The sequence below is a fragment of the Melospiza georgiana genome, chromosome 2, assembly GCF_028018845.1.
Source record: "Melospiza georgiana isolate bMelGeo1 chromosome 2, bMelGeo1.pri, whole genome shotgun sequence".
In the NCBI taxonomy this organism is placed as follows: Eukaryota; Metazoa; Chordata; class Aves; order Passeriformes; family Passerellidae; genus Melospiza; species Melospiza georgiana.
In genome coordinates this window covers 106,822,604-106,966,782 of record NC_080431.1, presented here as the reverse complement: position 1 = coordinate 106,966,782, position 144,179 = coordinate 106,822,604, and the positions used below count along the sequence as shown (strand labels likewise).

The following is a 144,179-nucleotide window of genomic DNA, read 5'->3' as shown; positions in this document are numbered from 1 at the left end:
ATGACTGAATTTTAGTAGATGTGACTTGCAATTACTATGAAACACACACAACTTGAAATAATTTAAGAAACAGTATGAAGTTACAGGTGGGGGCAGAAGAGAAATGACTGAATTTTAGTAGATGTGACTTGCAACCAGAGTTTCAGTCAAACCATTGCCCTGGTTTCACCACAGCTGTATGGCTTGAATAAGCAGCTGCCTTCTCTGCAGCAGTGCCTGCAAGGTGCTGCTCTGGAGGCCACAGGTGTCACACTCTCACCATGCCCTGCCAGGATCCTCTGGCCAGGCCCCAGCAAGCCCAGTTTGGGATCAGGAGAGCCCCATCAGCCCCCTCCTCCTCCTGCCCCTGGCAGAGGGGGCTCTGGGGGGCTCTGGGGGCAGCACTGCCCAGCTGAGCACGGGGAGAGCCCCAGGGCCTGATCCCACCCCTGTGTGAGGAACAGCCCTGGCAGCTCAGCCCTGGCACACACAGGTCTGCAACTCACTGCAACAGGCAAGGCAAGAACTTCAACTGCTCACAAGTGGGGCTCTATGGAGTTTATTGCTCAAAGCACTTTATAATCCTTCAATGAGATGTGCTATGAAGTGCAAAGTACTATTGTAAAGTCAAACTAAGATTCTTTTTCTTTTTTTAAAATACCTAGGAATTTCTCAGCATTTCCCTAATAAATCAGTTCTTTATAAAAATAAATACTGGGAGGACAAAAGGGACAGTTCCCCCACAATTTTAGTAAACAAATTTCATTTTTCCATGCTAAAATCTCTATTATCTTTCCAAAAAATATCAAAACACTTAAGAGAAATTGAGGGTGCATCAGAGCTGCTTACAACTCATCTTCTTTATTGCCACAGCTAATGTATCACCAGAGCTTCTAAATTTCACAGGTTTTTCTGAAAGGCCATAGTATCAGAAACAGCATTTGGCAAAGACTTTGTGAAGAACAGTTTTCTAATAGTAAGGAATGACCCTTATGATAAATTTAAGGGAAAAATTCTTGGATTTTTTTCATCTTTGATATTTTTTAACTTAAATCAGGTACTGGCCACATTTTGTCCCTCCCATTTCTACTGTATTTCCAGTTTCATGTACTTAGACCAATAACATGTTCCAAAGGCTGGTGTACAACATCTTTATATACACTACAAATTCAGATTACCAGACTGCAGTCAGACATTGAATGTATAAATAACTTTGCAAACTATTTACAGGTTTTAAACTAATCAGGTTTCAAACAACCAACACTCTTAAGGCAAATTCATTTGTATGACTGGCTGTCTGGCCTCTCAGCATTTCTCTCCCCTCCCCAATTCCCCTAAAATGATAAGCAAATAGGAACTTGAATTACCCCCTGCCCCTGTATTGACAGAATTTCTTGTATGAAGAGATGATCTAACTACTTAGGAGCTTTCCTCAAAACAAGGAAAAATGCATAGAAATGCATTTCTGTGTGAAGAAAATCATTAAGCTGCATACCAAGGAGTGGAAGTCCTACCGTCTTATAACAACACAACTTTTGTATGCACATGACAAATGGCTTTGGGAATTTGGAGAAAGCATCAGTTTAAAGCTGCACAACCCTTTTTAGAACTATGCATTTATAAACTCACTAGAGATAAGATCTGAAGAGCTCAAAGGGATTTTCTCTTAGGGGTGACACTGTGCAATACAAATGCTGCATGAAGCACACGTTGAACTATGTCAGAATTTTTCTCTTACACCATATTGCTGTGCAAGATACCATTCACCACTCAGGGGTTCTGCACACCTTGCCAATCCTTACATTGGGATAAGAATTGGCCACTTCAAATAGTATCTTTTTGTTACAACATTGTGTTCCTAAGTGCAATCACAGTGCAATCCCTTTTGTCAATGCACGACTGAAGCAACCAAGCATATTCTGGTGAAGTACACAGGATTCACATACCAAACGTGCTCAGCGCCTTCCTGCAAGTCCCAACCATCACTTTGTTCTTAGTATTTTTCAATGCCCTGATCAGGTCTTTGTTTGGAAGTAATTAGCTACTGTGGTTTGAAGGATTTTGGAACAAAGCAGAGACTTTATACTGAATGCAGAGGTTATCTCCAACAGAGACAAAAGGTGGCAAATTATCGATTGGCTTTGTATTTAGAAGCATCCCTTGGTTCACTGCTGGGATTGCTCCAGTCATCTGCTTCAGGGGTGGTCTTGTAGTGCCGCCATGCTGACTTATTAAAAACAGGAAGTCTTTCAAATGATTCACTTGAAAGGGCCTGTGGAAAAACAAAAGCAAGGTTAGGCATCCCTGGAGATACAGAGCAAGGTGGTACTCTGGGAGTTCTACAGTTACAACTTCTGCAGCCAGCAAGTGTCACAGTGTTACATGTCACAGCATGACTTTGAAAATACTTGAGCTGTGACTATCAGCTCTAGCTATACTCAAAGTCCCAGTCAAAGTTAAAAGAAAATAATAGCATTGAAAAATACTTCCCTTCTTTCCAGGGAGTGGTGTCTACAGAGATGACAAGAAATAGATTTTTGGTCAGAAACATTTTAGTGAGATTTGTCACTGCCATAAAGCAGAGAGCCACTCCAACACTTCCCCTCTGCCAGCACACTGACCTGCTCAGTGCCCTGGGCCACCTTTTTTCTCTGAGAAAGGCCAGACAGTTTTCCTACACACACACATGCAGAGGATCAAACCCATCAGAAGCAGAGGAGTCCACAACTCGCTATATTCAGCAGGGCACAGTGACAGTGCAAAGCCAACAACCTACACACCTACACACCTATACACTTTTCAACTCCCTGATGGAATTCAAGCAGTGTCAACCTTTAGCCCCTGAGCAGCCTGGGCTGTCTCAAAAAATGCCAACAGGATCAATACAGTCTATTGCATCAAGAACTGCATGGAACAGAACATATTTACTACTCAGGAGCTGGCCAATAGCCTTGTCATTTCTATTGTGACAAAACTTAGAATCAAAAAGCATTAACTAAAATGATCTCTTATCACAGTTCTTGGAAGATTCACTACTTGTGACAGATTAACAAAATGCAACAATCCAACACAGAGACTGAAAAAAAGCAAACTATCTAGTGTTAGTGCCAGGTTTCTATATATAATCTTGGGGTTTAGGATTTTATGTAACTGACTTAGGTAAAAGTGTCAAAGATAGCAAAAAGAAATTTGAAAACAAGCTGAAGAGTGAAGAGAACCTGCTACAAACAATCTGCACTGCATTACTAGTCTAAAAAAGGGTGAAATTCATACCTTCAAATAAATAACAGCATCTGTACCCACGCCCTCCATTGAGTAGAGTTTAAGGTCACCTTGAAAGTACCTCGCATACAGACGGGAAATTGGCAATCCATAGCCAAACCCAGCCTGCAAAAACAAGAGAACAAATTCAAAACATGATGAAAAGTTCAAAAAAATGCAAAATATCTCTGCAATAATTTACAAAAGAGAGGATATCTAAATATTAGATTTGTATCAAACTCTTTTTGAAGCTTTCCTTTATTTCTCAGCTCATATTTTAAGTCCATATTCAGCCTTTTGAGCAAACTCTTTCTCCTGTGCATTAATCTTTGGTACAAAAAGGGCTGAGTGCTTTGCTAGAAGCCCCTTGTCCATTTGCACTTTCTCAGAGGCAGGCAGGTACCAGACATGCTGCCAGCAACCAGCAAAGCAAGCCAATGCTCTGCACAGCTTCCTCACTGTGAGGACCACTGCTGTAGTATTGTATTCTTCCTTTGGAAAAAAAATCAAAGTTCTGACAGTAGATTTTTTCTCCCCCAAGCCTGCAATTGTTCTCTCAAATGTCTCCAGACTTAGGAGAATACACAAGAAAGCCAGAGACAACTCCTGTTGTCACACTATTAAGTGACTGCTGATGCCCCAGAGATCAGCAGAGTCCTGCACAGGAACACACAGACTGACAGAAGGCAAATTATCCTCTCTGTTTAACAAAGATCAGGATTCCACAGCACTGAGTGATCTCCTCAGGACTGAGATGCAGTACAGTTCACACAATTTTCAAAGCATAATGGACTTGATGGGTCAAAAGTTTAGATTTTAAATTGACAAAACCAATATTCATAACCGTGCCTGCAAGAAGATCAATCACATGGCACCTCTTCCAACCCTCCCTTGTCAGAAAAGCTCTAAGAAAACCCTCCAAGTCTCTCTCACTGGAGCCAGGGAGTAAGATTTTGCTCAACACAACTTTCAGATGACTGGCTGTGTGCTGAGAACCACAGTGGCTGGTTATGCACCCAAATCTCACCTGAATTTTTCAGGACTATCCAGTGCAATAAAGAAACTATTCCAAGCATTTGGGAAAAAATCCCCCAACATATAAAAGGCAAGGTAGTATGGGTGGACTATGAGAAAAAATAAATACTTGAAGCTTTCAGAAAACCAGTAAATTCATTCCACAATAATATTTCTACAAAAGCAACCTGATAGAAAGTGACAAACATGCTCTGAATTTTATAAACAAAGGCCTAAAATTATACCAAAAAGAGAATGCTAAGGAGAAGGATTTGCAAGCATTATGTACAGCTAATATGTGGTATCACTTTATAGGAAATCCCTTGAGGGAAAAGTGAACATTAAAGAACTTTTACTACAGTGTCCATCACAAATTCTCTTGCTGTCATCTGCTACAATATCTTTAGGTCATTTTCCCCTTGTTTTTACAGAATTCTAAATTTAATATTAAATTGGTTTACAGTTGCTCACTTAATTCTTCTGGACAAAATGAGACACTGAAATGCCAAATATGCCCTTTTCCCACTGCCTGTCATAGCTATTAGTGTCCCTTAACACAGTTAAAACAGTTGTTTAGCTGCACTTTTCCCAACACCATGTTTTAAGTTTCCCAAAGAGAAATTTAATCTCCCACTAGAGACACATGCATCACTTTCAAACAGCTGGCCTTGAAATTTCAGAGATTTCTTTCTTAACCTCTAAAAAATTTATTTGGCTGCCTTAGAAAGAACTAAAAAAAAATAAAAGCTGATTCGTCCTCTGGAGACTGGAAAATAAATATATTACAGAAATTATAAAGCACAGCAGCCAAAAGGCAACTTGTGGACAGTCCATACCCCAAAGATCAGCTCAAGTAAAGGGCAGTATCAAACAATACTGAAAACATTTTATACTTGCCTCACTCCAGAACTTTCCCCTCCTTTAAAGCCAATTCTGTTTGTCTCCTGTTCCTTTATGCCCTGTGCTAGCCCACATCACTACTTCACACAGCCCTCTCAAACATTTCCTGTCAGCTCTCTGTGCACTGCCTTCAGGGTGCTGTCCAAACCAGGTAACTTCAAGAATTTGAGATAAGAGACCCCAGATGGGTACCTTGTTAAATCCTGGCCTTGCCAAGGGTCTGCTTTGCAAGAGAATTAACAAGAGGTGTTTACTACATAGATCTGTGCTTGACCTAGGGGACAGAACAGTCTGTGATGGCACACCTGCCTTGGGAAAGGAAAACTCCTTGGAGCAAATTTATCATTAAATGTTATGGTATGCATTAAACAAAAAGCAAGTTATTACATTTCTGTGTTACTAGCATTGACAGATTTTAATTAAAACTAATTTAAGCCACATTTCTCCTACTATAAACAAATGCTGTCAGAGAGAGAACCATTAAATTCCCTAAGAAAACTCCCTATCATTAAACATGACCATGTGTTTAATCTGTACTCTGTGCAGTGCAGATGAACCTCAAACCCGCTAGGATCTGAAGGCTGCCATGGTAACAAGGTTTCTCAGCAGGATTTAAACAACATTTGCAATGACAGGGAGCAAAAAATTTTCCCCAATCAAGAGAAGGATACCTCTCTTCCACTGCCCAATTCCATGAATGTTTCATAAACTAGACAGGGGATCATATAACAACAGGAGAAATGTTAGAACAGGAAAATATGTCTGTTTACACTTCAGCCCAGCTTAGCTTAGAGTATTACCTAAGTCAAAGATGACACATTTCCAGCCTTCTGCAGCACTATAATTCTTTAGTGGTTCGGTCTTTGTCACTAAAGAGACTCCTTCTGCATGGACATCAAAGAGGATTTATGTGGAACCTTTCTGTGGAAGGATTTTTATTTCCAGACTGACATACAAAGCACTGCACAGTTGTTTTTATAACTGGATCTGGGCAATAACACATAACGTGTCAAACTTCACTGCTAAGTCCTTGTTCCTGTCAGTGGCAAGAATTGGCACAGACCCAGAGTTTATGACATGTTTCTTTCTGCACATACATATAAATAACAGAGCTGAACAGCTTTTCTCAACTCTCAGTCTTGTGCAGGCATTGGTCAGACTCACAGGCAAAAGCTGCCAGACTCACAAGAGAGGGGCATCCTCTGTAGGTTTGACTACAGTGACACAGACTGGGAAAGGAAAATAAAACCTGAAAATGGGATACAGAAGAATACCAAAGATAAATGCCACAGAATCAAAGTAAGCAGTTTTGAAGATGAGGAAGTAAATATAGCAATGCATTGCTACAGATGCACTGAAAAAAAGAAAAAAGAATTGTGTCTGGTATAAGATGAACACATTTTACAATCAGAGCTACAAAGGAAGAGACAATTTAATAGCGAATACAACTGGTAATCAAGGTGTAAGTTAATCCTGAGAATGAGCTTCAGGAAATCCTTGCAGACTGATAGGGTAAATTGCTGATCAAAAGTGAGACAGAACAAAGGCAGATTATGCATCAAGAGAGATTCTACCATTTGTGACCAAGAAAAAAGCTAATATTTGAATTAAGGCCTGTTGCCTCTCACACATTTAAGAACATTTTCTATGAAAAAGCAGAAGTTTGAAACATGAGACTGAGATGTGCTGCAGAGGTAGGAGCTGTGAAGGATCAGTACCAAGTCAGTGCAGACACAGGATTGGTTTCACACCTCCCACAGTGCAAAGGGGCAAACCCAGTGCAATGCACTGCCATGCCACAATGGGTACCCTCTGTGGCCAAGGCAGCACCATAAACACCTTCTGCTCACAAGCTCAGAGGAACTTTATTACCTCTGGGTCACTCTGAACTGATTTTGCCCTCAGTTTACTGTTAAATATTTTATGTCCAAAATAGTCCCGTGGACAAGAGGGAACAGCCCCAGGCTGTGCCAGGGATGTTCAGGTTGGACATCAGGAAGAATTTCTTCACTGAAGGGATTGTCAAGAATTGAAACTGGCTGGCCAGGGAGGTACTGGAGTCAGTCACCATCCCTGGAAGTATTAGGAAACAACTGGACATGGCACTTGGTGCTGTGGCTAAATTCACATGGTGGTGCCTGGTCAAAGGTTGGACTCGATCCTGAGAGGTCACTTCCATTCTTAATGATCTTAATGATCATTCTTAATGATTCCATACCCTGCCCCATTATCCATCTGAAGGCACTTGAAGCACAGAAAAATCAGCAGGGGAGAAAAAACCCAACTAATTAGGAACATGCTAGATGAGAATGCTCCTAAGCAAGGAAAGGAAATTTCTTAGAGAATCAACTCCTCAACAGGCTTAGAAAGAAAGGATTGCATCAGCAGCCACAGACATGAGAAGAGGCAAAATACAGTACCTCTATTAATCCACTTACTGAAACCAGTCAAGTGGAACAGCAGCTTTACAATTTTTATCACAATGAGTCAACATGCAATTTAATAAAACAATTTAGAAATAGTATTTTAATATTTTTTTAATCATGCTTGGTAGAAGAATCTACCCATTCACCACTGAAATAATTTCCCTGCCTAAAAGAGACTATGGGGAAGTATTTTTACACTTGAAATATGGCCTTGGTGCATCTGAGAAAGGAGTATCACAGAAGATATTTCCAATTAAATAGGAATATACCAAATATGTTCATATACCATATGCAGGATTTGGAATTTTTTTATGTGTTTAAGTCCATAACTTCAACAAAAATGATCTTCAAGCTTCAGTATAAGCTTGTGCATTGCCAGAAGGTGCTTCTCAAGTGCTGAGCAGTGTGGCCCAGCTTTTTAATCAATTTATGATAGGGAACTTAGATTAAGAGTAATTTATACATCAAAGAGGAAGTCATTAGGTCATTCACCTGCTCAGTAATATATCACTAATGATCCTGCCCATTAACCGGTGAAAATACTGTGCTTGTGCAGATTTTTTAATGCTTGTTTCCAAGAACGTAATATCAAGACAAAGCAAAGTAATTTTCTATTCCATAGACTAAGTGATGATAACAGAATTCATTTTCTCCTGTTCTACCTGGAAAGACTTGCTAATGATAAAGCATTTCCTTCCTCAATGGAAAACCTGATCCAGCAGACTGCAGTGAAGGCCAATCAGAGTATTGTAAAGGGACATTTAAATACATATTGCTGTACTGTAAAATCAGAGTATTGCAAAGGGACATTTAAATACATATTGCAATTGCTTACCAAAGGCACAGCCCTTGAGGGCTCCAGACTGGGCCTGGGTGCTGTTGAGTACATGTAGTTAAACAATCTGTCTATTTTTCTTAGAGGTACACCTCCACCTTTGTCACTTATCTGAGGAATGAAAATTGAAGAGTTTTAAACATTAGGTTCTGAAAAAAAATCCACGAAACATCAAGAAAGCATTATCTAAATTACTTTAGGAATTAACTAGAGGAGCAGTTAGGAACTTTGGGGCTGTCTGGTTTGGAGAAAAGCAGGCTGGGAGTGACCTTGCCATTGTCTACAGCTTCCTGAGGAGGGGAACTGGCAGGGAGGTGCTGATCCCATCTCCCTGGATCCAGTGATGGGACATGTGGGAACAGTTCAAAGCTGCAATCAGGGGAGGTTTAGAGTGGACATCAGGAAGCATTTCTGTTTGGGAAAGGCAGTGAAAAAGCAGAACAGGTTTCCTGGAGAGATGGCCAATGGCCCAGGTCTGTCAGTGACCACGATGCACTTGGACACTGCCCCTAAGAAATGTGCTTTGGCTACTGGTGAGCCCTGAAGTGGTCAGGCAGTTGGACAAGATGCTCCTTGTAGGTCCCTCCCAACTGAAAACATTCTGTTCTCATGAATATGAAGCAGATGATACAATAATGAATTTGCTTTTTCAAATTAAAAGTCATTCTACTCTAAACCTAGCAGGTTTGCAATGTGTATTGTTTTTAGGCATTTACCTTAATAGACAGATCTTCTTTCCCCAAAGTGACTAAGGTTTTGATCGATGGGTAGGCTTCTTTCTTACCTTCATGCAATTCCACTGTGGCTCTCATTGAATTCTGAAGATAAAAGAAAACACAGTCTCTTTGATTCTAACTTTAACATATAAGGTTTTTCTGACAGGTTAGAACTTGAACTTATTTAGTAGCATCTACTCTGTCCTACAGTTGTGTAGAAGATAGAAAAGCCTGTATTAACACAAATTCAATGAATTGCCCAGTTAAATTTTTACATTACAACTTATTATACATACCTTTTATTTATTTGATAAAGTCAGAAAAAAGAAAGCAAGACTTTTTTTTTTTTTGGTCCTGTGTGAAATCAAGTAAATATATCCACAGGATGAGAACATCCTTCACCTCCATCATCACCACACCAACAGTGACATTCACCACAAAAGGCTAGTTTTGATTTTCTCAGCCTGGGTCATGTGCAAGTTACCATCTGTCAATCTGACTTCATGTTAAGAGTTTCCAGTGCCAGTCTCAGTTCTTACAGCTACAACTTACTGGCTTCAGCCTGTTTCACAACTTGGACCAAAAACATACTCACGTGTACTGTACAAATTCTCATCTGTTCTGCTCCAAAACTAATGTTACAAATGACAAAATGGGAGAAGACTTCAATGAACAGAGTTGACAAATTTCAGAAATCAAACCCCAAAAAACAGTACTCGGAAGAAGTTTCTGGCCAAATACAAGTTTTCCTCTCGATTTCTGGTGCCCAGCTGCACCACCTAGAGACCTCCTCTCTTCTTTCAAATGATATAGCAGCTCTCACATGTTCCATTTGCACTCTTGTTCCAATTATTCAGAAAACATAAAACCAGAACAAAGCATGTCACCTACACTATATAAAGATACAGGGCCTGTTTTCACAATAAAGACAGTGATCCTAACCTCAAATAGGTTGGGATCACTGATCCTAGTCCTCAAATACGCAATAAAGAAGCAAGCTCATAAAAACTACAATGTTATGAATATTCCATCACTGCAAACCCAGACTGTCATGAGTGTTCTAAGTTAATCAAAAAAGCTACAAAAGCACAACAGGAGAAGTGGGAAATCAGGCAGTTTTTAAGTACACAGGGTGATAAGAGAGAGGTTTAAGTCTGGCTTTTAAACAACTGAACAGTGTTTGAAACTTAAGAATAAGTTTAAGAAAGGAAAACTGAAATAATACTTAAGAGCTGTAACTGAAAGGAATCACAATTTCAACAGTAACAGGGTCACAAACCCCCCCCCCCCCCCCCCCCCCAAATATTAGCAAGTGCAACCTACCTTGAATAATTCAAATAACATATGAAACAAATGAGAAGGTACATAGACTACTTGAATAGGCTTGTTTGGAGCTTTAGCTAAAAAAAAGAGAAATAAAAACATCAAATAATGTTTCTTCAGAACAGTATTTTGTAGCATTGCTGTTTACCAGAATAACACAAACATGTAGGCACAGACAAGTATGTAAGCATGTTCTACTTTTCCCAGGGCAAAATTAGTTCCATGAAGTAAAACCATAAATTTTAGTCACTGCTATCACCTTAAAGAACACATTATTATTATGATCTTCAAATCCATCCAGTCAGCAGACCTTGTTTATATACAAAACTTCACTAAGCAATAGTTGGTTTCCTACAACAATGTACACTAACCAAGAAAAATTCCTACTTAAGTAGGAAACTTTCACATGCTCACATACTATTTAAGCACAATATTTGCTGCACAGAAAGATTCGTAAAGAAATACCCACTGTTTAAATATTTTAAAATCAACTACATGTTTTCCCTTCATTAAAACACACAAAATAAAAGTATTCACAAAAAGTTTCAATTATACTTCAAACAATATCTCAGTTTCCATATTCCAACCCATCCCTGAACTGTCTGTCCACTGCTGTCCCACTGTGAGTGTTCCAGCAGAGGGGTATGGCTTGGCACAGGTCTGAATGCCAGAGTGCTCATTGATTGACTGGGCAGGAAATAATACAGCTGCATTTAATACATTCCACTTTTGGGGCTGAAGATGAAGTCATCCCTGAACATTCAAGTATCTACTGGCATTAAATTATGCAGTTACAGAGAGTCAGACTGAGCAGCAGTTCAGACTGAAGGGAAGTCTCAAACTGTCTGCTTCACAAATTCCAGGAAGATTTAAATATGCACAAAGAACATGACCGGAGTCAACTTCATTCCTTTTGGCACTGAGGGCTGGTAACAATCCCAGCCATTATTTTAAGAAACATGGTAATGAAAACTCCTAGGAAAAGGAGAAGACCAAAACAATGCTCTGCAAGGCAACTTGGTATTTTATTCTGTTATTTTTGTCTGTCCATACTCCCATTCCCTTACGCTTCACTGAAACCAAGGCAAACTGACTCACACTTGTCTGAGGCACAGAGATAGAAAATGAGTCATTGTTGCTCTTGCAAGGTAATTTGCAAAGCTGCTTTCCTCATATTGATAAGAAGCTGATTTAAAGGAAACACGTAATTCTTTTTTCACTTTTTTTTTTTTTAGCTTCAGCAGCTTGCTTTCTCTACTGCTGGATCTTTTTACTTATGCCTTCGGATGAATTTTGCATTGATTGATTCCTCTGCTGCAACACTCAGTACTTTTATCTGCAGAATCACTCAGTTTAAAAAGGGAAGGTTGGGTCCTTTGTTTTTGGGAGAGATGGGTGGCAATGCATCACTGCTGACACTGTGTAGGGAAATATTTCTACACTGCTCAGTGGTACTGTGAGCAACACACATTCCAAGTATCACACTCTCCCACTGAGTGTTACCTATTTCTGAGACTTTTGCAATTCTTCTGCTGAAGTTTGGAACCATCTCAGTCTTATGTTTGGCTGCTGTCCAAAATCTGGGAGAGGATCACTCAGGAAATTTTTTAAAATAAAAAAAAAAAAAAAAACAGCTCCCTTTTGTCAATAAAATAATGAACAAAAAGCAGCCAATATGCTGACCCAGCCTGTCTCATCAGTTTGGTGTCATCCAATTATCATTTCTGCAATCAACTTGAAACAGATTTCCATGTGAGAGGTTTATGACAGGATTTAAAGCACAGACTACCTAATAAAATTCCCAATTTTGCCATCTTACACAGAAGGGCTCACTACTGTGTTGAGAGTGCCAGTGGAATTCATGGGTTTAAAAGCACATTTCAGAATAAAACAAGTTTCAGCTCTGCTAGAAGATGAGAAGGCAGGCATGTTTCCTACCCAGTTATGAGGAGTCTTGGTTTATTTTCTTTAAAGTGGTAGTGAATTTAGCAGATAAAGCTCTGCTTTCAGCACAAAGAAGTGCACATCATGATGATAAACTACAGTACAGGTGCCCACATAGACACATTAGAACAAAAGTAACTGCATAGCTCAAATTATAACTTACAATTAAATAACAAAACTAAGAATCACAGATACCAGAAATGCATTTTCTTACACACATCAGTTAAATTAATTTCATAATTACCATTGAATTCTTCAACTTCCAGATCAGGTGCCACTGTATAGTACTGTTCACATAACATCTTAGCTGTTTCATAAGCATCTACAAAACAACAGAACAAACACTGATTTATCAAAATCTAGTGACCAGCAGTGTCCACCCTCCCTGTGAAGGACCACAAACAGAACACTCACTTTGAGCACCAGTTTGCAAGGATGAAGCTGAAATCTAATCCCTTTTTCTCTCTACATTCATAGCCCAGTTGTCAGGAAAGGGAAAACTCTATCTAAAGCTCTACAAAGAAAAGCACAGTACTGGAGAGAAGCCATTTTTCTTCTTTGTTCAGTGCTTTAAAACCAGAAGGATGCAATCTTAGGCTGACCATAAAATCTACTTATTTTTTATTTCCTAATCACAGTTTAATACTTGTTCTTTCCATCTAAAATAAAAAAGGATGACATTACAGCCACAAATTCAGATTCTCCAAACAAAATACTATTTACAATACTTAATTTTCAAGGTCTCTTGGAGAAAAGTTGGAGAAGATTCTTCATTTCTTCCCACTGAACCAAAAATGACACCCCCAAAGCCAAGTCAGGCTTTATGTATTGTTGAAACACAGTCAGAAAGTGTAAGTTACCCTTTGTCACTAGAGGTGCCCCCTAAGGTTCAATAGCAGGCAATATTGTTTAACTTATCCATCAGTGACTTGGGGCAGAGGCCTCCTCAGTGAGCTCCCTGCAGAGCCAGAGCTGGCAGGAGTGGCCAATACCCCCAGAGCTGGGCAGCCCTTCAGAAGGGCCTGACAGGCTGGAGAGAGGGGCAGAGGAAGGGTCTGGAGTTCAGACAAGGCAAATGCAGGGCCCTGCACTGGGGAAGGACCAGCCCAGGCAGCAGCACAGGCTGGGGGTGCCCTGCTGGAAAGCAGCTCTGCAGAGAAGGGCCTGGGCTCCCATGGACAATGAGCTGTCCATGAGCCAGCAGTGCCCTGGGGCCAAGAGGGCCAAGGGGATCCTGGGGTGCATTAGGGACAGCAGGGCAGGGAGGTGATCCTGCCCCTCCACCCAGCCCAGTGAGGCCTGTCTGGAGGGCTGGGCCCAGCTCTGGGCTCCTCAGGACAAGACAGACAGAGATTTCTGGAGCAGGTCCAGTGAAGGGAAACAAGGATGAAGAGACTGGAACATCTCTCTTATGAGGAAAGTCTGAGGGAGCTGGGCCTGCTCATCCTTGAGAAGAGACAATTGAGGGAAGCCCATCACTGTTTAAAAGTATCTGCAGGGGAGCTGCCAAGAGGATGGAGCCTTTTGGAGGCTCTTTTCTGTGATGCTGAGCAATAGGACCAGAGGCAGAAACTGATGCACAGGAAGTTCCACCTGAACATGAGAAAGGATTTCTTTCCTCTGCAGGGAATGAGCACAGGCACAGATTGCCCAGAGAGAGTTTGGAATCTCCTTCACTGGAGATGTTCAAGAATGACCTGGGTATAATCCTGTGCCTTGTGCTCTGGGATTGCCCTGCTTGAGCAGGGAGGGAGGTTGGACAACAGGATTTGCTGTGCTCCCTTCCAACCTGACCCATTCTGTAATTCTGTATTTTAAAGATTTCTCATTCTTTTCTTAGCAAATCTGGGTCAAACACTTAAGTGCAGTCTAACATTTCATCTTCCTCTAAAAGCCAGCTCTCTGGCAGAGTCCTATGACTGAAGAGGCTGTGAAGTTCAAAGCATGCTTCATGGTGTGGGTAGAGATTAAGTAGCAATAGCAGTGAGAGATCTAAATCTAAAATCCTGTGAGTGGCTCCAGAAAAAAACCTGAATTCACTGTCAGCTCAAAAGTCTCACTGCAGGACAGTCAGCAAGACAGAGCCACCTCAGGCAGCACAGACACAGCACTTGGTGCAGCTGCTTGAAGCAAGATGTGGCTGTTTAAATCATTTCTACATTGTGTGAAAGGCACAAAGGGCTTATAACTGCAACATACAGTACCAAAAGCAACATTTTAACTGATATACTGCTCGGAATGCTGCCTGTGAACCAGGACATTTGGAGGCTAGCACAGCAGAGCATAAATTAATCCTTCCACCAATTCTACACAGAAAAGGCCTCAATCACCTTGACAGGACTATACAGCCCCTGTCTTTAAGGCCATTTGGTTTCTCTGAAAGGCAACACTGGACACTGGTCAGTGTTGTGGATGATCTATTTCAGCTACTTGTTTGAAAACTGGACTTAGCACCTTCTGACACTGTGCACTCCCCTGTCAAAGGCAACTGTGAATCTGATGATCAAAATTGATTCAAATATTGCTATTAGAAGGCAAAGCTAAATAAACAACATGGCTGTAACATATAAAGTGCTGAGGCCAAAGTACAATAAGGTCAATCAAAAGAAAAACACTGATGGAAAAGGCCACCTTAGGAGCTAAGAAGGGGTAGAAAAAAAGCTGTAAGAGAGCTGTAAAAAGCATTACAAAGTGAGCTATCATGCAGGTCAGACTAAGGTAAGAAAGGTTTCCCTCTCACTTCACCAAAGGCTGAGAGAAAGTGAAGGGGAAAAACACATTCTACCCCTCTTTGCAGCTGCACAAACAGCAGCAAAGGACAGACCCTGGAATTCTCTCCTACAGCAGGACCTGCATTTGCAAACAGACACACCCAGAGTGTGAACCCTCCATGGAGATGTTCCTGAAGCAGGAGGCATTGCCTCATGCCTCCCTGCTAACATTCTGAGAGCAGGTAAACGTTCACAACCCAGAGCAAGCAGGAGCTGCAGTGTGACTGTGCCATCACATCCATGTCCTCTGCAGGAGACAGAACAGGCTCTGTGTGACCAGGTGACAGAGCAATGTGGAGTTTCACTGGGATATCTGCACACCTGAGGACATTTTACTAAAAGGCCTAACTAAACAAAATTGAAATTTCACTTACTCTTAGCTTTCTGTAATACCAGAACGTGATACAAAAGCAGTACCTGGGAACCTGCTTCGAAGTATTTCAGGAAGAAAACATCTAAAGTTTAACAAAACATTTAGACACTTCATCTGATATTTCAAAGCACAGATTAAAGCTATTAAAAATCAAATAGTGTTCTTAGTTCTGTTAACAAAACAAAAGCTTCTCTCCTCTCAATAACGAAGACATTAGAAAGTCTCAATAAGCCCAGGGGTTTATTGGGAGCAGAACTTTCATTTAATAAAATAAGAAGAAATGGATTTAAATCACCTTCAGTTTCTTTTATCTCAACAAAATATTTCTGAATATTTTAAATTAGGGGGTTATCTTAATCTTTTTTAATCTAATTAATCTTAACTTCATCTTACCTTTAACCACCTCTGCCACATCACAATTAGGATCAATACTTCCAATATGCTTGGGATGAGCAGGATTAATATCTCCACCAAACAGAAGTGCTAAAACAAAAAAGAAATGGTAGTAAATTATTTATTACCCTTGATGCAGGCCAGAAAGTTGGAATCTGATGGCATCTGAGATTTACTGGATATTGCATCATTTTGTAAAAAGATACTCCAGCAAATTTCCAGAATTCTCGCTTAAGAAGACAACTTGTCTAACTTCTCATCTTCCCTCCCTTTTTTTTATTTTCAGATTTTACAGTCAAGACTAGTTAAAACAGAATTCATGATGTGGGAGGGTTAAGGTGAAAACCTGCATTTCAAAGCAGATTATAAAAAATTAGATAAAATTAAAATGTAAAACTCTCCATCCATACTGGTATGTCAGAACAGAAGCACTCACAACAATGAAAACATTACAGTACAAAGGGCTGTGGAACTGTAAGGCATCATCAGAAGCCTTTTACACTCACCTAAGCTGCAATTTCACAGCTGGCACAGAGGTCTCCCTCACTCCACTCCCTGGATCTCAGCAGTATGATCCCCACTCCCTCTCTGTGCAAGGGTCTGCTACTCACCAGACCCTTCACCAAGACTTTAAAGAAAACTCCCAAAGAAGTAGAAAGGTTTTGTACTTTATTTCAGGAGTGATGTTCTGCCATTTTAGCAAGTTAGTGAGGTCTGACATGAAGCAGGTGCAGCATGAGGTGAGCAGAAGTCTAGCTCTGAAAGCTTTTCTACCCTGGGCACAGCAAGCTCACACCCAGGCTCTGTGTCCTGCAGAACAGTTCTGCAGGAAACAAACAGTCTGCCAGGAATGTGGGAACAGAAATGCAAACCATGCAAAAACCTGGATTTGCATTCTGCTTTCCAATTATCTTTTTCTTCAGTGCTTCAAGATGAATACTTGCCATCACAGACAGACCACTAACACTGCTAACACACAGACATTATACAAGGTTAACTAAACTTCAAGCATCTACAAGCAGTTTTAAGCTCCAACCAGTTAAAGAGGAGGATCCATAGGAAAAGCTAGTTCAGTTCAATGAATCAAATTTAATATTTTGGGATTACTGCAAAATACAGTAGCACTCAGCCCAAGAATTATATTAAGACAATGTTTGTACTCTATTGCTAGGATTCTTCTTTGAAAACCTTTTAACTTGGTTTTATGTCTGTCACTCCTCTGCCCAGGTGCAAGCAAAGAAAAAGCTGTATATTTATCTCATTTTCTATGCTTTGCCACATCCAAGTTATCTCTACACACACAGCAAGGCATTTGTTAGTCACATGAAAGGTTACTGAAAAGACACACAACTTATAGTAAAACACCTCATACTCCAGCATCTGCATTGTCTGCAGCATACAACAATTTCTAAGAGCTCAGAAGAGCAAAACACTGAGCAGAGAATGAAGCTCTAGAGCTAAAAGGCACAAGACACACTAAAGCAGATCAGAAGACTGTCCTTAACTTCACACAGATCACTTTCTGCATGGTTGCACATGCTGGTTAATAGGAGCTGTGCAAGTAACTCCCTTCACTCTGTAATATGAATATAAAAAAGTGAGTTTATTAGTAACAACAAATGAAACAGAATCTGTTGACAAAGGATGGCTAATTCCAGTATTTATCCATAAATAAGAAATAGGAAGTAAGGGAAGACAAGATATAATTTAACACTTCAGTTAGAAATACTCAAACCTCTTTAGAAGGCAAGAAAGTCTAGATAACTTGCTGGAAAAAACAGGAGGTATAGTACTTAACCTATTCAAAATGTATGGCATCTTTGCATTTCATTATGAAATAAATGAGCTCTACAAACTATGTTGAAAGCTTTGTGAGCAGGAAGATACAGCTACTCTACTACTCCCTAAAAATACTTTATGGATCACTTCACAAGCCATCTCAGCCAGTGAGACTAAAAAGCAACAGCCACACTAACAAAGACTGACAGCTCTAAAAGAAAGCACACTGGTGTTTTGGATTCATTTCTGATCCTTGCAAAGTACCAAACTAACCAGCTGCCAGTATCTCTTTTGCCACAATTAGCACAAAATAGTCATGAGTAAGGAAAAAAAAAATACAAAACAAAGCTTCATCTTCAGGTTTACAAGCAATAACTGAGTTTCCAAGGAAGAGAAAAGCAATTACTTACTGTGCTGGTTAATAAGCATACGGAAAGAGATGCGGTTGGTGTAGAATCTATCTAGGAAATACTGGATGTTACTGCTAACAAATGGATCAAAGCCATACTTTTCCTTGTACTCAATCACCCCTTGTGCCATGGTTGGAACCACGTCATTGTGTCTGTTCCTGACTTTAATTAAAACATCTAAAAAGCTGGAGGAAACAAAATTAGAAATAGATGGTTAGAAATATAATTAAACTCAACAACAGCATAACCATATTATCTGTTTACTATGCCTCCCAGTCAGTAACAAATATCAGAGGGAAAATACAAAAATATAGTACCTAAACAAGCCTATTTAAAAAGAAATATTTGCTCACCCTGCATTGTCTGCAGCACACAGATTCTCTTTCACCACAATCATATGCACCACCATAACTCTCATCCCCTGCAACCCCTAACAGTAGCTGAGAGACTGGAAAGGAAACTCAGGAAAAAAAAAAAATTGACCACCCTTTATTATTTCCTTAGAAAAATGTGCGTTTTCTTCCCAACGCCTCAACCCATGCAGTGAATTCTGAATGCATTTCCTTCACCTTCCATCTCCGGGGCTAAGTTAGAATCTCAGGACAGGTAATTGTGTGAGTCCTGCTCAGTTTCCTCTGCCACCACTGGATGGCAGAGCGAATACAACGGAGCTCTCGTCCGGAGCCCGGCAGCTTTTAGAGAACACTCGCATTGCTTTTAACAAGCATCTCCTTTGAAACAGCTCGCAGGATTCCTGTTTCTCCTGCCAACGCTGCTCAACACCTGTGATCTTCAATGTGCTCATCCTTTTTCCCCCCATATGCAAACCCGTACATACTTGAAATATCAATTATTAATAGCTTTCTAAAGAGGAAACATGGAAAAGCAGTACTACTTAATTCTGCTACATTCTCCAATACTAAATTAATGTTAACACCACAGTGTTTATATAATGCTGTTATAGAAAGTACAAACGGTGAAATGCAGCTTTCCAAAGAAAGCAGAGCTGGAACACTTCTTAAACTATGCCTGCATCTGCAACTCTACAGAGAGTACAGCTTTCAAAAAAATCAATAGAATATTCTTTGTAGATTTATAACAAATACTGAAAATAAATGTATTTTATTTTTATCAGAAGTAGACTATACACCTGCTAATGAAAGAATCACAGAAATCATTGAAAGGTCATCTAATCCAATCCCCCTGCAAATGAGCAAGGGAAAGAACAAAGACCACAAAAAGTAAAAAGGACCAGTTATTGGTCACCACATATAAGTAAGATCTTTTCTTCCTTTTCAGCACCACTTAGTCAAGACAGTAATTTTTTTATACCATTTTTAACAAGTGATACACTTTTAAAATAATTTCTCCCACCCTACACTGCCACCTGCAAAGGAATGTAGGATCCCTTTTTACTAGTTTTTTCCTGATCCTAAGTCTAGCTAGCAATTTTTGCCTGTGTGTTAACAAACAGTTCAGCACTCTTTCAACACTACTCTGTTGCATAAAAAAGAGGAAGTTTTATCTGCCTAATTCTCCATTCTAAATACTATCACAGTACAGAATGACTGTTCTCTTACTTACCAGTCTTGCTGACTGGGCAGTTTAGAACACTGAATGCTTAAAAGGTTTATAGACTTTATGTGTTTATTGAGTCCTGGCTCTGTGGGATGTGTTACCTCTGAGAGGGGATGTCAGAGCCTGGTGCCTGCTGTACTTGTGCTGCTGCTCTGTCTCTGAGCAACAAGGCCCTAGCAAAGAGCAGAGCTGGAAGCAATGTTTACAGTCACATCTGAAACACAACTGACAACACTCTCCTGACTGTTGTTTGCTCTGCTATTTGTTTTTAAATACCTCCACTATCCAAAATATATACCTGATGCCAAGAGGGCAAATTGTTCACTGATATCCCACTACAAAAGTGCTTCAATGCACAGAGCATGCCAAAGGGCAAAGGGCTTAGGTTTATCTGCTGCAGACCAGCAAAATCATAGCTGAAGCTTAGTCAGCATAAAACAAAATATATAAAAAAGGAATGCCTGATTATTGCACTGATATGAGAGTTCCTGGTCCATCTTCCAAGATAAATGAGTTCACTCATGTTTCTACTAAGCAGATGTTTTTAAAGGAACAAACACAAGAGGAATACAGGCAAATCTCAAAGTGGCAGAGCAGAAATCAGAATACACCTCCTCAACCTTAACACTCATTCCTTACAGTCCCTCTACCTGCTACACTCCCAAAGGCCACAAAGCTTTTACTGTACTCAAACTGTGGGACACCGTATCAAGGAATTTTAAACTGTTTATGGGATTAACTAGGAATACTCCAGAACAGCTCTGAAATTTTTTTTACCAATTACATTTTCTGTCCACAAATCTGTGTATTTTCAAAACCACAAAGAATAAATAATGCAGTTGGTTCAACAAATGAGAAATTATTAATCAGAAGCTACTTTAGTTCAGTGAGCTTCAGTGGTTTCTGCCTTAACAAAAGAATACTTAAAGCATTACCACAGGTGTTAAATAAATGAAGGCTAAAAAATTCTGCAAAATAGAAGAAATAGCTTCTGTTGTGGCATTCATTAATTAACTTCCTAATAACCTATATATATTATACTGTTTTGATCCATCACTACAGTACAAGAAAACAAGCATAAGAAAGTCAATATGAAGATAAAGGGAATTTTTTAGTGTCTTTTATGGATAATATTACCTGAAACATGAAAAACACAAAAGTGATGAGTAGAGTAAAAATCCTTTTAAATGCAACAAATGCAATGGTCTGAGGTTTTTCTCAATGGCTGCTCTTTTTTGAATCAGTGCTAACTGGCAGCTGAGTATTACAAGAAAGAGGTAAAAGTTCACACTCTGAAAGATTTCTCTACTAGAAAGTATATTTACTTCCAAAGTTCAAAACTAATTAAAGCAGCATTTCACTTTACCTAAAAGTAACAAAACGGCACCTCCTTAATCAGATGTACTCCAGTATTTACTTAGCTCAAACTGCTTCCAGAGCCACTATTTTAACTGAACTCTGCAGAGAGGAAGGTTCTTGTTTACCAAGTTCCTTGTGCACGTTATCTCAGACACGCTGGCAGCTGAGGGCCGCGGTGGCTGCCAGCCCCAGGACACTCCCCCACACACCCTCCCTTGAGAGGGCCACAAAGAGAAAAACCAGCAAACTCGGGGGTGTAGAGGCTGCACTTAATGTCCTTTGAGAGCACATGTGAACAGTGTGTTTTACAAACCCTTCAATTGTTGAAACACAGCTTAAACCTGTGTGTTTACTGGACAGTGACATCTTGGGAAATTCCCAACACTTCTGCTGGCCTGCACCCTTCACCAAGCGTGGACACCTTATCTTAGGGCTCCTGTTATCACACTGTTTGGCAGGACTGCAGAAAAACTTCCACCTGACCCTTCTACAGCTAAAAAAGATATCTGTGTTATCAAAAAGGTAAAAGTAACCTACCATTTTACAAATGCCCATACTACTGACAGTGACAGCAATGTGGCAATGCTGCACTGGGGCTTCATAAGGTTTGCTAACCAACAGAAGGCAACAGAGAAACTGAAACACTTGTGAAATGCTTCATTAGAACAATGCTAATGGAAAAAAATCTCTTCAAAGGATTTTGTCCAACATTCACAAAAAGATAAAACTCATGAACATCCATCTACATCCCAATTCATACAGTAGGAGCAGAGAGGAGTTGGGCTGCTCTGACAATCAGCTTTAGTCTCTGCACCAACTCCTATAACCTCTCACCCTCTCCATTGCAGGGGCACTGCTGCCTTTGCTGGCCACACCAACATTTTAGGGAGCACAGAGCTCAGGGGGCTACTCTTCCACTACATCCATTTCCCAGTTCACTCACTGTGTGGCCTCACACACAGCTGTGCCAGTACATGGATGACATCTATAGTACCATAACATTAATACAGAAAATGGTTTCCCCAGAAAGAGAGCCCAAACTCAGAACACCACAGCAGGCTATCCAGACAAGCAGTGATAAAACCACAGATAATCAGGGGACAGTTTTCTGTTCAACTGATAAAAGCATTGCACCATTTTAGAAAGCAGTAATTGAAGAACTACTGCCAACATTGATAGAGCACATCTGTGGATATCCAACCTCCTTGAATGATCAGTTTAGCTCCCCTTCTCTCCTCTGCTACTGTTACCCTGATTAGCCAGAAGAGAAATGTTCACCTCAGCTGACAGGAAGTCCAACAAGGCACTCTTAAATTTCTAAAAATCAACTGCCCTGTTATTCTTCATGTTTTTGAGTGTCTGAGGTGGACAGGCATGGATGATGTTCAGCTCCAAACAGAAGCTGCTGGGATGGCACTGGAACAAAGGCACTTCCACCCAGGCAAGATTCACATCATCCTGTGACACCAGTTAAGGGAGAAGGGATGGCGGCCATCATGAAATGCCTAAATCACCTGATATCCTTGGACAAGGATGGGCATTCAGTGACCAAAGGATGCAAGGCTGGGTCTTCTGTACTATAGGCCATATACCCTGTAACATTAACATGTAAAATGAGGTGTTCTAGAGCCTGTTCCACACAGGAACAGGACAGTGGAAAGGAGCCAAGAGATGGAGCTGCTCCAACCCCTCACAGGCTGCTCTTGGTACTCAGATTCCCCACAGCTACTGCCTGCAAAAGGGGCTTTGGTCCAAAGGACCAGACATACCTTATCATCTGCCAGGTTTTTCTTTAAGCCAATCAATCTGGTTAAAGAAAAGAACTATTCCAATTAATGCATCCCTAAAGACACTTAAAGTGTCTTCTAGGACTTAAAAGTCCTAGATAAAGGCTCCAATTCCATATGTAATGATATATGCAATCAGAAGAGAACAGAAAACTTCTATGCAAACTTAAATTAACTCAGAAATGTGGAGATTTTCCCCAGTGAAAAGCAGCATTCCTGATACTTTCTGACCATACTGATGGGCTTCTGACCACAAGACGTGAAATTAGGATATGGCTAGGTAGCAGCAACATGGAATACTGACACAGGAGTTGAGAAATTTGTCAGATTTATCTGTATAATCCTAAGATAAATATGGACATAGTTAAGAGTATTTTTGAAAGACATAGTTTGTAAAGAATATTTTAAAAGTCTAATTACAGCTCAATATGCAATTAAATGGCATAGGCTTCAGTAACTTAGGAATAGATGACATCCAGAGCAGGAAAGTAAATCTGACTGTCTAATCTTAGTCTATCCAATACTGCCAAAAAGAACAAATCTGCTTTTTAATCAGATAATACAGTTTTAATGTCTTTTCAAAGGTCAGATGTGGTACAGAAGACAGGTCTTATTGTCAAAGACCCTAGCTGAACTTCACCTCAACAGGTGAAGTTTAGCAATAATTTCCATGCATACTTATTTTATGTACTTAATTACACAGCATACAATAAGTGCAAGATTTCAAAGCTTTTAACAAACAGTTATCCTGAATGATATTGATATTTGCTTCATTATGAGATATTTGTTCTCATACTCATTTAGAGCATTGCAAACAATATTTGCAGTTGCCATGAAACAGTATCAGGACTGCCATATCCATATGGTAGAATCAGATAATTGATGTGTTAATTATGAGACTCTCAACTAGATCTCCAAGAGAACTACTCATCAGCCTTTATTTATTATACTGTGATCTACCTTGAACCTCTGAAGTTCATAAAAAGCTGAAATTTAGCTACCTAAATACTGAAAGATGGTTTCAGAAGTTACAAAACCACAACCTCAGCCCACACATCCTGGACATGACAGGATTAAAAGGACCTGTGTTACCTTTGCCAAGCTCACTCAGGTGTTTAGGACAGCTCATGCCATCTCAAAGGGCAACAGACACCTAAGTTTTGGTAACTTAACCCCATAAAGGAAAGCCTGCTGATAAACTAGTCACAAACAGAAATTCCTGTGTCATCAGCAAACATGCTGATGATGTAAATACAGAATCACAAAATGTGACAGCTAGAGGTGGTTAAAAAACTGATTTGATTTATCCTCTACAGAATAAGCACACCTAGAATGTCACTAAATCTATCTAATCTATTTATAAAAGCTTTTAAAATGGATGCTCTACAGCCTTCAATCTGTTCTCATTAATATTACAGTCTTTACTTTTTGCCCTGCACACATTCTCAACTTTAATAAAAACCAGACATTTTTTTAATTCTCCAGTTCTTCACTTAGAGCAACCCATTATTCCTTATTACAGTGACCTTACTTTTTGGCACAGGCAGACTTCCAGCGTCTCCAGTATCTGTTTTTGCCAGCCTAGACAAATGCCTTCAGCATCATTCAGAGGTGGAACTATCCAAGTCTCTAAATCTTGTTCCTTTCACATCAGTACTGCCCATGAGTGTTTTAATTTCTTAAGAGGCAGTATCCAGAATGAGTAAATGGTACTCACTCTGAGTAAATGCTTACTTTCCCCTTGTTCAATAGCACTACAATTCAGCCAGTCTTTAATCCATACAGCTCCTTCTACAGCTCTGCCATGCAGGGAACTTTGTATTCCTGCACCTGAGCTTCTTCTACATGTACTGGTTGAAACACAAAAGCTGAAGCGTCAAGATCTCAGGTAACATTCTCACAACCAAAAGTGCACAACATTTGAAATGCAGCACCTCCCAAAGCCCTTATTTAACCTAGTGTAACAACACAATGTGTGTATATGAAGTTTGCTGAAGGTAAAACACCATTTTTGCACAACACAGGCTGCATGGTGCACAAACAGAGCAAGGCATTTGATGAAACTCTCTTTAAAGCACTGCTTGATCATGAACGATTTCAGAGCTTAAAAAGAAATCCAAAAGACAAACTACCCTAAGAAAGTTAATTAATGGAACAAAACCCCTGCAAGAAGTAATATCCTGAAACAAAGCTGACTGCTATAGGTACAGGGTAACTGCAGACCCTAGTAATGGACAAGTGTCTGTATGAGTGTGTGTGTATTTGTGTTTTAGTTGTTTTGTTTTCAAGTCTCTGATGCATATGTTTCACCTGCTGTTCTCACATGAGGGGTTCTTCTCTGTTTTATGCATACACACTTCAAGGAAACATTCTAATGGCAATTTCAATGTTATTTTGTTGATAAAGAAAATTGGCTAAGTTTTCCTTTCTTTTCAAGTAATGTTACTCAGTGAGGTAGGTGAACAACACTAATTGAAGTCCATTAAAAAAGCTTTTAGATAAAAACAATGACTGACACATCAGAATGCTTTCAAACTGAAAAGAATCTCAAACCATTCATGTATTAGCATACTTTATTTACAGTAGAGCACTAAGCTCAATGTATACTAAAATGACATTTTACTCTTAAGTATCTGATATGCAAGTATAGTCTCCTATCCATGTTGTTTTCTCAATACAGTCTTGAAGGAAGCATTTCATGCCATTTCTTAAACTACCAATCTGCATAACTACAAAATATACTGTTCAAAAGCACTTAAGATACCTACATTCTACTCTAGATTACAATTTTAGCTTTTGCCATACACATTCTAACTTACAATTAAGGTAACTGTTTTCCTAGAGTACAAAACCACTTGGTATTTGAGACAGATTATCTGAAAATGAACTGTTAGGAAAAATAAGTTACTCACTCATCCAGAACATGAGGATCCTCAGGACTTTTATTTTCATATTCTAAAAGCTCAAGGAAACTCTGCATGTACCTAAAATAAGTGAAAATTATAGAAAGAGAATTAAAATACTTAAACATAAAATACTCTGCATGTACCTGAAATAAGCAAAAATTATAAAAAGAGAAATAAACATAAAATACTTTTTAATTTCATAAAAATACATAAAATACATAAAAAAGATAATTAAACATAAAATACTTTTGAATTTCTTTAGTTCTAAGACTTCAGGGTCACGTAAAAGTAACAGATGCACAGTACACAGTTCTCTTTAAGGATTTAAAGTAAGTGGGATGCTGCAACAAAGGGAAAGAAAGCAACTACAATATATTAAGTGAAAAAGTATTACTTATGACCTTACAGTTTGCAATTCAGGAAAATTGCTATATAAATGAAACTGGAGTTAACAGGAGCAAAATCTCTCCACAGGTACATGTGTAATTTCGGGTAGTTTGCCCCTGTATTTTGATTTTTCCACTCATCTACTCTACACTGATGTTAGTTTTCTCCCATATTCCTCAGACAGCAATCCAAGTTTTCTTTCAAAAGCAAGCTCAGAGGAACACTCCCCAAAAGGCACAATAACAGGACTGCACCAAGCTGGTCTTACCAGAGCTCTCCAGGGGAGCACACCCATTCACACACTCCCACTGCTCCTCTGTGTGACACAATCCTTGGTTTCACAAAAACCCCTCTTACCCAACACAGCTCTCTCCTGCTCAGACCTTGGGTTCACAGGAGATTACTGAGGCTCAGAGCCCCGGAGGTTCCACACAGGACCCAAAGCAGAACCCTCAACATGAAGGTGGCCAGCCTGCTCTGCAGGACACTGGCACCACCAGGACAAATGTGCCACTTACACACAGCTCTGTGCCCAGCACCAGCCATCGCCCCTGGAGCACATACAGACACATTCAGCTCACGTGGAGCTTTAGGGACCACAGAACCAGGACCTGTTTCCTGAGTAAACCACACAAGGAATCAATCACACACATAAAAGGCAGGGTTTGTACATTACCCTCCCTTCACTCCTGGTTAAGTGTCACAGACATATTTTGTGAAAAATCCTTTCTTTACGAATTTTTTTTCTCCTGAGAAGCTGAGAGGCCTCAGGAACAAAATGTAAACATTGATTATCTGCTGCTATGGAATGCAACTGGTGCATCTGTGATTGGTCTCATGTGGTTGTTTCTAATTAATGGGCAATCACAGTCCAGCTGTCTGGACTGTCTCTGTCACAAGCCTTTTTTATTCATTCCTATTCTATTCTTAGCTAGCCTTCTGATGAAATCCTTTCTTCTATTATTTTAATATAGTTTTAATATAATATATATAATAAAATAATAAATCAAGCCTTCTGAAACATGGAGTCAACATTCTCATCTCTTCCCTCATCCCTAGACCCCTGTGAACACCGTCACAGGTAAACACTGCCACTCCAACTACAGCATCAACACTAATCAGATGGTAATCACATGTGTGTCAACAGCTCCAACTCCCAGCAGAGGTGAAATAGACAGAAGAAAAACTAAACAAACCTTTCTTGCACATGAAAACAACTAATTGAAAGGTTTAAACAGCTGAAGCTAACACAAGAGAGAAAAAGTAACCACAGAGGCTACACAAGGGAAAAGCAAAACACACAACCAAGCCTTTCCCTTCTCAGTAGCAGCTACCCACTAGATTAGGTCAGCTCAACAGAATGACCTATGCATAAGCTCTTTTGGTAGCAGTTCTATGTTAAGACCAGCTTAAGAAGGCTATGAAACTTCATCCTGCATCTTCAAGCTACAGTGAAGCTTGGGCCAGCACTGTTGTCTGTGTGACTCCCTCCAGAACCACATGCCACTTGGTCCAGCCCCATTTCAAGCTTCAGCCATAGGTCAGTGTGACATTCCTCAGGGACACTGACATTTTCCCCATGGTCAGCACAGGAACAGCAGCTCCTGTCCCTCGGTGCATCTGTGCCCTCCTGCAAATACCAGGAACCATTACAGAAACCCCTCAAATATTTGTCACAAGAAGGGCACGTAGCTCACACCTTTAGTAGTGCTTATTTTAAAAGATGTTATTTTATGCTGCTAAGAAATGTCACCAGTTCACAACCATCACACTGAACTTGGCTGATTCACATGCAACAATGAAATCATGATCATGCTCACTCATAGAGGTACACATTCGTCAACCCCCACCTGTCATTGTACAACACTATCAAAGTCCTGGTTCTGAAACTTCACCACACTTGGGAAGCAACACAAAGATTGTTTTTAATACAGACCTCCTACCATAAATGTCAAACCACAGCAATCCTGTGCAGACACAAGGGTAAAACAGCAATGAAGGCTGCTGGTACTGAAGGCAGCTGACACCTGATTTTTGTACTGTGTGGATTTGACTGGTTGCCTGCCATTACTGGAGAAATTAGGGAAACAGGCAATGCTTTTCCTTTAAAGTTCTCTCCTTCTGATTCCAAAGTAAAGGAAATGCTACTCTAGAAGTCAAGTTCATTAGCAAAAGCACAGAACCCAGCAAGTTAGCTCAAAGAAAAGGTGAACTTCAAACCAAAGTCACTCAAATTTCTTCCAAGCCCGTGATTAAACCAAGCTAGAAAAAAGTAATTTATTGTCAAATAACCCTAACCCACTGCTCAGTGCCACACTGTACATCACCCAGTCTGGGGTGTGTAATACCTTGTGTCCTATGTCTCTGAATAAAAACTCAGAGGTGCAAATGCTGTACAGCTTTTTCTTTTATACAGGTGTGACTTCCAGTTTGTACACAAAATTCAGTCCCCCACTCCTTCTCCCAAAAAGCTCAAAATTAGAAATTAAGAAAAAATATGTTTAAAAGGAAATTCATAACTCTGGTCTTAATGACCACTACCACCATTACATTCTGAGGAAGGTGAGCAGCCAGCAGTACAGTCCATTCCTGTAAAAGTGTGTGTGAAAATGTCATTCCCTTTTCATATAATCCATCTACTTCCTTGCATTTTGTTTGAATTTGAATTGTAGGTGCAGAGAGGGATAAATGAAGACAGTAACTACAGGATTTGTAAAGCAAAAAAAAAAGCAAGACCTTGTGATGTTTAAGCATAGTTCACATACAACTACCAGCCAGAAAGAACAAAAAAGTACCAGAATAATGCATGAACTACGGTATCATTAATATATCAATACAAGTATTGAGAATACAAACTTTAAAAAAAAAATTCAGCATATATGAGAAAAAGAGAATGTCAGTTTATTTTGCTATATTTGGTGAGTCATCAAAAGCAGAAATCAAAGTCCATGCCCTTCAAACATATTGTCTTTCTGGTGTTTAATTTTTTATCACAATCCACTACAATTCATTGGGCAAGCTCTTGGTTTCAAGCACCCCTTTGCCTTGTTATTCTGTTAATTACTGCTATGTAGATTGAATTCTTGCTAGTCTGCCAAATGCAATAATTTTAGAATGGCACATTTCATACATGAAAGCACTGCAAAGGCCCATAATGTCAGTTCTGGGTTTTCTTTTCTTAAAAAAATCATGCAAGATACTTCTGCTTTTTTCCTGATGTGTATTTCACTAAGATTTTCCTTTACCATCATTTTAATACCAAAGCACTGAAATGATAAAACAAATCTCCATGGTAACACAATCTTGCTAACATAGTCTCAGTGTAGAAAATAGAAAAAAATCCAATTATTAATCCCTAAACTGTACATATTTCTCTAATGGGTCTTTCCCAAGAGAGGAATGGAAATTTATAGCATTTTCTAAGGAAAAGCACTAGAAAAAAATAGAGAAATTTGTTCAGGGCTAAAAAAAGGAGAGAATTTTACATATAACTGAGTATCATAGTCTGCAAACCTCACGTTTACTTTTGATATTTTATAATCTCTAACCTTATCCACTGTAAGGTTTTATTGTAACTATTTTCCCTCATCACATTAGTAACTGTACCCAGAATTAAACAATTCTGCTATATATTCAATATCCTACCTGCACTTTAGCTATTGCTCCCTCTCAAAGCTGGCCAAAAACAAGCCCACTTCTTTGGGCCAAGCAAGCTGCCCATTGATTTTAGAAGCTGAAAACAAGGTGCTGATTGTTGATCTGCCTGCTGTTTGGAATCACTGCAGTGCACAGCCAAAACACATTAACTGTGTTTCAGTCTAGAGTCACTTTATTCCTTCCCTACTCCTTGCAAAAGACACACACAAATTAAGCTATGACCTCAAACTGGGACAGAGCTGATGCTCTGCCTTTACTGAAATGCGAAATTATTATTTTTGGTTTGTTCAGAGTTCACTCTCTGGGTAATTCCAGCTTTATTCAGGAAACAGTAGCTGAGCAGTACAAAGGAAGGAGAGGGGTCTTGCTCAGTGCTGCACACATCAGGCTGAGGAGCCCAGAAAGGAAGGAGAAAAAACCAACAGTCCCTTTCCCAAGAGCAATCAAGCCATCAGTTGTAAAATCAGATTGGCAGCCAAGCACAGGGAGCAAAGTGCCTCCAGCATGGCCATGGAGATGGATGGCAGAGGGAGAGAACAGGCCTTGCCTGCAGCAGGGAGCAGCAAACCAGGCTGCCTCCCAAGGGAACCAAGGGTGAGACAACTGAGCAACCCAGAACATTTGATGGCTGGAAGCAGAGAGGATTGATGGGAAAGGATCCATGCTGCACTGCAGGCAGGCCTGATTTCTTATTCCTCTATTTACAGAGCCACTTTAAATTCAAAGTCTAATAAAACTCATCTTAAAGATTAGGACCGTTTTGTATTAATTTTTGGCATGCTGGCATTAATGAATAGATTGGGAACTCAAATGTTAAAGCTCCAGCTAATTTGGAGTCTCGCCAAAAGCACACAAAAACATAGGTTTTCTAGTGTAAAATCATAGCAAAAATGAAACAAACATGCTTGTGACTAGATAAATTATCGAATATATTAAAGTGAGTAAGGAATTAAATGTTTTTCTAACTTGTGGCAAATGTACAATAGATTTTTGATTGCCTATTAATGAACTGACAAGCTTTCTGAACCTATGGCAGAGCAAAAACAAAGGATCATGAAATCTGACCCTCAAAAAAGATTTTCTTGAAGTAGTTCTGAACTGCATTAAGAAGAGGGTTTTTGTTTTTCATTTTACAAGCTCATAAAACAGCTGAACAACTAAATTTATATTTATTTCTTCTACTACATAAAATCCAGGAATCTCACTCTGATAGTATCTCTAAACTTTAGGTTAAGAACCTATAAATGTGTTTCAAAACCTGTTATCAACAGAGCTACATAACACTCAAGGTCATTCACACTGAAGTTAATAAAACCTTTGGTTTGGTCTTTTTAAAAGATAAATTTAAAAGTAAATTTTTCTCAAGGGTTATCATTAGGACTTACAAACTACAGGTAAATGTTTAATTAAGCAATTTAAAACCTCTGAACAGAAAAATAAGAACTAAGCTCTTTAAAGTCCACACTTAGAATCAAGGGGAAAAATGCTACAATTACTTTTATTATTTTTGACATAAGATGATAAAAATATTCTCACATAATCTCAATGAAGACACTCCTTCCCACAAAACCTCTTGGTTAACTATAGATCACAATCAGAAGAAAATTACAGAAAACACTTTGATTTCAAACTTCCATCTCTGGGCTTGATGTCCATTGCAACTTCTTCAGCACATCACAGTCTGGTGTTTTAGCCTGTCCAACACACAACTGCTGGTCTGCAGCTGTGATGGTGCAAATCACATTAATATATAACACATGCTGCTGCTTTTTCTCATTTGGAGTTTTCGGCTTTTTTTCCTTTTTTTTTTTTATCAGTAATTATCTATTGTGGCCATAGAAATCATCAAAAGTCCTCAAATCTCTTCAGCAAAAATTCTGAAGGGGCCTCCCCTCTGAACACCCACTCAGCTCCTTTGCCAGAGGGATCCAGATGTTGCTTAGCTCTGTAGAGGCAGGGCAGAAGGGCAGAAGGACAAGGCACAGCACAGACATTTGGAATAGAAATATTATGCTGCAGTCACTACAGAAAAATTATTTCCTTTTCTTCATTCACCTGTGTCCACATTTCATTAGACAGACTCACAAGCTCAACCAGATTAGAAAAGCCTAGAAGGCCTGCAGATCATCTCCTCTTTTCTACAAGCATAACAACTTCCTGTGACACCCAACAGACAGACAAGCCTTCAAACCTTGCAAGCTGCCACCTAACCACAAAGTGATTGTGTGGTTCCACAGCAGTTACACTCACTTGAAGCACTCCATCACTGTACTTGAAGTGGTCATCAAGACATCCACTGCAACTTTGCAAAGACAAACTCAATTCCATACATCTTAATTTATATTTTCTAAGTCTAAAGCTTGATAAATAAGAGACCCAAGCCAGCAGTCAACATACAGTCAGCACAGAAGCTCTTGGCTCAAGGGCTATGACTGAATTTAACACAAGCCTACAACATTAGCTGCTTTTACTGTTAAATAAGCTGCTACTCACAAAGAGACTTCTGCTGTATACTGCAAAAATATTTTTACAAAAAGTGTTTGGAAAAGATTAACAGGTAAATGAACAATAAATAACCCATGAACAATGATTTTTTTTGTGCTTATACATCCAAGGCAGCAGTCTCTAAATCTCACCAAACATGCAATTAGGCTAGAAATTAATTACTGTGGAAAAGATAGCAGGGCTTGAAATCACTTTACATCCATGCTAATTATTACAATGGAGAATGTTGTTTACTGAATGACACCAGATTTTGACCCATTCCACACCAGATTTTTTACCCATTCCATAACTTCCACTGAACACCAGGTTGTTTTTAAAGATTTAGCAGTGAGAAAAACAGATGAGGTCTTAACTTTCTCTCAGTGTTTTTGCAAAGGAAGAATAAGGAGAAAAAGCAGCTGTTTCAAGAAGCCATGAGTGCAATACAGTAAGGAATGTTTAAAAAGCTTGCTCTTATGGACTCATTTTAATTACCTGCGAGACAACAGCATGTTTTTACTAACTTACAAATCCTTAGCTAGGATCCACATTAGGGTATATACTCAACATCAGAAGAAAACGAAACTTCATTTGACAAGACACACTATAAACAATTCAAGGCAGAAAACCGACCGATTCAGAACTCAATGATCCTCTGTTGCAAGCAGAACAATACCAACAGCGTTAGTTTTACAATAACTTTCCAATCCAATTTTTTTTACACTTACCAGCTCTGTACCAGCCCAACTGAAGGCCTGTTGAGTAAATTGTCAGGCAGCAGATTGACTTCCCTCATGGTGTTCGCCAGTCGCACAGGAAGCTCCTTCCGCAGGAACATGTACGAGGTCTTCTCGCAGGCATTGTCACGGCCTGGCAGAGGCAAGGGAAACATGGCAGCACATCAAATGTCAGACTTCCTAATGTTAGGAGCTTTAAACAAAAACCACTTGTGAAAATAAGAAGTTTTAAAGCAATTTCAGGACTCACTTTCTTCTCATTCATGAGACCTATTCTAAACTTTCACCTTCCTGAGTTTAACCCTTTTTGTCTGACATTCTTCCACCATGCACATCATCCCATTTTCTCTCCCATAAACAAAAATCTCTCATCATATAAATAAAATTCATCAAATATCAAATACTTGATATTACCTGGAAATAAGACCCCAAAATACTAGCTTTTATCAATACAACTTTAGTATGTAAGTGAGCTTTTAAAAAGTAAATGCTGCACACCTAAGAGAGGGTAAGGAGTGCAAACAAAAGGACAAAACAAAATGACAACAGTTTGCTGATGTTTCATGCCACAAGTTCTTCAGCCTTTAGTACTTGAACATTTGAGCAGCACCTGGTGAGACCAGCACAGGCCACCATCCCTCCTAGGACTGCCCTGTAAGATTCTCACTAGAGACCTGGAAGGAAAGTCCACAGCTTATCACAGCACTCTCATTTGGAAAGGCCTCAGCTAAGATTATCTTTAACTTTCACTTTTAAAACACATTTTTATCAAGGCTAGTATTTTGAAAATAGAACATACACAAAAATCCCAACCATACAGTCAGAAAACAAATAAATGGATCCAGCAAAATAACAATACCTTCCTGCAGACCTAGTGGTAACAGCATTCATTCTCTGAAGCCATCCCATACAAATTGAAAGACTGATATGACTAAGAGCAATCTTAAGCTACAGTAGTTAGCTTAAGATTAAAGGATACTGCAAATAGTTAAAAGCAAGATATTAAGTCATTTGCCCAAGATGGAAAATCAGGCTTAACACAGATTTCTGTGTTTTGCATCCTTTGACAAGTGGAGAAAGTCCTACCATAACTAATCTCTAAAGATTCCAGGTAAATTAATTTTTTTAAAGTCTGTGCTTTACTTGTAATGAACAGCCAGGATTCTGCTTTCATCTAGAAAGAGAGCAAAGGTCTTTTGTGATGATAACCAGTTCAACCATCTGCAAAATTTCTGAGTGAAGGCATAATGTGAGAGCTAGAAATTATGTTCAAGCAAACCAGAAAGTGTTAAAGCACTGCTAGGCACATAATCACTGAGATTTACAATTTGCAAGATTCAAGTACAATGCAACCAGCACAATCACAGAGATACTTTTTAAGACAGTCCCATTATAATCACAGAGTTTGCACCTTCTTTGCATAGGTAACATGCATTGATGGATTAGTTCCCAAACCCTAACATTAGCGTGGGGAATATGCAGGAAGGAGTAGGATTTCCCTTTTTTTCTTGCTCATGTAGGTACCATCAATCTGGGGCTCATTAAATTCTGATAGTGCTACCAATTCCCTTACAGCTCATCCAGTAAACATTTGGAGCTATTTCACTTGCTCCCATTTTCACATCTCAATTACAAATACACACACCCTGTCAAAATTAGCCAAAGGAAACAAGACATTACATTCTTTTCTGTGAAGCACAGTAGTGACTTCAGAGCTCAATCTTTCAAGTAAACTAGATACCAACACACCTACAACAGAGGACAGACACTTGTTTGTTCACAAGTCACTGTATACAGCAGGTCTTCAAAGACTGAGGCTGGGCAGCAGGAAAGACTCTGACTCAGCTCAGCCTAAACATTCTGAGCAGGAAAATCCCTCAGAACAAAGACAACAACTGCTTCTTCCCAAGAGTGACTGAGAGCAGTGATTCTCTAGGTGATAAAAATCAAAATGAATGAAAGACAGCCCATGCAGAAAATTAGAAAATTATGAACAAGAACCCACAGCTCATGGGTTTGTGCAATGCAAACAAAAGCTGCTACAGGCAAGCACAGCTGGCTGAAGAGACCCACATGCAAGGGCACATCTCTGTTAACCTATTCACCCCAGCAGCTCTAGGCCATCTCTTTTTAAGGAGCTGCCTTGCCCTGTTGTACAGTGACCTTTTAGGTACCTACCCTGAGAGCCCTTTGGGGTCCCTTTGCATGTTCAGTGCAGGAAGAGGAAAGGAAGCTCTGGGTTTTAAGACTTCCCTGCTTACAAGCTTACTTCAGCCTGAGTTCAGTTCTTCTGCTTGGTTTGGGGCACATGTCCTTGTATCAGCTCCTCAGGTGCCCTCAGGTTACCTGAGAGCCTCCACAGAGCTGCTTCAGCACTGAGCACCAGGTCCTGCATGGCCAGAGAGAATGGCTGGGAGCAGCAGCAATCAGAGATCCCCCAGCTTCCAAAGCAAAAGCAAACTGTGTCCCAGCACTGCTCCTGGGCTGCTGCTCCTACAACCACTTCCATCAAAGAAGGGACATCACGCTAAGAAAATCCCTTAGTCTGTATGTCAGGTATTTTCTTAAGGTAATTTATTATAAATTATATTTATAATTTATTATAACTATTATAATAATTACATTATATTATATAATTATAATTTATATTTACGATTTATTATAAATTATATTGTAATTGCACATATGATGAAGTCAGTCTAAGTTCTATAGATATTTCCAGCAACAGCATTCTAATAAGCTGCAATGAAACTTCTGCATGTTTAGCCATGGTCAGTTTAATTTTTTTTTTCAAAGTCTACCTTTGATTTTGCTCTAGTCATTCCATCTATTTTTCAACATATACTGCAATCTTTCTTGATTTTGTTCTGACTCGAGCTGGGTCAATACACATTGCCAGCATCAGGCTTTTGTCTGAAACAGCACAGGCTAAAGCCAGTCTGAATCTATCAGTTTCAAAGGAATTTGAAATCACTCTCTCAGGGTTAAAGTGCAAGTTAAGTTTGTGAATAATCCCTCCTTGATTTACACCTCAATAAGTTATTTAAGAACATAAATATATGAAACAATGACCTGCTTACCTTTGTGTGAATTCAAATGGAAAAAAAAAGTCATCCTATGCCCTAGTGGAAACTACACTGCACTAGGCATCAAGGGCTGTATTTAGCTTTATTCCAAAAAATTTAAACTCTTTATAAGTATGCTTTTAAGAAACTGAAAATGGAAATACTAGAAGACTCAAATTGAAACACTTCCTATCCACAAAACCAAGAAGAAAGTCAAGCAAGGCATCTCATGATATATAGGGTTCAGAATTTTGCAAACACCACCACCATTTCTCACTGTCTCTAAAACAGCAGTACTTGATTGCAGTTGAACAACAATTCAGTTTTGTGGCTTCAAGTGGAATAATTGTGCAGACCAAAGTCAGGCATTGAAACAAGTTTCTTTCAACAAGAATCACATTACAAAAAGAACAAATAAACCAGACAGGATGCAACTTCTTTGTTACAGGTCTGCTCTACTGCAGGCAACAAAGCAATCCCATCCTATTCTTCCTGGTTGAAAATAACCCTGTAATTATGTTTTCTATGGGATTAGGTGTTCATTCAGGGTCAAGAGGCTAGATTATCTTCAGATTTGTACTCTTAACAAAGTTACACTTTCAAGCTGATTAAAAACTTTCAAGATGATACCTACAGTGCCTGCAGCTTAACCCAGAATTTGATCCAATGGGATAAAGGAGAAGCACAGACAAAACATCCCACTCTACTGGTAAATTACATTATTTTTTTTTAGCATCTTCTAAAAGCACAGATGGATGCAACAGAAATCAAGATAACAACAATAAAACAGTCTGTGACACAGGGATGAGTGAATCTGATGGATTTACCTAAGAAGAAATAAATTCATAACACAGCAATGCTCTCCAAGGTCTCTCAGTTCACCAGAGAGAAGTAACCTTGTCCATCAAGAACCAAACAAGCATTGGACTCAAACTGCAGAAGATTCAATTCTTAATTAGCAGAAACTTCCTGATGGTAAGCACTGTAAAAGAGAGCAACCTGGTCTGATTTAGGCAAGTCTTTTACTAGTGAAGGTAGACACCTGCCCAAAACCACACTAAGCTACTTGATTCAGTCTCTGAAATGAGACTGAACATGGCCTCACATCCTTTGCAGCCCTCATTCCCTCATGGCCCAAGAGGAACAAAGTGATCACCTCACATTTGTTAACCACTTGCAAAGAGAAAGCAGTGCAAATTTGCACAGGGAAACAAGCAAAAAGTGGAAACTCTGAAGCAAGTCAGAGTTTGAAAAAACCCAGCATAGACTGCATAAACTAAGTCATACAGTAATAGCTACTTTGACAGAAAAATGACATTAAAAAGCAAGATATTTGTGAAGGAACTAATCCTCAAGTTATTACTATTGCATGCATAGCTAGCACAAAAGCTGAAAGAAATGTCAAGTGTCACCACACGTTTAAAAAAGGAAATGTTTAATAAATGTTCTACCACCTTCAACCTTCTGAACAATCTCACCTGTCTGGTAAGTTACCCTATGTAAAAGTCACAGAGAAAAGCACATTCATGGCCTCCTCTCTGCCACTTTCAAACCTTCAGCCCAAAACTAGCACCAAGGAGAAACTGTGATGCCAATTTTGACACTATTTTGTTTAAAAACAAGTCAGTGTAATGGACTGACAACACACACAACCTTCAACATCGTGAAAATAAGAAAATACATCAGCCAAACAAAGATCTAAGCAGCAATCTCCTGGACTTGACATCAAACTAAGGTCACTGAAGAATTTTCTGATTTTGTATTTTTTCAGTGTGGCATCTTTACACATGACAAACACAGGGTTTGTAAAAACACTGTGGGAGTGGTACCTGCACAAACACTGCTGCATTTGGAATGGTCACTGTTCCAAGAGTGAATGTTGGTGGATTTGCTTATGCAGTGAAATATGATACACCTGAAGAATGATGTGACCGCCACAGCAGAAGTTTAAGTTAAGGATATAAGTAAACTTACATATTAAAATTTAAAAAGAAGTTCACCTAGAAGACAACACTTAATATTAAATCAATTTTTCCAGATATGAAAAAGTGTTACATGTTTCCACCAAAAACGAATCATGCCATTTATTCAATTAGACAGGTATGAGAGGGAGAAAAACACCTAAGAAAAAAAACCCATAGCGATAAAATATGACCCAGAACCTCTGAGGCAGCACAGGTCACAAACGCAGATTTGAATATATTGGAGTTTCTGAATGTAATACCAGCAGAAGGGAAAAGATTGAAAGTAGAATGTTTTGGGGTTACACATCAATGTTATCACTGGTGAACCTTCCATTCAAAGGAAACTCAGGAAACTGAGCTGTACTCTCAGCTTTCTCTGTTACTCTTTTCTCCTCTCTGGATTCAACTCTTCTCTAACATTTACTCCTCTCCTCTATTTCTCACTTTTACTCCACAGTGCTGAGATATGGAAAACAAATTAGACAACTCTTGCAAAGCTCCACTTAGACAAAACTTTTGTTCTGGTTCCTGCAACAATGCAGAGGCTTTTCACACACATGCAGCAGGCCCTGATCCAATTCTGGCAAATTCTACAACTGCCAGAGCAATACTGCACTGTCCAAGATCCACACCACAAAAGGGTTAGTTCCATACAGAAGGCCCTACACAAATCTCCATTCTGCTGCAGAAGAGGGCAGAAATGCAGAACGAGACCATGAGCCCTGGTTCCAAAGCTCCCAGCTCAGCTGCCAGATTCCCACATTCATGAATACCCATTGGAGAGCAGACTCCACAGTCCTTCACAGTCATGGGCAAAGTCACCTAGTTCAAAAACCTGATACAATTGCCACGTCCCCAGGCTGCCACTGGACTGCCAAGGTGACATCATAAAAGCATCAGTAGTTTCTGAATAATAACTCATCTGTCAGAAGAGGCAGGAAAAGAAGAAACAAGAAGAAAAAGAAGAAACAGTCTTTGCACTGCAGGCAGAGGTCTGGTTCTCTCCATTAATTATGTACTAACAGCAGAGACAGACACTGTGCTACTTTAAAACTCAAAAGCAAAGTCCCGCCTGTTGTATACCAGAGACAAGGGACTCCATCCAGAATCTATAAAAACAAGATCAGAAACTACTACAGTTGCTTTTAGATAGAGCAAAATAAAGGAAGAAGACAGCAAAGCAGGAGTGATCAGCCATATCTACTCTCTTCTCTTGAGCTTCCAGAATATTTCAAAACTCCTGTATAGGCAAACAAAATCAAGTGAAGCAGAAGGATGAATAAATCTTCAAAAGAATATGCAGAAAGATCAGTGCATCAGAGGAGACTGAGCAAAAGCTAAAACTAATAACTTGCTGCTGAAGCTAGGAAAACACAATTTTACAAGAATAGTTGAATTTCAATGATTACACATCATTTCAGGAACATGGGCTATTTATTAAAAGATAAACAAGCTATGCTTGCACAGTCCCAATAAATGTGGCTACAAAGCAAAACTCAGCAAAACAAGTTTGAGTTTAAAATCATTCCTATGCCCCAATGGAAATGACTTTATTTTCAGCATAGTCTCTAGATATTTATCTCACCAAGCACTAAAAATACAAAAAGTATACAGGGTTTGTTTGCTTGCTACCAGACAGGGCTTTGTAAAACCCAATGAAGATGATGAAGGAAAAGGAACACAGAGAATATACCAGCAGATGTTGACTCCTGCTGACCCTCACTCCCTACCACAGACTGCATCTAAGAGATCTGTGTTCTGAAACTGGACCTACCATGCTGTGCTACAGAACAGCAACCACAGCCACAGCCTGCACAGCTGCTCCCACTCAGGCAGCCTGCAGACAGAGGGTCTGAAATTTAAGGATCCAAACTTCACTAGCTCAGCTATTCAGACTCTTTTTAGATACCTCAGCATTAAGCTTTAGCCCAAGTTCCATTACTGCTCTCTAAGGCTACTTCCACCAAGCCCTGCAATTGTTTCATGCAAGTGTCCTGTTTTAAGAGCATGCTTTCACCTGGCACATTAGGAGATTGGTTCTATGTCAGACCAGAAATCAGAGAAATTCCAAAGTTTCAAAAATGAAACTTGAAGAATTAGAAACAAAAAATATTTTTATATCTAACCAAACTATAATAAACAGATTAATTTTGTGAAGTCAGTTAAGTTCTGTCAAACAACTAGTGCCAGAAAACCAGCCTAAAGCCAGAGGAACTGAAGTCTGCATATAATCTTTCCCAAATACTTGTTTCTCTTCCTCAGCCCAACTCCCATGACTAGTGGGGCCCTTTCAGCCTAGGGGAAAGCACACCAACAGGGGTGCTTGAGTCTGCTCAACCCACCTGGTTTATGTTCCCAGCTGAGAACTCAGTTATTACCACTGGATGGCCAGGGATCTGCACTCTGAGCCATTTCACTGCTAATGCAATCCCAACTAGGAGTCTCACATGTTATTCAGCTTTCCAGTTCAATTTTCCAGCATTCACATGACACAGCATATGGATAAAACAAGGGCTGAAGTACTGAAACAGTTGAGCTTAATAAACCATTTCCAATTAATGCAATTCAAATACCATATTGAAGAACTCTTTTTGACTGGCATGGCCACTGCAATGCTCACTTTCTGCTCCAAAGGAAAATTTCAGTACAGCATTCACTCAGGAGAATTCATTAGCCTATATCCTGTTGTCTGAATGACCAAATCCCATTCATAATCAAGGTCTAGACTTTTCACTTAAGAAGTTAAAAATTAAATACAACTATTCTTGAATTTGTATACAGAAAAAAATACTTCGCTCCACTTATTTCCAAACCCCTAAGAGTGAGCTGGTTTATGTCTCGTGTATTATTACTATGCCCATGTTAAGGAATACCACTGGCATTGAGAAAAAGTTCATGTTTTCATATCAACACAGGTAAAGAAAAAATGCCAGCTAGCTGGCCTTAGCACAGCAGGACAGCTCAACACAGAGTGAATCATTACATTTACTATCATATTAGCTACACACTAATTTAATAATAAATAATAATAACAACAATATATAACTTGTCAACTCCAGTAAGCCTGTTTCAAGTAAATGGTGCTGTGTATGAAACTGACTGTGCTGGAAAGCAGCTTAACTTACTGCTGATCTGAAACAGACCAACAGGAGGAATTAACAGAGCACAATACTCTAAAATCATTCATTTTAACTCCAACAGCCACAGCCTTCCTGGCACAGAAAAGACCCAAGTGAAGCCACATCTGTCCCTCTCAAGAGGAATGGATCATCAGATAATCACTTGTCAAAGCTGTAAACCAACACTGGGTACTGTCAAATAGAACAACCCAAAGTAAAATAAAAGTGTGAGTTTTTAAAATAGGTTCCCTGATCTAAAACTAATGTTTAGCTGCTTACCACTCTGTTCTAACAAAATCACTTTTTGAGTATTTTAATGCGTTTGCCAAGAGACCACACAATAATCAAAAGCATCTATAAAGTTTAATGCAGAGGCACTCAAGCAGTTACCAGTACTATTTTTAGACACACAGACCCAAGGCTGTGTTTCCTCTGAGCACTTTGGGAGTAGGCTCCAAGTCAGGTGAACCATTCCAGCAGCCAGGCTCTGCCTCAGCATCCTCACAGGCACTGCCCACCAATAACGACAGGCAAGGAGCCAAAATGTTCTCAGGAGAAAGCATGGCCCTGAGCAGGTTGTGGATGTCAGAACAACCTGTGCAACCCAGACTCCTTCCCTAGCGAGGCACAAGGGGCTTCTCAAGCAGACAAACAGGACAAAACACCGAGGCCCTGCAGGCTGGATCATCTCCTCTCCACAGCACTGCTGAGACCTGAGCAGGGACACACAGGTGTCCCACAGCCCCGAGAGGGGAACACAGCCCTGGCCTCCCCTGCCAAGGGCTCTGCGCTTTCAAACAGGACACCCTGCATGAAACACATCTTCTGTTTTGCTCTGGTGAGATGCAAAATTTTTAAAAAATTTATAACTTTTTTTTTTTTTAGATGTAGAATGAGGCTTAAAGCACCAAGCCAAAGAAACCTTATTCCCCTTTTGATGCTCTGATGAGCTTCTCTTACAACAAACTGACCACAAAAGACTGGGTTGTGCTTCTTGGGTCTTATAATCACCTTTTCCTCCCATAAGAGGTTAAAATGTATATCACAATGAAGATTATAATTAGATGTTCCAAATCTTTAACACTCTCCCTAAGCTCTCACAACTTTGACAACTTCCTTCCTAACCTTTATGAAAAACTTCCATAATTCTCTCTAACCATTCCAGAAAAATACAAATCCCTGCTTTATCCTCTAGTTCCTGACAACCTGCCAAAGAAAAAGCAATTCCAAATCCCTGGCATAAATAAAATTAATGTTTATGAGCAAAGACTCACACAGTTAAAACCAATTACATAAAAATACTGCCAATACCACATGCTCCAGTTTCCCTTCAGTCTCACTGAGGTGAAATGTATTAGACTGTTAAACATCTTGTTTCAAAACACTTTTGATCATTAAGAAACCACATTATAAAAAAGGTTAGAGGATTCTTCTATGTCATTGCTAGTTATCAGTTTGAAAATATTTTTGCAATCTATAAAAATCCCTCAGAAAAGCAAAACAAGGACTAAATCAAACAAGTAGCAGTTGAAATGTAAATTATTTTTAGCAAAAAAATTTTGCCTTTCTCTCTATTCAGTTTAAACCCAATTCTGAAAAACACCAATTATTTGCACAAACTTACTATTTTCATGCATTAGGTCAGTGAAAATATTTATAATACTGTGTCACTTTTTTTACATTGACTACAAACTAACAGAAAATTTAAACAGAACAAAGAAACATGGGAGAATGTCACATGTACATAGAAAGATTTAAAAGGAAACAAGAGCCAATAAAATAGCCTGTTGTAACACACAAAGCATCAGAAAAAGGAGAACTATACCTCAAGAGTCACAGTTCAGCACTCTAATTCATCCTTTCAACCTAATATTGCCAAAAAGAAAAATTACATTTAACTGACTCCAGAAAAACACAAAAACCCAAACTTTTTTAAAAGGATAAGTAGCAGCCTGTAAAATATTTCAGCAGTTTTGAGAAAAAGGGGTTTTTTTTTTTTAAAGGCCATTATATTAAGCATAATATAATGCTTATATATATATAATGCTATACTTGGCAACAAGTATAATGCAAGTAAAGCACTTCTAATATAGTAACTGTGGAATTAGATAAAACAATTGCTAAATCTCTGCCTAATTTTATGATGGATGATGCTGATTTGAGTTAAGGGGACTGGAGACATAGCTTTCACTCCTCACAGTGCAGTGGAGATCAGTGCCTGGCAGCACAATGCAGAGCATTTGAGCAGTGTGGGAGCTGCTGGGGCCGGATCTGCTCTCCGTGGCTGAACGGGACCTGCAGGACCTGCTCCCCTCTGAGGGGTTTGTGTCTCTCCTGCACTCAGTCCCTACCCCAGGGCTGGATGGGGACAAAGGGATGTTCTATGTGACTGATGCCATCCCAGCAATAACAAACTGCTTGGCTGTGTCCCCCAGGATGTCCATCACACAGAGACTGGCTGGGCACAGCTCTCCTGGGGGTGCTGAGTGACTGCCTGTGCATCACTTTTTCCTCTTCCTCTTTGCTTTATTTAAACTCTTTTGTTCTCAACCCATAAGTTCTCTCATTTTTGTCCCCCCTTTTCTCTCCCCATGCCAGTGGGGATGGAAGGAGGGGAGCAAGCACCTGGTGGGTGCTCAGCTGCTGGATGGACACCGTGGTGTCCAGCACCCACCATAACACTGAACATCTGATACAACAACCTCACCTTGCAGTTATTCCATTATTTTGTACATTGAGCTTTGCTTCTTTGTTTTTAATTAAGAACATCACACAAGGTTGTGCCAAACTTCATAAAAAGCCAGGTGCAGCACTATTGCTACTGCCTTAGCACACACCAAATTAACATGGAAATTAGACCAGGTCAACACAATCTATTGTCTCTTGACTACCTCACTATCTCTCCGTGCTTATCTATGTATTACCTCATTATTAGCTCCATCTCTTTTTCAGCTACTTCAGACAACCTGATTTAACTCCAATTTCCTCTTCCTTTTCTCAGAAAGACAAGCAGTGTATTTTCCCACTTGCAAAGCCCTGGGGCCATCCCCATTCATTATTTCCAGGGAGCCCACAAGCAGGAGCTGTGCTGCACCAGGCCACACTCATGTGCAGCAGAAAGTGTTCAGCTGCTCTCAACACAACTGATTTACATCCACTGGAACCCACCGAGCCAGGAGGATACAAACATATTTCAGCTTATCTAAAATTTGGGTCAGGGGAGAGCTGTGATTTCCTTTATGTTTCTGGATACAATTCTTCTTTTTCTGAAGACCAAAGCAAAGATTAATTCAACAGTCTTTATCATTATGTACTTACTTTCATCAAGTAAATGTTTCACTTCAGCATTCTCCCCAATTACTCTAAATTATCTCAACATCTCTTTATCTGCTTTTCTATCCCATGACTTTTCACCTTGGCTGTTATTTGTACTGCAACCCAAGACAGGATGTCCTTGCTTCCAGCTTTCATGGGTTTTTTTAATCAACATTGCTCTGCTGCTTTCTATCTTTTGTCTGCATCAGAATTGCTCTTTCTCAAACTGACAGATCATCTTATCCTCCTCCTTCTGTCTTAGGAGAGACCCCTTCAGCCTGTTTTCTTGGCTTGGAGAAGGTATGGTATTTTTAAAACACTGGCTGTCAGTTCCTCCATTCCAGAGAAGGAATGCTACCAAATTCACGTTCATTTCAACCAAAATTTAATTTCAGATTTTCAGTGCCTCCTTAATAGTTTACATCTACTCTAAAGAAGGCATTTCAACAATTTCTATGAGTTGCTAGAAGAAAAACATGTCCCAAACATTCTTAGATCTTCAGGAGCTACAAATCCTATTTTTTGCCCCTCTAGAAAGAAGCTTCCCAAGCTCTTAATTTCTGCCACTTGCTAAAAAGAAATAAACCCACAGGCATTGTTTATTGCTTCATGCAGATGGGGAGCTCTTGTCCTCTCTCTTTCACCCAAGGCATTCAGCTGTGTGCTCACACACCACAGCATCTTCAGGGAATACAAAAAGCTCAAGCATGCAGACACATCCATGTGCAGGGAAAGATCATTCTTTTCTCAGCATCCCAAGGCAGAGGATTGCACAGCTCCTCTGATCAGTGGACAAACACAAACAAACAGAACCCAGACTGAGAAATCTTCTGCTGCTATGGGAAACAAACATCAAGCAATTCCATCAGCTGAAGGATGCTCACTTGCACACTACTAGTCTTACAGGCAAGAGTGGCCAGCCAAACCAGGTACTGAAAGCAGAATTTTCAATGCTTAGGCTCTATGAGGAAGGAAAAACAATTACCTTGGTGATCCAGTTGATCATCTACAGCAATTTATTGAATTTGTACTGTAACCATACTAAAATACTGAATTCAGAATATATGAAGTGTCAATAACTCACAGAAATTAAGTACTCCTTTACTGAATAAACAGCCTGTAAAAGTGACTGATAGAGAGAATTTTGTAAATGAAATGCATCCCAATCTGGTATTCCACTATTATTAGCACTCCCACACACAGATATGTCTATCACACCACAGTTCAATAGTGGCTGCTGAACAAAGTTACCTAACCACAATGACTCTTCCAGACCTTCCAACAATCAATAGCAGGCCCTATAAAAGCCCTCAATATTATATATAGGATTGGAACACCACCAGCCAGCAACTGGCAGCTGTAAATAGGAGCAGGTTATAAATAACAGTTGCATCAAAAAGCTTCCAGCTTACTTGCTGTGCTACAGCCCATTCACAGGAAACCCTTTCTAATGCTCTGAAATGTGAACTTCATCCATGCCCAAATCTAGGGAATGAAGGACTGCACATGGAAAAGTGGTAACTGCAAAAGAATTCAAGAACAAAAGCAGGCAGACAATCCAGCTTGCACATCAGCTGTCACTGGTAGCCTTTCAAGGTAAAAACTAAACAGCAGTAAAACAGTTTTATCCCAGTGTTTTCCAAAACTCCTAAAGGGATTCTATTTTAAGTTCTAAAAGACATATTTGAAGAACAATACTGAAAATTCTGGAAAAGCCACAAAAGTTAATTCCATGGTATTTTTGTAAGGCTGCAAATAGTTCATTTAATGTATTTATCTTTATGAAATCAAGAAAGATAACTCCATCACAATGTCCATACACCACACAGTACAAATATTCCAGGCATCAAAAGATCCCCATCTACCAAGAAAAGCTCTAATGGAACTGCTGGATGGAAGCTGAAGCAAATCAGATGAAAATAAAGACAGTAATGTCTGGCTAGCACTCATCTTCCTGATCCCACACAGTGGCCAGCATACCAGTTAACATTTGTGCTAAGAGGACATTTTTGTCCTGAAGATGCATTTAAATCAAGTGTAAGGCTTTAAGAACAATGCACAGAGAGCAGCAGAAAAAGCACAGCCACAACCAATACATAGCAGGTATTTAATATCTTTTAGCCCTAAACTTTTCAAGTGCTATAGATGCACAATCTCTCCACTAATGTTCTATTAAATAAAACCCCAAAAAACAATAGAAATCTTCCAATATATTTTTGTGTAGAAAAATCTTCCAACAGCCATTTCTGTAAGAAGATTAACAATCATATTTGGAGACATGAGGCAGGTTTGGATCTCTACTTTCCTACCTCTACACTGTTGTTCAAATTGTACCTGAAAGTTACCTTTCCAGGCTTTCAGCTCACATCCAAGCCTCTACCAAGAAGGCAACATGAGGCATAAACACTCTTGCAAAACCCCCATTTAATATTGCTCCTACAAATGGCAGCAACCAACAGCAATGCTGATACCTGGTTTGCTCTTTATGTCATTTTGGAAGAGGCCTACATGTTTCCCCAAGACTGTAAGTTTAATAATTATGACATAAACAAAACAATTCCACACCAAAAACTGTGTTTGAAAAATGAGAAGGATCTATTGATCATGTTTTCCTCCAGATAAGCCCCAGGGCACAACAGTTCCATGCACTCATTGTGATTATCTGCTGCCTGCTCAGCTGTTCTCAGTACAGTAAAATTACTAAATTACAGCCTTTGTGATATTTCTCAGTGCCACTAACTGCAGCAGCCACCACAAATATTTTGATTATAACCTGCAAAATCAGGATCTCCCAAGTCACATTCCACCACAAGAACTCACTGTGATTCACTATCCTCTGTCTTCAGCACAAGCACAGCTTTTTTATCCAAACTCATTAGTGGTATGTGAGCACTAATATATGGCATGTTCAAAGAGCTAACAAAACACCAAGTTTAACCCCTTAGGTGCACAATTCACCCAGTGCATTTGTTTGAAACATGAAACAAAAAGGACAGAATATAGCTAGGTCCATCTGGCCAAGAGAGCTCAGTAGTAAACAAGCCCCCAAAGCAGCTGGTTGATATTTCTGACAAAACACACCTCAGGCCTCAGCCACTCGGTCAGCTGAGCAGCAGCAATGAGAGGATTACACGAGTTCAGCATCCTGGCACACACTCCCAACACAGCCCTAACACAGCTCCAAATGCCTCCTTCACGCATGATCCAAGGATTACACCATTTATACCTCACTCAGCTCTTCGTTTGTGCCTAATTACGTGTAACCTCTGCAGCACAACCATTCCCTTGACAGAACCCTTGTCAGTGACTCCAGTGCCAGCCCAGCACCCCATGAGGAGGAGCAGCTGAGTGCTGGCTGCCAGCTGGGGCAGGGTTCAGCACCCTGCAGCTCTCCCAGGCTGGCCCATGCCAAGGACAGGCTGCAGGGCAGGCAGCAGCAGCTCAGTCTCTGGGTGGTTTTCCAAATGCTAAGACACTCCTAGAAAAGCAACTCTGCTTTCCTCAGACAGGTTATTAGTTCCCCAGGCAAGGGATTGACCAACTGGTCACCCATGTGTGTGGCTGCTGATTGAGCATTGGGTATTTTGGATTAACCTTCACTGTCTAAGGCCCACCTTACATGCTGAAGCAAGGCTAAATTGAGATGCTCCATCAATATGAATCTCCAGAATGGGCATTGTTTTTCCTCAAACACTCTAGCCCTCAAAATGTACAAAGATCCTGGACCTGAATGTTAGATGAAATCTCCATTTACAAGTTCATTTCAGAAAAGATATTTTAGTAATTGATTTAGTCTGGGTCATTAAGGTATGCCTGCACTTGGAAATCTACCAAAAAACAACTTCCAGAGGAACTACAGAAGTCTGGAAGTATAGCTGAATTCAATTGGTAGATTTTGTACTTTTTTCCAGAGCAGAATAATTATGGAGGCCTGGATAAACCTGGAGTGACATGCTAGTATTAAACAAGGTCAAATTTGTTTATATTGAAACACATTTACAGAAGGTCATTCCTTTGAAAAGGAATGAAATTGTACAAGAACCTTGGGAAATGCACTTTGTAATAAAACAAACTGCCTGAGCAGAATTCAGGAGTGTGCAAACAGAAAGTGTACACAGAGAAAGAAAGGAAAATGCTGCACAGAGTGAACACTCAGACTTTGTGCCACAGAGGTCCCAAGCCCACGGCACAGTAACCTCTGACACACTCACAGAGACAGCTGCAGGCTCACCAGAGCATGGACACCAACAGGACTCGGCTACAAAAACCAAGCAAGTGTCGCTGCTTGAACTGCTGCCTTCTGCTTTGCTTCACAGGCTTTCAGTACTGGCAAGCTGCTTTAAACAAACTGTCTCTTACAGTGGTTTAAATAGCTGAATAAAGCAGAGAAAGTTTTAAAATAAATGTCATTAGTTTATATCACTGGAAAGAAAGAGAGACTGTACAGCCTCACTTGCACACAGCTGGGTTCCATACAACCCCCACTGCCAGCCAGTAACTCAGAAAAGCCCAAGCTGAACCTCAATATACATTGACACCAATTATCTTTGAACACACTCTGCAGCTCACAAGATATACAAAGTTTCTCTTCCCCAGCTCATCAGAATTTTTCAAATTTCTAAGTCAACTTAGTCTAAACCAGTACAACCGATATAAAAAAGACATAAAGAGCACATTGTGGTTTCACTATTGTCAGAAATTAAGTCAAAAAACTTTCTTCACAAAAATCCAAATCAGAGTAAGTGTAAATTCCGTATGAGAAATGTGCATCAGACAACAAAATCAGAAGCCAGGAGAGGGTTATTCACACATTTCCTTTGGCCTTACTCTTCTTCAACATTTGTTGAAAATTCAGCCACGTTTTTGTAGAACTAGCACTACATTCATGCAGCTCAATTAAAAATACCATTTCTTATGAAGTGAAACACTAAACAGCCTCCATAAGCTGACCACAAAACAGTGTCTCCTTCCCACCAAACATCTTTACAAATGACCAAACACAACTGAACTGCACCTTGAGCACTCTGCTCCTTATGCTTGGCATATTTTCTCTCTTGAACACTCATGTCCTGCAACACCAGTAAATTCTTTTTTTGCTAACTCAGATATAAATAACACAGTTCCCTGACATGGTACATGTTGTCCAGGCCTTCCACACCTCAAGTGGGAAAACTCCTGCACTATCACTTACATTTTGATGTCAGTTGTTCCCCTAGGCCTATGAAGACCCCAGCTGAACTTGAAATTACCCAAAGCTGCAAACACTTAGGATCACGTAAGTTAAGTAACTACACTGGGCTCCATTTATTTGCTTAAACTGCTGTAATTTTCCTAGTTGAGTTTTCCCAAATAAATACAGGCACTAAGGAGTAAGTGGAGATGTTAAGTGGCCCATAAAACTTATTAAGATCAAGGTGATAGGTTTAGCAAGGTTGATACAACATAAGCCTACTAATTTTAGAAACTCCTGGTGACCTTTCAAGACTAAACTATGGACTTTTTTTTCTTCAGAGGTTTTAAATGTCAGTGACTAGATAGTTTCCCATCAGTCTTAAGACATGAAGACCCTTAAATACATAGCCACACACATAGAAGATGCCAATGCCACATCCAGTGACAACTGGAGCACGTCTAAAGACCAAGGCTGGCCAGGCTGTAACGTCCTGTTCTCATTCTGCTCACTTCCAGTAACAGAAGCCAGGCTGAAAACTGTAAAATGAAAACACTTCTAAAGAATCACAAGACCATAAAGTAATACAGGAACTACAATGTCAAAACAAATGCAACATTATGAAAAGGCTGCCACAGAAGAGATGTCCAAAAACAATAACAAAGGGCAACATACAACTGTAGAAATCCTTACCAAAAAGCAAAGTTTAGTCCGAACATTCAAGGCATAAAAGCAAATCCTGAAATCTTTACACCGCTTTAGTCACAACTGAAAAGGCTCACAACCACCAATACTTCTCCAGCAAAAATTCACAAACCTAACTTTCAAACAGGCTAAGGTGACACAATGTGTTCAGTGCCAGGACTGAAATAAAGATGTTCTGAGCTTTAGGCGATTGTTCTTGCCAGTACAGAAAAACACAGCATAAGAAGCAGCAATGCTAGAGAAGACGCCCAGCAGCACAGGAAGGGGTGGGGAAGAGGGAACAAACTCAGGTGAGAAAGCACAGCTTCTAGTCAGGTTCTCCTTTAAGTGGAGACAAGGGGTTTTGTTGGTTTTTTTTTAGTGGTACAAAATCCTGTTTCACTGAGACGATATATTACTGGCTTCCTGTACTTACAGCATTCTTTCACTAATACCATTACCATAATTGTGCAATTGTACTCACTTTTAATCACTTTCTGGCTAACACCAGCTTATTTTTGTCCTTTTGTACCCTTACTGTAAGAGTGGAATGAAGAAACACTCTGTTAAGCTTCACGATGTTACACACGGCCTTTACATTGACTCTGCCAGCAATATTTATAGGATAATAAAATCTCAACAACTTTCGTGTCAGAGAGCAAGAGTCAAATAACCTCCGACACAGATACGGGTTTATCGTTATCTAGATGGAAGCATGTTTTTTAACAACAACACAGACCACTCCTGGATTTTATTCCAGGGCTTCTGAAAAGAAAAATGCTATTTATGAACAGCAACATCTCCTGAAGTGCTCCTGAATGTTACACAAACAGGTCTCCCATACAAGTGCGGATAAGAGCTCATGCCCGAGCTTTAATTAAGCCGATCTCAGCACGGCAGATTCCAATTTTCATGCTAAGACCATTAACTTACTCTCCCCTTCACTCACTAAGCTCACAAAACGTCAGGCCAGGAGCCCTTATTTTGATCCCCATCCCAATGGCAGCGGTGTCAGGGATACCGCAGGCGGAGGGGCAAGCCCGGCTCTCCCGGCTCTGCCGGCCCCGGGCGAGGCGAGCAGCGGCTGTTTGCCGGCCACCGGCAGCCGCCACCGCGCCCGGCCCGGGGCTGGCAGCGCGGGGCCTGCGGGGCCGGGCCCCGGCCGCGCTCCCGATGCGGGCCGAGGAGCCGCGGCCGAGGAGCGGGCCCTGCGCGCCGGCCAACACTGCCCGGGAGCGACCCCCACTACCCCGCCCCGCGGCCCCGGCACTCACCGAAGTCGAGGAACTGCTTGATGGAGAGGGGCGAGGGGGAGAAGCGCGAGTAGTACTCGATCTGCTTGGGGATGGGGTTCTTGAGCAGCGCCCCGCACAGCCGCATGGCGCGGCCCGCCCAGCTCCGCTGCGCTCCCGCCGGCGGCGGCTCCTGCCCGGGCGCGGCCGCTCCGCGCTGCCCGTCGCGCTCCGCGGCCCGGCCCGGCCCGGCGGGAGGGGCGAGCGCCGAGCCCGCTCCGCGCACGCGCACGTCGGCGCGCGGGGACGGGGCGGGGCGGGCGCGTGAGGAGAGCGGGAGCGGAGCGGGGCTCGTGTGGGGAGCGGCGGGTGGGTCAGGCCGGCCTCGGAGTGACAGTCAGTGTCCTCAGTCCAAATGGCCCTCGGTGTGACAGTCAGTGTCCTCAGTCCAAATGGCCCTCGGAGTGACAGACAGTGTCCTCAGTCCAAATGGCCCTCGGAGTGACAGTGTCCTCAGTCCAAATGGCCCTCGAAGTCACAGTGCCCTCAGTCCGAATAGTCCTTGGAGTGACAGTCAGTGTCCTCACCGAAACGGCCCTCGAAGTCACAGTCACTGCCCTCAGTCCAAATGGCCCTTGGAGTGACAGTGCCCTCAGTCCAAATGGCCCTCGGAGTGACAGTCACTGCCCTCAGTCCAAATGGCCCTTGGAGTGACAATGCCCTCAGTCCAAATGGCCCTCGGAGTGACAGTCACTGCCCAGTCAGGTTGGAGAAGACCCCTGGGACCATTGAGTCCAGCCTGTGCCTGACCACCACCATGTCAGCCCTACCATGGCGCTGAGCGGCACATCCAGTCTTAAACGCCTCCAAGGACGGTGACTCCATCACCGTGTTGTCCACAAAACTCGGATTCATGACCTGCTGTGTGAAAAGCCAATAATAATATTAGAGAGAGAGATATTATTTTGTTTCAGGATTGGGCAAGCTTGTGTGCTCTGTGGTATTCTATGAATCAAGCACATAAACTATCAAAACTTTTTACTAATTATACACTTTAGTGAACAAAAGAATTAGTGGTCATTGGCTACAAGTTACATAGCTCTCTTATTAATCAGTGTTCTTCTATTGGTTAATTATTCTAATTAGACCTCTCCTCTGGTACAGTGGCCTTGCTGGGTCAGTGGGCAGTGAGTCAGTGGTCTCAATCTCCCCCTCAAATTCCGCCAGAATTTCCTCTTACCCAGCTGGAGCTGACTCAGCACAATTGCTGAGTTAGCTTTATTAGTTTCTTCTTCGTGTTGGGAGTTCTGCCAGATGTCCTTGTGGCCTGTAAATTCTGCATTCTTTGTGTCCACTATCAATGGACATCCTTCTCCCCAAGCTTTGTTAACCTCCCTCTACATCTCAGATCATCACAGCGTGTCAAGCCCTAAACCTTAACAAGGCAATTCCACCAATTGTTTTTCTAAAGTTGTTTTTCTGAGAGCTGGGCATCACTTAGAGCTTGCTTGCTAGCTGTTGTTTCACAGATTAAATCTCCTGCTTCTTGATTAAACTTGAACATATACAAGTCAAACATCAAAGAACATCCTTTCTTGAGCAGATTTTATCTATTCCACATTTTGCAACAACACCTTGGCTGTCCACTCCATTGTCTAATTACCCCTTCTGTGAAGAAATTCCTCCTGATGTCCAACCTCACCCTCCCCTGGCAGTTTAGGACTATGTCCTCCTGTCCTGTTGCCTGGGAGAAGAGCCTGAGCCCCACCTGGCTAAAACCTCTGTTCAGGTTTCATATGGACCAGTTAATATGTCCCTGCTGGTCCATCAGAGGTGCCTGCCCAGCTGCCTTCCAGCCAAAATACAGCCCTCAGGTATCCAGTGAGTTCTACAGCAGGTGTGAGGCTGGCAGAACAAAATTCACTGTGTGTGACAATAGTTGAAATTTTCTGAAAAAGTCCCATTTTTATCTGAGAAAGCATCTGAATACAATTAGAATTAATTTTGATGACTAGAATCAAAAATAAAGCGAGGTATTGGAGAATGAAAATGTATCACTGAATGCAGTCACTGACTGGTTTTTGCTGTGATGTGGTTTAGATACATTTAAGACAAATAACTGGTGACCAATTCCTTCTTTTTCTCCATGAATTCAATGTAAGCTTCAGCAGGTACAAGATAGTATTACTCTAATTTTATAACTGATTTGCAAAAGAAACCAGTACTCTTCAATTACTAGAAATCTCTCTCCATCCTTTCTGTCATGATTGTCCTTACAGAATTTGAGACTGAGAAATCCTGACCTAATGTACAAAATAACTGGAAAGCATTTTAAAATCACTTCAATTGCAGCTTATAGGAATGACTGGCTTGAAGAGGCATGTCATGTAATCAAGACTGACAAAATGAGTCATCTACTGTAATTCTGAAGCTTTTTTGGCAGGTGGAAAAAAGTGTTTTAAAACTTTTGTTATATACTCATCAGGATTTGATTGTGATTCATTTAGAGCATAACTCTGAAATCAGTTGTGGAATTATCCGTCAGAAAACAATATCTTTTTTTGTTAAAGACAGAACATTTCCCAAATTAAGATGAAATTAGCAACTTCAAAGTATGATTCATTATCAACATTGAAGCCAGTTGATTCTATTACTTTCACATTTTAAAGTAATTCTAATGTGATTTCAGCTTCAAAAAGTAACAAGACAATTGTTAACTAATGTATTTTTAAACACAAAATCATTTTTGCAGTATAAAGCATCACAGCATCATTTTTTGGAAATTTCTTAATCCTATGTTAGCCAACCCATGTGAAAAATTGGAATTGTTTTTGTCTATGGTGATACAGACTAAAACTGCAATGAAGACACAGAGTCACAAAGTCACTGCAAAACAGAGGTGTGCTCTTCTCATCAAACAGACTCCCAACAGCTCTGGAGAAATTGATGACATAACCAACAGATGGAATTCTCCAAAAACTGTTCAAACACACACTGCAGAGACATTCAAACCCCAGAGCCACCCAGCAGCTCTTCATGGCCTTGTGCTTAAGAAGACTGCAAGACTTACTTGAGAGAACATAAAATGCACATGGGAAGGGCTGTGGTTTTACCAATGCAGGACAGCAGCAAGCATACACATAAACCTAGTTCTTAAATTATCTACCTAAATAAAGAGATGTTAGTGACATAAACCATGCAAATACAAAATGTCACTGGGATTGATAGGATTCAATGATAAACTGAGTTTTGCTTTTTGGACCAGCTGAATTTCTCATACCTCATACTTGCCTTCTTTATGTATTTCAGAACATATTTGGTGCAGAAAAGATTCCTGAACTCATTCTCTGAGAGCCCCCCTGTATCTTTGTTTGAATGTTAAAAAGCTTCTACAAGCATGCAGGAAAAAAAATATTTACCCCTTAAGAAAATTTGATTTTAACGTTGATAACACCTAACACTGCTGAACTTCTCTGGTGTTTTTATCATCTCTCTTTTACTGAAGGTATTGTTTTCATATTTTCCAGTTAGATTCAACTCTGGAATAACTAGAATTAACCAAGAAGTCAAAGATAACACACGCTTACATGGCCATTTAGTAGCCAGAACAACTTAGTCCCTTGTTCAGTTAGAATCTATGAGCACACAGACAACTGGAAGCCTCAGCACCTGTGAGGGCATGAGGGTCTGGGTATGGACACTGGCCAGAACCCTGCTCTGGGTGCCTGTGGTGTCCTGGCTTAGGGAGCACCACCCCTCCCCACTGCCCCTGCCTTGCTCCCAGGGAGCCCCAGACACACCATGGAATCTGGTTTTGTTGGGCCATCACTGTGACAAAGGAGATGGATAATTAAATCTGAGTAAACAATCTTGCCTTAATAATTTTTGTTGGTTTTCTGCATTGGAGTTGGTATAAAATCAATGATTCTAACTCACAAACCACAGAAATTCTGAGAGGGAAAAGCAGCAGAGGTTTTGCTGCAGAGCAAATCCCTAAAACAGAGGAATTGATGTAGAGAATATTTGCAAAAGCAAAGCTTTTTGGTGTTTCCTACCCTCAGAAATTTCAAGCACTGACTGTTGACCACTGGATTTAGTAGAAATACTTAAAAATTGGCTTCTCCTGTGTTTGTGTTTTAGCTATGATGGGAGGGAGGGACTGGGTACCCTACTGACAGTGTACATGGGAGAGCCTTTGTTCTTCCTTGTATGGGACTTGTCTTTATTTGTTAATTCAGTGGAGCCAGGGAGATAAATAAGAGACCCTTCTATGACTAGTAACCAGAAAATTAAGTTACCAGAAAAAAAAAATTCTCCCTACATTTGAATTTTCTTAGCCCTTAAAGTGCTAAGAGAGAGAGTGCTAAAAAGTTAAAATTAGAAATTCACTCCTACAGAAATTTATAGTCAAACTTGGTATGGAGATTTTAAAAGATGCATTTTTGTTCCATTTTCAGATCTTGTTCTTTTTGGAGTTTTATATTACATGCACTTGTTTTCAGGGATCAAAGCTTTTGCATGTAGTATTTCACCCAAGTAACATTTATTGACAGTGAAAATTTCAGACCTTTAAAACACCAGAGCCTTAATCTTCTTAACAAAGCTTGTTTTATTTCATTGCAGAATACACAGTAGGTCTATAAACTAGCTGCAGGGGGATTCAGCATAATGAACTTCTTTGTATGGATGTCAGAGGAGGGGAAAAGTAATGCTAAACTGTAAATCAAGAAAACATGGTTATTAGTGTTTTCTAGACACATTGACTTCATGGAATTCATTGGATTTTTTCTTTTTTTTTTTTTTTACCAAAAAAAAAAAAAACCTATATTGAAGTTAATATAACCCCTATTTCTTAAAGTTCAGAAGCACTGATTGAGAATGGGGATAATACAATTGAAATATGAACAATAATAATAACAAATAACAGTTATTTGGAAGAAATTTACACAGAAAATTATACTCCCAAAGTATCTCTTACAGGATGACAGAAAAATCAGCACAGAACAGGAAAAACTAGAGGATATTTCATACAAATTCCTGCTCTTCACAGTAGTAATATTTGTCAATAACCCCACTGTATTTTCCTACCTGGCATTATATGCTGTTAAGGGTAGATTCAAGTAGTGGGAACACATGGAGTGAGAAAGGGATAAGGTTCTTTACTGAAGCAGCTTTCCTGACCTTCAAAAAGGATCTGGTTTTATTTTTAATAATTTATCACTTCCTAATATTTGTGCACTCCAATGGGTAACTTTGGAAGGACTGTTACCCACAATGTTCAGAAGACTGAGAGTTCTTGCATTTGGGAATGTGCATGTAGTATTGTCTCTTGTTGCTAGCACAGTCTACATTTTCAGCCATTCTTGTCTATTACCCAAGAAAATAAAGGTTTTTTTACCAAGTTTTTTGCCAGCAAAAGCTGGTAGTCTCTGCATTTAGTTTCTCATCCTAGTTAGTTGACCAGCAGAGTTCAGCAGTTTTTCTAAAGGAACCATCTGAAACTATCGAAGACTGTACTCAGCAAATCTAAGAGCTGGCAATTTGAAGAAAATCTTGATTCTCTTTGCAACCAAAAATACCATGGCATGTCAAATGGTTTATCTGGTTTAGAAGTCTTAGGTCTTTTTAGAGTATGCACTCCACAATTTCTTCAATTGCAGAGTTGTTCTCTGTAATTTGCTTTAAATTAAAGCTGGTGCCCCCATGGAGCTGATGTTGGCTCTTTATCAGATGATTCCATCTGTGTGTCCAGCTTTAATGGACAGACTCTCCAATAGACAAAAAAACCTTTTCATGTCTAAAGAAAAACGAATAGATTATTTTCTTTTGAAATTGTTAAGGCATGCAGAAAAGAAAATTCTTGCCACTGAGCTAATAGAGAGTAAATGCAGAGCAAAAGAATTTAGTAGTGTCCTTACTGCCATATTTTGTCCTGCCTCTGCCATAGGGGAACCATTGGAACCAGTGAGGCAGAGCTATGGCTGAGTGGCACAGAACCACCCCTTCCCTATAAGACTGTCTTGGTGCTTCCTTTACTATTCAAAAATACATAAAAACCCCCAGCAAGGTCCTAACTTGCATTTGAAATGTGCAAAACTGCAGTCAGTACACTTGTACCAAGGATTTACATTTAACCTTTTTTTCTAGAAAGAGCTTGAAAGAACACCAGCTGAGGAAGAGTCACTGGTACATAAGAAACACAACTCTGGGGTTTGTACTAGGTCCTTTAAAATGGGATTGACAGTATACTTTGAGGAGAAGGACAGAACTAGTATGGCATTTTTCTCCCTTTTTTTTTTTTTTTTTTTTCTTTTTTTTTTTTTTTTTTTTTTTTTCTTTTTTTCCCTTTACTTCCCCTGCTAGGGAGTCTTGCAGGGGAAAACTCAAAACATTTTTTAGATTGAATAACCATAATCACACCCTGACATACCTTTATCTTTGGAGAATATAATCTCATCACCTTTTTGGTTGCAAAATTGAAATTTGCAAGGGGAAAAGCTGAAAAGGGGTTGACCTTGCTACATGACTACATGAAGTTCACCATGCAGCAGGAGAAGTTCTCATATCCTTGGATAAATGGAAGAAAATCTGCCAGGTAAGGGAGCAGGGTTCAGTCATCTTGGCTCTGAAGATTTTCACATGGAGATAGAGATGCACTTTTTGTTCATTTTGCACAGATTTGTTTTCTATGCACTCAAATCTTCAACAAGAAACTGCTCTTTTTGTTTGAAAAACATATAATGTCATAAGAAGTTGTTCCCATCTCTGCTGGTACTTGGCACCCTATCTAGCAGGCTGAAAGATTGGATGAGCAGGTTTCCCAGGACTTTCACAGCTCTGCCATAGAGATCTGAAACTGTTTTTTGGTTTCACTGCAACCCATGAGGTGAGAACTAAAGCTTCCAGGAAATACCACAGTTTTTATAGAAACATCAAAACATTCTCTTTTGAGAATCCACCTATTTCATTGGATCCCTTAAATAAAACAGCATACAAGTTCAGCTCCTGTGACAGTTGGGAAGAAGAGCTATCCTAGTTGTCATTGTGGAGCTTTCTGAATGTTAAAAATCTTTCAGAGTGTAATTCCTGCCCCTGAGCTGCACTTTCCAGAGGAACCTATGTGCCAAGAGACAAGTTAATAAAGAAAAATCTGAGTCCAAATACACATTTTGTAATGAATCATCAGCCATTTTCCTCTCAAAAACCAGCCAACCAAACAATAATAGGGAAGCACAAGTGCATTTTCTGATTGCCTCCTCTTCCAGATTTTGGCAGTAGAAAATGGGTTGAGAAGAGCCCCTGTTCCAATAGAAGCTCTGCCCTTAGAGAACAGTGATGCATCACTTTGTTGTTCTGCACTGATCAATCTACTTTTCACCCATTATATTTCCTTGTATCCCATGCATCAAATGCTAGTTTTAAATTCAGTGTCATATCAAATGCTTTTCTGAAATCAATAAGCATTACATGCACTAGAATACTTTTATATAACACACAGGCAGTTGCAGTGAGTTTGTGTACCACATTTTTCTGACCTGATATGTTTTATTAACCTGCAGTTCTTACTGTTCATTGGGCTTTTTCACTCTATAGATTTGCACAGGAATTGGTGGGTATTTTAGTCTTTATTTAAGACCACGTAAAGTTTAAACAAATTATTGTAGTTTCTCCAATTTTTCTCTTAAAAACATTTTCCTGCACTTGTCCAAACAATAACCTTTATTATTCCTATTTTCATATACTCCTTTTATTTGGTACTGATTTCAAAGTGCACAGTAAGGAAACTGAACTTGTTTACATGGCTCAAGTTAAACATCATATTTTTGTGACATACTGGACTTCAAACCTCTTGCTGACACTGCTTTTTTTGCTGGATTCTGGGGTTTCTCTTCCCTGTAAACAGCAATACATATTTTGCTGTATTTTCTGTAATGGTGTGCACACTGTAGCTTGTAGGCTGGTCTAGATGAGGGCAAACACAGTTTTATGTCTATGTGCACTGACATAGCAAATGAGCCCTAAGCTAAACAGAAAACTTGTCAGGGTTATAATAGCACTTTAGTTTGGGGTTAGAGAGAAGCTTTTCTGGTAGGCAATGTACAGGAGTTCTTGCATCATGACCCTAATTTCCAGTTCCTCTTAACAAGGTGGAGTCTCATCAGTCTGCAATTGGAGTTGCACAAATCCATGCATATAGTGGAGCTCAGTACTGATGCCAAACAAGAGTCTATTTTAATTTGTCTTTAAATACACAGTCCAAAGGAGAATTAAATGCATCATGTTCACGTGGCATATCCATGCAGCTGATCCTGGTAAATGTGGTAGCCTCCATTCAGGCTTCTTCAAGCAGCCTTGAAGGCCTGCTGCCAACAGCCGGAGACTTCTCCAGGAGCACCATTTGGCAAAATATCCTGTGTCTCTATACACAGCCTTCTCAAAGATAATAACTGGAAAAAACCTGTAATTAACAAGATAAACAAATAAATAGCTTTTTCAACTGTTCTACTTACAAAACATAACATGCATCTTATTATGCAAACTATTATGCAGATTGTTTTGATGATCTGTGGAAAAGCATAGCACAACAGCTTCGTGGGTGGGAAGAAAACTTTTGCTCTGGTGTTTGCTTGCAGATGAGTGCTTTGAGATAACAGGAGTAATAAAATGCTCTTCTTAGGTGAAAATGGATTCCATGCAGATTCCTGACAACCTGGAAGTTTTACTTTCTCCATGTTGCAACATTACTCAGGCCTACAAGTTTGTTGTAGGATGGATTAGCTTTGAAAGATTAGATAAGGATATGGACATGGATGTGGATAAGAATGGAACTACTGATGATCCAAAGTCATCTTTTCACTTCATTAAACAACTGATTGCTAAACAAGAGAGTGTCACACTTGAATGAGCAACAACATTACCACATTTGTGTAGTTCAGTGCCTTTCTTCTCAGCTGCAGCTTGGAGTGGCATGTGATAGACACACTGAAAAGCAGAATGAAGAGCACAGATCATTCTTATTTTGAAAGTTGCTGAATGCTTGCCTTTAGAAGTCATTTCCAGTAGTGTTCAGCAGATGTTTGCCACTTGAAGCTCTTAGCCACTTGATGAGTACTGACTTCTGGTAGTTTGATCTCACACATGCATACTGAATGGGAATCAAATACAAGGTAACTTTTCTAAGTGAGAAGAAAGGAAAAAAGCGCAGAGATTTCCCTTGAGGTGCGCTCGTGGCTGAACCTGCATCATAGTCAAAGCCAGATATCTGTACCCTCTACCCCAAAGGGACTCTCCTCAAAGGGACAGCTACAGCTGTTACCCATGGTGGAGCACAGCTGTTGAGCCTCACATTTCCAGATCAGATAAACTGTCAAATTTGGGCTGCACTTCTCTGCAGAAACACCTTCACCCCATACACTCTCCTCTTGTTGCTATCATCTTTACTCCCAAGTTCTCTGCCCTCCTCCCCAAGGTGCACAGGGTCAGGGAATGGGGGCTGTGGTCAGTTCATCACACCTTGTCTCTGTCACTCCTTCCTCCTCACACTCTTCACCTTCTCCACTTTGGGGTCACTCCCACAGGAAACAATCCTCCATGAATTTCTCCAATGTGAGTCTTTCCCATGGGCTCCAGTTCCTCACCAGCTGCTCCAGTATCTCTTCCACAGGGTGCAGTCCTTCAGGAACAGGCTGCTCCATGTGGATCCCCCATGGGGTCACAAATCCTCTACAAAATCCCCACCATGCAAACCCAATATACTGGCCATATATATGATATCACAGAGGCTTCTTTTTCCTTTAGTGAAATACAGACATTCCACTCAATCTTTATGACTTGATGTAGGTTCACATAGAGACAAGACAAATGTGAGGAATGTCTGTGTGAGGATGTGTGCTTGCAGTGTGTGGGGGAATGGTGCACTTAAAACTTTCAGCTCAATACAGCTCTGTATTCTGCCTTGCCACACAGAAAAAATCAAAGGTAGCTCCTAAGAATAGCATTCATGATACATGAAAACAGATTAATACATCTCTTGGGAAACTATTTCAAGGAAGCTAAGAAGCTGAGACAGCTCTGAGGAAGATTCTACATCCTGACCTCAGCCAAAAGTCACTCAGCTGTCTTGCTAATGCTCAGGCTTAAGAATCAAAAGGCACTCAGCAGTTAATGGCTCTGGATAGGCCAGAACTGAGCTGTCCTGTGTGCTGTCTGCAATGGCTGGACTTTGCAAAGCCAGCTAATTTTGACCTCAGGTCCAGCAAGTGGAAAGTACAGCTGATGTCTGTATCAGGCTCACACCTTGCCACAAGCACTTCAGCTGCTGCCCAACCTCCCCCATCCCCTTCCCAGGTAAGGTTCCTTGCCCAGCTGAGGGCACAAACCCAGCCTCAGGCTGTGCCACCTTAGGGAGCTGATCTGCAGAAACAGAGAAGTGTTCCGACTTCCTGCTCATTATCAAAGCAATGGAGAGAAGTTACAGATCCTCTCTAGAGCTGCAAAGGACCCAGAGGGGTTGTAGAGCCACTCCTTTCAGCACCTTGTTCAGCCGTGTTATAGGATTTCATCTACTGTAAGTACAGCAGAAGCTCTCTGATTCTCCATTACAGACATTGAGTTCATTGAAATCAGCAGACAGTAAAGCTGATTAAGCAATGTGACACCAGTTACTGTCAAAGGACAGTCAGGATGACTAACTGAAAAATGGCATGGTCTTTTCCACCAGCTACCACCTGAATTGCCTTCTCTTGAGAAGATTACAGGTGTCTTATGATAAATCCTTTTGGGAGACACTACATCTCAATACAAGGCAGCACCAACACCAGCCCTGTATGAATCAAGGTTTTCACTGAACTGCTTAGGAAACCTTTATTGCCCAGTAGAGTAGTAAGACAAGTATACATCCATTTTAAAAACAAACAAAAATAAACAACCTTTGTAAACGTATGACTGTAAACACTTGTTTTGTTGAGTGACTTACCTTCCCCCTGTGGAGCAAAGCAGCTATTGCATCGAAGGGTAGTGATTTAATCAGAAGGGCAAACACTGGCATTGCCAGCAGAAGGAAGAGTCTTACAGCCTTTAGAGCAGCCTGATATAACTGCACCTCTGCTGCCTTTCCAACTGGCAGTGCAGCACCAGGGGATGTTAGCCACCGCTCTCTGATATTGCAGTAGGCACATCCAGTTGCTACAGAGCTCAGACTACTGTTACTTCATAAGACAGCCATTACCCCCAAAAATAAGAGAACTAAAACCAAAGCATCTCCATGTTATTGTCAAATACAATGTTATGTTAAAAATAATGTGAATATAATTGCAAGTAAAAGCAGGCTGGGAGAGGCAGGGAACATCTTGCCAAGTGATATTTGCAGGACTCGGCTTGAGAGCAGCCCAGAGTGGTCCAGCTCTGGTGTCATTACTTACTGCAAGCTCCCTTCTTTGCTAACAGAGGCACTTAGAACCAGCTGCAAAGGTTTTGCTTTAATCATTAATCAGAGACAAGTAAAATGCAATGAAGGAAGGCAAATGTGCACTCCATCACACAAACACAAGCAGGTATTTGAAAAGCAGGCTGTGTTACAATGGCTGATTTGGGGGAATGGAGGTGGGGAAGAGGAAGGAGGGGATCTTGGAAGGCAAAAATTTGCTTTCATTGGGGAACTTCAATCACAGCAGAGATTCCTGAGTTTCTACTTCACATGAGCAAAAAATGTCAGAGTCTGCTGAAGGTGGCTTGACTTGTTGCAGTTTCGGATTAGGCTGTTTGAGCTGTGAGATTTTAGTCACTCAGGTGCTGGAAACATTCCTGAAATTACCTCCCCAAGTCTCTTCTCTTTAGCAGCACTAATTCTCCTGTGTCACTGCAGCCTAGCTTTGTCAGCAATATATTGCTGCAAGCCCATCTTATTTGCAAGGAGTAAATCAGCACTGAAGGCAAACCTCTCTGGCAAGGCTGACAGTGCAGTCCTCAGAAAAAAAAAGGATTTGATCAGGAAGGAGAGAGTCCAGGCTGGTTTGCCATTCACATTCTTACTTTGGAAGTGTTTTCATAACCACCAGCCCTGAAAACTGAAAGTGAGATCCAAAAGAAGAATTAGGAAGGGGGAGAGGAAACAGGTTGTTTCATTGATTGCAAGATTTGTAGATTATGGCTATTAGTAAAAATGACAGCACCTCTAGTCTTTGGGGTACAGGCTCAAAGCCTATTAATGCACTACAAGTAACATGATTTGGGGCTCTGAGAAGGGAAAAATCACAGTGTGAGATTTAAATCCTACTTTGTACTTTGAAAGCCTCCATTTCAAGAGGGAGAAGTCCAATATGCCCCATTCACATGCTAATTCACTTGTTTCAACAAACTGGTATTCTCCTTCACCTCTTCACATTAGCATAAAATGAGAAGCTTGAATCTGCATTTTTCAAAAGACAACCAGGTTTCAAAATTTCCAAAATGCAACTATTCAATGATGGTTCATACATGCTAAATGCCAGAGTATTGTAAATGCAATACTCATTTGCCTCCTACATCCAGAATGTAATTTCCATTTTTATTTTAATCACTAGTGATCCATTGTTCCAAGTTTCTTTAAATAAATGTCCCCCACTGCTGCCCGTTACTTCTGCAGAAACAATTTTGAATATTTTGCAGGCAAAAATAGCAGATGTGTTGAAATTTATGCCATTCCTCTCCAAAGTAGATGGCTGATGAAATGCATAAATCCAGGCCTGTGGAAATATGAGTCAGAAATAAATAGTAAATGAGATTATCCTTAAATTGATTTCTCTGCAGTACATTCTGATTAACAAGCAAATCAAAGATTTTTTTTTCCAGTTGCTCCACACAGATCACACTCTTCAATCTCTGCATGTGTACCTTCTGGTATGTCAGTGATTCTCTTGGTTATCAGATATGTGAGGGTTTTTCTGCTCTGCTATCCAAAAAGCTTGGTCTTCTTCCTTTCTGTCTGAACTTTCAAAAGGTAGATTCTAATATTCTCTTTGTTCTCCTCAAAAGACTCCACCACAAAACTTGTTGTTCAGATCTGTTACAGCCTGTTTCAAACCCAGCAGTCCTGCTGAAAGCATTCTGGTGCACTTGGTCCTTCTTAAGGCATTAACACATCCCCAGGACAATATGTCTGAGCCAGTGGGACCTTTTATATCACTAGATTTTTTCAGCAATCAAAACCAGTGTGTCTATCTGATAGACCACCTGTGATACAGTGAGTGGTTACTTCGAGGACTCTGCTGCTGGTGTCATGATGAGCTGTCCAGCCTGAACTTCATAATGGTACCAAAATATCCAGAGCCAATGTTCTAATCTGCCCTAATGATAATTTGCCCCTGCCCCTGAATGTTAATGATCAGTATAACATGAGTCTGGGTGCCACAACAAAGAGCAATATTATGCCTTTACCTTGGTTCTGGTGCAGACATGCTGCTAACTTTCAGATGCTGAACACCAGCCCAGATGTTCAGCTGCCTGTGACCCAAGGCTGGCTTTTGCTGTGGCACAGCTGCAGTGCCTTGGCTGAGTCTTGCTTAGAACATTCTTGTTCAGCTGCAAGAAGGAGTGTAGGCTAACACCACATGAAAGTAAGCTCACAGGCAGAAGTGAAATTGTAAAAGCAGTAACAGTTAGCTGGGAAATACTGAGGAGAGGCAAAAGTTGCAACACTCCAGAAAGAAGAGAGAGTCAGCAAACAGCAGCTTGGCCATATGAGGGATTGTGATCCTCTCCAAAGAGTCATGGAAATGAAAACTCCCCTCCAACCAACAGCTGCCTACCTGCTTGGTAATACTTGTAATAATTCGCTGAAGTTGCCTGTATTTAAGAACTTAAGTCATAGTTGATGCTTGAGTACTACTTAGCTGAGTAGCCTCTTAGTTGTACCTGTGTAATGTATGTCTTAGTTGATACAAATACTTGCTGTGTTTCTAAACCTTGCAATCTTTTAGCATAGGAGAAGGTGCCCAAAGGAAAGTGACCCACCGAGGAAAGGTTGCAGGTGTGAGCTCTAGTCCTGGCTCTCTCCCTCCTCCCACTCTGCCCTCTTCCACTTCTTGCCACACAGTCGCACTGCAAGGCCTGAAATTACCAGATGCCACCAGCTAAAACAGAGCTGGATAACAGGCATCTCTAGCTAGAGTTGCTGTCTAACAGAAGGGATTGCTGTGAAGATCTTTTTTCCATGACTAAGTGGTATCAACAGGCCTTCTCTGACCATGTTTAAAGAGAGATTAAACCAGGGCATTAAATTCTGACAGGACTTCTTTAGTCAGAAGGAAGGAATCAGCTCTCACTAGAGGGCACATTGAGCTTGGATTTTATACATCCTGTTTCAAATGAGAATGATAAGGTGAAAGGTGAAAACCAGCAAGGTTGAAAACAGCTACCCTGTGTGACTGAATTCTCCTAAAGCCAGCTTGCAGCATGCCTTTAAAATGCTTCATCCCTTTGACATCACAGACTATGGGGTAGGGCAGGGGGTTGTGTTACTTCTCTGTAACACAACCCCCTGTATGAAATAGAATTTCATAGAGGGGGTTGTGTTACAGAGAAGTATGAAATAGAACTCTCTGTATGAAATAGAATTTTTCTGGTGTCTGGTACTATGTCTACCAGCACTGCAGAAGAACAGGAGCCTGGGACAGTCCTGACTGGCACCTCATAGAGACCCAAGGAGAAAGACAGGAGGACAAGTATCCCACAGCAGGCATGTTCTTACTGATTGATGGGAAAATTCTCCACAAGCTTTAATTTAAAGGAAACAACATACAGTATAGAGATCACTGACAGAAATTCAAGAACTGCTCCTACATGAAGACTGGGAGAAATTTCTCATTAACCATCAGGAACAGTATCTCCACATGCATTTGACCGCTTGAGTTGCACCAGGGCTATGTCTGTACAGTGCAGGAGTTTGTTTTGAGGACAGGTATTTCCAATTGTTCACATTTTGGGCTAGCTCTAGGCTAGTCCCGGGGGCACAGGCAGCCTGCTGGCAGCTGCGGGGAGCTCCAGGTGTTCTCCTGGACCGCATCTCCCCCTGTAGTTTCCCGCAGTCGGCATCCTGCTGGAGTGCTCGGGAGGTCAGCCCCCCCCTGGGCAGCTCAAGGCATCATTAGAAACGCGATTAGGAGATTTGCTTCACGCCCAGTAATCCAATTTAAACCGTTACTGTAGACACAATCAGAGCGACAAGCTGTAAAAATGCGTCCCTGAGGAGCTGCTTGCTTTGTGCCAGGCGGGGAGTGGACTTCAACACAAGCGGGAGAACCAGCCCAAGGTCCCAGCACGGTGTCTCCGCGTGGAGGGCAGGGCTCAAGATCTGCATGTAAATATAGCCTCACATGCCATTAACTTACTTGTGTTGACAAGGACGAAATTCAAAGCAAAAGGTACAAAAGAGTAATTTCACTGAAATTGTGATTTTTGCAACACACAGGAGCACTGTGTGCTGAGATGGGAGTGTCCCCCTGGCAGGACTAATAGAGTAGGATCTGAGCAAGGACTGAGAATGGCACCCATCACCTGGTTTGATTACGTTTTTTGTCTACAGGGATGGTTTAGAGGCAAACAAGCCTTGATTCTTACTGTTTATAATATTGGTAATAGCAATCTTATATCCTATTGGGGACTGCAAGTGAAAGGATGGAAGTGGCAAAAATATTCTGTAAAAATTGTTCAGTCAAATCAGTACCCAGGAGGGGCTGCACCGTGCATTATTCCCCCGCAGATAAATCACAGATCCCCTGAACCTTCCACATGTGTGACTGCTGCTGGAGTCAGCAGCGTCCTATCACCGCTTGCAGATATTCCTTAAGGCAGCCGAAACAATACATCCTCCAAAATCAAAGACAGATATATATATTAATTTATTTATATATTTATGTATATATTTATTTATATTTATGCATTTATACGTTATATTATATATATTAATTATATTATATATAATATTATATTGTATATATTATATTATGTTATATTATATTATGTTATATTATGTTATATTATATTATGTTATATTATGCTATATTATATTATATTATATTATATTATATTATATTATATTATATTATATTATATTATATTATATTATATTATATTATATTATATTATATATATTTACATAATTTTATATTTCTATCTTTTAATATTATATATTACTTAAGGCAGAGAAATTCGTGCGCTAATAATAGACCGCAAGCCTGGCAGTGGAGGCAGGAAGCAGCAGTGAAAGCGCGATCCGAGCAGAGGCAGCCGCTGTCGGGAGACTGGCGAGCGCCGTAGGGCTGGCTGGGTGCGGAGCGCAGGGCGCGTTCTCAGTGTGCCACCTAGTGCCCGCGGGCACCGAGCCGAGCCTCTGCCATTGCACATCTGGGCCTGCCAGATGTTGGGCCAACGCCTCAGCCTGCGGTGCTGGCAATCTGGTCATTGGAGAAGGTAAGGGGGAGTGGGCTCAGCCTGTAGGGACCACTTGTCCTTAGGTGGAGTCCCTGAGCATTGCACAGGGAGAGTCACTCTGTAACCTGTGACATATCTCACCCTGTGGCTGCTGCAGTGAATTCCTCATCTGGGAAGAAATGGGGAAACCAAGGAGAGAGTGTGTGTGTGTGCGTGTGTGTGTGAGTGTAACAATTATTTTATCGTATCCCTTTTTTTTCCTCTTCTAACAGGGGTAGGGAATTATCTCAAATACAGTGATTTTGACTTCATTAGCAGAACTAAGTTTCTTCTCATGGTATGGTACTGAAACCCCTGGAGAGACCATGGAATAAAAATAAATTAAATGGGGATGAACTGCTTTTTCCATCGTGGCACAAACAAAATTCAGCCTCTTTTGCTATCCTGGTGACAGTGTGCTGGAACCTTGGAGGCTGATGATACTAATCATCTCTCACTGAAATTTATTTAGTGCAACACGGTTGCAGGGGTTTCTCCATCCAGCTTCAAGTGGCAGAAGAGTACAGAAAGAAGATAAGAAAACTTCAAAGTAATTAATCACATGATTTTAAAGAAAAAACAAACAGCCAGCTGACACTGAGTCACACTTGTCTCACCGCTCTTTAGGAGAGAGTTTCAACAGGATTGCTTACTCAGGTGGAGGAAGAGCACGGATAGCAAGTCTTATCTCAGCTGCAACTGCTTACAGAGAGGATTTTCCATAGTGCCAGGGAAATCTGTTTAATCTGTTGGTGGAAATCCTGCTTGAGGATGGGATAAGATCAGTAATAGTAGCCAAATTCTATTAAACTAATAAAAGACAGATCACTTCCTCAAAAAGAGCCATTCAAAGAGAGGGTTTAAGTCTAGAAAATTAAGAATGATAAATCCAAATTAAATCCTTTTAATCTCTCTCCATTTATCAGCATTCTTTTCCTTCAGGGAGAGACAGGCTAAAATTGATGGTGGGTTGCTGGCAAAAGAGTAGCATTGTCTCTTTTTTAATGTTACAAAAGCAATTCAAAATCCCACTAAAATAATTACAAGAACAATTTTAATTCATTCCTTTGCAAAGGATTACTGAATGCAGCTTTGCTGCAGAAGCTGTAGCCCAGGGCTCACCTCAGAGCGGGCTCCTTGTGGCACCTGGCTGCTGCTGGTTGCTACCTTGCAACGTGAGGAGCCACTTTGGCCATTCAGGATCTGAGCAAAACACACACACCTCCCTGTGTCCTTCCAAGGGATGCTGTCTGCTGGGACAACCCCAAACAACAGGGCAATTTATATTAAAAGCACAGAGTCACTTGAGACTGCTACCAGCTTCCAGAAGCCACCTGCTTTTCTGACACAATTACACTGACAGCAAAGACCATCTTAGACTCTCGGTTACTTACCTGGGGCTCAGAGCTGCCTTGGGCTCCCTGCAGGCAGCCAATCAAGGAAGCATCTCAGAAGGGGACTGGCTGATATCTTCCATTTCAGTAAAGGCCATTTTCCCCAGGTGGTCTGGGGCAGGAGACTGCCATCTTTGGGCCTCCAATAAGAGAATTTCAAAGGGAGGAAGGAGCATGAGAGAAGAGGTGGCCTGGTAGAAAGCATCATGTAACCAAAAGGATAAGAGACAAAGAAAACTATTGGTTAATCTTCATCTCCTTAACATCATTTCCCTGGCTTCATCTGCCAGATGACCTAAAGGCTTTGATCTTTCTCTTACACAGTGTGGGTTCTTCAGCAACTCCCAAGGCAGCTGGCACTGCAGGAAAAATGATCCCCAAGTCCTGGAACCCCAGATGCTGAGAATTTTAAACTTTCTGTGCACAGACCCACAAGACAACACTGCATTTAACCTGAGGCTGTGGAGAAGGCTTCCAAAATTTATTGATGGCACTGGAATTATGGGTGTGTAGTTTGAATAGGAGTGTGTAATATCACAGGGTGGAAAACTTAGAGTTTAAGGTTTTAGAATATAGCAGTGTATATAAAGCAAGATGGAGGTTTTAGGGTGGTGGCTGCATGTTTTTCTTCGCCACCTTCTTCATGGGTTTGGGTGGTATTTTGTAATTGGACAGAAAAGTCGGCATTGTGGGACATGAGTGGTTAGTTATTGGGTTAAAAGTGAAAATAATTTAGGTACTATTTCTTAATTGGATAGTTTAGCCTTAAAAGACTTTGTAGAGAAGGATAACATGCCATTTTGTAGCTTGTTAGTAGAATGCTGTAGAACTCACCACTTGTAAGACTGTAATATAGACAGGAAATAACAAACATTTGAGCCCAAACATGAAACACCATCTCTAGCTCTTCAATCCTGACCTTGGCAGAGGCAGAAAGGAAGCCAAAAGCCACCAGCCAAGTTGCCAGGTGAGTCTTTTGCAACACAATAGCTGCTCAGTAAGAATTAGAGTGAAATGGGCAGCATTACTTCACCATAACTTGACTGTGATCTTTTTTAAAAGTAGAAGCTAAGGTACGTAGGGCAAACAGTTTCAGGAAAATAAGCAATCATCTCCAATCTAAATCATGAGTGTTAATGTATCATCCCCTCTCACTCACTTGACCATGCTCTCTTTACCACATTAAATACAAGCAGTGTGGGGCAATGCTTGACACAAGAGGGGGGAAAGAACATGCTCTCAGAGCTCTGAGATATTGCCCAGAACCAAAGCAACCACATCAGAGGTGAACAATTTCTTTTGAAGCACAGAAGCCACAGATACAGAGCAATAGAGAAAGGGATGAGTCTTGCAGCTCAGAATTTCACAAGCAACAGTAGTTCAATAGCAATGAGCTATAAAAAGCAAAACTGACAAAGAAAGGGAGTAATCTGCTTGCCTGAAAATGCAAATCCCAACCACCTCTGTGCAGCAGTTCTGGCAGTGTGAATGGGCATGGACACACATCACAAATGCTTCCTCTGTGAAAGAGGACAAGCAAACCCTATTTACAGTCATCAAAAAGTGCATTGAGAAGAGAAAGCTCTAAACCATTATGGTACTGGAAATGTTCAAAACACATTACCTAAATGCCAGAGATACCGGTCCAGTTATGGAATTCCCGAGAGCTGACTCACAACTACCTGGAACACAATTCCTATCTCAGTGCAAACAGTTCCATAGATATCTGTGGACCAGCAAGAGGACAGAGCTGCCCAGAAAGAACCACATTTCTGTCCCAGGGCTTCCTGAGGCAACCTGCTGGCTAAAGAATGCTGCTTGACAAAGCTTTGGGAGATGAGATGACTTTTAAATCTTCCCTGCCTTTGATGGCATTCACTTTTGTGGGAGGGTCTGCTTGGAGGGCTTAGGAGTTTAAAGGCAATGCTGTGACAAAAAGCAAAGCAAAGCCCCACGTGCCAGTCATGGACAAGTAGAGCTTCAGCACCACACTCTGTGCCACTGCATCCCTGGCTGGAACTGGACCTCTGCTAGGCTGACTGCTCACTTGGAGAGGGCTCTTCTCCTTGTCAGGACCTGTCAAGTCACACCCTGCTTGTCAAACACCACAACACGCACCAGGACTAACACTTGGGTGGAGTTGGCTACCAAAGATTAAAGTCTCTCCTTTTTGAGCCCGGTGGTGACAGGTCCCTGATGCACTGAGCTGTGCTGGTGCCATGCTCTAGGCTACAAGGGTAGCAATGATTACCAGAAAAACTACCTGGATTATAGCAGCTACTGTCATCCATTAATACAGAATCACAGAGTATATTGAGTTAAAGATCAAGTCCAACTCTCACATGGATGGCCCATACAGGGATCAAAGCCACAACCCTGGCATTATCAGCACCATGCTCTGACCAGCTGAGCTGTGTCAGGATGTTAGAATTCAGGGTTGCTGAAACTAAGGTAGAACATTTGTTTGTGTTTTCCAATTACATTTGTTTCACTCATGTGCATATCTGCTTTCCTAATTAATTGTCCTGCCTGGATATCCTTTCTTTCTAAGTACTATAGGGTATTCACATTTCTAGGAATGGTCTGAAGCCTCAGAACATGGCTGTCCTGAGAAGGTGCACTGGAAGCTTGCAGAACTCAGGCTAAAGCCCTAATCAGTTTGTTGTCTCCCTTTAGGGAAAATAGAAATTAGTAAATCTAGGAAAGTCTGCTTTAACAGGAGGAAGAAAGAAATACAGCACATTTCAAATTAAAAAAAAATATCCACAATCCTAGAAGACAATAATTTAATTTTATAAAATTATCATTAAAAAGTATAACTCTGTGGAGGAACAGTCTAAATAAATACAAGAACACCTTACACAGCAGATACCAATACTGAAAGAAGAGTAACAGAACTCTGGGGAAACCAGGTACAACACTTTCATGCCAAGGAAATTAGCCCCTCTACCATTAGCCTTTACATAGGTTTTGATGTTATACCATGTGTTAATTATTTCCAAATCACAAGTGCAAACACTCACCCTGATTGGAAAATTAGCAGATTTCAAACTCAGGTAATTTCACCCTAATGAGGAACTTGTTGAACTGAATTTAACAATTAGCTCACACCCTTTGCTGGCTGGATATGAAAGGCTACAGGGAGACACTGAAACTCACCTTTTTCAGCAATTGACAATGAAGGATTAATATCAATTCAAAAATTGTTGCCATGCTGCTTTTGGTTCCTGCTTTAGCTCTTAAACCAGCGATTTGCTAAGGGTGATAGATGAGGAGGGGCTGCCTATACTGAACAGCTCTCCCTTTTGTTAGGCACCAAGCCTCAGCAAATGGATTTCACAGCTTAAAAGAGTTAAACTTCTGATTTATTGGTCAATATGCACAAGCCGTGGGCAGAGCTGACAAGCAAAGGTGCTTGCCACCCTTGATAAGCACTGGAGCAGCCAAGAGGGGGAGGTTTGGCTTCTGTGCCTGCTTGGAGAGGGCTGAGCCTTGACACTGCTCGGCTGCTGTTATTGGGCTACTTGGTGTTGCTTCTACGGACTTTTGAATGCTTTTTTTGTGCTGTTTTTTTTCTCATTGGGAACCCTTGAGCTGCTAATTGTCTCTGAGTCAATACTCTGTCCCTTGGCAGCAACCTTCCCTTTCTCCCTGCAGCTCTGCTCTGCAGAATGTCTGGCAGCAATTTCTCAGAGCTTAGCAGTTCTCCAAAATCTCTGCACCATTTCAGCTTGTGTGGAAACTGTTCCTTAGTTCCCAGATGACATCTGTGATCTGATGCCTGAATCTCTAGAGGGGAGACTGACACTTTTCAGCTGCTAAATTGCATTAAAGAAACAAAAGTGACTTTATCCTACCACTAGTTCTCTACATATGCTGTGATCCTACCTGCATCAGGGATGTTGGGCAGTTCAGTCCTAGAGAATGGGGCCTAGGTGTGGTTGTGAAGGGAAAAGACACCTGCAAATGGAAATTGCCTAAGAACAATTCTCTCCCCTTAGAACTGACCAAAACTGTCCAAAATATTGCCAAAATTTGTCTGATTTCTCCCACAAAAACATAAAGGCTATTGAATAAAATCTTCCTGTTTTTCAGTGCACTTTCCACAGCAGGGATTTCTTTTTCTTGTTTGAAGAACAGTAAAGGCTATTCTGAGACTTCAGCAGAACACCAACTGCTCAATTATTTCTCAGGAAGAAGCATAGGTGTAACAAGCTTCTTTTGCATGCAAAGAAATGGCAACAAATAGAGAAATGGGAGGGAAAGAAAGAAAAAAAATATTCTGCAAAAATAAGTTTTGAGCTCTTTCAATCTACTGTTGTGATTATCTTCATATTGTCAACCAGCACAATGCAGAGACAGATATCTAGATTTCCCTGCTTTTGCTGAAACAAAGATGCTCATGCTGATTCAGACAAATGTTAGAATCACCAAGCTAACATTTTGAAGGCATCTAAAGCAGTTAGGAGATCAGTATGTTATCTAACCCTCTTCCTCCAAAAAACTGTGTCTTAAAAATAGTCTTCCATTTTACCTGGGAGCTAAGGAGGTGCAAGCAGATTCATGAGCTGAGCTGAAGAGACACGTGAATGAATGGCTGTCAGCAAAAGCAGCACTCAGATTGCTTCTGAAAGAGTAAGGAAGCCAAATGCCTCAAATTATTCAAATGATTGAATAGGTGGAGTTGTTGCAACAGACCCATTCTAGCATTTGCATTAGGTGTGTAGCAAATGACTGTTGTGTTCTCTGTTATCCCTGAGTCTTCAGGGCTTCTCTACTGCTTGCACTAAATCCACCTATGCCCTAACTTGTCTAATTTACCACTGAAATTTCCAACAGAATCACAGAATGTGCTGAGCTCAAGGGACCCATCAGGATCATCAAGTCCAGATCCTGGCCCTGGACAGGACATCCCCAGGAATCACACCCTGTGCCTGAGGGCTTTGTCCAAACAATGTCCAGACTTCTTCAAGTCTGTCAGACTTGGTGCTGTGATCACTTCCCTGGGGAGCCTGTTTCAGTGCCCAACCACCTTCTGGATGCAGAACTTTTTTCTGATATCCAACCTAAACCTCCCCTGACTCAGCTTCAGGCCATTCCCTTGGGTCCTGTCACTGGTCACAGCAAAGAAGGAATCAGTGTCTGCCCTTCCTCTCCCTCTCACAAGGAATTGTAACTGCAGTGAGGTCTCCCCTCAGTCTCCTCCAGGCTGAACAGACCAAGCGCTTCAGCTGCTCCTCACATGGCTTCCCCTCAGGGCCCTTCACCATCCTCCTGGCCTCCTTTGGACGTTCTCTAAGAGCTTCACAATGTTACCCAAATCCTTCCCCTGCTCCAGTTCTGGGAACCATGGGATCACAGTGATTGCTGTGGGTGTTTTCTCTTGGCTTTTCTTTGGAAGCAGACACTGCAGAGAAGGTAGGCTCAGGCTGTTCTGGGTGTGCAGGCATGAGCCCACCCCCTTGCACATCCTCCCTGATGGGAACCCAAATGATTTTTCTAAAGCAAGGGAGAGCAAGGGAGAGGCAAATATGAGGGTGAAGGAGCAGACAGGACAATTGGAGGGTGGGATGTAGGGATAAGAAGATCTATAGCCAGCAGAGCACCCTGAATCCTGAAACACATCCTTTGGGTATTAAGCCATGAGGCCTTTGGTGAGAGGCCATGAGAAACACAAAGGCTGGGCAAAGCTTGCCTTTCAAGGAGGTCTGCTGAGGGAACCTCTTCAAGGTTCCAGCACCTGGCCATGCTGCAGCCAACAGGAGCCCACACCACAGTGTTCAGAAACAGGAGGGATTCAGCTGGTGTGGCTTTAAAATTAATAGCTTGAAGGACAGGTGGAAAAGAGGAGCACAGAGCAGCTCCTGTTTACCACCCCACTCCTGCAGCACCACAAGGTGTTAGAGATTCCCCCTTGTGTGTGGGAATACATTCCCCTGCATGACACTCCAGGAGATTTCATGGCCAGTGCTCACCCTCCTGCCCGCATCTTTAGCACATGGACACCCAAAGCACATTACTCATCTTCTCCCATGTTCTAATGAATTCCTTCCACGTGCCTGAGGCCTCTTAAGCCTCAATCACACACCTCTGTGTATGCTTATCTCTGTTTAATGTTGTTAATCACAGAAAACATCGATAATATTACCTTTACCCTTCCTCACACAATAATCCCAGGCAAACACAGCATAAAGGGTGTGCACTCACCCTTACAATCATTACTTTACTACAGCTGTATAAAACCAATTGTGACATTTATCTTGTAGCTCTTGTCAACTGTTTTCAAATACTTCAATCACAAACACGTAGTTGAAAGTGATGTGAAAGGGATGGTTATCAGAAGTGAGACTGAAGGAATGTCTGGCTCTCTGTTTTGTTTTTCCATCCCCAGACTGATTAAGGTCCAGCTTGGAGGTGGTGGCTTGCAATATTTTCATTTCAGGAGCACCTGAATGCAGGCCCTGCAATGGAGTCCAGCTCTTTCCAGGCTCCTCCATTAGGCAGGACACAGCTATTGGGCTGAGCCAGAGGAGGGCAAGAGAGTCTTAGTTAAAAAAAAGGAAAACAAAATTTGTAACAATAAGGCCCCCACATTCTGCTACAGTCACATAAACTGTAACTCAGGAAAGCTCTTGGGCATGTATTTAAGAAAATATATGTCTAATTTTGCTCTGAAAAGGCTTCTGTGTAAGTAAGTGATGTTTGGAATGAGATCTCCATGTCTGTACACAGTAAACAGATTTGCTGCCAAATCCAAAGTCTGCCTGACAGCACCACAGTACATCTTATTGCTGAAATATGTCAGATGAAGGTCACAAGTGTTAAATACCTATCCAAAAGCATAATAGCTAGCAATACCTGTGGCTAAATCAGGCCCACACTGATATTGACAAGATACATTTAACAGACATGGCAGACAACAGCCCAACAGCAATGGGTGAAGACTTTTGCTGTGCCCCAGCAGCCTCCTCTGGACCTACAGACACACTTCTTACACACCCCATCTGTTTTCAAATGCACTCTCCAGCTACAGCACATGGATCTGCTTTTCCATGCCACAGATCCCACCCATCAAAGCATTCCCTTGAACCACTACAGAAAACACAAAGATGCTTTACCAACTCAAAATATTTTATTTTCCAATTTTGAAGCTGATTGTACTTGCAGCCAACCATCCCCAATGCTGTTATGAAATTCAGTATTGCTCTTCAAGCCTGTGTATGGACCCATGGCCTAGATTGCACTGATATGAAGCAACATTAGGAATATGCTAATAGTCATAATGTTAAAATACATTAAGAAGATTTCTCATGTTAAAAATAAGTTAGCTGATCCCAGCTAACTTATTCTAATGCACTCACTCTAATGCAGAGTAAAAATTTTCACATTAATTATTTTTCAAGGGAAAAGTGCAGATTCTCTCAAATTAATGCAGCTCCAGAGTCTATATTAATTTCCCAGACTGCCTACTTAGAAAAAAAGATTAAATATAAAAATTGCATCAACCATTTCAAACCAAAAATAATTTAAGTTTTCTACTATAATGGAATCCTTCAGTTGTTAAAGAAAATATTGTTTCTGACCTCAATCAGAAAGAAAAAAACATTTTAAGCCAGCCCCAATTTCTACTTCAGGTGGTTCACTACTTGTTTTCAGTATGTTTCATTTCCTACCAATTCCCAAATGGAATGCAATGTTTTAATTCAATGTGAGCCATAAATGAAGCCCTGCTGTGTGCTGGAGTGGGTCCAGAGAAGGGCCACAGAAATGATGGGAGGGCTGGAGCACTTCAGCCTATGAGGACAGGCTGAGGGAGATGGGACTGCTCAGCCTGGAGAGCAGAAGGCTCTGGGAAGAGGCCACCTTATTGTGGCCTTCCAGTACCCAAAGGGGACTACAGGAAACATGGGGACACCCTTTTTGTTCTATTGCAGGGCCTGTTGCAATAGGACAAGGGATAAAGGTTAAAACTACAAGAGCATAGATTTAGACTAGATATAAGGAAGGCTTTTTTACAGTGAGAGGTGTAAAATGATGGAATGGGTGGCCCAGAGAGGTGGCAGGTGCTCTGTCCCTGGAAACATTCAAGGTCAGGTTGGATGGGGCTCTGAGCAGCCTGATCCAGGTGAAAATGTCTTGCTCACTGCAGGTGCTTGGACTGGATGCCCTTTAAAGGTCTCTTCCAACCCAAAGTGTCCTGTGACTCCAATCTGCCTGGCTTTGTTCTCTTGCCCTGCTCTGGACACACTCCAGCACCTCAATGTCCTCTTTGTCATCAGGGGCTCAAACCTGAACAAAAGATTTGGGCTGTGGCCTCACCAGGGGGACAGCCCTGCCCTGGGCCTGCTGGCCACACTCTTGATCCAGGCCAGAGGCCACTGGCCCTCCTGGGGGCCTGGGGACACGCTGGCTCCTGTCCAGCTGGCTGCTGACCAGCACCCCAACAGCCCTTCCAGTGACTCCCAACTCACTGTCAGTGCAGGGACCCTGAGTGTCATTATCCCCATCCACCAAGCAGAGAACCAAAGCACCACATGGCATCACAGACCAGAGACATCCCAGACTCTCCTACTTTCCTTTTCCAGGCCAGTGACAGAGAACCTGCTGTCCACAGGAAGAACACCTGACATATTCACAAACAGTAACTGTATTTACCAATTTAGGAGGTGAATTGAGTAGGAATGTAAAAAGTCTTGCCCTAGAGACATCATTGTTTCTGTAGGTGAAGAGCCCACATGTGTTTGGGGATTTCAGAACAAAGATGAGATTATATTTACTGATCAGAATTAGCTATGGTGAGCTCGTGGTGTAGAGTGAGAGATGATCTGTTGTTATGGAGGAAGCATGGAAAAATGCTGTGTTGGACATATGACAGCAATCCAGGGTGAAATAAGCTTTTTTAAAAGTCAAAAAAGATGAAAAATAATTACTCTGGAATTAACTCTAAATCATAGCCATGCTAATAGCTAAAAAATAAAACTAAAATTGTATTGTAAGACAGGTTGGCACCATCAAGTGCACAGTAACAGTATAAAATGGTATAAAATCTTAGTAAATTACATGGTGTGAAAGCCCTCACACCATGCCCACACGGCTGGAGAATCAGCAGGATTATCTTTACTGGTCTTTCAGCACTGCAGCTCACAGGCACTCATGCCATGCTCTGACATGGACAGGGGCTATTTTTGGTGCAAGAAGTTGCTGAAGCTGATCTTACAGCTCCTGCATAACAGGAGCACTTCTAAACCTTTGGCAATGCATCTTGCACAGCTGCACCATTGAGGATAACCTCAGGACTCTGCTTCTTGTCCCCAGGTTCTTCAGCCACGCACTCCGGAGGCTCCAGGTCGTGGTATTTCCTCCGATAGAACACCCTGGAGATTACAGTTATCAGAAACATTTCCATGATGAGCAGCTGCTGGGCAATGTCTGCCAAAAAAAGAAAAAATGACATAAAGAAAAGCCCCCCAAAAGGGGAAATTACTATCAGACAAAAAAAGAATAATTGGCTTATTAATTTTCACCTGTGCAAAAGGAACAAACTCTCTCATCCTGCCCCTGTGTCTCTCACACTGAGCAATGACATCAGTTACAGAATTCCAGTACTGCCCATCAATAAGAATGCAATAAATTATGCATCCAAAATATAAGAGATTTAACAGTAATTATGCATGTTGATTTCTTTTCCTCTCATTTCTGATTCCAGCTCTTCTCATTATCAAGTTGTTCTCTACAATCATGACAGCTATGAAACTTTTGTTACTGTTTTTAAACTAAAATCGAGATTCTCCAAAAGCTAGTGATACCATGAAATTTGTATTTTGGGAAAACACCAGAGATTGCCATCAGCAACAATGAACTGGTACTTTTATAAGTCAATGAAGAACATTCTTCCCCCAGAAAACTTACATGATCCTCTGGCTGTAGAGGAGAGTGGTGGAGCACAGGGAATGATTTTTTGTGTGGCGAATATGTTGATAATAGTGGTCTGCAGGTGGTTCAGAATGACAATAAACTGCACCAGAAACAGAAAACAAATGCCTTAGCTACCAGAAAGGGGTTTACAGTTCACACAACAATTCTGCTTTGATAACAGAACCTCCTTTGCCTCATTCCTCCTTGCTTGCCCTCCCTTTCCCCCCACCTGCCAGCAGGGTGCTGCCATTCTGCAGAATTCATCTTATGGTCAGGATGATATTGCTCTGAATAGGAACATTAAATTAATCCTGGACTTGAAAAGCATTTCTTCTCAGGCCTTCATTTGGGAGGTACATTATACACAGACTTCCCAGCAGGGATTTCAAATAATACTGAGTTCTGAATAATAGGCAACTATGTTTAAAAAATTACAATTAATTTGACCTGAGAGCTTATGTTCTTCCTTAGTGGAAAAAAGACTCAAAGAACATTTTTCCTGTTGTCTCCTCTTTTTGCCACAGCATGGAGATGTTGTGGTCCCCAAATTATGAGACTGGCTTTGCCAGAAGGTCTGAGGGACTCTTCACAGCTCGAGTTCATGAGCCACCACTTGCTCATCCTATTCCATTGAGCCAGACCTTTGCTGCTGCCATGGAGTTGTCCAAGTGCCTCTGTGGCTGCTGGTGGAACTGCCAGAGTCTAAACCCTCACATCAACACAGTTTGCCATCCCAAACCTGAATTCACCCTGACACAGCTTTGCAGGTGTGACCATCCTGTTTGCTGCCTTTATTAGTGCTTAATAATTTACCCAACTCAGTGCACCAGCCTTGATGCATGTCCTGTTCAAGAGGGAGACATTTCCAAGGATTCTGCTGGGCTCTCTTCAGAGTGATGTGGAAGAGGGTGGCCTTGTCACTGTGCTTTTTCAATCTAACCTGTGTGCTTCTGTTCCTTACTGTTTAATGATTTGCAGCCAGTATTTTCAGTATTATCTAAATCTAAAGTGCAGAATGGCCAAGAAAAATACTGTTAAAACAGCATAATGTGAAATGCTGGAACAGTTCAAACAACAGCTGCCTGCACAATGCAACATCTCCTCTCTGAGGTACACACCAGCATTTGAATATTGCATTTCAGGATACCACAGCTACAAAGCTTCCTTCAAGCCCCACAGAAAGTGCTGTTGTGATTTCAGTGGTCTAAGACAGATAGATTTTACGTGGCTTTCACGTCTCCAGCACTCCTGAGACTAGAGGTGAATTGGCTCAAAGTAAAACTGAGCAGCAGCCAAGGAGAGTGCTAGAAAGGGATGCAGCTTTAATCAGGTAAAAATATGGCTTTGCACAGTGCATTTAATGGGAAAAAATACCATAAATTTTCAGGAAAGGAGCAAGAACAAGAAAGGCAGAGTAGTATCAGCAGTTTAGAGAAATACTTGCCAGAAATATTAAAGTTCTCACCTGATAAAGAGCAAACTTTGGGATAATGTTCTTACACTTAAGGAGAATCCTAACTTTTCGAAACATGATTCCTACTGCCCACAGAGCACAAAGGGTGAGGGCACCAATGAAGCAGCTGATCCACAGTGCAGGTCCTTTGGGAGACACCTGAGAAGCAAATCCCACAACCTTATACAACCTTACTTCAGTGTTTCCAGGAAGAAGCTGTGAACTGGATGATGTTAAAATGCATTTTTCTATCTGCATGAAAGCTGGTGGCAGCAGCAATTATTGGGTTTTACATGGGGAAGTGCCCAGTACCATCTGGAGCACTGGCACAGGCTCTGTCCTGCAGGCACCAACACAGGGACGTGTCCAGCCTGGGGAGGTGCCAGTGACACAACCCTCAGTGTTGCAATGGCCAGCCATGGAGTGTTTGCCTTTACAGAGACCCCAGCAGCACCTGGCAATGCTCAACAGCTCATGAGAGCAGGTTCAGCCTGACATCTCAGGTGGGTCCTTCATTTCATACCACGAAACAACAACAAAAATATTGCTTTTAGTCCGAGTTATCCAAGAGGCGCCAAATTATTATCAGGTACAGTTTTCTCCATCAGCTTGCAGGTTGCATGGTACAAAGCAGAAGTACAGTACTATCTTTTCATTTTGCACAGATATGAAAATCACCATGTCTTGCTGAAAAACACAGAATTAGGCTTCCTGTTAACATGCCAGTACATACACTTATTTCTTAAGGCTGTACCTTACAAAACACAGGGCAGATACATCCCACAGAGCAACTTGCAGTCCTGCTATTCTAACCATACCAGCTGGGAAATGTACAATCTGATGCCCAACCCCCTCTGATGCTCAATTTCTTTCCAAGAGAGCCAAGGAAGGCAGAAATCAAGGATGTCAGGAAATTACATGCTTCAGGTGTCAAAAGATTACAGTAAGGAAGTGGTCACACTCACTTGGGACCTCACTTAGAAGTGGTCCCAGATGTCACAGTTTAGTTGTAGGCTAAGATAGTTACATCAGCCTTGAAACCTATGGATTTTGAGGACCTTCTCTGATTAAAATGGTTACTTACATTGTAAAGAACGTAATTGCCATTAGTCCAAAGCACTATTGATAAAAATACGAGCACAGGCCGAAAGACAGCAAACTGAAAGGTGCCCAGCTTCAGCCAAAAGAGGGTTTGCCTGGATAAAAAAAAAGGCAACACAAAATTAGATAGGCCAAGATGTATTAGCAACCTTAATAACATTTTCTGGATTCTGTCAACCGCAGAACTTTTCCACTCCTGTAGCATGTAGCTAAAATCTGGGCAGGAACAGCTTCAAGATTAGAAAATATTTCCAAGAATTTCCCAGTGTTTATTTAATAAAGTCTCTACAAAAATAGTACTTTTCCTGCTCTGCAGCAAGTACATACTAACCAAGGCTGGGCAAAACATGATGTCTTTCTCTGCCCTGAAGCCAGCCAGGGAGACAGGAGCTGCACAACCGGTTCCTGAACAATGATGCCATTTGCTCTTGCCTTGTTGCCTTATTATTGCAGCCCTCCCATGAAACTGGACAAATCAGCCTGTTCAGCCACTTCCCAGTCCTGTGGTAGATCAAGAAAGGGGATCACACAGCCCTAGGTGAAAGGACTGGTGGTTCCTCAGTGCATCTTGAAGAGCACCATGTAAGATCTGGGCTTGCCCCTCTGGGCTAACAGAAGGAAGGGACAGCCCCTAACTTGGCAAATTGCACAAGGCTGGCAGGAGAGCTCAGGATTCCTTCACTTCTGTCACTGTAAAGTGGGTTCAGGGCACACCTGTAACCTGGCCAGGATTCCTTCACCTCTGCCACTGTAAAGTGGGTCCAGGGCACACCTGTAACCTGGCCAGCCAGATCTGCAGCCCACCAGGAGAGGGGCAGATGAGCTTTCTAACAGAGGGCATGGAAGCTGACTGACCTGAGCTCTCCTTCAGATTTCACAGGGGAAGCTGCAGCTGCTACAGCTGCTTCATGTTTCAGTCTGTTAACTGTGCATTATTTTTTCATATTTTCAGTGTTGTTTTCACTGGAGTTCTTTGGGCCCTGCCATCAGAGATGTCTCACAGACGGCAGGCTGCCATTTATGTGTTAAAGGATACAGCTATGAACCAGGAATTACAGGAATTGCTCAATGAATATAGCTGGTAACCACAGGATTATCAACAGCACAAACACATGTGGAAAGACCTGCAATGGGCCAGTGTGTGCCTTCTCAAAGATTTATTTTTCCCACAGAGCTTTAAAGAATCATACATATGACAAAGAGTGCAGTCACTGCCATGCCATGAGCTGCTTCCCTTGTTAACACAGGCCCACCTTTACTGACCACCAGATCTCTCCTGCCACATCTCTCCCTGTGCATGGATTGTCACACTGCCTCACCTGTACCTTGTTGTTTTCCCCAGCACTGCAGATGTATCTTGTTTTTTTTAAAGAATGAATCCCTCCCTTGGGATAGCTCCCTGTTTCCCCATAGATACCTATGGAAGGAATGTGAGACTGACTTTTCTCTCTCATAGCTTGCCAATATCTTTTTTTTTTTTTAAGGTACCCTGCACTGGGAAAAGGCTGGAGGTTAGAAGCAGAGAGCAGATGGGTTTCCAGTGGTACAGACACTGCAGAAGGAGGCCTAAGCCCTCTGCAGAGCAAAAAGCCTGGGTTTTTTATCCCAACAGAGATCTGTCCTTCCTGCCAGCAGTAGCAGGCACTGTGTAGCTCCTGAAGTGAGTCCATATTAGCTGACATCATCCTGCACAAGCTGCCACTGGGCTGAACAACAGCAAGGCAGAGTAGGGGATCCTCTCCCAAGCTCCCAGCTGCTACAACCTATGCTCTATTAAAATAAAATTATGGAAACTAAAGTTTAAATTCTAATACCCAATGAGGCAGTTTAAGGAAAAAACATTGTAGTAAAAAGTTAGAATTTTTGAAAATGCATGAGAAACCACTATGCTGTGTTCTGTTTGCTGCTTTTCTTTAAGCAGATTGTACAATCCCCTAGGACACTCAAGTCCACACCCTCACAAAAAGGTTTCTTTTCAGTCCCTCAGGTTTTGCCTATAATGAGAGAATCAGTCTCGTGCTCTATGCCAGTAGGAAAGCTGATGGAAACACAGGAGGCTTCCAGGCTGCGGAGAGGTGTGTGAGTGAGGGGTGACACTGACCAGAGGAGGCAGTGCCAAAGGAGGACAGGTTTATGTTACAGCATATTGGCTCCTGGAGCTCTCCATCCTCACCCCCCTTCTCAAAGATGCTTTAATACTAAGTTTAGGAGAAGAAAACACCTGCTTTTGCCTCACTAGACAATGCCATTTCATTGAGAACGAAGCTTTACAAGAATTACATCTACTTTTTGTTCTAAAAATTGTTTTAACCTCAAGTAGTTTTAAAGTCAAAATCAGAATGAAACATTTCCATTTTATCAAAGTGAGAGAAATTTTCTATCAAGAGAGCCTCCATTTGACAATTCTGCTTGTGAAAATACCCAATCTTGAGACATTTGTTCCCTTTTGGAATGAAAAAAAAACCTGAAATGTCAATTATTAGGTTTTCTAGAGTAGAAATTTCTCCACCCACACACCTCTGCATTATAGAAACTAAATAAATTAGTGGTGGTGTACAGCCCCAGAGTGAGGATGCTGTTTAAAATAAACAGTTTGAGGCATCTTGAGACTGACTTTTGGGGAGCTTTGCTGTGAGCCTGGCCCTGCCGAGCTGGCTGAATTCCAGCAGCCGTTTCCAAGCTCCTTAAAGGGAATCCTGAAGGGGTGGCTCACCTGGTGATGGGCACACGAGGGAGGCAGAGGCAGCAGCAGCAGCAGGGGCCGGTGGTGATGGTGAAGTGACCATTTTCAAAGCGTCTGAGCAGCACCTTCTGCCCTCCACACTCTTTAATCATCATCATCAGGAACTTGTGGATAACTATGGCAAAAAATCTAGGAGAGGGAGAGAATTCCAGCTCAAACTTGTTTGTGTGTCTCATATGCCTGTGCAGGGCAGGGCCACCTCCTGTGCAGGGTTTTTACAGCTTGTGCTTCCCAATCAACAAAAGCTCTAGCTCTATCTTTGAAACACCTTCTGCTTTCCATCACCTTGGAGGAGCAGTTCTACCCTCACTGAGGGAGGAATGAACTGAGGCACAGAGCAGGGATGGCATTTCCCAAAGCCGCTCTGGGGGCTGGGGCTGTTAAAGGACAGGCTTTCCTGGCCCCTTCATTCTGGCTGTGTTTGTCCATAAGTTACCTAGTTCTCACTAGTCTGGACCTTTTAGAACAAGTCCTCTTGCTCCTCAAACATGGCTTTCAACCAACCAACATGGCTAGGTTCACATAAATAGCTACCACTGAACGTGCTGGCCCAGGCAGGGCGTGGTTCCTCTGCAGACAAAGCTCCGACTGCTGCAACCCCACCTCTCCCTCCCTCCCTCCCCAGCTGCACAGTCTCAACCCTACCCAGGAACTGCAGATTGTGCCGCCAAACATGGAAACCCAATCAATAAAAGAGGTCCTCTGCTGCACTGCCTGCAGCTTGGGGAAGGGAGGAGAGGGAATTTAAACATGCTTGAAGTGCCACAGGACTGGACTGTTGGAAGCTTCTGGCAATCTGCACTACCTGCACACACTGCCACATGCCAGCAGTATTCCCTACTCCTGTGTTGTCCCTCCTCTGTTACCCTGTTACTCATCTCCAGGTGTGGAGTGCTCAGGGCCATGGCACATCCCCACTCAGTCCTGCCCACCAGGGCTGTGCCATCCCCCCCAGAAGGCAGGGAGCACATTTCTCCCTTCTTCTCTGTGCGTGCCAGAGCTGTCATGCTCACACATAAAGTGCTTTCATCAGGACAGCTGTGGAACATTTTTACCCTGATGTGCTCACTGGGGGCTCACTTGGCACCATTAATAACAGACCTCCATGGCTCATCACTGGTAACAGTGCAGGGAAGGAGTCCCAGGCCAGACTCTCGTTCCACATGGCATGCAGAGAGAGGAAAGACAGACTGCTGCTCCAAGGAGACTGTCAGTGCAAGGAATCAATTACATGTGAGTCACAGATCCTTCACACTGACATTACCACACTGGGGGACTGGAGCACTGGGAACTGTTTCAGCATTTTCCACCTCCCAGGAAAGAGCTGCCAAGAGATTTCAACTCAAACAAAGAAATTACTGAATTGTTAAATTTACAGAATGACTGTGTTACCAAGAGCAGCAGATGTTGAAAGGGAAGAAATTCAGGGTTTGGAGCAACACCTAGACACAAGCAGAACACTCACATTCCTGCTGTGAAATCTGTGAACATTGTTGAGCGAGGAACCCACATGCCAATGCATGAAGTAGTGGAGATCACCTACAAAGAAAAGGGAGGAAGGTTGTATGAAGGGCAGAGAACTCATGTGGCCCCTGTGGATTTTCAGGGAATCCTAATTTTCAACATTGAATTTTATCTCATTTCCGTGTTAGCTTACAGGCGCTGCAGCATTAATCCAAATTATGATTGATCTTTTGGAGGAGGGGATTTTCCTGTAGATGTAGACTGCTTCCTCTATAAACACCAGAATGGCAATGAGCGTCATCAGAGTCAAGGTTGCAAAGAGAAATCTCCCTGGAAGGTCTAGGCCTGCAGAGAGAGAAAAACAAACAGTTCTGATTTATTTCATGAACTTCTCAAATATTAATGTAACAACACCATCTCTGAGGGGCTTCTTTGCCATATTCCTGCAGATACTTGCTCTCATCCCTAGTTACACAGGCAGACACTGACTCCACAGAACCATTCAAATACTGAAGTTCATGACTAAATCTTTCCAGGATCCACAGACAGCAGGCAGGAAGAATACGCCTTCACCTTCTGAAAGCATTATGCAATAGTGCCTTTCAGAAAGGGGGAGTTCCAGGACAAATATCCTGAGATGAATGTAAATATGTAGCAGAAATAAATACATAATCTGGGAACTTTTCCAGGCAGGCTACAAGCAAACATGTATTCACTCAGTTCTCTGCTTCCATCATATGCTCATAGGCATGTTACAAGTAACTTCCTGAGGCAGGCAAACTTACTAGAAGCTCTGTGGAATTTTGTAGGGCACACCAGCAATGGAAGGAAAAGTCCCTGATATCCCAAGCCCGAGATAAAACTTGGTGTCTTCACCAAAATCTTTATTGCTTCTCCCTTGAACATTTCAACATTTACCCATAGATTGTAGGTTTTATCATTGACAGTGGGTATGGGTATGAACTTTGACCCACAGCTGACAGCTGAAGGGCATTTTCTCCCAAGGGATTTGTTTCCAGAGGCAGAAAAAGGCACCGCATGCTTAATTCAGTAGTAGTTCACGCTCATCATCGGTACTAACTCCTGCCGGACCCGCAGCCTATTGGAAGGCAAAGCAGAGCCTCTGCCGCAGCCTCTTTAACCTAAACTGCTTCAAAAAACCCCGGCACTTCCAGACTTGGCTGCAGGCGGGGCAGTTCACGTCTCAGCGACACCTCCACTCCCCGAATCTCACCGGAGGGAGCCCGAGACCCGGCGCGGCTCCCGGGGCCGGTTCAGCGCTCGGTTCCCGCCGCAGCCCCGTTCTGAGCCAGCCCAGCCGAGCCCGCCCTGCCCCGGAGCATGCTCGGGCCCCAGACAGGCGGAGGATCGCCGGGACAGGCGGGTGCCGGCCTCCGAACGGGGATTTCCTCGCCGGGGAAGAACGGCGAAGGGGCACAGGCAGGGACGGGGATAGGGACAGGGTACAGGGGATGGGCAGGGACAGGGGCACAGGCAGGGACAGGGATAGGGTACAGGGGATGGGCAGGGACAGGGGCACAGGCAGGGACAGGGGCTGAGGGACGGACAGGGAGAGGGGCAGAGGCAGGGGCAGAGGCAGCAGCAGGGACAGGGACACAGGCAGGGACAACAGCAGGGACAGGGACAGGGTCGGGGCCAGCCCCCGCCATCCCGCCGCAGTGGGTGCCGAGGGCGCTGTCCCGGCTGTCCGGCGGGCAGCCCCCTCTCCTCCCGCCCCGCACTTACTCCGGAGAAGCTCCTCCGAGTAGGGCGGCTCGCTGGAGCCGCAGGCCGGGTGCAGGGTCCCGTTGGCCTCGCCCTCCATGGCTGCGCGGAGCCCCGGCCGTGCCGGGCTGGGGTCGCTGCGTGCCCGGCCGCCGGTCCCAGCCGAGTGCGGGCGAAGCGCGGCGGGTGCCGGCGGCCGGGCCCGGTTAATGATTACCCCGGGCCGGGGCGGGCGCGGACCGAGCCCGCGCTGCCTCCTGGCGCCCGGCACGGCGGCACGGACCGAGCCCGGGACAGCGCCGAGCCAGGGGCCGTACATAGCTCGGGACAGAGCCGAGCCCGGGACAGCGCCGAGCCCGGGACAGTGCATAGCCCGGGACAGTGCATAGCCCGGACAGTGCACAGCCCGGGACAGTGCATAGCCCGGGACAGTGCATAGCCCGGACAGTGCACAGCCCGGACAATGCATAGCCCGGACAGTGCATAGCCCGGGACAGTGCATAGCCCGGGACAGTGCATAGCCCGGACTGTGCATAACCCGGGACAGTGCATAGCCCGGACAGTGCAGAGCCCGGGACAGTGCATAGCCCGGACTGTGCATAACCCGGGACAGTGCATAGCCCGGACAGTGCATAGCCCGGGACAGTGCATAGCCCGGGACAGTGCATAGCCCGGACAGTGCATAGCCCGGGACAGTGCATAGCCCGGGACAGTGCATAACCCGGGACAGTGCACAGCCCGGACAGTGCACAACCCGGGACAGTGCATAGCCCGGACAGTGCACAGCCCGGACAGTGCATAGCCCGGACAGGGCATAGCCCGGACAGGGCATAGCCCGGGGCAGCGCCGAGCCCGGGACAGTGCATTGCCCGGACAGTGCATAGCCCGGGACAGTGCATAGCCCGGACAGTGCATAGCCCGGACAGTGCATAGCCCGGGACAGTGCATAGCCCGGACAGTGCATAGCCCGGGACAGTGCATAGCCCGGACAGTGCATAGCCCGGACAGTGCATTGCCCGGACAGTGCATAGCCCGGGACAGTGCATAGCCCGGACAGTGCATAGCCCGGACAGTGCATAGCCCGGACAGAGCATAGCCCGGACAGGGCATAGCCCGGGGCAGCGCCGAGCCCGGGACAGGGCCGAGCCCGGGACAGTGCATAACCCGGACAGTGCATAGCCCGGACAGTGCATAGCCCGGACAGAGCATAGCCCGGACAGTGCATAGCCCGGGGCAGCGCCGAGCCCTGGCAGCGCGGCCACCCCGCGGCCTCCCCGCCTGGCACGGGCCCGGCTGTCCCCGGTGGTCCCCGTGTCTCTGCCCGGCCCTTGTGCAGCTGCTTGCGGCACCCAGCCGGTCCTGCCCGGGCCCACATTCACATCCCCAGCGTGTCGGGGCACCTGGAGCCGGGTCTCGGCAGCCGAGGGCCGCTGGAGCAGCCCGGGGGGACGGCAGGGATGTCCAGGGCTGTGTCCGCCCTCGCTCCAGCCCCAGGGCACGGGCAGAAGACGCTCTGTGAGTGGGACAGGTGTTTGAGGGACTCTTCATGGAGCCTTTCACCAAAGGCTCCCCGATCCACTTGGCTGCACCGAGGTGAGATGCACAGGGAGGGCAGGAATGTACCGAGAGATTCTCCGCTTTCCCTCTGCTGGAAGGATTCTTTCTGCAGCCCGAGCGCTTTCAGGCTGTTTCCAGGAAATGGGAATGAGTACTGCCATGATGGGATTTGGTGACCCACCAGGTTGTTCAGGATATTCGGGCTGAAAGCTGGCCAACCCAAATGGTGACTGCCTGGGTGACAAAACGACAGGGACACGCTGTAACAATGAGCACAGAGGGTGTCCGGGGGAAGGAGGACAGTCCTAATCACCTATGCAGTGATAAACGATTGCCACTCATGAAAAAGATCCTGGGGCCACAGTGGACAGTCTTCAAAAATGACAGCATGAATCAGCATAGGACAAAATGCACAGGACTGCAAGAAATTCGTGGATAGAAAAAGGAAGACACAAATTAGCTAAAATACATATGGAGGCGTCCCTACATCATGGTGGTGTTCTAGAATGTTGAACAAATTGAAGTGGGCAGGTGAGGAATTTAGGGACATTTTTAAGCACCAAGGGCCCTTGTGGTAAGGGCTGTCATCTTACAGTTTTCACAGGATTTCCCAGAGTTTTACAGGAAGGACAGGCCAGACACTGAAACACTGCCAGCAGGAACACGAGGATGCAGGGGAGAACGGGACTGCTTACTGTCTAACACAGGTACCCAACTGAGAGAAGGCAGGCTCCTTCCACAGTGGCAGGATTTGGGAGCAAGACATGAGGCTACTGACAGCCTGGTCTGCTACTGTCAGGAGAGCTTGGTTACCGATCAAAGTAATTTATTTTGAGTCTTCTTTGGCATTACTGATGTTGTTTTCACTGCATTGAGAGGTGAGGATGAAAGCCTTTCACCAGAAGGGATGTGATAGTAAGTGGCTGCTGGAATGTGGTGTCTGCCCAATTCTCACATCTGCCCAGAGCATTCTCCACCCAGCTGCAAAAACATACAGGCAAAATCCATGAAACACTGTTCCAGCTTATTTTCTATTTGAAAGTCTGTTTTCTCATCCTGAAGAAACAGTTGCTGGTAGAGAGGGAAATTACCTCAAAAGACCATTCATTTTCTACACTGTTTGCTTGATTTTTTTTTAACCAACTATTTTCAGGTGGTCACATATTCCAAAATGTGACCAAAAACTCATTAGGATTGCTGAGATTTAAAGACAGCCCAAGGCCTTTGAATGTTTTTCCTGAGCAGACACAACAGGATTTCCATCTGTTCCTCTTTAGGCTGCCAGCCCCTGAAAGCTAAAAATAGAACCCCCTTACCTGTGAATTCCTTTTTCTGAATGAGGCAGATTTGGCTATGATTGTGTTGAAGACATTCATACACTAAGTGTAAGAGACTCAAGAATTCCTTGCACTCAATAACAGTTTTGGATTTGACAGTATTATTTATGCCATTCAGAAATACCAGTCTGGAACAAATACTGCAGCAGACACTGAACATGGCATTAGAGAGTTTCCTGTCTCAAACCTATAGAAAATTAACATGTTGAAGTTTAGAAGTTAAAGATTAATTCCTACCTGCTGCTGTAGGGGTCCAACTCTCCAGCTCTCTTCTTCTACTGGAGCATCTCATGCAAAATAGAGTCTAAAAAGAGAACCTCAGACCTACTGTGATTCCATTTGCCATTTTTGGGTCAAACATTGGACCCACTTCCTTAGAAGCTAACATAGGTCCTGGGGGGAGTGTGCATCACCTCTTCCTCACATTCTGGGCTGTGTCTTGGCAACAATATTTGCCTGACAGTGTTTAAATGTGATAAAGCAAACTGAAGAATGTGCCATGATCCCTCAGTTACCACACCAGAGGTCTGCTGCTCTGTGCTCACTTTCCTAGACCAGGCTCTTCAGCTCTGCCCTCTCTGCTCTGCCCTCTAAGCACCAACAATGAATCCTTTAAATTCCCATAACCCTGAGTATTTTTTCCTCCCAGCTTCACTATTTCAATTTTTGGTTTAACCTTTTAGTTCAATATATTGTATTTTCTGTGAAAAACCAACGAACTAACCAAACCCCAAAGCCACCTTCAGCACTGGATGAGTATTTATAAATGGATCACCTATCCATTTGGATGCATCAAGGGATTGTCACAGGTCCTCAGACTAAAAACCACCTCTGAACTCAGTTCCCTTCCTCTGTTGACCAGGGGCTGTCAAGTTGCTTGTGGTTCAGCCCCCTTCCAGACACTGCCCAGCTCAGACTTGTTTCTTCTCAAGAAACCTTTGCTTCCGCTTTGACCCTTTGCTTCTACTTGTGTTCATCTTTTAAAGAGCACTGCAGGTGCTTATCTTTCCTCCATTTTTGTGTTGACTTTCATTTTCACCCACCTCACTGCAGGGATTACTGGGTCCTCTCAGCTCTGTGGAACAGAAACAGGGTGCCTGTTGTGGTCATTGTCCCATGGTGTGTGGTCCAGAGGAGCTGATGCCATTGGTGGAGCAATATTGGCCTTCAGAAGGTGACACAGCCCCTCTACCCCATGCTGGAGGGCCAAGCCTGCAGATAAAATCCTGATGTCAGCCGTGGCTCAGAAACTGAACAGCAGAACATCCTGCAGGTTATCTCACAGGACAAACTCAAAGCTCCATTGCACAGGATACATAGCATAGGCTATTCCTATAACCAAAATGCCTTTTGGTTGTAGGAAGGGCAGCAGACATCAGCATCATCAGTGCCCATGGGAAAGATGGGAAATGCAGCCCCTTTCACAGAATCCTTCAGTCTGGGAAAGACCTTTAAGATGACTGAGTCCAACCACAAACCTTACACTGCAGTTCTGAGGCAAGGTTAACTCAGCTCCTGGAGGGGTACACAGACTTCAGAACCCTTACATTCCTTTAGTGAGTGAAAATGTACATCAGCTGGAGAAGGTTCAGCTGATTCTGAAAGGGCCTCAACAACTATGAACTTCAGGGACAGATACCCATATGTGGAGCAGCAGCCTTTGCTAAGTCAGGTTAAAAAACAAGGCAGACATTTCAGGTTCTGTTGTACAAAGCAAAGGATTTGAGTTGTAGATGAACAAACTCCAGAGGTGCCAGAAGGAAATGTTACCATGTCTGCCTGATTCTCCTCTGCTGACAGCTCTGGTCATGTGTCGCTATAGGACACAAAATAACATGATGTGGACACACAGTTCTTTCAAGAGTACTTTTAATTTTTGATTCTAACATTTATAGATTTCTAAAAGTGACAGTGGATTGGAGGATGACAGTGCCACTCCTCCAATGACACTGGATAAACCAACAGTTTATAAAATTGCACTTCTTCTATAAAAGAATGCAAAACAATAAGTTATTTACATAAAGTGTGTGAGAAAGTTTGTTACAATAATGTAAATATCAGAAGGCTTAGAAAAACTTAAAAAAACAGGGTGATAGTCATGGACCTCCAATCACATAGATAAATCAGTGAGTTTGACAGAGACAAATTATTTGAGCTGTTTAACCTCCTCCCACTGCCTTTGCTTAAGACAATTTGGAGGCTAACTGATGCAGGGTGGTAAACTGAATCATCCCAGAAAGAGCCTAACACTCATCAATGGGAGAGGCAATTATCCTTGTAAGTGCTGTTGCTGGATTTGAAATGCTGCATTTGTACATCCATTTCATGGAAAAAGAGGCAGAGCTTCAACAGTCCCTCTGCTAGAGTGTGGGCACAGGAAGCACCGTAGAAGTACTTGCAAAACTATGTTTATATGAAAGGATGTGATCTATACTGATGCAAGAAACTCACAATGTCAGTAAAAACTTGTGATAGAAAAAGGAATCTTTAAACTTGGTTTAATGTTTCAATACAATGAAAGCAACTGGTTCTTCATTTTTCATTGCGATGGACAGAAAGCAAAAAGAAATAACTATAAAGAAAAGGAACATTCACACAAAGGAAGGAAAAAATTAAATATGAGAGGAAAAATAATATTAACTGATCATTTAAAATAATGCCAAAACCTAGACTTAATTCATTCACTCTCAGGAAGAGAGGTATCTCCAGTTCCCTGTAGAAGAAATTTAGATTTCCTCTGTGTGCTCTGCCTAAACAAAGCTATGCTTCAGTCAAAGATGGAGCACTAGATGAAAATTCAGAGGAACTGGGTGAAATTACAGGAAAGGAAAACCAACTATTTGAGTTTTTGAACTGTTCAGCAGAGTTCAAGCTAACAGGACAAATTTGTGTTAGAAAAATAAGTCATAAATTTTCAGTGCTATAGGCAACTGTACACCACATTTCTCACAAGTTTGGATACTCAGATAAGAACCAGAAGAATCAGCTAAAATTGTTCAGATTTCAAAGGAATGTACATGTTTAATAATGAAATTAAAACCTGTTTTTCAGCTATAGCATAATACACAGTTGGATATACATGCAAGTCAGCCTTTTCCACTATAAATCTGTGGATTTTTCACCAACCACCAGTAATAAACTACTCATTTCAGGAAAGGGGGGTCATTATTGTAAGAAAAGGAACATCTGTATCACTGTAAAAGAAATTAATAAGGGGATTTGATTGTTCTCTGGATTATGACAGCAACTATAAAAAGAAATAAATACAGTCACGACAATGAAATAAAGATAACAAAACTGAATTGTAATTTTAGTGCTTATTCAGGTGGACAAATTTCTACATAAAAAAGAATACCAGGTGTGCCAGAAGCTTTCATGCTCTTAAGAGGAAAGCTTAGACAAAGACTCTTATCAGTACAGAAGCAATAAAAGAGAAAAGAGAGAGGCTTTCATTAAATCTGAAGCTAACAAGTGTGATTTTATCTTACCTCCAAAGCACTAGATCAGTTTCTGGCAGCCAATAAAGGGCAGAAATACAGAGACAGAATCAAACTATTAATTTTTTAATGTATTGTTACACTTTCCTCCAGTTACAAGTAATCATTTGCCCTGTCTTACCCTTTGAAAGTAACTTAGGAGCAATTGCCTGTGTCAGTAGAATAACAGAAAGGAAATTCACGGTACTTCATAGTAGAACAAAGAGCTGAAAGAACCTTATAAAATTAAGATCCCAAACTGGTGGAAAGGGGGGTAGCCAACAATCAGCATCCTGAGGGAGAGTGGAGGCAGGGAGTGCATTTTCCCTGCTCTGATAAAGTACACATATTTGATTGCAGAGCTTCTCAGCAATGGGAGAAGCTTTTCCCCAAAGGAGTGTTGATGAGCAGTGAGACAAATATGCCTCAAGGACCAGGTAAATGCCACTCTGAGAGCATCTCACAGGCATCCAAGGGCACTGATGGGCAAAGACAAACCTCACAGATCTTGGGCATCAAAAGGAATAGATAAGGATTAAGGAGTTCTGTCTCTAGGGTGAATTTCTGTGGATTTTTCCTTTCCAGTCCTGATTTATAACCCACAACTTCTAGTGCAGGGCTGTCAAGAATTTTGACATTTTGTGTCAAAAATGCCAGTTCAGCTGAAGGGATGCTTCTGATAAGAGGGGTGATTTTTAAAAGATTTATTGTCAGGAAGCTATTTTTTAACTTCAGTTTATGTAAAAACATTTCAGCTTGACATTTCCTACAGGAATTATTTTGCATCTGCTGTTCAAATCAAATTTTGGAATATGAAACATTTTGCAAATCATTAAAATAAAAAAGTAATGTAAATAAAAACATAATGCTTCAAAGTAAGGGAAGTACACACAAATTCATTGGGGTTTTTTGTTGTTTTGTTTGGTTTGGTTTTGTTTTGTTTGGTTTGGTTTTTTGTTTCTGTTTTTGTTTTGTTTTGTTTTTAATAGAAGTTTCTTCTTTTCAGCTTGATTCAGGACACTAGACCTTAGGAAAAGCTGAGGACCTCCTTATGGAACAGGGTTTCCAGAGCCAAAACCATTCTGGAGATTATGGACACAGCAGTGTCCTGGAGGGGAGAGCAGGGGTCCCTTCAGAAGTTGTGCAGTTCATCTGCCTGGGGCATCTCAGGCACTCTGCCCTCAGTGACTCAGACTGCTCCTTTCACATCAGCCAGTGCTGGGCAGGACTCATCATGCATTTCTCCCAACAGGTCACAACACGACAGAAATGTTTTCTGCTCTCTCTGTACTGCTATTACTGGGAAGGAAAAAAAAAAAAAAAAAAAAAAAACAAACTCAAAATCAGAACATGCACACACAAACTTTAATATAATATTATAATTAAAATATTGTAATGTAATTTAAAACCCAAAACACAACATGCTCCAAGACTAGGGATATGCTGTTTTGTGGAGCAAGCAGAAAAGAGCACACATGTATGAAGGCAAAATGTTGTCAGCATGGGCTTTAGGCACTGTGGCACTGAGACTGCCTGTGCCAGCAGCCTGGGCAGGGGTGAAATCCTACACTGCCCACCTACAAAATCAGGGGCACAGCCTGAAACTGTACTTTTTACCTTTATATAAAGACAGCCTGTGAAAAAGCTGAAGCTCCTGTTGGTTTTTTCCCCCTCTAAATGATTAATAGAAATTTTATCTTGAAAGTTACAGTCAGGAAAAAAGATGTTTTCAGTTTCTTGCTGTTTGAAAGCTACCTCAATGCTATAGCTCTTGCTACGTGCATGGGAAATTAGTGGTTCAGAAAACACTGAAAAGCCACAGGCACTGTCTGAGTTTGTAGTGAGCTGTGAAGGTGAAAGAAGAGCACAAACATCCACATTCAATTTCGAATTTTTGTCCTGTACTCCATGCACAAACAGAGCCAAATGGAGAGGTGAAAATGTTTGGTACAGAAGCAAGAGCATCTGGAGCAGAGTTTGGCTGTAAAGAAAACACATAATTATGCTTCAAATAAACATTAGGTACACATTTGTAATAGCTCAAAGATGCACTGTCTGCAGATGAAAACTGGAAGCTGGGCTTCAGCCAAACACCTGAAGTGTGCAGGGATAGCTGCATGGTCTGGAATGTTATGGAATAATGCACAGTCACAGTAAACCAGAAAATTCTGAGATTTGTTAGCAAGAGCAAGGCTGCATGGCATCTCTGGTGCATCTCCCTGTCTTTGGGCAAGTGCTGTCTGTGCCTCTGATCCCTGTGCTGAGGAATTGTGTCCCAGACACAAAACTGCAAATCCAGGGACTTGCCTCTTGTCACGAGGCTGGGGGTGCCCTTGATGAATTGTTTGTGCTTTGAATTACAAACCCTGCTGCATTGTTTGTGGTTCTGCAGAAAAGGAAAAAAACATCCTGAAACAATAACTTGCAAAAGACCCCGTAGCCTTCTTCTGCACACCCCTGGATGTTTTCGCAACCTCTGACAACCTGTGGTGACCCATGAGGAGTTTTCCCTTTGGAACTGGTGTGTCTGGGGTACTTGCACTGTCACCCCAGGGGTTCCAGTGACTCTGCCCCAGCTCACAGAGACAGGCAGGGGCAGCTCAGGCTGCCAGAAGCAAACAAGGCATTGAAGAGAACAACTGGGTACTTCCAATGGCCATTTTTTGTGATTTCCAGTATAAAACAGCCAAGCACTCACATTGTGCTGATATTGCCTTGATAATTAATAACCTGCACCCCTCTGGGGGTTTATGATACTGTTCTCTTAAAATGTTTTGTTTCCTTTGCATGCTCATTTGGACAGAAACAGGGGTCTTGTGAATACAGTGAAGGAGATTGACAATAGCTCTGGTATCTGTTTAGTTTTGGCAAGAACTATTTTGGAAGTCAAGCAGCCTGAGTCTGAGCTTTTTCATCTGTGCAATGGCAGAAGTGCACCTGTGTGGAGGAAAAGGTCCCTCCAGAGATGGATGCAGGAGGACAAGAAACATTAATATTTCTTAATCATCACACAAATAGACAAAAGAATTCTTCTGATGATTGTCCTATTTGAAATTGTATAATTTTTCAATAATACTTTGAGAAGTGGCAACCAAATTCAAATGTTTGTCTTTGCTGGGCAGAACTGTTGTGATTTATTCCAAAGTGTAAGGTTAAAAGCCTTGTGTGCAGAGGGAGTCTGGATAGCTCTATTATCTGGCATTTGTGTTAGCCAAAAGACTGGTTCAGATCAGCTTATTCCTTGAGCACTATGAGCCATAAATTACTAAAAATAATCACATCCTATCAGCATCTGTCACATCATCTTAGCAGCTGTCAGGGGGTACAGCTAGAAATTTGTGACTGTCCAAAGAGCAGAAATGGAGTCTGGAGTAATACAAAAAGTCATCACCAAATAATTGTAAGAATAAGTACACATCAGCCTTAAAAAATAAACAAAGGGCATTATACATTGAACATATATTTATACTTAGAAGTTTCATTTTCTCTGCACTTCTGCCCCCTCAAACCTTTGAATGGAATCTGATAGCCATTCTTCATTTCTTATACTTCAAGCAATTATGCTGAAAAAATGCCACCTTCTCCTAATGCAGCTCTGCCTAAGCCGCACTGACATTCTCCTGACAGCAATAATTCTCATGATCCATTGATATGGAAGATTACAAATTAAGCAAATTTGCAAAGACCTGCCAGAGATGAAAAGCAATTTGAAGTGGAATAGGGTTCTAATGAGTATTGTCGTCTACTGTGTACATACCTTGATTTTATCTGAGTGCAGTTTTCTTCTACTCCTGGCACACATTCATCCTGAGTACTTCAAAGTGTTAATTTGTCATCCTCTTCCACCTGGAGCAAACAGGTGGGCACACACACACCACAGCCATCCTGAGTGGGGCACAGGCTCCTGGGTGGCTGTGGATTTGGGATCCAGTTTGCAGAAGTCTGCAGAGCAGGACTTCCAGGGCATCCCACCTGGCATAGCTCAGGAGGGGTTTGTTTGGCAAAGGCTCCGTGCCCATTTCATTAGGTGAAACTCAGAGCCTGTGTTCCCATAAGGAAGCACAAGCAGTCTCTTTCAGTAAACAGGTTGGAAGGTCCTAATTGTGTCTGTTGAGCTGAAATAGAAATTGCAGCTCCAGATGTCAGATTTTTGGCACTCCTGCATTTCCAGAAGGTCCACACCGACCTGGTGGAGGACTGGGGCAACAAAGATCCATTGAGGTGACTCACCTTAGGCTTGGGCACACCTTGCACATCCCACTTCTGCTCCCTCTGTAGGGAAGGCTGGGGCTGGGCAAGGAGAGATCTGTGGGATGTTTCTATGAGGACTGGGACCTTGAGTATGCAGGACTTGCTTTGGGCTCTCACCCATAGCCAGCAGCTGACATTCAGTAGGAGACCAGCCCCATCTCTGTGGGCTGCTCTGAAGGCAGCAAGCTGATTTCTGGATTTCTGAGGCATTTCTGCAGGAATGAGAACAGCTGCAGCAACAGATCACAGATCCCACCCTGTCTGAGTACCAGCAATGCCTCTTTTCACCCCTGCCTCAGGACACTGCTCTCCCAATGCAATGCACATACTGGATCAAGGTGAATTCCATCAGCATCTGTTTCAGGAAGGAAGGAGCTGATTTAGAGCCACCAGGAACTGCACTCCTGGGAACTTTCTTCTTATTTCTTGAACCATTTTCAAAACAGCTGTTACTTATTCCTCTAACATTTCATCTCAGGACATGGAATAGATATATTCCAGAGTTCCTGAGGGGACAAAAATCATTATACAGAGATTGTTAAAAAATAAAAAGGAAAGAGAAAGAGAAACAGATGTTTTGCATGCTAGTGAGGCAAAGTTGTAGCAAGTGATAATTTTATTAGCCTGACTTGAGAAAACTGGGAAAAACCAGGAAAGCTTTCAGATGTAAGAACCATCAGAGGCAGTGGTGTCAGTGACATGGCTCACACTGTAACCTTAGGCAGCAATTAAGCTCAAAAGGCAGGAGCAATTTTAACATACTATGAGCTAGTCTATAGGGAAAGCTTTTCAACACATCTTTCTCTTGTCTTGACAAATTCATTAAATATTCCCAGATACTTCTTGCATTCCTGATAGCCCGTTTCTCTCCTCCTCCCATCATTTTGTTATTTCCTTAGAATATATTTTTGTTTCACAGGATACATTGTTCATGTTAATGTGTAAGTTGCAGGGTGTGTGGTCTGTCTGAGACCCAAGCCAGCTTTTCTGCTCTTGCTTGGCAGTTCCCATGGCAGCATCTGTTATCTCTCCCTTAGTCTAACATCTCTCTGATTTATCTCTCCTTGCCTCTTCTATTATCTCCTCTTGCCACCAATTTCCTCTTTTCTAGCATCTGACAGGTTGACTAGCACCTTCATATAGGAACTATCACAGCTCCCCCAGCATCCTCCAGCCCTTGCTGACAGCTGAATAATGTGGTACCTGTCCTGGTTCAGAACTGTCATTCCTACATAATAATTTTCAGAGAAATTTTTCTCTGATGCCCTTTGTTTCTGTTCCCTCTCTCTCTCTCAATTCTATCTAGTCAGTTTACACTTTCTCTGATATTTACTCCCCACCAATTCATTCTGACTTTGTAAGTGGAAGCAAGAATTTGGATAAGTTCCACCCAAATGCTGAGCTGTGTATTTGGGGGTAAGGGGGAAGTGTTCGAGTGTCACAACAGAAAATTATTACCTTGTCTGACTGACAGGTAATACTTAGGGGCCAATTTCTGCAGTGCAAACATATGCATGTCCAGAAAGTAATTTGTATAAACATTTGCCAACAATTGCTTGGAGTTTATTATGACTGCAAACTTTCATTTACAAGAGTAAATTCAGTGAAAAACAGCTAATTCAGTGAAATGCTTGTAAAAAGCTACACCGTTATCTCTGTAGAAAAAACAGAAGCCTCAAAATACTTGGTATTTAAGTATTAAATTATGTTAATAATTCAAATTTTTCTTCAAGTCTTATTTTCTGCAAAAATCTCAGATTTGACTCAAAAGTCCAATTTTAAAAGATGTTTTTGCCCCAAAAATATTGAAAATGCGATCTATATCCTAAAGAAAAAACAAACATGCACAACCAAAGAAATTAACAGAGTGCTATAGATATACATGCATGTATATGTGTATGTATTTAAATCTCACAGTTGTCTGAAGTAGGCTTTTATCAGCTTAGTCCAATAAATTAGAATAGTGTAGAAAATGTATTAAAACCAAAAGCATATTTTTAATAATTCTTGGCTATTTTTGCAACACTTGACAAACCTGTTTCCTTTTAAAAAGTGAGGTGTAATGCCTCATGTTTACAAACAGACACAGAGCACAGCATGGTCCCATACTCAGCATGGCTCCCAAATGCACACATGTACTCCTGGCCCTTGCCTTCTCTCACCTTTCCCTGCAGTTCCCACTGCCATGGTGCCCTTTGTGGAAGCTGTTTCTATCCCACTGGAAGTCTATTGCCACGTGTAAAACTCTGAGGAGCTGAGTGTCCCCTGAGAAAACAGAATCAGCAGCCACTTCAGGAGGTCAGGGCCAAGCCTGTGCCCAGGAAAGTCACAGCTCTCATGTGCTCCTGCCCCTATCACCCTTGTCATGCTGCATTTCACAGAATTACAGACCGGCTGGGGACTTCTGAGCACAGACAGCACCCTCAGAGAGAGTCTGCTCTGCTGCCCTGCTCAGGACAGGGGTACTGAGAGCAGCTGCTCCAGGTGTGTCCAGCAAGGCTCAAGACAGAAAAAGCAGAAGATAAATGTTAGAGAAAGGCAGGGCTCAGGCATTGCACAGAACTCCATTTCAGAGCTCCTCTGAAACTGGAAGATGGGGTTGTTCTCATGAAAAGTTTTCATTTAAACAAATATGTGGGATTTATGATGACAAGATCATTAAGTAAAAAGTTCTAACAGCATGTACTCTCAACAGAATACCAGTATATTTTTCTTCTTGTTCTCCTTTTCTTAAAAAAAAAAAGAACCAAACAAAACAACAGAATAACATTGATAATTTCATAAAGAAATTTACTTTTGATCCTATTCTCTTGCATATTATTTTTGTAAGGGCCAGCCATAAATCAACCTGCCACTTCATTTTTTCTTTTCAGTGAAGTGGTAAAAAGTGGATTTTCTGTGGCTAGAAATGTAATTGTGTAGACATAAATAATTTTATTTGTAAAAATTATCCTTAGCCATCCTAGGAATACTCAGCTCAAGATGTGTCTCTGTGTCCTTCAGAGCAATAACTGTAGCAATGAGAATGGGATGGGAGAGTTTAAATGTGATGAGCAATCACTCATTTATTCCCAGCACATGCAATGCACATCCGAAAAAACACAGGAGTCATAACACAGGGGACAGTGTTGTGTACTGGAGAGCCTTTAAAGGCATTAAAATAAAAATACAAACCATTAAAGCTGTTCAGGTATATTTTAACTTCCTGTTTGAGGGACAGACACTGAGGATGGCAGTTGTGCTTTTCTGTCTGATGTCCAGCAAAGGGCTGTGCTTTCAGGCTGCCTCTTATTAGGGATAAGGAAACACAAGCTGATTTTGCAGCAAAAGGATTTTTACTTGGTAGTGATGCCTTGTGAAGGCTGACCTAGAACAGAGGCTAGATGGAGCTAAAGAATAAAGCATGTTTTTATTAGGAGGCCTCAATGGATGCACCTTGGGCAGCACCAGAGCCCAGCCAGGGCTACACCCAAGATGAACCTAAAATGGTCACAAAATGCACGACTGGTCATGAGGTCTCTCACTTTTATGAGTTCTGGTCCATTGGCATATTGGAGTTAATTGTCCAATTATAGCTTCAGCCCATGAAGTCCCATCCTTCTTGTTTTTCTCTCTTCATTCCACCATTGTTTGTGCTCTTGGGCCTGAGATTTGGATCATTTGTCCTTGGTCTCCAGCTAAAGAAGGAATTGTTTTGTCTGCCTGCTCTGTGAAGAGAGCTTACTATCCCCTAATATGAAGCTCAGAAGTACACACCAAAGCAGTACAGAATCTGAAAAATATAAAAGCCAAAACCTAAGGCATCAATACCAAAAAAGGAAGCAGCTTAACATGTGGGGTAGAGTTGAAGATCCAAGGTGCTTGGAAAAGGAGGACCAGGCTGTGCCCTGTGCAGGAGGAAAGGGCCAGACCGAGAGAGGAGGCAGAGCTGAGGCAGAGCAGGAGCAAAGGAGGAGCTGGCTGGCCAGCCTGGCACTGGCACTGCAGCTGCCACACAGAGCTTGCAAATAAAGAGCTTTTGTTTTGCAGCCAGTTGAGGAACTGGATGCGATTTTTACAGGTGAGCTGTAAAAATCCTCTACACAGGAGTGTGTTTTCCCACAGAACAATGTGGTTCATAAATGACTCCAGAGCCACAGGTAAAAAGAATGTGAGACATGCAAGGTGCACCATACACAGTATGTTTCTGACAGATAAGCACTAAATCTGGAGACAAAGGACCACATGGATGCCCAGTAAAGTGATTTGTTCATACAAACTGTCTGGAGGAAATCAAGATTGTAAATCAGAGGCCTTTAGGATCAATATGTTTTCATGTGTATCTGCTGAGAAATGATGGCTTTTGCTTATGCAGCACTGCCCAAGTTTATCATGAAGACAAGAGTTTACGAAGGCTGCTGAACTCCTTTGGCACATCACTTCTTTAAGTCTCACGCTCACAATAAAAACTGTCACATAGCATGGAAAAAACTCCCTGCATCAGGTATTATTCTTCACAAGAAAGCTATACTGTAGTTTAAATTAGCTAGGTGCTTCTGACCCCCTATTTAAAATATGTTTGCACTGACATCCCAAGAAAAGAGTTTTGTTATTTAATTGCACTGTCAGTGCCAATGCTTTCAGCTAAACCCATTTGGAGTTAGACCTTTTAATAGAAAGTGACAATTTAAATTGCCACGATAGCAGCATAAATGGTGCTTAAAGTCATTATTAACCTGATGCTGCAGTTGGCTCCAGACCAGTTTATTAAAGCAAAATCAAGGTGCAGGGAGGAGGGGAAGAGGAAATTAAGCGATGAATCATTAATTCCTTTGCTATTCGCTGTAACAACAGCAGCTGTGGTGAGAGAATTTGCAAGGTGAGGGAGACAATGGATAATCCCGTCCCCGCTTTGCCTGAAGCAGCATCCCTCGGGGAGGAATTCGGGTGTGGGCTGACTGTCCCATGGGATGCTGTCATGCTCTCCTCGCCCACTGCCAGGGTGGGCATTTGGGGTTTTGTCCGGCCGCGAGGGTTAGGCAGGACACCAGTGACACTGAGTCTGAGCACTGGGTTCGGGGCAGGCCCCGGTGTCCCGGCTGCCAGGGCAGATCTCTGGGTTTAACTCCCTGTTTAGGGCAACTGATGCCGGGAGGGGCCCATTGGCGGCGGGGCTCTCTCTGGGGCTCTCCGAGGTGCCCGCGGCCCCGGCAGCCCTGGCCAGCGGCTTCTGGCCGGGTCCCGCAGCTCCGGGGCTGAGGGGGCCCGGCCCTTCCCGCCTCGGGCCCCCGCGGCCCTCACCGCCCCGGGCCCTCCCTGCTCCTTCCCCCGGCCCCTCCGAGCTGCCCTCGCCCCCGGGGCCTCTCCGGCCCTCCCCGCCCCGGGCCCCCTCAGCCCCCGGGCCCGGCCTTATCCGGCACCGCCACCTGCCGACCGCGGCCCGGGCCCGCCGGGGGCGAGGGAGGTGCCGGGGACAGGAGGGTTCTGCCGTGGAGCAGCTCGGGGCTGCCGCAGAGGGGCTGGCACGGTGGCTCTGGGGGAGCTGCACAGCCCGGCTTCCCTGCTCCGCCGGAGCCCTGCCCTCCTGCCGCCCTTCTGCCTCTTGCTGGCCTCAGAATGACCCCTTCGCCTCTAATCAAATAACTTTGTCCCCCACAGAATCAGAGGCCAAGTCAGCTGCCTAGTCACCGCTTAGAGCCAAGCAGCATCCACTTAACTTTACAGCGGGCTGCTGCTATCATAATGGGCAACCAACCTAGTTGCTCAAAGTGTGGACTTCAGCTACTGATTCAACCCCTTATGCAAAGGCAACACTTCTCCCTTAGGTACGTCAGATTCCCCTGTTTTTGGGACTGTCGGTGCCCTGCAAAAGGAAATGGTACAAGACTCATTGCTCAGTACTACCAACCTCTCTATAAGAGAATTCAAGGAAAAGAAGCAAAAGTAACATCTGCTAACTTAAATTTTGGATTTTCAGCGTAAACCTATAACTCCCTTTACTCTGTCTTGAATTACCATCTTTCCAGAAGCCTCCTGAAGCTGGCCACCACAGGTCAGGAGCACCACAGGTCAGGAGCACCACAAGCTTTCTAAGCAGGCATCAGCTGGGAAAGCTGCCCAGCATTCCTCTTGTTTGGAGACATCCCTCACTGCCTCTCCCCAAAGCTCTCCAAGTGTCGCTTTGGTGCTCAAACCCTCTCTCTGCAGCATCACACGCTCATGGAGCCTCCTCCATGAGGACAGAGGGGGAACAGCCATGCACTCCTGAACCAGCCATCATTTGGTCTGTCAGCAGGAATTAACTTGGTCTTGGCTACAACAACCAAAAACCAAAAGGAAACCCTGTGATTTCTGCCCCTTGGACTTGGCAGCCCCAAGTGGGAACAGGACTCCTAATATTGGTTCCTAATATTGATCCCACTAAAAGGATCAGTGATTTAAGACTCACAAGCCTCTTAGTACTAATAAGCTAAGCAGTGGCAGGTCTGATAAGGCTTTGGGCACAGGAATTGACTCCCTCATGCAATGGGGAAGAAAAGCCCACCTGCAGGGAAGCAGCAGGGTGTGCTGGCACAGGGCTCAGTGGTTGAGATGGCATCCCCAGCACTGCTGGGGTGATCTTGCACCACAGGAGGACCCTGGGCATCCAAACATACAACTTTGGGGCAACTAAAGGATGGATATGGCCCCCTCAGCATTGATTCTCTCCTTTAGAGGTGCTCTTCTGGTGTCCAGCCTCCTGATTACTATAGGCACAGCTGTCAGCACTAGCTATCTGCTATTTGCATAACATCTCATTGTATGCTCTTCCAAAAATTATAAATAAATAAATAAGAAGGGGAACAAATGCTATTTTTAGACACTTGGAGCTCAATTAACTTTAAGAGTCTGCTTTGTAATCTGGAATCACTTTCAAGTCAAGAACATGTTAATTTTGTTTTCTTTTATGTAAGAGCTGTGTCATACTGAAGAGACATCACTTGCCAAATGTTTTTGTCTTTCAAGCACCGGTGTATCTCACCGATGGATGTGTGTTCTGGGGGACATCACTTATTTGAACACAGATGGTAAATCAATTCCCCTCCCTGAGGAGCCAGGGATGGTCCTACATGTACAGGGCTTTCTCTTTGCTTTAAAGGTCTTCCACATCAGGAAATGCAAGGCAGCTGGTGCTTAGCTGCTGGTGCACCCTTCCCAGCCTCCTTGTCTCCCTGATGCAAGAGGGAAATCTCTTTTTATGCAGTCCTTTCTGCCACTGATCTCCTGCAAGTGGCCAGGCTGGTTTTATTTCATTGTCTTCAGCTCATTTCCAAAGCTCTCAATGAAGAAAAGGAATATCTAGTCAGAAAAGGAGTTGCTGCTCAGCCACTCTTGGCAGCCCAGCAGCCATTCCTCCTTCAGCCAGAGCCAGGGGAGGAGAGGGGGCTGGTTCCATCTCTCTGTGCAATTCTCAGGAGGCCCCCTTGACCCAGCACACGTTGGGATTCCTGGGAAAGTGTCCAAACCAGGATCCTGCCTGCCAGCCTTGGGAGAGCAGGCACTGAATATCCAAGCTGTGGGGAAAGTTTTGCTCTGCACTTGCAGGTAAAGCTACCTGGCCTCAGTGGCAAGGATCCATCATCCCCAGCCTCACACAGGAGCCAGTCCTGCACTCCTGCTGGGATTCTCTTCAGGCTCACGCAGAAATCCTGGCACAGGACAGCACAGGCTGTTTGTCTTTCTGCAGCAGTCAGCTCTTCTGATCCTTCCCAGGCTCTGTGCCTGCACATGTGAAGTATCTGGGTTTGTGGTGAGAGCCCAGAGCCCCAAGCTGCCCTAACAAGAGGAGGGTCAGGGCTCCTGTTGCTCTGCAGTGACTGTGAGATGCTATCACTGTCCTGGCTTGCTGGGGTCTCTTTGCAAGGTGTTTGTTGTACTACAGAAGATCTTTTCCATGGCAATATGGGGCTGTGGGGTGTTTTCTCCTGCATCCATGTTAGGTTTATTGTGATACTGGTCAGCTGTCCAGTGTGGTGACAGCTTTGGGTACTATTGCAAAGGAGCTGAGTGAGTCTGGACAAGTGCTGGCATTGCTCTGACTACCCACAGAGAATTCACATCGTGCCAGAAACTTTTCAGCACAACTTCTGCGTAAAAAGCCTAAGAAGTAAGGAAATGAAAGTCCTCTCTTAGTAAGGCCATGATAGATAGGCAAAATGGTATTAATGATACCATAATGACATTTAAAAATAGAGTAAATATATAGAATATATATTAATTCTCCTGGTTTCAAGCACTTATTTATTCTTAGCATTCTCTGCCTCTGCCAGTCATTTGACTGGCTGTAACATCCCAGCTTCTGTACCTGTGAGTGCTTGTTAATTATGATTCATGCTTTCAAATGGATACAATCCTGGCATTTGTTTTTCTGGGCTGTGTCAAACAAAATATGTCCTAGTTTTCTTAGAGCTAACTTTACAGTATCATATTAACAAAAAAATTTCTCATGCCAGAGCAAGAGAAAAATCAAGTCTGTGTTATGTCCTTTTGTCTGTCATGAAGTGTCTTTTTACCTGTACTTGTTTCTGGGCACACCCTCATGTGTAGATACCCCTCAGGACCTGTGTAGCACCTGGGAGTCCCAAGAAAATCAGTCACAAGGTGGCTTTTGTGCCTGGATGGGAGCAACTGTACTGAGACCAAGAAATCTAAATAGGACAAGGCAGGACTTTCAGACCCTGTCTGACACTACTTCTATGTTGTTCTTTGAGCTTCTAGCCAACTTGCTAGATTTTAGTTTAAAAATCTCAAAATGTGGCTTTCTGCTTCCTAGGGCAGGAACATCTCTGTGATTCCTGTTGGAAACACTCTCGTCAAGGCTGGTGCTTTGTATCAGGCTTTGATTTTCCAGCAAAACCTTGATTTCAAGCCCTTGGCTCCTCAAAAGAGACTGACTCAGCCTCCTCAGCCCCTGAGCAGCACAGGAGCATTGGCCGTCTCTGACAGACATCCCCCAGGAGAACAAGCACCACCCACAATGGGAGTCACTCATCTGGGGCTGTTAACACCCCACCCTTGGCTCCTCCGGAGCTGGTTACAGGGAACCTCCAACACTGGTTAAACCACAGCAGACAGTGGGGTGAGAGGCAGAGCAGGGGTGAGCAGAGGTGGTAGCTGGGGCTTGGCTCTGCAGAGCTGTGCAGGGACAGCCCAGCACATGACCCTGCACCACCACAGCACCGGAGGGATCTGTTCAAAGCTAGGGCACACGTGCTGTAACTGTAATATAGGATGTGTTTGTTGTGTTTAAATTTTTTTTATGTTTCCTTCTTTACTTGGTGCCAGCAGCTGTAATTCTTTATCCTGATCTTGCCTGGGCTTGTGCTGAGATCATTCTCTAATTTTTATCTTCAATGGAACAGTAACTTTTTTTCCCCAGATTTGCAGATTTCCAGTATTACAAAAGTCTGGTACATGGCCTCTGAACAACCTGTGCTTGTACTATTTAAGGGGTGACCTTATCACTCTCTTCAACTTCCTGAAGGGTGGCTGTGGTGAGCTGGGGGTCGGTCTCTTTCTCCGGGCAACAACAGACAGAACAAGAGGACACAGTCTCAAGCTGCGTCAAGGGAGATGCAAGTTAGAATTAAGAAGGAAGTATTTTACAGAAAGAGTGGTCAAATACTGGAATCATCTACCCAGTGAGGTGGTAGAGTCATCATCCCTCGAAGAGTTAAAAAAAAGACTGGATGTGGCACTTGCTGCCATGATCTAGTTGAATTGTTAGAACATGGGTTGGACTTGATGATCTTACAGGTCTCTTCCAGCCTTGAATTTCTGTGATTCTGTGATTTAAATGCTCTTGGCCTATAGCATTGATTGTCACAGGTCTGGAAAAAACCATCCCCAGCCTTATTTGATACTTATGTTACTTTTATGAAATAAAAACTATCAAAACGCTTGCCTTTTCTGCATCAGCACTTACAGGAAACCAAATCAACTCGTCCCCTCTTCAAACTTCGCAAAAACCAAAGGAAAGGTTTTTATTTGTGTGTATCAACAGCCACTTCTTTTCCCCTGGCCTCTCTACTCCCTTATTGGTTCACTCCTTGGTCAGTTTTCTACCTGTCCTAATTGTTAATGTATTCATTGTATTTCCTATTAACTATATATTATTTAATTTTAATTACTACTTTAACAAGCCAGAGAACAGCAGTGAGAAGCTATCCAGCTTTCCTAACTAGTGACACAGACTTTGGCTTGCAAATAAGGCAGTCAAAGAACTCTCAGGTTGGCATCCAGGCTCTGGGTGCCTTGGCTGTGTCCCAGTGAGGGGGAAATCACCCACATGGGCTGCAGGCACCTGGGCAAGTGGAGCATCCCTCAGCAGAGCAGGGAGGCTCCCACAGCTACAGAAATCCAAGAGGAAGAGGGGGAGATCCTAGAGGATGGGGGGGCTTGCTACTGTGCAGGAGCCTGGAGCTGGTAACTGCTCCTGGCCCTTCCTCACAGATGAATGATGCAGCCAAAATTGGGGGCATTTCTTCTCCAGGGCCCTGAATGTCTCTGGTACTCAGTGCACAATTTCCCGATGAGTGGTTGAGGAACATCAGGTAGATGCAGAAAACAAAAAACAAACCAAATCAAAGGGAGATTGCTGGCTCTGCTGTGTGGCAGATGATTGCTGTGAGGAGTTGCCCAATGCCCCATTTCAGTGGGGCTGAATCACTGAGATGAGGAGCAAGTCAGTATTTCCTAAAGGCACCAGTGAGAGTGAACTAACAGGTATAAATGTCCTCAAGGTACCTGGGCCTCCTCCCAGGGCAGGCAGGTGCAGAGAGAGGGCAGTGACATCCAGCAGCACCTCTGCCAGCCGTGGCACCAGTGGGCTGGCACTGGGTGACATGCTGTGAGCACAGGATGTGCCACACAGACCATTGCCAGAGGAGCTCCTGGTGCCCAGACAGACCATTGCCAGAGGAGCTCCCAGTGCCCAGACCATTGCCAGAGCTCCCAGTGCCCAGACAGACCATTGCCAGAGGAGCTCCCAGTGCCCAGACAGACCATTGCCAGAGGCGCTCCCAGTGCCCAGCTGGATTTAGCGGGGCTGAAGCATTCCGAGAGCAGTGGGAAGGCAGCCCCACGCCCTCTGCACCCCCAGCCGGCCACTGCCGGCCCTGCGCGGGGAGCAGCGGCTGGAGAAGCCGGGCAGGGCAGCGAGCTCAGGCACGTCCCCGCAGAGCTCACCCGGCTCAGCCATCCCAGCGGGAAGGGGCAGTTGGGCCCCTGCTGAGGCTCACATGGCCAGAGAGGCACCAGCAAACATTTATTCAGTCCCAACAGCAGCAGTGCCCCCATTTGTTTCAAGGTCTGGTGGGGCGGTTTGGGACATGTAGTAGCACTTAGCAGGTAACCACCTTGCAGAAAAACACGAAGGCATTATCAGAAGTTGATCAGATGTGAATTCTTTAATATAAAACCAGGCATTAAAATGGATTTCGAAGACCTGCCATCCCTTTCACTTCTGCAGACTTCCAGGTAAAGGAACATTTCAGCCACAGGTGGGACTGAATCACTCCTGCCCCAGTGCTGCACAAAATGAGCCAAGGACAGGGAGCAGAAGGAAGGTAAAGTGCAGGAGAGCTGCAGGTGACCGTGTCCCTCAGAGCAAGGCTCCAGCTCAGAACTGGCATCAAATAGACTAAACGTGCATTAAAAGGAAAATATTTTGAATTTTATTTTTTCACGTTATTATCAAGTACACAATTACAATAATGTCACACATCCCTATATGGTTCTATGTATTTTGTTTTTTTCTTTTGTCTTTTTTACAAAGTGTACAGAGGGAAGGACATATACAATATTTAACAGGGTATTTTCTACAGAACAATAATTTATATTATGTCCTTGTAAAAATCTGTACCTTTTTTAAACATTAAACTGAAACATCCATTTTATAGCATTTGCTAAGCAAATTATTTAAGAATTAAAACTAACCTGTAACTAATGTCAGTACATTAACAATAACTATAATTTCATTTTCTCTTTATACAGACAAATACATTTTACAAAATCCACTTGACCAAACCCTTTAATTATTAAAAAAAATGTTTCAACATTGTGCTTTAAAAAAAAAAAAAAAAAGTGGGTATGATTCCAGGCTACGTAAGAGAAAGAAAATGCGTAAAATTGTGTTCTTTGTCTTTCAGCTTATTTAAAAAAATAAAGTTCAAAATGGCTAAAATCCTCAGCACTACTATGGGATTTTCTGCAGATTTTGTACACTTTCCAGGTTTCCAGTTAGAAAATGCTTGAACATAAGAGAGGAAAAAAAAGTAGTCACAGGCAAGTATTTTGCAAGAAGCGAGTGGGAATCTCAGCTGGGTTTTACTGCATCTGGTTTGGCATCAGCAGGCAATGGACACTACGGCCATGAGGAAATCCACTGGCTTCAGCGGGGATTTCAGGGAAGGCACAATGCAGCACAGCCAGGAATTACACACTTCAGGGTCATGGAGTAGCAATATTACACAAGAGCACCCAGCAAGTCTGGGGGCACTGCAAGCAGGCAAAGAAAGGAAAACCATCCTACAGCACAGGCAGTGACATGGCATTGGACTCTCCTGAACTGCACACTACAGACAAGAATTTCAGCTTACACTGAGACAGGAGGGAGGAGCAGTAGGGGCAGGGCTTGGTAACAAGACAAATTACAAAAGGCCTAGAAGATGCACATCCAGAAAGGAAACCTTTGTCCCTCTATCACCCCAGACTTGAAACTATCACTAAAATTCCTGTTTGAGATTAATTGCAAGTTCACCTGCCTAGAAAGAGGAATTAACACTGGCTCAGCCTCTGAAGCCTTTCCATTAGGGAATTGTTGGTTACAAATCTAACCTAATCTGGCAGGCAGCTGGGACTGAATTCTGCAATCCATCATCAGTGGCTGGGATGAGAATTTGAGCAAGGGGAGCAGGGCCATGTCCTAAAATCTGGCCTGTAATTAAAATGGTTTGGGGTTTTTGCTCCAAGGTTGTTGTTGAAGTACACGACTTTGTGCTTGGTACATTTACACTGCAATTAGCAAATGATATGGAGCTGCTTTATAATAGTCTTCAGGTGGCAAAATTGCATCTAATAATTGTAATATTCAACCAGCTGTTTATAAACAGATTGAAAGAACTGGGTTAATTCTGGATACAGTACTAATTATTAAACAGCCACTGAACACAGCTACTAATGGCTCAGGAAAAACATTTAATTTAGTAACAGAACTGCATCTATCATAAGTTACTTTTCTTATTAAGGATATCTACGTTACAACGTCTCTACTCCTTATGAACTCATCTGCTCCACTCCATTCCCTTCTTAAGCTCTCTTTGTAAAAATATCTGGTTTCCAAAATTGAGGCACCTCTTGGTCTTAAATTCTATTCTAAAACAACTAACAATAAAAATGTGACTTGAACCACAAACTGCTCTTTCAAAGAAATACCAACATACATAAAAGCATAAAGTTTGAGGTACGTTTACCAGCACATACAGACAGTTGTGATCTATTGTTAACTCTGCAAATGGAACAAGAGTATTTTACGTTTCCAACATTTAAGACAGGAATAAAGTGGAAAAAACCCAACTCTTGTAACACACAAAATCTTTCAAAGACAAAGAAGCACAGAACAATAAATGTAATATTTGCGCATATTTTGAATTTGCCCAGGAAAGATAAAAACCGCCCCAAACCATTTTTTAAAGTATTTTTCTCTCTGAAACCAGAATGAAAACACAAAGTGAGACTTGTAACTCCTCAACCAGAAAATAGTTAACCTGCCACGAAGTCTGTATAGTTAAAACAGAACAATCAGGTGGGCCCTAGTGACTTTACTGTCAACATGACAATTCCCCATTCCATACACACCTCTGACAATTTTATCAAGAGAATTTTCATATTTTTAAAATTCACGACAAAACTGCATTAAACATGGACACTGTGAGTATCAACGAGATCAGTAAGATAAATATACTTAAATAAACTATTACGGTTGAAAAATTCAGTAAGAGACAGGGTTTACTTTATTAAATGCAACTTTATTGTTGCCATCTTTTCTTCATTTATTAAACAAACTGAATAGAATTCAGAACACGCTATTGAACAAAAGGTATAAAAGTCAACTACAAGCAATAATCCTATTTTTATACAGCAACAAATCAAATGCACAGTATGTTTTTCTTTTTGTTTTTTTGTGGTTTTTTTTTTTTTGTGTGTGTGTGATCGCAGGTGATTGGCTTTAAAATAAGCTAACTGCCTGAAAGGCAAATTTCCTTTATAATTCCAGCCATAAGTCTGTGAAAGAGACTTTAAGGCAGCCCAACATCTTTATGATGTCGCATAATGTGCTGGTTCTTCTCTGAAGGCCTTCGGAAACCTTTCTTGCAATACTCACACCGGTGAGGGTAGTCTTTTGTGTGAATGGAAATCACGTGCCGTTTGAAGCCTGAGGCGTCTGTAGTGCTATACTCACAGTACTCACACTGATAAACTTTCCTGCCACTGTGTGTTTTCATGTGTTTTTTCAGCTCGTTTTGTTGCCTAAAGCCCTTTCTACATCTCTTGCACCTGAATGGAAGATCCTTTGTGTGAACTGAGAGTATGTGGCGACTCAAAATGAACGGATCTGCAATTTTAAAGTCACAATGTCTGCATTGGTGCAATTTTTTACCTTTGTGAGCCGCCACGTGTTTTTTCAGTTCCGAAGGCCTGTGAAAGCCTTTATCACACATATCACACTTATGAGGATAGTCTTTTGTGTGGACTGAAATAATGTGTCGTTTCAGATCACTCGAGTTTGAGCTCTTATGGTCACAATGCAAACACTGATGCGTTTTACTTTCTTGATGCATAAGCGTATGCTGCTGCAGCTCTTTGGTATCTGAAAAAGTCTGGAAACAAATGTCGCACTTGAGCGGCGTTTCCTTACTGTGTTTAGTCTTTACGTGGGTTTTCAAGTTGGAAGAGTCGGCCGATCGGTACTCGCAGTATTGGCACTGGTAGGGCTTCTCGCCAGTGTGGATCCGCATGTGCTTCTTCAGCTCCGACGGGTGGCGGAACCCTTTGCCGCACTCCACGCAAATGTGAGGAAAGTTCTTGCTGTGGACAGCCAAAAGGTGGTGGCTCAGTAACCCCTGCTCTGCTGTCTCATAATCGCAGAATTTGCACTTGTGCATTTTATTAACTCCTTTGTCCCTGTGCACCATCTTGTGAGTGAATAGAGTTCCTGCGTGAGAGAAGGTTTTCCCGCACTCATCACACTCGATAAGCTTCTCTGTTTTGTTGGTCAGCTTATGACTCTCCAAGTGGTTATGTAAACTTATTTTTTTATTCGTAGTGTAATCACAGTCTGTGCATCTGTATTTCTTCTTGGTAAGAAGGTGCTCCGGGTGGTTTTTCATGTGCCTTTTCAAGAAACCTCTGGATTTAAATTTCTTTCCACAAATCATGCAGGGATAGACTGTCAATGGATGACCATCGGGGCCAATGATTATTGCTGAAAAACAACAAAAAAACCTTTTATCAATCAATATTACACAATAATACTACACTTCCATAAATGTCATATGTTAACAGTAAGATGAACTGTGGAGAAAGATGGGATATGTACATTTTACAATACAGATGTTCCTCACCTCAAATAATTCTATTTTGAAGAATTCTGACTGAGTTCACACATTAAATACATGCAGAAACCAGTGGCTGGTGCAAAGAACAGCAGCCAACTTTTTAAACTGAGTATCATCTAGTAAGCAAAGTACACAATCTTCTCTTTACTCTCCACAAATCGGTAGAAAAAGTTTAATGTTGAAGTTTAATCACCTACCACTGAGTACAATTCAGATGCCCTGAAACTAACACCTCCTTCTTACGCCATCTGTCACAGCTACAATCTGAAGAGGTACCAAGCAAGAATCAATAAGAACATGTTTCACATACAGAAATCTCAAAGCTTTGGAAATTATTTGCACTCATCTATTACCCTGATTTGTTTACCCTGAATTTGCCTAGGCAAGTTAAAAAAGCGGTCTTGTCCAAAAATGTCTCCAATAAGGAGAACTGACTAGCTGGAAATAGAAAAGGCTAACTTCAATTTGCACAGTTTACTAACTTAAGCTAAACAAAACAGAACTCCTACAGTTAAATCACAATTTGGAAAGAAACTTTTAGAATTATTTAAGGCAAGGCTACTGAAAAAAAGTTGTGTTTTTTCAACTTTATCAAACCAAATAAATATTCTGACTGTAACACAATAACAGCAGAGAACAAATTATGCCATAAAACACTTCTGTTCTCACAGATGAAAAGAAAAAAGTAGGCACAAACATCAAGGCAATTTTATTTCACCACTAAAACAGGAAAGGGTATAGAAGTTACACTACTGAAAATGAATATACAATGTTCAGACTTTCCAGTTACCTACCGAGCTGATATAATGAAATGCATTGTTCTACATATTTTCAATAAAGACAAAAAAAAGGGGTTTTAAAAGGCATGATTACAGAATACCATTTATCTAACATTGCCTTTTAAAGTTACATTAAACATTAAAATGGGTATGGCAAGTCAAGTATATAGCTTTTTAATCTTTTGCTATAGTACTTTTTCCTATGTCCGAGGAGGCTTCCTTTGCCATAATCCAAATCACCCATGTATTTAAAATTCGTAAAATAAAATATGCACTCATTTATAAAGCAGAAGTGTTGTCAACCAAGTAACTCTCCAAACCCCTCCTTTTACAAGACACTGCATGGATCTGTCTGTGGGCAAGTGCCTGGATGAACGAGAGCCAGGCACCACATACTCACCTGTCTGATACTGTCTGGACTCAGGTCTCCTCTTCTTCTTTGGTTTCTGCTTGGCCAGCCTCCCAAGTCCAGATGACTCATCTATGTGCAAAAGAGCACTTGCAGTGCCATTCCGACTTTCGATGCCATCGTTGTTATTACCTACCAAGGCAAGGTCAGAAGTTACCTACCAACACTGCAGGTAATCCAAGCACAAATTCTACAATGGTAGTAACAGAAACAATAAACTATTATCTGGACATTTAATCAAACTGTAATCACTGACAGCATAAGCTGCAAAATGTCTCACCATATAACTTAGGAATTATGTTTGGTATCGTGAGCATTAGCTTTGTTAACCTAATTTTGCAGGAGTACATAATGTACAGGAATTAATGGCTTTTCATTACACAGAGAATTCTCCTTCAAATGCAGCATTTTTTGAATCCCTTTGGTTGCTAATTATGCCCAAAATGTTTAACATTAGTAAATAATAGCATGTCACAGTATCTGCTGTGCCCAGTTTTCTTCTCAGTCCTGAAATACATTTGTGTGTGAGCTCTCATTCACTTCTGTCAATCTGAATTCACCTGACTGAAGTTTGTCACACACCAAGTTTCTGAACAGGAGCTGTGATCAAAGAATCTTTCTGAACAGCCCATAAAGTGGCAAACAAAGTACACCACCTACTATTTAGACACCTGATGCTTTAGCACTTACAAATTCTTTCTAGTGGGAACAAAGAGCATGCTCAGTATTGTGTAACAGAAGGAAGTAAAGAGGCTCTGCCTCACAGAGCTTTGTGCTTAATACACAAATGGCATCACTGTATGTAAAACAAACATGAAAATCACAAATACATTCAAGAAGGTAGTTACTGGCAATCAGTTTAACATTGGTGATTTAAGAGTATAAGTGAACCTTCAATAATAAATGTTGTGGTCAAGTATTTACTTGAATCAATAAAAGCCAACATTTCCTAGTGAAAGCAAAGCACACAAGACAGGAAGACTCCAAGAAAGTGGAATATGCTCAACAGCTGTTCCTTTCAGAGGGTGCTGAGCATTAATATTCATGATTAATGTAAGGAGACTCAGAGCCAGGCACATGTGCAGAGCCTGAAGATTCTCACCTGGATGCTAGCTCCAGTGTTCCTCTGCCATTTTCAGGCCTTCATGTTTAACTCCTCCCTGTCCCCACCATCTCTCACCCTGCATGCTAGGCTGCTTACTGCTGACAATGCAACCACTCCACTGTTTCCCACATTCTTCAATTCTCCTTTCAATTCCATCTCACTCTTTTTAACACATTCTGCTCAATTTTCTCTCCCTCCTCCAAAACCACTGAATGTTTAGTACCCAACTTGTTTCAAGTTCACTCAATTTCATTTTTAATGCCCACTCAGAGTGGCTTATGTAATTTCCTTCTCTCTCAAGCTGGGCTCACCAGTATATGGCCTAAGATAAGGCTCTGGGTGCACGACCATCCATTCCCCAAGTAACTTTTAAACACACACTGCTCCCTGAAATATTGCCCTTCCTGACTTATGTCCAAGATTCCACCCCCCACTGTATTCGCAGCACAATTCTCTGCTGGCACCATCACCACAATCTACATCATGCAGACAATGTAAGTTTTGTCCTCTACTCCACTACTTCTTTTGTTTTGTTTAGAAGGAGAAAGGGGCAAAGATGAAATTCTGGTCTTAAGCTTACAAAAGTTTGGGAAACCAGTCTGTGCACCAGCTGGTGTTCACATATCAATAAAAATAGTTCTGTGTGCTGGAAATACTCTCAAGGTTCTGCTACAACTTTATTATCTCCCTCCAACTTCTTTTTATTAATCAATTAATTATTGGCATTAGTGAAATCATGTGTTTATATGATCCTTCTAGAAAGGACTTAAATCAAGCTAGACCTCAGTGTTGAGTGTTGCTTTTCACTGCTACACTGAATCTTACATATTACCATTTGCTTTCTTCTTTTTGCCCCCCACCCCAAAATAAAAATATTCACTTCTAGTCCCAAGCCAGCTCTCACTGTGTCCTAAAACTCTGAGGAACAGAGGTACTTGAGATTCAATTTTTAGCTGGAAGCTCATGTATTTCCCCTTTCACACCATGAAAATATGAAGGAAAATGCCAGTTAAATAGGAGCAAGAAGAAGCCTGCCTTACAACTTCCCTCTTCCTTTCTTTTTAAGGCTCATTATGCTAAGAAACCATTCTTAAACTAAAACTCTAGAAACAAACACAAAAGCACAAATACTCTAGACTACCCTCCAAAAACCAATCCCTGGTACTTTGCTGCAGTGTCACTGAAGGACAATTCTTTCAAGCATTACTTACCATAAGCTGCTGCCCAAGCTATGGGCATGAAAGTTTTAATCTCGGTGTCATCGATTTGCTGTTCGTGGGCGGCTGCAGCATCCTCCTCCCCTACAATCACCTCCATATAAACCTCATCAGCTATTTCTGCAACATCTAAGATAAAAAGAAGTTAAAAAAAAAATAGGAATGCTGCACTGCTGAAAGTGAAAATCCCTGCTCCCAAAGGAAAGCCACCTACTTACTTAAGTCTTCGTCTTCATGCTGAGAATCATTGACAGTCATGTAAACCATTTTCTCCCTTGGGATACGAATACTGCTGTTCTGATCGAGCAATCCCACTGCGTGCTCATTCTCTGGCTCGCTCTCCACAATGTCTACTGTGCCCCCTAATCAGGAAGACCAGAGCAAAATATTTTAAATACACTTCACCAAAATCTATGCTAAACCACAAAAATTCAAAGTTTGTCAACTCTTTACTATCAGACTCACAGGTTTTTACATACCACTTGGGAAACAACAGTCTCATGCAAAATTTCAAGTGTCAGGTTGGAGTATTCTCAAACATGTGTATTTTACCTAAATCGTCTTCTCCAGGATCTGCTTTGAATATATAGACCTTGATGACTTCTGGACAAATGCCATCCACTTTACAAGAGCCACTTTCTGACTCTGCTTCCATGGTAATTTCAGCAGAACCTTCGTGTTCTATCTTACCAGCATCATCCACTACAAAAACAAGTTATTACAATTACCCAGTCATATGCAGACAGACACATATGAAAGACATATTTATTAATTTATGACTCAAATTTGGAAGCAGTTTAAAATTAAAAAGTTGTGACAAAGAACCTACCCATTAATATTTTTTCATATCCTTGAAAATAGTGACAATAAACACAAAAATAAATTCAAGCTGTTATCCTGTAGTTAAGGTGGAAGTGCAAGAATGCTACAATGACAGAACTAGAGGCACGAACACCGCACCAGGCAATGCTAATAAGGAAACTGTGATCTGCATCAAGATGATGGTAGGAAGAAAGTACACATAAATACTTCACTCTGTGGCATAATTTCACTGATAAGCTATTAACTGTTCTTTGCAAAAGCATTATCTGTTGCTCAACCCTGTCTCTGAGGCAAGTGGTGGCTGTCAGACCTGGTTCCCTGCAAAGCGCTGGTACTGATGCTTTTCCCGCTGCCAGGAGAGGAAACCTGAGCTCCGGGAAGAAACTCCTCCCCTTTCCCCGTGCCCTCCACAGCTGGGAAGGAGCACAGCGGTGAGCACTGCCCTCCCTCCCACTGCAGGACTCCTTCCTGCAGGAGCCTGCCCTGCATCCCTGCTGCAGCCCTGAGCACTGGTGTCCTTCCTGCAGGAGCCTGCCCTGCATCCCTGCATCCCTGCTGCAGCCCTGAGCACTGGTGTCCTTCCTGCAAGACCCTGCATTGCTGCTGCAGCCCTGAGCACTCGTGTCCTTCCTGCAAGACCCTGCATTGCTGCTGCAGCCCTGAGCACTCGTGTCATTCCTGCAAGACCCTGCATCGCTGCTGCAGCCCTGAGCACTGGTGTCCTTCCTGCAGGAGCCTGCCCTGCATTGCTGCTGCAGCCCTGAGCACTGGTGTCCTTCCTGCAGGAGCCTGCATTGCTGCTGCAGCCCTGAGCACTCGTGTCCTTCCTGCAGGAGCCTGCATTGCTGCTGCAGCCATGGGCACTGGTGTCCTTCCTGCAGGAGCCTGTCCTGCATTGCTGCTGCAGCCCTGAGCATTCGTGTCCTTCCTGCAGGAGCCTGCATTGCTGCTGCAGCCCTGAGCACTGGTGTCATTCCTGCAGGAGCCTGTCCTGCATTGCTGCTGCAGCCCTGAGCACTCCCAAACTTGGCTCTCCTGCCTCCAGAAGGGCACCCACACCACACTCCAGCCTGAGCTGCTGAAACTTGCCCAGAATCCCACATTATCCATGGCTGACAGCCAGCTTTACAAGAACACACTTGGATTTTTGAGGTATACTGTTCATGGGCACCTCCCCCCATCTTACTTTACCACGAACAGGTTTTCAAGAAAAAAATAGTAAGTATGCATTCACAAAAATCAAATCCAGCTCTCAAGACCTTTTAAGAATCCTCCAATTTTCACAAGCCCCAGATGTTTCTTCAGTACTGAAATTATTTAAGAATTCTTAACATGACAAAATACTTTGGTAATTTGTGACTTTACTGTCACTCCCTCAGAGTCATGCATGATTTCATTTCAGAAAGACATGGAATTTATATTAATAGAAGTCTAAGAACTGTCCTATAAATGGTGAATAATTTTTAACTACCATGCCTAGGACACACCAAATACTTCACAAAGTATGCTTACTTTACTAGCACTCATTGAACTACCCTCATAAATAAATCATAGCTTTACTACTCAGTAACTGCATTCTTAAATTTATTTTAATACATACTTTAAAAAAAGCTCAGAATGTTATTACTATTATTTTCCTGCCATGAAGCCAATAAATTAGCCTTTGAATTAGATAAACTATCACATGTTCTGTCTCACATATCAAACACAACTGTATTTAAGTACAATTTCTCAATCAGGCATCATTACTCACAAAAAAAACGAATAACATTAAATTATAAAGCACTAACATAAATTAGTCTGTTTCTCTCTTTACCAAAAGAACAGCATAAAAAACTCAATACTCAATGCCAAGATCCTGTTCAGTGGCCATGGTACAGACTGTTTCAAACAGTAGGATGTTTAAAAAATTACTTTGTGTCACAGGACAGCATAACATCTTGTAGCTGTACCCCAAAGGATTTAAAAGTAGAACCCTTAAGATGTTCTTTTGAATCACATTAACAATGTAGCTCCACAGTGTGTATATTCAGTTAAAAACAGACTTCCATGACTTCTTTGTCCTATCCGTGATACACCAAATGTCACTGGAACCCTGACAAAAAAGAGAACTTGCTTTTGTTCCTACACTACATTTATGTAGCTGTTCTCCCTTAACTTGGCTGTTTCCAGTGTCAGGCACATTTCCTTGGAAGGCTTTCAATCAGTGCAGACTGACTTTACACCTCTGAAGCCAAAAGGGAAGTCTGCCACCAAGATCAACTGATGCTGGAACATACCCACGAGGAAGGAAAACCATGGCTGAGTCAACCAGAGAGAAAACAAACCTATGTGCATGGTGTGAAACAGGCCCATTGCTTTTAACCAATCCAGAGTTTTTTACCTCCATTCATACACAGAAATACCCATTAGTAACTTTCACACAACAGAAGAATTCTAGGTCTTAAAAACATGCTCTATTCATGCTTTGAAATAACTTCTCCAAGATTCTAAGTATATTAGAATATAGTATATTCTAAGTATATTAGTATTATCCAACATAATAAAAAATTGTTATACAATTTAGAGATTGTTTATGCCTGAATTCCCTTTATATTCAGCATTGTTTCAAAAACATAACAACTTGTTTAAATATTTTTTAACAAGAGACATTAAACTGTAAGGAAATTGATGTGTAGGAGGTATGAGGCCAACTTTTCTCATCCAAAAGGAAAAAAAAATTTACTCTTGACAGGTGGTAATACTTGAAAAACTGAAGTCCCTGAAGGGCTTGAAAAGCAGTAATATTTGCAGTACAGTAACAGGTAACAGGATGAAAAATAGAGTGGAAAAAAAAAGATAAAAATCAAAGGAAGTGACAAACAAGGTGAAAGAGAATGGGTATTATTACAGAAAGTACCATTTCCAAGGTATTTTATCCTATGGCTACACAAGCATTTATTTATGTTCATTCACTGGCAGTGTTTTATGAAATTTGCTTTCTATTTAACACTTGTCCAAAGCTTCTGCATTCTCTGTGTATCTCAGTCTCACAATGAGAAAATGATATTCAGAAATACTAGACTGATCAATGCTTCAAGTTGGAACTCTGATGATATTAAGCTTTCATTTGAATTCACAGCCCATGAAGGGGTCCCACAAATTACCATCCATGGCTGATCTTCTTTCATTTTGCTCCTCTTGGACATTAATAAAAAATCCAAAACAAACAAACAAACAAACATCCTGTAAAAACCTAATAACAGCAACAACCCCCCCCTCCCAAAAAAACCCAACCAAACAAAAGAAAGTACTTAAAAGAATTAGTTAAACTTCTAAGAGACCACTTCCTTTTAAGTGGAGCCACTGAGCATTACTGAACTAATCACAAGTCACATGCTAGAAGAAAGTTCAGGCTAGCACTACTCCAGTGCTGTCATACCTTGTGCCTCCATTTTATCAGAGATGAACTGGACACTAAAAACTTTAAATGTCTGATTTTTTTCCTCCCTATAGCTGGTAGCTTTCATTCAGTAAACAAGTGCATACAGACTAAATATCAAGAGTTAAAAAAAACCCCAAACCAAACAAAACCCAGAAAAATTACCAGACACAGTATGAATCTACATGAATTGCAAGAATGCAGTCTATGGTTAGTTTGCCAAAATTCTTCACAGACTTCACTGATTAGAGCAGCCTGCTCTTTGCATACTAAGAACTGCAAGAAACAAATAAGTATGTGCTTCTCCAATGTTGCCATAATTGCTTCCATATAAAGATAATGCTAGAATTGTGATTAAAAGCACAAACAGATGAGAAAGGGGTCACATAACATGAAAGTCACAGCATATTTAAAACCTGTCTAGTTAGCACTTATAAGGAAATCAACAGTAAGAGACCAACAGGTAAAAAAAGGAGTAAGGAATAAAGAATAAAGTGAAGAAATAAAAGATCCAGGCAATGGCAACAACAACAGATTCTATGTGATCTATTACAATGACAGCACTGGTTTCCTAGAAAGTACTACACTGAATTTTAAAAATCATATAATAAACTAGTAACAGCCAAAGAACAATTTTCTCCAGTATCTCTGCCCCTCTATTAAGACATGCTCAATGGCATTTTTGGGACAGAAACAAGCTCCTAAGCATTGATAATAAACTCCATGCTTAAAGCCCTTTGAAGCCAGTTTACCCACACAGAAGCATAAGTATGAGGCCAAGATCCTGGTTTGCTTTAACAGAACACCTTTTGTTTTACCATGATACATACACTTTCCCCTAGAAGTTGCTTTTAGGGTTTTTTTTCTATCAGATATTTGAGGGACAGGCAGATAAAGACTTTGTACCCTTACAGTGGTTTATTTCTAATTAAGAAATGCAAATATAACTGCATTTATTTTTAATAGATTCCACAACTTTCTAAACTTTTTCTTTCCTACCATTTATCCTCTGTGTGGGATTAATGAGGAAAACAAAAGGATTGTAAAAAATAAAATTCACTTAAGCACAGACACCTTCCAGCTTTTTCAAATACCCACTGTTTACTGCTAAAAAGCACGCCAAAACAAACAACCAAAGGAAAAATCTATCTACACCAGTTAAACAGGTCTTAAAAATGTGTCAATGGAGTAATTAAACAAAAATCATCTATTTTATCAGCCTTTGCTCCCAAATGGTTCTCTAAGCTGCTAAAAAAATGTGTATCATGGGACACTTGTCTGCTTATAAAATAAACAACCCTATTTAAGCATCCTTAATGAAAAAAGCCATTTTCTCTAAAACAGATTAAAAGCATTGTTTTCCCCTGACTTTGTTCAGTTATTTGTGGCAGCAACATCTACTTCACTCAACAGCAGACAATTCCTAGTCCACTGAAGAAGCTATTTTTACCACACATTATTTCTTGAATGGCAAAGCAGGTTTCCTAACGTTTGAGAAAAGAGCAATCTGCTCTATTTTCATTTTAATTCACTGCTTTTACATGTGAGGACATCCTGGGCACCAAAAGGTCCCTCCAGGGCAGTAATCCAGCAGAGGTGTAATTCCTGAGCTCCCAGCTGGGATCCAACACTTGTCCTTCTTGGGCTCTGCCCCAGCACACAAACCAGCCTGAGCTCTGACATCCCTCAGCCCAAGGGAACTCAATTTCCATCACCTCCTGAGCAGCCTGAGCTGCTGATGCCACTCCAGTGGTCAGACAGAGGCATGGCAAGTTCTAGCTCTGAGAAAAAAAATGTGATTTCCTGCATCTTTAGCAACCTCCAGGGGAAAAGAAGGAGATATTTATGCTAAAAAAGCAATTTAAAACATTTGCTTTCTTGACTTGAAGGCTACTGGATGGCCCTAAGGAAAAACATGAACCCTATGGCTTGGTACATCAGATCCATTGCTTTCAACCTAAACATCCAACAAGGATGAAAAAAGATTGATTTTCAGAGGCCTGGCTTCAGACAAAACAAACAAGAGACATGTCTAAGTCAGAGAAAAGCAAAGGGATGGATGGATGGATGGATGGATGGATGGATGGATGGATGGATGGACATAACACAGCTCCCCTTTTTGCAAATATTTATATTCTTAAAGCTGCAGTTTAAGCCTTGTGAGGCTGCCCTTCACTCTTTCCAGACTCCTCTTGTCAAAATTTTGTCCCTCACTATTTTTACTGCAGTAAGAGTATATCAGGATACAATTTTTCATCTTACAGAAGCAGTTAATGCCAGAGGATGTGTCTACCATTGCCAAACAGAATTAAATCAGACAAAAAAAATTAATTTCCATTTCCATCCTATTGCCAGGCACAGGGCACTGCTTCCCTGGGTTAGTAAATGTAGGATGTTTGTTTTGTTTTGACAAACACCAGTTCATCTCACCACTACTGCTTTACTCAGGGAGAAATGGTTTTCCAGTCTAACAAATAATTAGTACCATGTGAGTCACAGCACAATTTCTACTTTCCTGACCCAACTCATGAACTGGCTTCTTATGGAACATGAAAAAAAAAAATTATAAAACCTCCTATCATCTTTTTCAAGCCACTAACTGGTAGGTTTGCATTCTCAGTTGAATGAATATCTGATTCTGCTCTGCTCTAAGTGCCCCCAGGCCCCCAGTCTACCATGGAATAAAAATGAATCTTGAGGGCAAAGACAAAGTATCCAAGAAATAAAATAACAACATCAAAAAGTAACTGGTGCCAAGCAGTGCCAAGAAGCATTGCCTTGAAAATGCAGACAGCAAAGTCATATTAATGCCAAAGCTAAATTAAATCTAACTGGGAAAAGAAGTATTAAAATACTGAGCTCATTGAAGCAAAGTCACAGAATGAAACCCATGGGAACTGCACCCTTTGAAAATACAAATCAGTCTGAAACTAACAAAGAAGGTATAAACACAACTTAAAGAAATGTACACACAGATTAGTCATTCCAGATCACATGTATTCAGGATAAAGCTAAGAAAATGACCTTAAGAAAATATATCTATACTCAGCTCATTAGGAACAAAAATGGAAGTGCTTATAGAGAGCCACAAAACAGGAAAAAGCAAAAAGATTGTGCCAATAGCTTCCACTGAAGAAAACAGATGGAGAAACCTACAACAGGAAGAACATGAAGTGTCATCCCCTGCTTTCCAAGTACCTATCTAAAAGAAGACAGGCAAAGGCATTCTGGAGAACAGTCTAGCTCACAGATTTGGGAAGCAGAAACATTTGACTACTGCAATGGCAGACAAGATTACATTCCAACATCTGCCCCTGCAGTTCAGGGAGTTTTGCCAGAATTAAACACAAATTTACAAGTTAGGATGAAAAACCCAAAATTGGATTGGCTGATGTTACTATCTTTTGAAAACTCAGTTTAACTGAAGAACTGAGACAGGCATCAGATCAATGAACACACACACTGCTGATGCAAACAAAAAATAATAAAAAATTAATTCAAATCATATTTTTCATACAACAAAGAGACTGTTTGGCAAGACAGCCTTTACTTGATGGAAAAGCACTAGACTGCCTTCACAACCAGAAGAACTTGTTAAGCAGGCTTTAAACACAGTAGGTGGTAGTAGGGACTTCCCTTTAAAATGAACTGTACAACATTAAACACAAGTAGAATGCATATTTTGTAGCATAACCATTATTTTAAATGCTGGCTTATTTAAGGTTCTGAATCTCAACAAAGAACATTGCAAGAGACATTTAATAATAAATAAAGTGTGAAACTGCAGAAATAGGTGACTGAAGATGGAGAATACCCGAGCACAAGTGAACAACTGAATTTCTGTGCCTCCTGCCAGTCACCCCCAGTTGGTAACTGGTACATCTCAGAAGCTTTCCCAGCTAGGCAGGGACCACCCAAAGTGGCCTCTACCAGGACATTGTGTGCTTGTTCAGGCACTGCCAGCCATGAACAGGACACACATGCACCCATCCCTCTGTGCACCTACACAGGCCCTGCTCTGCTGCAGGAGCAAAACCTGCACAGGAGGGGGGAGCAGAGACCCCCTCAAGAGCTGCAGCCAAGGACATGGAGGAGGGAAGGATCACCACCAGAATCAGGTCTCAATTACCCATTGGCAGATTATCCAGTCTGCTGTCTACTGTGCAGCAGGTTCAGAAGCATTTGAGCTGTTTTCATCAGATTTAACTTGGGTCCAGAATCAGAAAGTTTTATCTGTACCACACCAGACAAGAGTGCATTTATCAGTCTGGATCAATACAATTTCAGAACAGATCCCCTGACCTGTTTCACCTCAGTACAATCCTGCAGTTTAATTTACAGTATTTTGTTTGATCCATATTTTGCATTATCCCATTTCATTGTTTTCCCAGATAATAGAGAATTAACTGTACCTCATATAAACTCAAAACATGGCTGCAACAAGGTTACTCAAGGAACTCAAGAGATGATAAATTAAGAAATGCAGTGATCCTAGGTAAGGAGAAGCAACATTAAAATTTGTAAGTACAGAATATAAAATTAAAACAAGTTATTATACATTTCAGAAATATGTCCAAAAGTAAAGAAGGGGAAAAAAGAGAAAAAAAAAAAAGAAAAAAGGTAACTGAAGCAAAGCACGAAGTACACCTCAAAAACGAAATCATTTAACACCACACAAAACTGGAGTGCCTGAAAGGGCAATTAAACAAACCAACCTAACAAGGCTTTTCTCTTTCTACAATAAATAAATAAATGTTCAGCATGACACTGTGATGTTCCCAGGTGCTGCACTGAGTAATCACTATAATAAGTAACATACTTAGTGTAAACTCTAGTTGACACAAATGGATATCCTCAGTAGAAAAAGGATTGATGATATGCTCTATTTTTCTCCACCCTCTATTTAAGGCTTTTGAAATACAATTCAAAGGGATTGTGCCACTGCTCCTAAGAGAGATTAAGATATTCACTTGCCAGCTATGAGCAGCAATAGTTACTCTTTTTGTTACCTGCACACCTCTGTCCTTTGTTTAATCAAGAGAAGAAATCACATCCTAACAGCAAAGAAAACCATATTGCTGTCTGTATCCACAATAAATGGAGTGCAAGAGGTGAGGGCTTAGCAAAAAAACAAGACAAGTATTGGGTTTTCAGAAACCACGGGTTTTTACTCTTTCTTTTCCATGAAATATTTTTGTTTCCTAATGTCTTGATAGTTATCATAGTAACCTGCACATATAAGCATTTTTAAGCATGGTCACATTAATTTTCTTTCAGTTCTTATTATGTACATGGCATTTAGTTTTCTAGAATTCTTTCTATTTTGTTCATATGCTATAAATTGCTACAGAAAAAACTTGTATTTGCCAGTATTTCTCTCCATTAGCTTCACCAGAACTTTCAGCTGGTACATGCTCCTAAAAATCCCTCCATGTGAGTACACTTGTGAGATCTACATAAAAAATATTGAAACTCTGCTTTGGGTATTGTCTTAAGCCCTCCCTCAGATATTTCAAGCCCATATCATAAGAACTTTGATGGCTTTCCCCAAACACTTACAGGAAATCATAAGGTAATCATCACAGTTGCCCTTCTCATCTTGATGTTCCACAGGGATTCCATTGGCATCAATCACTGCCTCTGATGCACAGTCTGCCACCAAGACTTCCTCAGAAACAACATCTGTTCCCAGAGTATCAGTGACGATATCTGCTTCTTCAACGTTATCATGAACCACATGTTCCACGTGTCCAACCTCAGGCACATGCATTGACTCAGTTGTCAGCACGTGCTCTGGTATGGACATTGTCTCTGCTGTTATGTCAGAAGCTAAAACATCATCTGGGACAGTGCAGTGAGCCAAAGAAACCTCTTCAGCCACGTCAGTGTCCAGCACCTGCTCAGGAATGATGACTGTTTCAGACACATCTGGCTCGTCCATGATGTCTGGGCACTGAACATCCTCGATAACAACATCCTCAATGACATCCTGGATCACCACAGAGTCTGGGTCATCAGGAACAAAGTTATGCACAGTTATATCTGAGTCCACCACATCTGAAACAAACACTGTTTCCTGGACTTCCACAACAATCTGATCTCCATCTATATGTGCTGCATCAGCTCCTGAAAAACACAATTAAAATAGCACTTAAATTGTAACACTGTCTCATATGAGGTGGTAAATAATTGAAATTACTTCTGTTTCACTTCAACTCTCACACTATGCTGCACTTTAGTAAAACAAGCATAACAGCATATGAACTATTAAGACAGATAGATAAAGCAAGTCCTCAGTAGATGTTAACATAATTAAGATGAACAAGATTTTCTCTCCTGAAAAAGATTTGCAATTTTTAGACTCTCCCCCAACACCCAAACAACTATTACTTGGCTGAAAGAACAGTAGCTCATTCATATTGCTGTGAGTGATAAAAACAACCCAAACTCAAAAGCAACCACTCCATACAAAAGCATTGATGCAGCACAGCACTTCTAAGCAAAGGCAGAATAAACAATAGTCAATTGCATCAAATGTGAACACTCTTATCTATGTATTATCTCCTTACAGACCTGTTGGATCAAAAAATGCATTTGGCTCATGTGGCTGCAATTCAAGCCCATCTTCATCCATGGCCTTTAACTCTCATCAGTCACAGTGTCTGCAGAAGACAAAGAAGAAAGGTTATTTCACTGTGTATGGTGAAGAAGGTTGCCTCTGTCTGTGCATGGAAAAGTTGATGTTTTGGATGCATGGAAGTTAACACACAGCACCTCATGACTTTAAGATGAATTGGACTTTACTCAGGGTCCCTCAGTGTGGGATTCCACCAATAATACCCTGGGATGACCAAACACCCACGGTTTGAACTACAGACTGAGGTCCAACACTTTGGGTCCATTTTTCTCAAAACCCTATGACTTCACAAACACAGAAGTAGCTCATAAAGGAATGTGAAAATATTATTTTCTTATAATCTTTAAAAAAAAATTAAGACAAAGCCTAGAGATATTCCTGTGAGAACCTTAATCCAACATATTCCCACTCAAGGAACTCGAGTCCCTATTGGATGGGGAGGAATACAGAGCTGTGAAATCATTAAGGCTCAATATGATAAGTTAAACACAGAGAGCTCATTATCTGAAATGCACACCAGTTCTGATGTCCTCATGCTCATTCTTGGACAGTCAGGAAGACTTCACTCTTATGACACTTCAGGAACTGAAATCATCAATGTAAACTGTTTCCAGAGCATAACATCAAATGTTTTAAAACCTAGATCTGCAAATATTTTCAAAACTTTTGTCATAAGACAAAGTACCATAAATATCACAAGTTAGTTCTCAAAAATCACCAAATGTCATGTTCTACCAAAACTTTTGAACAGCATGTCAACATTTCAATGCATATTGACTCAGGATTTCAGTCTTCTTAATGAAAGAATGAAACAAGACCACAAAGTTAAAATACTTGCAAAAATGTCAAACTGCAATCTAATTCTGCTGCTTAGATATGTGCATTACAGGAGCAGGCAAACCTAGTTAGGTAAAATGCAATCTAACAGAAACTTGTGCTACTCCCTTGCACTGCAGTCCAACTACTCTCCTACATGAAGATCGAGCAAAAGGCAACAGAATGTTGCTCCATGCTTCTGCTTGTGTTTCTGTAGAAGTGGAAATGTTCTTTTTCTTCCTCCAAACATTTCTCATAGTCACAAGCAGAAAGCTCCCCATTTCTGTGATACTTTCACAAAAGACAGACAAAACATCAAGATTCTACCCAAGGTTTCCATAAGAACCATAACCTTTCCAAATTACATCAACTAACATTTACATTCATTAAGGCTTTATCAGGGAAACTGCTATACAAAAGAAAAAACTAACTAGTCCAAAACACAAATCTAAACCCATAATCTAGAATAAATATTTTCTAAACTTGCTCCACTTTTTAGCTCAAATTTTCTCAACTCTTCACCTCTGGAACTCTCTTTTGGGGTATTGTCCAGCCTCCAGTGCAGTCACTTGGGCCTTCTCTTTTACAGAAGCTGAGGGAGAAATATAGCCAGACATGGAACTGGAAGAAAAATAGTGGAACACTAATAATTTTCCAAGGTCTTCAGTATTTGTGTGATGCTCAGCTGGAAGGGCTCTGTGTTCAAAAGACAGCTGTGCTAACAAGTCACTGTGGTATCCAACTGGACATAAATTGTCTCCCAGTTATTCTGTCAAGCACTTCCAACAGAAGTGCCCACCGTGAAGAGGAACAGCCCTTCACCCAATGCTTCTTTTCAGAACCAAGAGCAGAAGAAAAGTGTTTCAGCCTCAGATGCAAGAAATAGCTTGACTGATGGCAATCAACTTCTGCCATGCCACAGAAACAAGAAGAGTAACAAAATCCCATACAGTAATTCCAGCCAGAATTATTCACACCCAAACTGCTTTCCTCCCATCTATCTGGTATGCACCCATCCAGTCTACTACCAATGTCCTTCCTATTCACCTTGTCATATTTTCTGTGCTGCCTTCACTGTTCACTTTCTTCTCTTCTGTTGCTTCTTTCCCAACTTTTGGGGTGCCTGCACCAATATCATGTTCATTACCTCACCTGCTCATTTCATCCCTCCATCTTCTAACTGCAGTACCCTCCCATCACTCACACAAACCTCTGCTACTCATCAGTTTGCAGCAAAGATTGTATGGCAAATTAGGAGGGTTTGGGGTTTTTTGGTAGGAGGCAAAGGGGTACTAAGGGTTGGCAGGAATCAAACTGCCTCTCTCCTGAGACTACAGACACATAGGAACATGGAGCTGTCTGTCCTGATCTCTGGGAAAAGCTCAGATGCCCTTTGTGCCTGTGCTTTTGAGGGCTGTATCACCATGCACACCAGCCTGCCATCTGCTGCGACCTGAGCAGCCTGCAGTGTCAGTTCAGCACCTGAAGAACTGGCATTCATTTCCCTGCTTCCTGCTTTCACCACCTACCTGACCACTGCACCACAAATTCCTACTCCTTATGATTCATGCCTGTGCTTTCTCTATCCTATCTGCTCCCTAAACTCCTCACATCACTAAGTGAGGCAGTCCTTCACTGTCCTTCTGTCTGTCCTCTTCACCCATGAGATGCAGAGGTCTCCATCACTACTTCCCAGCTTCCTCTAAGTGCCCACTGACACCATCTCTTCCCTGTTTTTCTTGTTTTCTGGATTCCAGGCAACAGATTCTAAACCCAGAATATCCCTGGTGTGTTCAGGAGGTGCAGTTTCACAGCAATGACAGCCTAGCACTCCACAAAATTCTGGCCTCTTCTGCACTGGTCAGGTCTTCTTACCTACACAAGCAAAATGTGCTCACAACAAAGGCTCAGGCTCCAACAAACCAAAGACACTTCCTGGCACATGGGCTTTGAAATCTGAGTCTTAAAAAGGCAACCAACATTTGCTTTGGTGCTTGTTCTGGAGCAGAAAGAAATTTCAATGCTTTCTCTTTTTTTTCTCTTTTTTTTCCCCTCTTACTAAATAATGCTTCTCAAAGTGCACTTTAGCATACAGACCCAGCCAACTCCTACCCCTGTGCAGGACCATAAAGAGTTTGGAATAGCTCCACAAGGGCACAGGCCCCACATCCACAGAAATCTGCTGCAAAAAGATGACCAAAAGAGGATGCAGGCACTTAAAACAGGAATTAACAGAACTATCTGAAATAATAAGTGTCCAAATCAGAATCTGCAATCCAAAAAGGCATAAAGTAACTTGTCTATGGCTGAGGCAAAAAAATACAAAAAGATTCCTTGAAACACTTCAGAGTTTGAGCATTCTAACCAGGAGATGAGAAACCACTGTTTCTTCCTGCTTGCTCTTCTGAGCAGAGGGTGAGCACAAGATGCAGCCACACAAGGGCAGGAACACCACAGGGCTCTGAACCTGTAGCAGCAGCTCTGTGACACCAGAAATACCAGAGCTGCTTCTTGCAAGCACCACAGAGAACACCTTCAATGCCCTGGCAAGAACCCCAAGCTTTGTGGTACCATAAAGGCTAGGAAGCAATTCCAGCTGTTCACTGCTCTGCAAGATTTCAAGACGGACAGAAACTCCTCTCAGTCCTTCCAAAACATTCTGGATATATTTACCTCAGGACATGGTTCTGGCATCAAAGCCAACAGAATCAATTTTTCCAGTTCCATCTTGGGAACCCAAATTCTCAAAGAAAATCTGGTGCTCAGCCATGTCCCTACACTTGCTCCTTCTCAACTGTGTGACTGTGTGTCTCTTTGTTCAAATCTCAGAAATTCTCATAACACTCTTCTACCACTGGGACAAAAAAAATCAGAGGCATCCAAAATCAGATTTTATAACCTCTGAAAAGAACTAAACACCTATACCTTTTACTTGGCTTGGGTCCATGCCAGCTTCACATGGATCAAGAACTAATACAACTCTGTAATACACTTAATTCTGTCCATACAGTTAGTTTTTACAAACTGATTTTTACCTATTTACTCAGAGACTTGGCTGGTTTGGGCTTTATGGAAGTCAAGGTAACATTTTCAAGTGGAAGGACAGATGGAAAACTACAGATTAATGGAAGAAATAGTATTACTATATTAGCAATAATCATCCAAAAAAATTAATCATGAGAACAATCAAGAAAAGCAACGCAGACAGTGCACTGCCATGTTACAGATCCTTGACTCAACAGACCTACCAAGGTAATCAAGATGAAATAAAACGAAATAGACAAGCTGCCATGTTCTAAAGAAGGAGCAACTTTAAAAATAGAATAGAGTTCTTTAAAAGAGGTTTAAATATTCTGCAGAAGCTGTTTCTCTGCTCTCACCAAAAAAAAAAAAGAATAAAAAAGAAAAAAAGGGAAAAAAGAAAAAAAGGGAAAAAGGAAAAGGAGAAAAAAGGAAAACTTCAGAAAAGCCATCCTTGTGAAAAAGAAATACATAGCGTATGTATTTGCCTACTCCTAATTTTCAGTAGGGCCACGCACCAAATACCCAAGCAGCAAAACTCTTACAAACCAAGCCATAAAGCAGCAAAATTCCCCACGTGCGAGCGCTGGCCCCTACCCACGCGGGGATGAGTGAGTGCACAGCCACAGCCACGGCCACGCTCCCGTCGTGCCTCGCTCCGTGCCATTAAAAGCTGCGGCACGCCGGGCATGGCCCATTTGGGTCAGAGCCCCGAGCTGCGAGGCTCGGCCGAGCTCCTGAGGCGGCTCCGGGCTCAGTCCCCGCCGCCGCTGCAGTGTCACAGCTCGCCTGACGTGACCCACTTGTGGCAAACGCAGGGCACGCACACACACACACACACACACGCTGTCCTCAGGAATGGCAAAAAAAACCCCTACACTCCCTACAGGATTTCATTCCTGCCTTGAAAATAACCCCCGTTATCACTAGGTGGAGAAACAGAAGAATAAAAACGACGTTGTAACAATGTGATCATTCAGCTGCTAATTTCTTGACGCATCTCCCTCAGTTTTGGCAGGGGAATCAGTGCTGATGTTCTCACTGCGGTTCCGTAAAAAAAAACAAAACACCTCAAGTCATTCCCCTCTTTGTTGTAGTTCAGTGGTGGGGTATCTGCAGAAACCGGTTAAAGAAAAGGGTTTTCTGCAGATTTCACTGGAATGTTGTGCGCCAGACGACAGCAATTCCAAAGGAAATAAGCTAATTCTTAACGAAACCTAAATTAGGGAAATGACCGATCCCAGGCGCACCTTTGAACCAGCACCAAGGGGGCCCCAAGGGATTAGGGGGCTGCTTACAGGGCGAGTGGGCGAAGGCGGCTGACGGGAGAGCTCCCGGCGCTGCCGAGCCCGCGCCGCCCGAATCCCCGACAGGAGGAGAGGAAGGAGATGGCGGGGCAGGAGAGGACCCGGCCGGCAGCCCCGGCGCGGCCGCGCAGGGAGCCGCGGCGAGCCGGAACGCGCCTCGCTCCGCTGCGCCTGGCAGTGTGGCAGCGGGAGGCGGGGAGGGTGTAGAGGCTGCGGGCGGTCCCTGCCGGAGCCCCGAGGCTCCCCCGCCCCGCCCGGCCCAGCCCGGCCCGGCCCGCGCGGGGCCCCGGCTGTGCGAGCGATTAATTCAAGATGGCGCCGGCGCCCTCCGGCCCCCCCCCCCCCGCGCGCCGCCATTTTGTCTCCTCCTCCAGACACCTCCGAGCCCCCCCCGGCCGGGCCCGCGGCCCCTCACCGGCCCCACTCGCCTCCCCCCGGGCCCGCAGCCACCCACCTCCGCTCCGCGTTCCTCACGCCACCTCCCCCGCCGCCCCGGGCCGCGCCGGGCGTGCGGGAGCCGCCGGCGCAGAGCCCGCGGCCCGCTCCTGTGGCGGAGCCCTGGCGCGGCCTAGCTGCGGCCTCCTCGCGGCCTGCGCCGCGGCCTGTGCGGGCAGGGGGAGGCCCGGGCCGGGCGGGCGGCAGGGCCCGGCCCGCGGCTCTTACCGTGCGGGTGGCGGGCGGCGGCGCTCGCTCGGCGCGGCCTCTCTCAGCGCGACTGGGCCGAGCGCGGCGGCGGCGGCGGCGGCTGCGGCGGGGCGGGCGGGCGGGCGGGAGGGGAGGGAGGGGCCGAGCTCGGAGCTGAGTGGAAGCGGCCAAGCTCCCCGGGCCGGGCCCGCCGTCAGCACGTCACGTCACTGCCCGAGAGAGCCCAGGAGCAGGCGGAAGGGAGCGCGCCGCCACCGCCGCCTCGGGCCGCCCGCCCGCGGGGGCCGGTGCGGCCGAGCGGGCCGGGGGCCTGTGCGGGGCGGGCGAGGCGGCGGTCGGGGCGGCGGGGCGGGGGCGGCGCGGCGGCGCTCGGTCCCGCGGCTCCTCCTGCCGCCGCCTCCGCCGCGGCTCGGCCGCGCCGCGTCGCCCGGGGCTCGGCGTGCGCCCGCGGAGCGCAGCGGTGCCCCGGGACCCCCTCCCCGCCCGACCCCTCCATACCGGGCGAGTCCCCCCCGCGCGCCGCCAGGCCCGCGGCCCGGCCCGGCCACGGAGTGCGGGCCGGAGGCTCCGCGGCCCCGCCGCGGGCTTGGACTCGGGGGTGCGCGGCGGGGAGCGGATTTTAGGGTGCGGGGACTCCGCGCTGGGGTGGACGCGGAGCGAGGGCCGCGGGTGGAGCGGCCTCGGATCACCCCGGCGCGGGGCGCGGCTGCCTGCGGGAATCGCCGGGAACAACAAGGACCGCGGAAAGCAGCGGGGTGCGGTGCCGGGTCCCCGGTCCCCACGGAGAACACGGACGGCGCTCCGCGGGGGCCACTGGCACTCACGTAACAGTAGAACCGGGGCGGTGGGAGGTGGTGGTTCGCATTTTGGGGACTATGGAAAATTGGACTATGGTATTTTGGCCTTGAAACCTAAGGCCTGTCTAGAGTTGTTTTCTCATCTTTGTCGTAATAGTTAATAAGATTTTTTTTTTTTTTTAAGGAAAGAATTGCTCCTGGTCCATGAAAGATGCACCCTAAAGTTTTCGAGGCATTAGAAATTAGGTGGGTAACCTCATGGATATGAGGAGATACCTTCAGATCGTTGCATAATTGTGGGGCCAGGCCTCAAGGAGGTTTCTTCAAGAGGCATTTTTAACGTTTAAGGAAACTGGAAGGAAATTGGCTGTTGCACTTATCAAATGATGCAAATGTGACTTATCTGGCTGAGAACAGCGAATGTGTTGTGTTTATATTGCCAATCAGCCTCTGGTTCAGCTTTGACTCCACTTTAATTTTATGCCCTAGTCTTTTCTATCTTAACACACAGGCATAAAATATAAATTGGGCGGTGCTTGGAGTTTATTTCAGTACAGTGTTTGATAAACATGCATCCTGCAGACTTTAACGGTGTGGTGTGGGCTGACCCTGGCTGGATGCCAGGCACCCACCAAAGCTGATCTGTCATCTGCCTTCGCAGCTGGACAGGGAAGAGAAAATGTAACAAAGTTAATGAGTTGAGATAAGGACCGGGGGAGGTCACTCAAGAAATACTGAAGGGTAAACAGACTTGAATTGGGGATATTCATTTATTACCAACAAAATCAGAGCCAGGATAATAAGAAGTAAAATAAATCTTAAAACTACATTCCCCCCACCTCTTTCTTCTTCCCAAGCTCTACCTCCTTTTCCCCCAGCAGGGAAGGGAAATGGGAATGGGGGTTATGATCAATTCATCACAGAGTTTTCCTCCCACTGCTCAGGATGAGGAATCCTTCCCGCAGGAGACAGTTCTCAATTAACATCTCCTGCATGAGTTCATCCCACAGGCAACAGCTCTGCACAAAATGCTGCAAGGTGGGTCACACCAGAGATGGGGTGCAGTCCTTCAGGCACAGCCTGCTTCAGTGTGGGTCCCCCAAAGGGTCACAGGTCCTACAGAGCCTGTTCTAGCATGGACTCCTCATGCCATGGGTCTGCAGGTCCCTGCCAGGAGCCTGTTCCAGCAGGGGCCTCCCATGGACTCACAGCCTCCTCTGAGGCATCCACCTGCTCCACCTTGGGTGTCCTCCATGGGCTGCAGGGGAACCTTGGCTTTGGTGCCTGGAGCACCTCCTGCCCCTCCTTCTCCACTGACCTTGGTGTCAGAGTTGTTCCTCTCACGTGTTCTCACCCTGCTTTTCTCTGCCTGCAGTTACACCTGCACAAAAAACCTTTTTTTTTTCCTTCTCAAATAAGTTCTCACAGAGATGTTCCCATCATTCCTGATGGGCTCAGCCTTGGCCAGCTGTGGGTCCATCCTGGAGCTGGCTTTGGCTCTGCTGGGTGTGGAGGAAGCTTCCAGCAGCTTCTCACAGAAGCCACTCCTGTAGCCCCCCTGCTACCATGACCTACCTGCATAAACCCAACACACCGTGATACTGAGAACAGCAGGGGAGCAATAATCCTTTGAAACTTTATTTTATTTAATTCCATTAAGGTAATAGTAAAACTTTTGTAGACTCAGCCCAGACCTGGGTTTCAGGAAGGCATCCTAAAATACTGACCTTCACAAGGTTTTCTGAGCTTGACCATACATGTGATGTTAATGTAAAATAGCCTTAAGTAAATATTTTTGCCAGGATGGAAGAGGCTAAGGGAAAAACAGAGAAGGGTGATGGTTAGTTCATAGTCAATAGCAAGGTAACTCTAGTATAAATAAGTAAAAATGGGAAAATTTGTTTCTTTGTCCTTATGTTTGAATTTAAGACTGAATTGCTTTGAAACAGTGGAACATGTTTCCCAAAGAGATAGTGAAGCCTCTGGATTTGGAGATATTCAAACCCCAACTGGACACAGCCTTAAGCAACCTGTTGTAGGTGGCCCTGCTCTGAGCAGGAGGGTTGGGGAAGACAGTCTGCAGAAACACCTTCCAGCTTGAACAATTCTATGATTTCTAAGCCAGTTTTCCAACAAACATAAAGTGCTTAGAAAATTCCAGTGAACAGCACAATATGCTCCAAGGTCTTTGGTTCCAAGGACGTTTTATTGAATTTTTTGTTCACCTAGGCAATGGAAATCCAGAATTCAGGGCATGTTGCACTCAAAGATTCAGCATAGCCAGTTGTCATGTTATTGCAGGGGAAGAGCTTCAGAAAACTAGAATGCCATTAGAGGGCAAATGGCTGGATGTTTTGCAGTCTTCTTTGCAAACTTATTTGCTAACTTCTTGACTGGCTGGCCATTCATCCTGTCTGTATGTAACTGTTCCACATTTACCCCCTTGTTCTTCATCACTCAGGAGCAAGATACCAGCATATTTTGAATGTTTTGTGTAATTTTTGTCTTGATGGAGCCATTACCTCAGTGTTTTCTCAACCACTCTGGTTTCCAATAGGCCACAGGCACCCTGGTGTGATCAGAAACAGGGTAACTCCCATGGGTGCAGCTGCCAGGAAGGAAGCCGTGTTTGCAGCTGATATTCACAGCCCTCTCTGCTCCCACAGCCAGCAGAGGTACCCAAGGGCAGAGCACACTGGGAACTGCAGGTACCATGGCTGTGCTGGCAGCACTTTGGAACAACATAGGTTAACTTACCTGTAGAAATGTTTTTGTAACGTTTTCTGGAATTCAGTAGGCAAAGGGTAAAACTACATTGTAAATAATTGGATTTCTGACCTTCACTGGTGGTTAGGTTGTGTCACATTTAGTACAGCAGAGAGAGAATACAGCTTGTATATAAAAGTTTATAGCTCAGTTGTTCTCAGTTCTCAGTGAACAGAGCTCTTGCAGTCCAACTCTAATTTTACTTGTGATCTACTGTTCCTTTGTATTTTTCCCTAGTTTATTTTGGTGTCACTCAGAAGTAGGTACTGTGCTGTATCTTTTTCCTCACAAAGGCAAATGCAGTCAGTGGCTTTTGCTCAGTGTCCTCTTAAAGTCATACTTGAATGTAGCAGTCATGGAGTTAGTTCTGGAGATACCTGCTGCTAATTTCATAATTGGACATTTATTTATCACAATGGCTCTTACAATGTTGTGATCAGGTTCCAGCTTGGTAATCTTAAAAGGAGTTGCTTTCTATGTTGAGTCATGAAAAATGGGTTACAGCTCCAAGTAAGTATGGCTGATGTTTTTATCCATCTTGCTGATAATTTTCTTGTCAATAAATGATAAAAATTCATAATGAGCCGTTTTCAGTCACATTTCCTTCCTTTTTATCTTGTATGTTAATTAGATCCTTTTCCAGGCACTGGCAACATGGATAGCAAACACCATTGTGCTGAGTAACTCTTCCAGATTTCTCAAACTCTAACTCCTCTATTGCCAAGCTCCAGGTTATAGGAGAGTAACTTCAGTTTTGTCAGCTTTCTGGTGACTGATTTGAAGGTCTTAAGTAGACATGTGTTTGCTTCTTCATCTGTGAAATAGATGAAATAGAGTTATTTCACCATCCGGTTACCTGATCAAGTTTCAGTAACCATTTTTTGACCTTGACAAACCCCTCAGTTGGTGATGAGGGTTCATTGTGAGCTGGCTACGTCACTGTACAGTAAACATGAGCCTGCTGAAGTTATCTTTTCATGTTTTTCCTATGCAACCACAGTGATGGAGGTTGGGTAGGAAAGAAAGTGAAGGGGGATTGTTCTAATTTCTCCCAGAACAGTCCTGTGTTAATATATTCTCATGGAAATTCTGGAATAATTTTTCTGTCCTGTAGCTTCTATTCGAAACTTGTCTATAAAAAGGAAATACTGCAATTTTACCCAAAGATCTAATGTTCCATAATATTTCTTTTGATTGTTAGTAATATTGCAAGTGCACCAATATTTACCTGCAGTCATTGGACTAAAAAGGAAGGAGTAAGGAGGATTGACAAGATTGCTCCTAGCAGTGGTATAAAGGTCTGCTTCATGACTGTAGTACTGCTGACTTTCACACACAGTGTATTCAGGACAGTTACATTGAAAAGGAATCCTTGTAAAAATATGTCCCAAAATGAAGGAAATATGAGGGATAAGCAGTCTTTCTATTGATAGTCTAATCTGTAGGTCCAGATAACCCTGGAGACTTAAAATTGAGTGCAACAAAGGAGAAGCTGTCAGTGCAAAAGTCTGTAAGACCTCATAAAGTGTTTCTGGTCACTTATCAGTAGGAAATGCCTAGTGAGAAGTAAAAGTATAGGGAAATGTGGAGTTGTGTGCTTTAAAATGCACTCCTGCCTGCCTTTGTCAGCAGAGGAGGTAGCTGGTTCATTTATAACAGTAAATCTCAAAAGGCTTGAGCCACTTCAGGAAGGGTGATATCAGCCAGTGCCCATTTGTCTGAGTTGGGTAGTAAGCTGGCTGTCATGTTCAAGTCAGTTCTTCTAAAATAATTGAAAAGAAACATGGGATTTCTTTAATAAGGAACAAAAGGGTAGAAATGTAACTAGTGCCAGTAAGTGTGGCTTAGGGAAAAATGATCTTGGCAGACACACCAAACTTCATTACTTGAGTAGGTGAGAAGCTGCAGCACAATATAATTGTGCAGATGGAGCAGACTTGGGCAAGGTGCTTCAAACTACACACACCTAACGTCTCCCTTACTTTCAGTATCATACATTATGTGGCTTAAAAGCTGATGGACTGAGAGTGGTGAAGAAATACATAACATGGCAGAAATCACCTAACAATTGGATTGTTCAGAGGTAGAACCTTAGGTATGGCCCAACACTTCCATCATGGTCTAGAAGACATCATAGAGTAATTCCTGTTTTTATTTGTGACTGTGACAAAGTTGCTGGAATAAGTACATGGAGATGATGAGGAAAAGACAATGCAGAAACATCACACACTGAATTACTGAATTACTTTGTAAATTGAACCACTTAAATAAGTTATGTCCTAATCTGTCCAAGTGCAAAATTAAGTGTCTAGGATTAATGAATGCAAATCATGTACCTAGAAGATATTTCTGAATCCTGGAAAGTGGAAACTTTAGAAACGTTTAAAAGAATGCAGTCACAAGTCACCTCAAAAACAGCCTCATATACATGTGGGACAAAAAGGGCTGGTGCTGTTTGGGGATGCTCAGAGTGGAGTAGTAGTAGAAATAAGGTGAATTTCTTTCTGCTGGGTCATGTTTTTTTCAATAGACCAAAAACTGGAGAGGCCACAAAGAATTATAGAAGAATTTGGATGTTTAAAAAGTCTTTAGCTGTTTAATACCAAAAAGAACACAAAAAAAAAAAAGTAGTCATGTATCATATAGTACTTTCCCAGTTATAGGAATTCAGTCTAAAGAGAGACATGGATAGCTGGAGTTTAAACAAGATAGATTTGAGCAAAAAAAAAAAAAAATAGACTTGGCTTCCTAAGTGATAAAGGGTGGTGATCAACCACAAGCAAAGCAGTGGACGGGATGGATCTTCCTCCCCTTGATGCCAGATTGGATGGCACTTCCTGGCATTTCTGCCCAAGTCCTTTGGTTCACAAAGTGAGTGAAATTTAATGGCTTATGCCATAAAGAAACTGATGTTAGGCCATCTTTTACAATCCTCCCCTGCCCTTTCACAGGTGGAAGCAGGTAGAAGCATCCAGAAGAATATAGTTTCTTGGTCCTGGTTTTTAGTAAATGGATGTTTTCTATCTAAGAATAATTTCAAATAATTTTTTTGCTCTGTCAAGACATGCCCAGGCCTAGTTACTCTTAGGAGACAGTAGATTTTCTTGTCCATTCTGTAGTTTTTGTAGCGCTGTTTAGAATTTCTCAAGAATTGTCCAGGCATTAATTTGTGTTTGTAAGTCGAATTACTGTAATTACACAATACAAACCTCTGAGGACAGTGAGTTCTGTAGAGTCCTCTAGTGTACATGCTGAGGTGCCTGCTCTCAGACAGCAATGCGTGTTTGCCCCTCTCTTTTTCATTCTCAGACATTACAGAATTGATATTGCAGATACTGCCAAGCCTTTAATGGCTGACTGACACCCCATTCCTGGTTGGTTTTGCTGCTGGCTTAGGAAAGGGACTTTCTATGGCCACCACAAGCACATATTGCCATCACTGGTCCTTCATTATCTCTTAGCAACCATTTGGTCTTTCACGAAAAATGTCCCAGGCTAGATGGTCTCAAGAGTTTCCATGCAAGACCATTGAAGAATGGGCTGTGACCCACAGAAGGAAATGCAGCAGGAATTATTGAATCACAGCCTCTGTGCCTAAAATGGCTCTGAAAAGAAGGTTCCTTAACTCCTCTCACCTGGGGCAAAATTCACGGTAAGAAAAGAGTTGCTGGAACCTCCCAAAGCAGCTCTGGTTGTTGCTGTCTGCTGTGACAGAGGCATATGGCCATGCACAAAATCTCAGTGGATGAACCCCTTGAAATTCCCTACAGAAAAGTGAAGACAGGCCAAGTTATCTGGAATTTTATCCATGGAACCAAAATCATGGAATTAAGCAAAGTCACGGCATAGGAGAGGCACTGTCAGACCAAAAGGACATGAGGTGCTCCAAGCTGCAAAGCAATGTTATGAGTCAGGGCTTGGCATTCATGCTGGACAAGGGAATGAGAGGCCCCTGTGATTGATCTGTGTGGTGGGTGGGAGATCCCAAGTCTATAAAACTGCCCAGGTCTCAATCAGTGGATGTGATCCATAGGCACCAAGTGGCAAGTGCTTAATAACCTTGCATTCCTCTCCCAAGGCATGGTTCACAGAGTCACAGAATGGTTTGGGTTGGAAGAGCTGTTAAAGATCATCTAGATGCAACCCTCTGCACCAGGTTGTTTGTCATTATTGGTGGCGAGCTGCTCACAAGTGGAGGCTTCCCTGTTCCCCAGCCTTCTCTGTTATCTGCCTCATTGAAGACACAGAACTCCAGGACAGTCACCTGCCATGTCCCCTGCTGCTGCAGCTGCCAGTCCTGGGTTTGCTGCAGGACCTGCTGCCAGCAGGCAGTGTCCTCACCATGGAGCCAGCCCTGGGTTTGCTCCCAGCAGGCAGTGTCCTCACCATGGAGCCAGCCCTGGGTGTGCTCCCAGCAGGCAGTGTCCTCACCATGGAGCCAGCCCTGGGTTTGCTGCCAGCAGAGTGTCCTCACCATGGAGCTCGAGCATGAGCCTGCTGCAGCTTGCTGTGCTGCCCATCACCATCCCCTGGAGCCTGTGAAGGGGCTCTGACCCATCCATCTGCACTTCTCCAGTTACTGCTGGTGCTCAGAGTGCTCCGTGAGACAGCTGAAGACAGAACTGGCTTGGTGTTGGCAGGAAGCTTCATACAGTTTGTGGGAAGCAAGGCTTGGAGAGGGGCCCGGGCTGTCACAGTGCCTGTGTTTGGGGTAGCATCTGGCCTGATGTCTGCCAGAACAAATGGCTGGCCACTGAGACAGGCACGTTACAGCCAACACTGCACATGCAGACAAAGCCACCAACTCGCTTCAGCCCAGGGTGCTTGGGGACAAAGGCGCCACACGCACTCGTCTCCAGTTGCAGGGTGAATTTACACAACCAGAGCTGGGATGTGCACTGAACTGCCTGTGCACACAGGCAGCCACAATGCCTGGGAGCCAAAGGCTTGAGGGCAAAGAAAGATGAATGCAGCTGTAAGAAATACTTCCTTTGATGACAAAACTGGTCGCAAAGAATGAAGTAATGAAACAAAGATTGACCTTTACAATTGTGTGTCAGTACACAAAATTCTTTTGAAGAAATTTGCATTAAAAATGCTCATTAAATAAAGCAAAATATCTTTCAAAGAAGGTTTTTATGGCATTATAAGAATTTTACCAAGCCTCCACATAGACATTGCTGGAATCTGTGTAACCCTGAAAAATAAGGTATTGGAGGAATATCTGTGAAACAAGTATGGCAATATTCTTTTGGAGAAATTTCTTCATGATAAGGCTGAAATATTGGATAGCAAAGGAGTAGGAAATACACAAACTGAACAGTGAAACGTGATCAGAGAATCTCATTTGTTGCTTGGGGTCTGAAAACTGTATCTGAACTTAAACTTTCTAATGATTCCTACTTATAAAAAAAGAGTATTTAAAAAATGTGTTCAGACACACTGGGCTGATGACTGACTGACATGCTTTTTATTCCAATATTAACATGCATCTTAGAGAATCATGTCCAGTGTAAAAAATCCCATGGTGTTGGGACCAGAAGAGGAATGCACAGTTCTTGTGTTTGGTCTGTCTGTGCAGTGCTACACAGGGAAGTTTAGAGAAAGATCAGAAGAGGATGCAGATACTCAGTCTGTGTCTTTTCTTTTTCAGTTGTACAAGGTCAATAGGTTGGAACTGACCTAATATATTTAAATCAGTGAAAATGTAAGGCCAGTATCTCTACAGCTGCCTAAATCTCAGATAACCTCTCTACTTAAAAACACCAGCCAAGTGCAGTGTAATGTCACTTACTTTGAAGCTGACATTTTGCATTGTACAGGTTTTCAGTTGCTCGTAAAACTTTGCCAGCTTTCACAAGTCTGAAATTTTCCCTATGGGGTGTTGGCCTCAAACTGAATTTTTTTGTGGAGACTCCAGACACGGTTTTTTCAGCTGCCTCAGATCAAAATGCAGATTACTTGCCCTTGCAGAGAAAAAACAAAGAAGAAGAGAAAAAGAAAAGAAGGAAAGAAAAAGAAGAAAGAGAAAAAAAGGAAGGATAAGAAAAAAGGAAAGAAAAAGAAAAGAGAAAAAGAGAAAAATAAATGAAAGAAAAGATAAAACAAAAAGAAAGAAAAGGAAAAAAAGAGTTTTTTAAATTAAAAAGCTATATAAAAAAACTTGAAAACAGATCTTACATTTAAACAGCAGGGTGGTCCTTATGTTGGGCAGGAGTCCCTTGCAGCCTGTGGAGAACTGGTAAATTATTTGTTTGCATTAAAATCTCTGACATGTCTTGGTTTACAAATATTCAGTAGGCTTCTTAATCCTTAGTTGTACTTAGTTGTTAAAGGAAAGCTTTCACAGGCAATTTTGTTTCTGGTGCATCC

The 144,179-nt window shown here is 42.4% G+C and overlaps 3 protein-coding genes across 3 annotated transcripts in view; all 3 read right to left on the bottom strand.

Moving 5' to 3' along the window:
- Positions 1-51,768, bottom strand: part of PDK3 (pyruvate dehydrogenase kinase 3) — a 54,810-nt gene extending 3,042 nt beyond the window's left edge. Inside the window, exons 1-11 of the mRNA XM_058019087.1 lie at positions 51,611-51,768; positions 33,011-33,152; positions 25,761-25,832; positions 18,125-18,309; positions 15,936-16,025; positions 12,643-12,720; positions 10,455-10,531; positions 9,132-9,233; positions 8,416-8,526; positions 3,253-3,366; positions 1-2,251 (exon numbers count right to left, since the gene is read on the bottom strand). The exon at positions 1-2,251 is cut by the window's left edge and continues 3,042 nt beyond it. Of these exons, the coding sequence (XP_057875070.1) occupies positions 2,108-2,251; positions 3,253-3,366; positions 8,416-8,526; positions 9,132-9,233; positions 10,455-10,531; positions 12,643-12,720; positions 15,936-16,025; positions 18,125-18,309; positions 25,761-25,832; positions 33,011-33,152; positions 51,611-51,716 (1,221 nt within the window). The 5' untranslated portion in view covers positions 51,717-51,768 and the 3' untranslated portion in view covers positions 1-2,107. The remainder of the gene's footprint in view (positions 2,252-3,252; positions 3,367-8,415; positions 8,527-9,131; positions 9,234-10,454; positions 10,532-12,642; positions 12,721-15,935; positions 16,026-18,124; positions 18,310-25,760; positions 25,833-33,010; positions 33,153-51,610) is intronic.
- A 26,881-nt stretch (positions 51,769-78,649) lies between these two features.
- Positions 78,650-87,909, bottom strand: LOC131080588 (organic solute transporter subunit alpha-like). Its single transcript, XM_058018967.1, has 8 exons — positions 87,831-87,909; positions 86,278-86,429; positions 86,086-86,159; positions 84,591-84,749; positions 81,861-81,972; positions 80,789-80,935; positions 79,318-79,423; positions 78,650-78,837 (listed from the first exon to the last, which is right to left on the bottom strand). The coding sequence occupies exons 1-8, from the start codon at positions 87,907-87,909 to the stop codon at positions 78,650-78,652; spliced, it is 1,017 nt and encodes a 338-aa protein (XP_057874950.1).
- A 22,191-nt stretch (positions 87,910-110,100) lies between these two features.
- ZFX (zinc finger protein X-linked) lies at positions 110,101-134,334 on the bottom strand. The gene is made up of 8 exons (XM_058045470.1): positions 134,263-134,334; positions 128,392-128,480; positions 127,378-127,944; positions 118,128-118,277; positions 117,794-117,937; positions 117,570-117,704; positions 115,245-115,385; positions 110,101-113,932 (listed from the first exon to the last, which is right to left on the bottom strand). Exons 2-8 carry the CDS (start codon positions 128,450-128,452, stop codon positions 112,746-112,748), a joined length of 2,385 nt encoding a protein of 794 aa, XP_057901453.1. The 5' UTR covers positions 128,453-128,480; positions 134,263-134,334; the 3' UTR covers positions 110,101-112,745.
- Between the last annotated feature and the right edge of the window lie 9,845 nt (positions 134,335-144,179).

Coding starts and splice junctions, on each gene's coding strand:
- ZFX (XM_058045470.1), bottom strand. CDS start 128,452: ATGGATGAAGATGGGCTTGAATTGCAGCCACATGAGCCAAATGCATTT. Junction 127,945..128,391: donor TGCATTTTTTGATCCAACAG/GTCTGTAAGGAG, acceptor TGTGTTTTTCAG/GAGCTGATGCAGCACATATA. Junction 113,933..115,244: donor GTCCAGACAGTATCAGACAG/GTGAGTATGTGG, acceptor GTTGTTTTTCAG/CAATAATCATTGGCCCCGAT.
- LOC131080588 (XM_058018967.1), bottom strand. CDS start 87,909: ATGGAGGGCGAGGCCAACGGGACCCTGCACCCGGCCTGCGGCTCCAGC. Junction 80,936..81,860: donor GCAATTACGTTCTTTACAAT/GTAAGTAACCAT, acceptor TTTGCTTCTCAG/GTGTCTCCCAAAGGACCTGC. Junction 78,838..79,317: donor CTCTACAGCCAGAGGATCAT/GTAAGTTTTCTG, acceptor TTTTTTTGGCAG/ACATTGCCCAGCAGCTGCTC.